We start from the raw sequence: 144179 nt of genomic DNA, 5'->3' as shown, positions 1-144179 counted from the left end.
GAGTCTCTATTTATTTGGCTAGTAGGTCCAGGTATGCATTTTGGTCAGCACATTCTCTTAGGAATTTATCGGCTCCAATATCCAGCCATTACCGCTGAAAATTCCCTAGAGTGCTGTCAAATTTTCAGGTAGCGTGAAGTACTTGCCTGAAAATATTTCTGCAAAGTCTTGGTGCCTAAAAAACTGAACCTCAAAGAGAATGTAAAACACCCCATTGTGTCTCCAGCTCTGGCATTTGCCATGAAGGTTCAGTGAGAAATGTTTGCTTGCATGTGATGTGTTTCTGCATGAACTCCCAATGGTTCCCTCAAATTAAAATACTTTCTGCTCACCCCCCCCCACTCATACACTCCATGTTGGAAGCACGCCCAGACCCAGAGCTTACCGAGAAGTACATTTGCATGAATAAAGTGAGAGATAATACAATGCAATGGGAACACACTGTCACAGAAACAGTGTCACAGCAAAACTTAATCACACTGAGGTGAAAAGACGAATCTGTTAAAATTCACAAAGATGTGGCAGAAAATGCAGTTCTTTTTCAAATCATTGAACAGTTCTTGTGAACTAAAAGTGTATAGTTTAACAAAAAAAATCTAAAAAGAGAATAATTAAAATATGCATGGAACGAACTATCATATTGAATCCTTAATCCACTTCAATAATACAAAAATTGTGAGAATGAATCAGTTGGACTAAATATAGTATGCAACTAACTCTGTTACTCAGATGCAGTAAAAAACATTAATTAACTGAGAATAAAACTGATCTCCCCCCATGTTTAAAGCTGTTATTTTGAACTTTTTTGAACCAGTTGAACCATTTGATCATAATCGGATTGTAAACTGTTGTGACTGTTTGATCAAAAATTTGGGAAAAAAAACACCCACCTTTATGATAACGCTAAATTTTGGCTAACTATGAGATTCTATTTATGTTAGCGCTAAGCTAATGGCAATTCACATGAACAATTTCGGGCTGTTTCAGATTAAACATGGACATTTGAAGCCTGTAAAAGACGTTCCTTGTTTTATTTGAAGCTCCTAACAGACATTTAACCTTGTAGTAGTTTTACCATGACTCAGTTCAGAACCTTGACACTTTTTTCTATTACTAACATCTAATTGAAGCAAAGCTTACCACTTGTATTCACACTCATTGACATCTAGGACTTCCAGAAGGCCTAGAGTGAATTTTTTCTCATGAACTTGGCCGCACACAAACATGATTGGTTGACTCCATTGTCAGTTCCTAATTATGTAGGTTGGCATGTATACATATATATGGAGAAAAATCATTGGCTGTTTTAAGTACTTAACTCCTTTGTTTCCAAAGAAACTTAACAATGAAAAAACTGTAGTATACAATACTTGCAAATACATGCAACAAGCATTGTGATACAATGAAATAAAAATGACAGCTTTGCATTTATTAGCTGTCTCTAAAGGCCAAGAAGCCCCTGAAGCCCCACTGCTAATAATACATGATATAATTTACTGATAATCCTAGACCCATCATATTATATTTTGTATTCACACTGATTAACAGTGGTAACTATAATGCATGGCCTCAACACACTTGCAAAATATCAGCTGTAATAGGCCAATTGTTTCTTAAGGCAACATTAAACTTTACACTTGTGATGTATTATGCGACAACCTTCACCAGTTACTATGAAGCTGAGTGAAAGCTTTATGTAAATCAATGTTATTAACTACATGACTACAAGTCTGGAAAGACACATGAAAGAAACATGGCAGTGTTACTTAAGTAGCTTTGCCATAAGTGAATCCATTATCTACTGTGTTTACTGTCTAGCCTGATTCATTAGATGTGATGTGAGGTTTCTGAAGGGTCTTCACACGTTCAAACAAAGCCAATTCTCCCCTTGTACACTTGAAGGAATTCCTGGCAGGAGATATAACAAGCCCCACACTGACTACCTCAGCATGGCCTTAAGTGTCAGGTGAGAATCCAAGACCATATTGGGGCATCGCAGTTCAGGCCCATTACCTCAAAAGGTGATCATGTTTTTTTAGAAGACACATACAAAAAAGCAAAGCCAAGAACGGTGTAAGAATGAGGACTCAAAGGAAAAAAAAACACCTGTATTTGCATTAAAGTCGAGCAAGGCAGATACGCTTCTCACTAAAGCTAAACGTTTAAGAGTATAACAGCTTACTAAATGTGGCTTTTGAATGTTTATTTTCTGTTTCATGCTAGTAAAAAGTTATACTTATGCCCACAATGACATGCAGCCATGGAAACACTGCCATGGTGACAGCATCACCAGCAGAGAAAGAATGCTTAACAGTGTTGGTTGTATATTTAGGGTGTAAAAAAGGAAGGATGATGCTCTGTACTCTCTGATTTTTTATTTATTTTGGGGGGGATTTTTACCCAATTTTTCTCCCCAATTTAATCGTCTCCAATTCCTCCCGCTAGTTAGGACTCCCCCATTCACATGATGCCATTAACGGAGGGTGAAGGTAGCACAGGCTTCCTCCGAGGCCTGTAAAACCAGCCACCGCTTCTTTTCGAACTGCCGCTCACACAACATCTTGGGAAAGCCAAACGCACTCTGAGAAAAGCATCAACTGCCAGATCTGGTACGTCAGCTAACAGACGCCTGCACTAGTATCGCATTGAGTGATGGGAGGAGAAGGGGGGCTATCCTTCCCACCTAAAGAGAGTGAGGCCAATTGTGCTCTCTTGGACTCCCGGCTACGGATGGCTGGGTGAACTCGCAATCTCCTGATGATAGGGCCAACGCTTAGACGGTTGCGCCACTCAGGAGCCTCATACTCCCTGATTTTTTGTTGTATAATACTGGGTGCATTTGGACTTCCACACTGAGATGTTTGATGTCTCTACAAAAATATTATTTATTCCACTCTTGATGGTATGTTCCACTAACTGGTGGTATGCTGCTATTGCTGATTGTGATAGCAGAATTTTTAATCAAGTGCTTCAATTGAAAACAATGGAATATTCAGTTTGCCATCTTCCATCTACCAGCATAAAGTAAACGCAGCATTAGAGGTTGTAGTTATAAAACTTGAAGTTACATATTAGTTATGCAGATTTAAAAAGTGTGATAAATTTGTCATTATGTCTCGCAGCTCACTAAAAGAAGTATAGAAAGTAGATTATACGATGTGGATTGTTTGTGATCTTTTGTATGCAGCAAGGGCCAAACTCGGTTTGCCCTAAGCTGAACCAACAATTTTAACATTTGTGTTTGCCTTTGACGTTGTCAAAATCGCCTTCAACGTTGACATAATATTTCTGCACCAGTTAGAAGGAAATGAAATAACGGCTAATTCTGTTCATTTCACACAGGCTATATGTAGGCCTAATAAAATTGAAGAATAGCTCTGGAAAGCTATTAGACCTGCCAGTCACACACACAAGGTATAACATGTTACTGTTTGTGAATCTTTAAATTGCTCCAAAATATAGCTTGAAATAACCTATACTAATTTACTGGAGATTCTGTCTCCAGTAAATTCTCTTTCAAAAAAGAGACAGAGGGGGAAAAAAATAATGCAATGTTGTCAATCCATCTTATTTTTATGCTCCAAGATGCTTTGAGTGACTTAAAAAACAGAACTTCTGCTGAAGCGTAAAAAAAAAACGTTATAGTTGTTAATGACAACGTAACATGATAGAAATGTGAGAATACATAAAAATGTTTATAATCTTAATTATTCTATTATTATTTGGTATAAATCTGTCAACAGAAACCTAAACATGCATGGGAGAAACGCTTCAGCCAGAGGATTCTGTTTCTAATCTACACAAATTACTTATGGTAATAAAGTCATTTCATTTGAACTTTTTAATTTGTCTACATATAGATTGGGATTACCAATGAATTTTTAGCCTAAGCACAAAAAACACCAGATACATGTCATATAAATCTTGTGAAATGATGCACCGAATGAAATTACAGAAGAAAAAAAAATATAACGGTAAACTCAGAGTTGCCAATACAGAATGTTAACTGAATGTAAATGAAATGCATGATGTACCAACTACTTAATGAATTATTTAATTATGTTTAAACTGTATAGAAAAATCTAAGGGTTAATAATGCAGTTTATGCGGTCACTATGATCAGTATATTTTAGCATTTTAACATGAACACTTATCTGAAGATTATGACTGAGTGGTGCATGTCCTGTACATACCTGTAACGGTGTGCTTTCAGCTGACATTGAGGTAAAGCCCACTATGTCGCTGAAGTAGATGGTGACACTGTCGAAAGCTTCTGCCTGCACTGTCTCTCCTCTTTTCAGCTGCTCTGCCACAGAACTGAGGGACAAAAAATGAAAGGAACTGTGGGAGCTGAACCAGAAAATCGCTGCAAAGCTACACAGTCCCAGGCATAACTGTGGATTCTGTGGCTTTCAGTCTGAACTAACAACTGTATAATACAACAGCCAGTGCACACCTAAAGCTTTAGTTCTTTTAAACCCACTCTTCTCTTTTAATAACTTGCTTTCTGCTAGTGCCACATTCATGTATTTATGAGAATGTTATCTAACAAAGCCAATTCACAGATTTGTGTCACAAATTACTGTTTTACTTTGAAAAGAAAACACATGAATATATGAACATAGTCAAGTACTCACTAACAAAGCAAAGCACTGTAAAACTGTGTCTGTGGTGGACATGGGCGATGTGGCAACAATGCATATCATGATACCTCAAGTTTTCTGACATATACTTTTTAGCCATCGAATAAACTAGAAAACACAAACTAAATACAACGATTTATATTCAATATTTCACATACTGTGCTGCACGAAATTCAACAACACATGACTAATCATGCTCTCTTTGTAGTCAAAAAAGCAGTTGGGCAGTGTGTTTAAGCGCTGCTGATATACACTTTGTGCTCTAAAAGCATATTGTGATATATTGTGATGTCATTTTTCATAATAACGATAAATACTATCATAATGCACAGCCCTAATCTGCAGTATGTATCTTTGTTGGTGCATGCAGATGGGTCTGAGTCGGCCTGGTGTTTCAGATTTTGTAGTGCAAGTGGAGCCTGGTTAGATCGGGGCAGGTCTCAAAGTCACGGGTATGGGTCAGATTTGGCCTTCAATTTCTTGCCCATTAAGTCCTCTATATACACAAGATGTATCAGCTGGTTCTTAACACTGTTAATTCCTAACATGGCAGTACATGAGAAAAAAGTTAAATGATGTTCTCACGCTTTTACTGATATTACAAGGGAAATCCTTCTCACATGGAAAAGAGATCAATTAATGATAGAGTGGGAGAGCTAGAGAGGTGTGGATTTCCTGCTTCTCTCAAAGAGTTTAAATGCTCTCGCTCCCACAATGCTCAGCAATTGCTTTGCTCTTCTTTGCATTCTAAGTTGAAAGTTTGTCCTGCATAATTAAATCTAAATCAGGAGACAATCACAGAGCAATCAATTTTAAGACAAATCACCGAAGACACATCACGTGTGTGTGTGTGTTTGTGCGTGTGTGGTGGGGTGCTTTACGGAGCTATCATTCATCAAGTTGCAGTTAAACACTTCACAACTGTTCCAATTAAGTTTGATTATTCTGTTTGAAACTGATCAACATTTGATCAACATCAATCAGAGCCTGATTGATACACCTATTTAGATGTAATATTTGCCACTTATTAGTAATGAAGACTTTTTAAAGACTTCCTAGTTTCTTCGTTTCTAATTTATTTTGGAATCTTTAAAAGGCGAATGCATGAATGGTGTAAAAGTAGAGGAGGCAGTGGATATGGCAAGATGGAGGAAGATGATCCGCTGTGGCAACCCCTAAAGGGAGCAGCCCAAAAGAAGAAGAAGAAGAAAAGGCAAATGCATAGTTTGTCATTCTTCATTAAAGTCAATTTATTTTTTGGCTTTTTTTTAAACTTGTGATTTGTATGTTGTATGTCAAAATAATAGGTAGATTACTCAATTACTATATTTAACTTATATAAAAAATATCAGTAAAGGGCGTTGAAGTTAATACATCAGTAACACGTTAACCTACTAAATTATCAACACCCCATGAACCATCCACAATAGTCCAGGCTAAAGCCTAGCCACTCAGTTTACTCAGCCTTGGCAACTTTAGCAGACTACAGGGGAGGCCTATGGATTAATCAACAAAAAAGAAACTAACAAAAGCAATAGCAAAATGCAAAGCTACAGCTCCCTACAACAGCCTCTGCTATACCGATCCGGCATAACATTTTGACCTTTTCCTTGTTTCTATGCTCATTTTGCATTTTATCAGCTCCATTTGCTACATAGATGCACTTTATAGTTCTACAATTACAGGCTGTAGTCCATCTGTTTCTCTGCATACATAGTTAGCCCCCTTTTATTTTACCCTGTTCTTCAGTGGTCAACATCCGAAGGATCCGACCCTTCTTCACCCGAGAGGCCACCCAGGTGCTAGTGCAGTCTCTTGTTATCTCAAGGCTTGACTATTGCAACTCACTCTTGGCTGGTCCATGCAGACCATCAAGCCTCTGCAACTCATCCAGAATGCGGCAGCACGACTTCAATCTGCCCAAGTTCAGCCACGTCACCCCACTGCTGTGCTCCCTTCACTGGCTTCCTGTAGCTGCACGCATCAGATTTAAAACCCTAATGCTTGTTTACAAAGCCAAAAATGGACCAGCCCCTACCTACTTGATGGCAATGGTGAAATCTCGAACTGTACCACGAGCCCTTCGAGCTTCAAGTACAGCTTGGCTTGACCCGCCATCCTTGAAGGTGCACGGAAGACAAGCGTCGAGAATGTTCTCTGTACTGGCACCCAGGTGGTGGAATGAACTCCCACTGGCTGTCTGAACAGCAGAGTCTCTTGCTGTCTTCAAACGTAGACTGAAGACTCATCTCTTTACACCGCACTTAAATGAGCACTGAACTATAAGCTGCACTTATTTTATTGTACTTCACTCTGTATTGTAGTTTATTGTATTGTATTGTTTGTTATTGTATTGCATTGAATGGCTCAGAGTTCTGCGTTCAACTCTGTTTCTTTTTCTCTTGGTGTCTGCAGTGACATTTTGTTTCTAGCAGTATCTGATCTCAGGACTGTCTTTTTCTCTAAGCTATTGGTAACTAGCAAAGATACTTTCTCTAGATTGACAAAGCACTTCTTATAAGTCGCTCTGGATAAGAGCATCTGCTAAATGTTGTAAATGTAAATGTAAATGTGGTCAGGACCCCCATGGACCCTCACAGAGCAGGTACTATTTGGGTGGTGTACCAGCACAACACACACTAACACACCACCACCACATCAGTGTTACTGCAGTGCTGAGATTGATCCACCACCCACATAGTACTTGCTCTATGTGGGTCCATAGGAAGCCTGACCACTACAGAACAGGGTAAAAGGGGGCTAACAAAGTATCAGAGAAACATATGGACTACAGTCTGTAACTGTAGCACTACAAAGTGCACCTATACAGTAAGTGGAGCTGATAAAATGGATAATGAGCGTAGAAAGAAGGAGGAGGTCAAAATGTTATGCCAGATCAGGGTATATATGATATATAATTGAATATATACACGGTCATTGTTTGGAACATACAGCTACTTTTGTTCTCACTGGATGTTGGTGATGGAAATCACCTGATTTTCATGTCCAGGTTCATGTGAACCCTGCATTCACACAATGAAAATAATAATCCAAAAATATAATAATAATAATAATAATAATAATAATAATAATAAGCGCTTTGTCCTCCCATATACCTATAAGACATTTGAACACACAAAAGAAGTTTTTCACAGTAAGTTTTTCACTTACTACAAAAAAAATAATTCTTTTGATTAATTACTGTTATTAATGATTGTTTTAAACATTTGTCAGCACTAATACAAACAAAATCTACATATCTATATTTTAACATACACATAACTATATAAATACATACTCTATACATGTTATAAAACAGGGTGTTTCAAAAAGATTAATCCTATTCCAAAGCACCATTTCTTTTACAACCATGAGGCACCTAACAAAGCCTTTCATCTACTCTCTATATATATATATATATATCCATCCATCCATTTTCTAAGCCGGAGAAGCGGCTTATATATATATATATATATATATATATATATATATATATATATATATATATATATATATATATAATCATATAATATTAATCTTGTAGGAGTACTGACCCTTAATGTACATTAATGTAACAACATTCAATTACAAATCATTTTGAGCTGTTTGTGTTGGTCCATTTGGCAATAATGGTTCTTATGTTATAAAAAATTGCTGCTGTTTCCAAAGAAAATTAACTAAAATGTGATAGGTTTTAATAAAACAACGACTATAAGAATATGCCAATGTTTGTGGTTTGGCGATTTTAAAAGAAAAAAAATCAGTTTTAACTGAATTGACTCACTGTGGCAGGATTTGATAGAGCAGATTTTCTGCTCTCCTCTTCTCTTCCAGGTATGCCTGGGTGCGCTCCTCCACCAGGTTTTCCAAGTTGTTGGCATACTGCTCCATTCTTGACAGCAGATTATTGAGGATGCTGGTGCTCCCTTCTCTGCCACAGACACAAACATCGGTCAGAAAGAGAATACTTAGAAATTTCACTAAACATGTGAACAAATGCATAGATGGAAAAAAAAAATCAAAAGAAACGAACAATGATTATTTAAAGAAATTGTGATTAGTGTGCTAGATTTATTTTCCCTTTAGTTCCTTTTAATTGCACAATTGAGTGCAATTGTATTAATTTTAAGTTATTGAGTGATAACTGCTGATGGCTGATTAGTGGCCAGCAACAGCAGGACATAGTACCTCTCCAATGTCAAGCAATCAGCATCTCAGTTTTGGAGTCCATTGTGGTTCCTCGCAACATGGGAGATTTGCAGATTCGATGTGTTACGATGTTCAGAAACTATGTGAGAGATGCTGGCTGAATCATCCTCAGCTGCTGCCCTAACTCGAAGCATTGAATCATTCAGATCTATTCTGGGCTGGAGCTCACACCTACATGCCCCTTTACAAAACTATAAGGTTAAAAAAGGCAGATCTCTGGAGTGAATCTCGCATAAAAATTCAAGCTTTCATTTTGTAATAGTGATGGATGATGGCTAAAAGAACAAAGGCCTTTAAATTGCATTTCTACACTCCCTGGCACTGATGAATAGTGAATTCTATTAGTGTATATGGAAATTATTTACCTCACACAGAACACAATTCAAGACAAATGGTAGACTAACTGGGAGATCATCCAACAAAAAAAAATGTAAACAAAGTATTTCAGAGTGGTTTGTTGTGAAATTTTAGAGAAACATATAGAGTCCAAATTAAAAATAAGACATATACCAATTTTTTTTCAAAGTGATGGTGGCAGGACATCCAAAGAGAAGAATGCAATAGATTTAAGATAATCTAAAATTTATTTTTAAAAAGCCATAAATAGTGGAGGGGTAGATGCATGGCAAAACTGTTGCAGACATTGTGACCCCTGGTTCCCATCACCACTATGGTAAGGAGATCTGACTGTGAAATTTCTTTACAATGCATCATTGCACAACAAACCATTCTGAATGACTTTGTTCACATCTCAGCGATTGAAGAAAAAAATCAGGAGATTCTTCTTTAAAGGTCTCACATTGTTGAAAACCTTTTTTTCATTGTGCTATATAAATAAAAGACTTAGATAGGAAACATAGTTTTAAATTGTGCCATTCACTCCTCTGTCCATACAGTCCATATAAGAAAACTAATCTGTAAAACCAGCCAGTTAAATAAATTGTTTTCACAATGTTACAAAAGAATGGGTAGGCAAATAGAACACAGTTCTTTTACATATATCAGATGTAGATTCAGAGAACATGAACAGCCTGTTTAATTCTATGGAACAAAAGATATTGAAAAATGATCACATAAGAATGAATTACAAGTGTTTTTGGTACATAAAAACACACAAATGTTGTAAATGGACCTGAGGGGGGTAAAGAAGAAATAAGGGAAGAAATAAAGAAAAGATCAGGATATGGGCCTCTTGTTTAGGTTAGAAGACACTGCATATCAATTTGTTGGAACTTAAAACTGTTCTTAGACGCTAAATCCTACAGCTGTAGAGTTTTGTTGACCTGGACAGCTTTGTATCCCTAAAATAGCACACAGTCCATTACCACAAGTCAACAAGATGCATTTCTATAATGAAGAGTGTGCATTAGGGTTCCTTTTTTAGATGAACGATCCTTGGCACTTCAGCCAAACTTTGTCAAAATCTGTCAACAAGGACCTGTGTAGATGTATGAGATATCAATCACATAGCTTTTATCCAGGCTAAAGAAGGGCAATATCTGACAGACTTGTGTATATATATCTATCTCTGCAACATTCATTACTGGCCTCACTAAAGCTTTTGTGGCTCTCAAATTCTCACAGCAATGTTCCAAAGCCTTCCCAGAAAAGTAGTGACTTTTAGTCCAGCAAAGGGGGACAAACTCCCTATTAATACTGGATAGGTGGGTGTCTACAAACTTTTGGACATATAATATATAACCCAGAAATGTGTAATTGACCATGTCCTTGTGTGTTCAAACAACCATGAACTCATGGGACTACATAACAGTACATTACATATAAACTCTAAAAGTTATTTTTATTGATGTATTACAAACAACAATTCATATTAATTCAGACAAAATATATATTCTAGTGGTATACTGTCATGGCAACAATTATTAAATGTTATATTAAATAAAATATGAATAACTGATGAAAATTACCTTTAAATAGCAAGAACCTTGGATGAAATGGTTACATTACAACGATTGAGTAGAAATTATGCTGTATTGACAGTTTAAAAGTAACCACCGGAAACAAAACTCATACATTTACAGAATATGTTTCACATGCATGCTGCAATTACAAATAACACATGCACACAGGTTTTCCACATTTGCAGTGCACTTTTAAAAAGAAGTCCTGGTGCAGTCAGTTTTACTTATAGAGTTTTCTGTATTTGCAGCAGGTTTGTAAAATGAAGCTTCATTTTGATTGAACTGTCTGAGTTTGCAGAATATCAATGAATTTGCAGCACATTTTATTATTACAGCCTTAGTAAAATGTAGCACATATGTTTAATGTTGCTGAATGTGTTTTCCGCATTTTTAGCTTGTTTTTTTTAAATTCTGCGGTGTGTTGGCTGTCATTGGCCACCATAGAAACATTTTTAATTAACACAGCAATAACTAGCATACCAGCCTTAATTTTTAAGCTTACGGAAAGAAAAAAATAGGGGGAAAAATGAAAGCATAAAACGAAACATTGCATGACATTGCATTATATGGCTGTATATAATTTTGAAGTGAGAAACAAATAAAATGGTCTTTTAACAGGAGAAAAATTCTGCAAAGTGGTAATGCAGTGATACATTTTTGAAATACTATATACTGTGCCCTATACCTTATTTCTACCATATAGAAAATACATTTGAAATTAGTGATACACAATTATATCAGAATTTATATCAGCAAATAATTGCTTAAAAAATATTTTAGATGACATGTTTAGATTTGGCTGAAATTTCAAACCTGTATTTCTCGTATTCTGGAAGAGCAGACTGTTGACACTAGGCTACTGCACTAATATATAAACATTTTATTAATTTTACTGAATTCATAACACTATACAAATAATTGGTATTTTACTCTGTACTACTAGTCCAAGTAGATCTAGTTCCAGCTTCTATATTTTTTTTAATGTTTATGTATTGGCACATAAGTACATGAAAAATCGGCATTAGCCCACAATTCCAGTATTTGGGCATCTATAACTAAATTAATGCTGAAAGAAAACACTTTTGTTTATGTAAGGACTGATTTTCAAAAGTAAATGTATGAATCAGGTCTCCACTCATCCTTTCCACAGATACATGGCAAAGCAAGCTCCAGGTTTTCAGGTTTACTTGGCATGTGCCTTATGAACAGCACTCACTTGTTGAGTTTGGTGATAAAAATCTTGATGTGACTGAAGTCAGGGCGCTCGGCAGGGTCCTCAGCCCAGCAGCCCTCCATCAGGATGGTCAGCTCCTCACAGTGTCGGCTGTTATCTGTTGTGGGCCGGAAATAGGGCTTCTGACCGTTCCGCACCTTCTGAATTATCTCTGCAGCAAAAAGCACACGCATGCTGAACCAGTCGCTTAGGAACAGGTGCACACATGACAATACTTATAAACAGGTTTTGCGTGTCTAGACCTGAATAAGTCATAAATGTTGTGTAAGTTTTATAAATATTAAATAATGCAACAAAATAATACAACATACATTCTGATATTGGGCTGCAAATCATAACAGGATACGTATTCCTGTGACTGCAACAGCTTATTTGTCATTATTCTCCAACTGCTGCATGTGTATCATATGATCGATTAACACAGATTAATAGTACAGGTGAGCCAGCTACCAGACGGTCGTAGGTTCAAGTCCCAGGACTGAGTAGGTATACTTGGTTGTGCCCTTGGGCAAGGCACTTGACCCTCCACTACTAATTGTTGGTGTAATCCACTGTAAGCAGCACATAAAAATTAGGCAGAAAAACTTCTGACTGACACAATATAAGAATTTTGAGTAACAAAAACTGAATGCCAAATGTTTTTTTGATGATAATTAAAATGATTAGTCATTGAAAAAAAATTTAAATATAACAGTTCGGATCCAGGAACAAATTCAAGTAGAATGTGTTACTGGTCATCTTGTTTTCCTACTACACTGTCATCTGCTAATTTTCCATGGCTGACATATTTCTTGAGATTCACTATGAGGACTATTTTTGTACAGTGAAAATAATTTAAATAATTTAAAATAATGTTTTTCAATGACTGAGTTTTTGTATATGTGACATAATTCACATCAATATTATTTTAATTACCCCTTGGTGGCTTCCCAGGCCTAAAATATAGTCTCCACACGTCAGGGTTAGTTTTAACACAACTGAGCCACCCAAAGTAAACAATGAATACAGCATATTCCTTAGGGTCTATTCTAACAAATTAATGTTCCTTCGGAGGCCTGATATAGTTACACAGAAAATTTTCTATATCTAAATAAAAGTCTTAAAAATAGAACAAATTTATTAATTGGTATTGGTCGCTAACTACTGGTTATCATTACTGGCCCAGAAATTTCACATTGGTAAATCCCTATTATTCAAGGAAGCAGAAACATAAATGACTTCAAGTGCACACCTTTTGGGCTCAGATCCATGCCTTCTACAAAAAACGGCCCGTTCCTCAAGGCTATCTCCTGCAAAATGATCCCAAAGCTGTACACATCTCCCTTCTGTGTTCCCTGGGGTGGAGGTCTGTCATATATCAATAACTCTGGAGCTGTCCATAACTTTCCTGAAACATGGAAGGGAAATATTAATAGACAGTGCTCCTTTCAATGTTTTATACCCTCTAGCTTCCTCTGCTTGCAAAAAATATTAAAATTCCCTCAAGTAACAATAAACAAAAAAAAGTGATTTAATTGAAAGCATTTTTAAACTGCTTAGTCATGAAGCACTTAATTTTAATAACTAAAACTGTAACTTAGTTTGAATGTTTACTTACTTGCATATAGTTCATGTGAGTCTTCATTATCATATGATGACCGAAAGCTTGCCAGACCATAATCTGTAATTTTCAGTACAAAACGGCTGTCCACCACACAGTTTGATGACTTTAGATTTCCATGGGAACCAATGTAGCTGGTGTGCAGATAGTTCATTCCCTGGCAGCACAGGCACAAACCGCCATGTTACGAGTTTACCCATATTTTATGGGCCAAATGTAGTAGAACACACAATAATTCAGAAATGTTCTTGAGATTCATAAAACATCATCAAAAAACTTGTACATGCAACAAGCCATTTAATGTTTTCACAAGGAGGCTTGTGGAAAATTGCATGATACTGAATGGCAAAACTATTTGTGGCTACCATAGGGCTGAATCACCACAGTGGGGATGAAATCAAACATCTGAACGCAGACATGCTAAAGGCAGTAAGAATATTATTGGTCTCAAAACTGAATGGTAGGCCTTGGAAATGTTAATTGAGACATGTGGTGAGAAAATAAATGAAAATGCATGGTTTTTTTAGGATGAAAGGGCATTCATGTTCAGGTTGGTCCATTTTCTTAAGGTGATTCTGTCACTGCCACTTAAATGTTCCTTTTTGTGGATAACAGCACTGTGTATTTTTTTTCCTTACTATTTGTCCCTACTGAAAAGGAATGGCTTTTTCCATTGGTTAAGTGATGTGTTTCACTTTGATGTAATCGCAAACCAATGTTTTCACTGAAAGCCCCTTTTGTGTGCCTTGGCTCTGCAGTGAAAAAGAACACAACATTCGTTTTGATTAAGAAGTAGTAGAATTATTTTTCTACTTCTCTTCCAAAAGCACTGTCATGCTGGCTTTGATTGCTCTCTCTTTTCTTTCACTAATGGCGGCCCTTTAAGACAAGAAAATTACGAGAGCAACACTGCCTTGTCACTGTCTGCTCACTGTTTAAGGTGTGCCTGGCTATTACAAGGGATTTTTGGGGTGACAGATCGTTTACTGTATTTAGTGAGCCTCTCCCATGATGTATGTGCTGTTGAGAAAGTTGTTAAGCTCTGTAAAAGGCTGAATGCTTTGGCAAACTGCAAACTTTCACACACCCTGACAATGTCATTGATCAGAGAGAAGCGGAACATCCAGTCCAAGTTGATACTCTCGTTTTCCAGGATGTCCTGCGAGAACAAACCAGAAATCAACACTGTGAAAACCTCCTAACCAAAGTGCTTTTAGGCATTTTGTCAAATAAATGGTTAAAATCCCATTTTCATAAAGGGGCTCAATTTTGCACCATTCTTCTGCTTCAGCAAAAACTGCAACTACAAGGGATGAAATATGAGGGCAATGAAATTTATGTAAGGAATGAACGGTATTAGTTAAAAAGATCTAATGCAAACCATTGTGAGCCAACAACAGCAGCAAGATAGCCAGTGCCTAGAGTCTCCAACCAGTTCCCAGAAATGCTCAGAACTGCATATGTTACATAATTACCTATAAAAGTGTCAGCCTCTCAGAAACCATTTAACATGGCTGTAATCATAGGATCTGGTAAATGGTAAAAACAATGTATGGTCCTTTTTTTCATATGGTTAGGCAATCAAATGTATTCTACTGCCTCATTATATGAATACATCAAGTGAACTGAAACATTGAAATACATCCAAACATCCAAAACTTAAAAAGAAAAAAAAGACTTACAAGAAATATATCCAGCAAATTGGCTCTCTGTACCAGAGAAAAACAAATGTATGTGTTTACCTGAAGACTTCCTCTGGGACAATACTCAGTCACAATGCAGATGTTTGGTGGATCTATACAGGCACCAACAAACCTTGTCAGATGGTTGAACTGGACATCTCTCATCTATGAAAAAAACAATAACAAAAAAAAAACTTCCAGTAATGGCATTCATGCTCCTCACTAACAGAACACTGCTGCGTGGAGCTCAGAGCTAAACCCTGAGCATGAAAAAAGAGTAATTTAAATCATGTCGAACAGACCCTTTTACAATGAATAAATGCTTTTAAGAGTTTCTTGCAATATTTCAATATTCTTCTAATGCCTCCTCCACATCATGATATTTCAACAAAAAGTGAAACATTAATAAACATAATAATAATCAAAACACCATTGAATCTGACAGTGGAATGTTCTTTTAAAAACCCAATTTGAAAAGTTTTTCTGAAATCAAAAGTGGTTCTCTTGTACACTGTTCTAAAGAAACCTTTTAATTGCACCTTTATTTTGACAAAAGTGTGCTAATTCTCAAAGATGTTGCAAGGCCCCGAGGACAAAGCCCAGTCCCAAAGGGCACCCTAAGTCCTGAGCTCCACACTTTGGTTCTGTCAACAACATGCTCACCTATAGGGCAAAAGACCTTGAGGGTTCTTGGTTTAAACGTGTGACTTTGGGACAGACTCAAGTGATATGCAGGCTCACCCTAAAGCCTTTTGTGCAACAACTGGAAGACCATGAGTGTACCACTTGGAACGACACATGACTTTGGAAGTCATAAGGAGTGTATCAGTCTGGACTCCTTTTTGAACAAGGCACAATACAGTTCTTCATGAGCGGATATTCAATTGTCTGGCAGAAAACCGCAGCTGAGATAAAAGAAAAAAATTAACAAATAAAAGGAAAACAGAACAAAATGGCCAGGTTACCTTTTATTTAACATCAGGCAATCAAAGGAATATTTATTTTATTATTTTTATATATTTTATTATTCAAAAAGAGCTGAGGGGAAGCTGTAGTTTTTCTTGTTGGATGAATAATGGAGGCTCCCTCTTCAGGTAAACTAATGAGCTAACAACTAAGAAATGTTACGTTGAATCCTGATAAGGACTTGTCATCTTCTAAGGTGTTTTGTCCTCAGTGGATGATATGCCAACATGTTAGTTTGTCAGAGAAAGATATTTTCATTGTTTCATTGATGAAATATAATAAGTATCTGGACAGTGATTTCAGTAGCTGAATACTGGAACCTCAAGTGGTTAACCAAGTACTAGAGTATCCATGCACATCCTTCACTGAAACATGGACAAGTAAAGACGAATTACAGTTTTGGTACACAAATGTCATAAATGGATAAGGCCCCTTTAAGCTGAGCCTGGATCACGAAAGGGTCAGATGATATGCAGACGGCAGATGGCGGAGAAGACAAGGTGACTTCATTCCGTTTGCCCATTTGAGGATTTTTGGGAGTAGGGGTGTTGAGCTAGTGTGTCCTGTCTCTGGAGCAGATCACAAGGGAATTAGTTTGTGCTTGTGTTATTTCTTATTTAAGGCTATTTTTCCTATCCTTTCATGGTGTCTGCTGGCCAGAGTTTGGCTCTGAAGGTAGAGGGTCCTCTTTGAAACACCTTGTAAAACGTTTTAGCAGCACTTTCCCCCCCCCCCTTTTCTGTGGCCTCATGCTGCTACCCCACCCCCACATTTAGAATGTGTGGAAGGGGAATGTGCTTGTACCACCAGAGCAGTGAGGTCACTGAGTGAAGTCATCAACATTGGCCTAACACACACACACAAACACACACACACACACACACACACACACACACACACACACACACACACACACACACACACACACACACACACACACAAACAACCTACATTCTCCTTTACAAACAAATACATACACATACATGTGCATACTTGCACAGCCTCACACAAACACACACACCTTATAAGCAAACCTCTTGCCTTACATGCTTCAGTTCAAACAGCACTTGTCTGGTCAACTCAATCCTCTTCTTGTTCACATGCTTGATTGCTACCAGGTTGCCCTGTGTGAGAAGAAATGCATGTGATAATGTTTCAGTAGACTGAAAGACAAGGATGAGTCCTGGCTGAGAGATAAAGTCAAGCTCTAGTAATACAGTAAACACCAGGAAACGTATCTAGAGCTGGTCTGGTCAATCAGCTAAGATCCTTTTATATCATTTCTATACTAACACAACTGTATTTACGGCCTAATGAACAAGCTGAGAGACACAATGTCATCAAAACATCATCAATATCTTTAACAATCAATAAGAACAAGATGTGAGTAAACTGCATAAACTTTTTTATTGTCCTAATATTAGTAGTTATGGTATGTACCTTTTTTGTATACACCCTGTCAAATGACATGCTTTTCTGATAAATATCTAAGTAAATATCCTCTACTGGAAACAAACTTAAATACTGTAACTGCATATATGGACATTTTACCAGGTACATCATATAGATGTACTTTTTAGGTTGGCACATAAAAAGGGCTTTGGCACCTTAGACAGCCATGTTTAGCCATGTTTCCATTTTTTAGTATTATTTTTCAGTTAGAATTGTTACCCAAGAGGTCATGTTTCTCTGTCATGTAGAACTGTTTGAGGACTTTCCATTTAGAATGACTGTAGCCTTTTTTGGAAATTTGTCTCTGTAAGAGCTCAACAGTGGCAGAATTCCTTTTGAAAACACCTTCGTCTCCTCAGCACAACTATATTACTCCGTCATGCTGTTGTGTTTGTGGGAAGAGGTCACATGATACTAAATTCGTGCATTACTTTGTTCAAAAAACGTTTCCACTGTAGGTTTTTGCAACACTTTAAATATCAATAAACAATTTTCATTCCATTTCCACAGACTATATCAGCATATATTTTGAAGCGAAAAAAAAAAAAACCTGAAAAAATCCCTTTGCTACGGTCACTTCTGGGTTAAGAGAAGGATTCGATTTCATGGGGGAAAACCAGGGGGTGCCTGCCAAAATGTGATATCAGTAAGATGTCTGATTCATTTTTTAATTCCATACATATTTCATTTTTCAACATCAAGCTGCCTTAGATTTATCGAGAGTTCTTCATGTAAAAGCATGTTACAATTTGGGCAAAGGATGTGTGCACCAATATGTGTGCACGATATGGTTATGTAGAAAAGTGTTTTTCATAGGTGCACACATCATAATAAAAGTGATCCAGCAAGATTTATGTAAATAAACTAAAAGTTAATAAACAACTTAGAACCTTGCGAAATTCTCTTTGTTATTATTATTATTATTATTATTATTATTATTATTATTATTATTATTATATTGCACTCCTGAGGCTATATTACAACTTTTTGGCCATTACATCTTTCTGATTTTTGCATATTCACATTTATTAAAAGATACTGAAGATTTTTTTAAAAATAATAAATAATAGCAAACAGCTAAAACTGAATTTGATTTAGTCTGGAAAGAGGCACAAAGTTCCCATCTTCTAATATAGGTGTGTTGCTGTCAGTCCCTAGGTCTGTATAGTCACTTTGTGAGTTTATACCATGACTGAATGGATTTTCCTATGGCCTTTTCCCTGATAGGCAGAGGAGCAGAACTTTTAAGCTGGCCTCCACCAGATCTGCAAGATTTTTAGTGCATAACAATGCCACTGGGATGAAGGAGCCTCTTTGCTTATTATGTGCATGCCTTTTAACATACCAGTCCTTTTTAAAGAAAAGTGTAACAGTATGCTACATTTGCTGTTAACAGCAAACACATTGTTTTGTGGTTTAATCAGCATAAACTGAATTGCTACTGATTGTAATTCTCTAAAACAGTCCCGATAGTCTGTGCGGTAGTAAATAAGCATACACATGGCAGGGCTCCTTGCCACTGGCAAGTATTGCTGCTATTTTGACATCTGTGATACAATTAATCTAGCACAACAAACGCGGAAAAGCATGCAGCCATGCCGAGACGCAGGAGTGCAATGCATTCTGATCTTAGTGTAACACAGTGAGAGAAGTCAGCGCACCCACTCTTTCTTTCTTTTGCTCTCTCTCCCTACATGCATGTGGGTGTGTAGGAGAGCGGAGGTAGGGAAAATGTCAGAAGAACTCAGCCTTACCTTAAAATAGCCTGTTTTTGCAAACAGCTGATGTTTGCCATGCGCCGATATCAAGGAGCCGTAGCTGGAGCCCCTCTGGAAAGATCACACAGGGGACGTAACATAAGCCGCCATGGCAGGCAATACAGACTCAAACGCATTAAGAAAAAAAGAGAGATTTAAACTCAGAGAACTTTTAGTTGAATTAGTCATGTGCGTGATATGCCAATTAAGATATTCCTAAGACCTTCCAAGCATCTGGCACCGGTATTAGAAGAATTTTCTAGTGTTTTCCAACCTAATCTGTATCTGCCACATCTGTAGGTTGATTACTGTAGACAGGAATTTCCCTGTACTAGGAAAAGAACAGAAAAAAATCTTGTTATAAACTTGTTCTAGAAGCCAATGGTTGCTGTGGTGCTTGAATGGGTTTGCTGTTCTACTAAGTAAAAGCATCTAAATGACTGTCCCTGGTGATCAACCATGTGTTACAGATATGGCATGTAGAGAGATCAGGTCAAAAAACATAGGCATATTTTTTTAATAAGACAAGTAGAACAAATGGCAAGGGAATGTCTGAGTTGGCCTGTGTGGTCAATCTTTGTGGGTTGGTCAGGGCATGAGATGCTTCTTGCAAAGCAAAACCTGCAAGAGAATCCGTTATATTTTGATGAACGTTACAAGAGTGGCAATGGCATGTTTGAGGAGACGCTAAGTAAGGCTTCAGAAATAAAAAAAAAACAAACAAATCACTCTCAATCACAATAAATATTTTAACTTTTCCATTCCTGCGTTCCATCTCTAATACTACTTTTTGTGTTTTTCACTAACCAGATTTTTTTGCTTTTACTATTAATTATACTCCAGATATTAAAAGAGTATGGATTAGAGGGATGTGGTACAGGTTTTAGTAGCAGATTTTGCTATAAACCAACACCAAAAGTTGAACAAGTCCTCCCCAGAAGTTAATTCTCATTACGAGATTACTACTGGCCCTACCAGACTAATCAGTAATATGCTCAAAAATACAGATATCAGACAGAACTATAGTGACAGTAGTCAAAAAGGGTTGAAGATAATGCTGTAATGTTGCTATAACTTTCTCCCTCACTTTCTCAGTCACTGACAGTCAGCTCTAGAGATGCTGCACAATGTGTAAACTGATTAAAATATTTAAAAAGTGGATGTTGCCTCAGGAAAATCAAAAAGATCCGGTAAGACAGAAGCCACCCAGCACACGGCCTGATTTCCATCAGGCAGGAGATTCCACAGCATCCAGGCTAGAACAACTCGGTTAATGAACCGTTTCTACCCACAGGCTGTCAGGCTTCTTAATAAGCTGTGAAGCCGTGGGTCCGTCCTCAACTACCATTTTCAGTCAGTCACATTGTCAGCATTATTATTGTATCATATCATCTCTGCTATGGACAATAACACCTTAACCTTGGGGGCAGTCATAGGCTGGAGGTTAAGGAACTGGCCCAGTGACTATAAGGTTGCCGGTTCAATCCCCAGCGCTGACAGTCCATGACTGAGGTTTCCTCAAGCAAGACACCTAACCCCCAATTGCTCCCCACGTGCTGTGGATAGGGCTGCCCAATGCTCCAGGCAAGTGTGCTCAATGCCCCCTAGTGTGTGTGTGTGTGTGTGTGTGTGTGCTCACTAGCGTGTGTATGTGGTGTTTCACTTCACGGATGGGTTAAATGCGGAGGTGAAATTTCCCCATTTATGGGATTAAAAAGCGTCTCTCTTAACACTAAGCCACTTTAAAGAACAATAGCACAGAGTTACTCAAGTCACTTTAAAGGTATATTGTCCCTATGTCTTGTGTATATTGTGTCTATATTTTGTGTATAACTTTATAATTTCTCTGGATTGTGTGTATATTTTATATATACTTATTATATATATATATATATATATATATATATATAATATATTTTTAGATATATTTTACTTTGCTTATTTACTTTCTGTAGAGTGATTACCTGAGCCTCACCACAAGCATTTCAATACATAAACGTCCTGATGTGTTGTGCAAATGACAAACTTGAAACTTGAATCTTGACATCAGGATTAAAATGTTATGTTAGATAGAGTAAGTACTTGTAGTTACTTAAAGATGAGGTATCAGTTTTGTAAAAAGCAGTATAGGCACATCTCTGATAATAAGTTAATTTAAATTCTTGTCAAGGTGTGGGTAACATGAAACAAAAAATAATGCTATTAATTAGTAACAGAGGTTTCAAATCTTTGTTCTGGAACAGTTAAGAAACAATTACATTTCTGGGTTCATATTTATTTCTGACAAAATACCATTAATTTCCATTTCTTACAGAGTCTGAAAATCAGGTCATGCAAAATAAAACATTTCTGATGTCTAAATAGCAGAATGGAATGGGATAAAATATAAGTCACTTCAGTCAAATATTGCATCCTAGAAAAATCATTAATCCTGAAAACATATGCGTCTAGTATAGCATTGTGCACTCAGGAATAAAGCAGGAAACATACTTAACATATATTTATATTTACAAATGTAAATAGAAGCCTCAGCATCTAAATATAATATCATACTTAACTTTATCTAGTGTGTACAGGCTTTGCCTTAATTAAAGCTCAAAATATCTTTCAGGAGACTTGCTTTCAGGTTTTATAAAGAAATCTGCACAGATGTTTTTCCACACCTCCAAAGTTCAGTCTTACAACCCCAATTGCCAAAAAGTTGGACCGCTGTGTAAAATGTCATCTCATAGACCCATTTTATATTCACAGTATAACATAGAACACGCCAACATAGAATATGTTGGAAGTGAGACATTTTGCCATTTCATGAAAAACTCATTCAGAACAAGATGGCAGCAACACATCTAAAAAAGTTTGGACAGGGGCAACAAACTCACATGACTAGTATAAACAGAGTATTTTAGAGAGGTAGAGTCTCTCAGAAGCAAAGATTGGCAGAGATTCGCCAATCTGTTAAAAACTATGTCTAAAAATTGTGGAACAATTTCAGAAAAAAGTTTTTCAATGTAAAATTGCAAAGACTTTAGATATCCCAACATCTGCAGTACATAATATGATAAAAGGGTTCAGAGAATCTGGAGAAATCCCTGTACATAAGAGACAAGGCAGATGGTCCATATTGGATGCCCATGATCTTCGGGCCGTCAAGCAGCACTGCATTTAAAACCATCATGATTCTGTACTGGAAATCATTGCATGGGCTCAGGAACACTTCCAGAAATCAATGTCTGTGAACACAGTTCACCGTGCAATCCACAAATGCAAGTTAAAGCTGTATCAATCAAAGAAGAAATCATATATAAACATGATTCAGAAATGCCACCAACTTCTCTGGGCCCCAGCTCATTTACGATGGACTAAGGCCAAGTGGAAAAGTGTCCTGTGGTCCAATAAATCAAAAGTTTAAATTCTTTTTGGAAATAATGGGCACTGTATCCTCCAGGCTAAAGATCTCTCAGCTTGTTAATGGCTCACAGTTCAAATGCCAGCATTCATGATGCTTTGGGGGGACCATTAGTGCACATGGCATGTGTGTTGCATATCTGTGAAGGTTTTGGTAACATATGATGCCATCCAGACAACGTGTCTTTCAGGGAAGGCCTTGCATATTTCATCAAGACAATGATAAAACACATACTGCATCCATCACAGCAGCATGGCTTCACAGAAGATGAGTCCAGATGCTGAACTGACCTGCCTGCAGTCCAGACTTTTCACCAATAGAAAACATTTGCCTCATCATGAAATGAAAAATCCAGCAAAGAAGACATGACTGTTGAGCAGCTAGAATCCTACATCAGACAAGAATGGGAAACATTCCTCTCCAAAAACTCCAGCAATTGGTCTCCTCACTTCCCAGACTGTTTTTAAAAGAAGAGGGGATGCTACACAATGGTAGACATAGCCCTGTCCCAACTTTTTTGAGATGTGTTGCTGCCATCAAATTAGTTAGTTTTTCATGAAATGTTAAAATGTCTCACTTTCAACATCTGATATGTGTACTATGTTCTACTATGAATAAAATATGATTTTATGAGCTTTGCAAAACATTGCATTCTGTTTTTATTTACTTTTTTATCTATTTTATTTATTTACATTTCACACAGCATCTCAACATTTTTGGAATTGGGGTTGTAGAAGCATTTTCTGTTTCTTACATTACAAGCAATCCCAAACACATTCAGTTACACTGAGGTCAGGACTCTGGGGGGGCAGTCCATTGTTCTAAGAACACCAGCCATTTCTTTGTTTGATCTGCAAATTTTATATCTTGAGTGTCTCCTCACAGTCCAAGGATGGACCTGTGAATTGTTTCAGATCTGCATTAAGAGCAAGTGTTTGATTTTCTCTTTTTCTCTTTTATTAAATTAAAAGTACTGTTTATCTGATGATGTTAGGATTCCTAATTCCTCTATATCTTTCAGTATGATCATATGCTATCATTTTCCTAGACTCTACTTAATTTTGGAAAGTCCTATTTTTTAACTTACAAAACAAACACTAGCTGCTTCCGACTCCTACAGAGAGTTTTGAGTGTATTTGGACCATTAAGTAATCGTACTAATGTCAGAACTGGTGAACCATTTTAACACACAACAAAACTATTCATACCAAGCTTGCCAGCCATCACTCAGGAGCCTCAGGAGTTTTAAAACTGGATGTGTGTACAGTCTGTCAAGGGTGGGTGTTAGCTGCTATTTTGGGCAGCACTTTCTCTAAAATAAGCTACTTTTGTGATTTTAACTGCTGGCTCAGTGATGTAAGTAATTCCAAAAAAGAGGTCTTTTAAGCAGTTATGGCAGGAGTAGCCACAGCCAGCTATAAAAAGCCAAGCTGAATGAACTGTATGAATAAACTCTGAATAAGGAAGAAATCCCCATTGTTGTACATTTGTGCAATAAAACAAGAATTAACTCTGAAAAAAAGTGTAGTGTAAATTCATATGAGTTATTTCTCATTGAAACAAGCGGAGAAATTTTGAAACCACATATGTGTGGAAGAGGATATATTTTATTATGATTTGTATTTGAACAGTCTTGTTTTGTAGAAACAAGAAAACATCCTTCAGATTTTTGCATCAGTCTTCATTTCTTGTCATCAAAACAATGCAGAATTGAACCTGCCAATGCAGAACGTAAATTGAATGTTAATGCAATTCATTATGTGATTACATGCTTAATAATGTAAATGTGTGAGTGCTTTGAAACAGTACAGCAAAATACTAATAGTAATTCCAGATGTTTAGGGTTAACAAAAGTGTTCACATAAATGGACACTTTTGACTTTTAAAGCTGTTTAAATGGTGTGGCCATGGAGCTGGCCCGTCTGGGAAAGGCATCGAGCACGCCCACGGGATGAGTACAGTGAAGTGGAATGAACAGAGTGGTACCTGGGACAGAGTAAGACGGCTGCCAGCACGCTTGTGGTATTTGTTAGGGCTCTCAAATTTCAGGTCCTCCCATTTAATCCTCCATAGCATCCCAGCCAACTCCTTCTCCAGCTTCAGCTTCCTGTGAGGTGTGGCAGAGCAAAATTAACTTCTTCAAATCACCTTAAAAACAGACCCCTATATAGATCCATATTTCAGCTTCTCTGATATACTGTCACTCTCATTGGGTAGATTACTTAAGCAATGTAACCCGATATGGGCTTCAAATTATATCACTAAAAATAACTTGTAAGATTTTCAGATTAATTCAGGTGTAATCTTATTTGATTTACTGTGGATTACGTTTGGACTTTTTCCAATGTGTCTCCTTAAAACTAAAGCCCTTACGTCCACCACCCCTTCCTTCCTTCTGTAGAACTGGCAGTCAAAGTGAAGCACTATTATTATAATTAACAGGCTAACTTATTGATGTTGCCTAATTAAATACAATCAAGCTCAATTCTTAAAAAAATGTGCAAACATTTCTCTTGTTGCTGGTAGATTGTGAATTTGATTTCCATTGATGCCACATCCAACCACAGCTGGGAGTCCAAGAGAGTATAACTGCCTTCGCTCTCTGTGGTTGGACAGGATGGTCAGCTAGAAGTGGGCAATATAAAGATAATTTATTGTTATCAAAATAAATTTTAATAACATACAAGGTTTTGAGCATATCATCAGTACTTAACTGTATCTAGTGCAGTGCAGTGTGTAAAATAGAGTAAAATCACTGTGCTCATAGTTTTTGATGGTAGTGCATTGTGTCTGTCAAAATGTTGTAAAACCTATCATGTACTATGAAATCCGCCATATCACTCACCCCTATGGTTAGCTGTCAGAAGAATTTGCAGTTAGCACTCTTCTCCAAGTGCTTTGAGCTTTCTAATAATGTTGCATTAGCAGCAGTTTGAAAAGATGTGGTGTTGCTTCACACCTTGGAGGAAACGTGCTAGCCTTCACCCTCTCACCCTCTAGTAGATATGGGTGATGGTAGATGCATAGGAATTGGCCATGACTAAACTGGATGAAGACAAACTTTTTATAATGTATAAATTTAAAATGACTAATGCATTTACACTCATTTAAACTCACAAGTTCTTTTTTTTATAGTGAGCGAATAAATTATAGTGAGAAAAAGCCTTATAAGTCTGCAGTCTATGGGGTTAAAAGGTAAATGTTTTTTTCAAGCAAAGCCATGATAAAAAAGTCCATCAAATAACACAAAAATAGAAATTGACAGCTAGTGCAGACCAAACAGACTGAGTCACAGTCTATAATTTTCTCAAACTCTGTTTAAGTTAACATGTACAGATCAAACAACAGATCGAACAAATAGATCGAACAAAACAAACAGTAGATCAAACAAATGAGAAAACAATTTGGCAACTAACCAATACGCCAGTCTAAAAACACCTGGTCTAAAAACTACATTAAGCTGTGACAGGGGTAATAAAGCCAGGGCCTTTTTTTCCCTTGTGGGTCACCGGTGTCCTGGTCTTTCCGTCCTGTTATTTTTAACTCTAAGTAAACTGTGCTGTCCAGTCCGCCGTATGGATAAACAAGCGGACGCCTTCCAAGCAAATCAACACATCTGGAGCAACTCTCTCAGGACCTGCTGGTTCCCCCAAAAGCCCCCATTTGCAGCAGCGCCTCTGCACAGTTTATACAAACTGAAATCACTCGTTCTAACGTTTCACAGACATTGTTAAGGTAGAGGTTCAATGAGGAGGATTGTTATTAGGTTGAGGTACATTTAGAAAAGAGAGAGGAGGGGAGAGTGAGAGACACAGGGGTAAAGTGAGTAAAGACCAAGGCTCACACATTCCACTGCAATCTAAAAGGTGTAAAACACTTCCAGATGGTGGGGTTGGAAAACTGCAGCGTTTGCGTTTCAAACTGGATTTTACTCCACCTCTCAGCCACCCTGGTCGGCCCTAGAAGACGCACCATTATTTGTTTTTCTAGAGCAGGTCTTGGAGGCTGAATGAAAGGGGGAAAAAAAATACTTAACAGCGCCATAATATTAAAAGGGCTATGGTTCCAAATGGAATTCTTTAAATGTATAAAAGATGTCTGTCAAAATGAAAATGCTCTCCTGTCATTTTTTCTTACACTGTGAACCTTTTTGCTCAAGTAATGTGAATCTGTTTACTCTAGACCCTAGTCAAATTACTTTTGTTAATTTTCACGGCTGTGATTTGGTCACATAGACCATCACAGCCGTGATGCTATAGCGATAACACACGACCTCGAGTGCCGTATTGCTTTTATGCAACAATTAAATAAAGTAAGAAATTAATAAATTGGGCCATGAACGTGGCATTTAATATGTTTTAATGTTTGCAATTCCTACCACCCGTTGCTACATCAGAGTAATAAACTCCACTGACTCACTGCACAGCCAGCAGTGATGACAGTTTGGGAATTTAGTGTAGTCTCATCTTCAGAGTCTGAACAAATTGGCTGTCGGTCAAATTTTCTCTTTGTGTGCAAAGTAAGAACAAAAATGTTCAAATGACTTGAGCGTCTCCTACGGCTATCAAACTCATTGCTTAGCAATGGCATCTTAGCAGAGTGATACAGTTTTTGTGAAAAAAAAAACATGATGTTATGGCGAATAACAGAATGCTTAGAAAGTTTCTCAACCAATCAGTTTGCGTGGCCGGAACTAACTGCTGTATAAGTAAAAATAAATTATAATTGATTTTGTTACATAAACCCATAGATGTCATAAGCAAACTTGAGGGGGAAAAATTAAACCCAAGGAAAGCACAGAATATTGGCACTTTAAAAATAAAAGTGCCATAAAGAAGAACCACATTTGGCTCCATAAAAAAACCTTTCAACTGATAGTTCTTTAAGCAACATTTTGATGTGTTACTGTGAAGAACCTTTTAAAAAGTTTAATGGTTCTATACAATGCATTTTTTCTGGAACTGTACATCCAAGTACATCAACATTTAGGAACCTTTTGAGAGCATTTTTAAGAATGTACATTACATGCATAGACAGATGGACATATGCTTTTATTTTCTATTTAAAGGTACTCTTGTGAAAGCCTCTGGCAAATATGGTATTCATGAAACAGTAGATCAAGTGTGGAATGCCATATGTGACTATCTTCTCTACACTCACCAGGCCTACCTCGCACCATTAAACTGTATGCCTGCCTTCCTGCAAAACATCACCTTGCACCACAAACTTATCTACAAGATCTTAGACATGACCGCTAGCTCCTAATTAGCCATCTTTAGCGTAATGGAGGTTCAGCCTACACAAAACAACAAAGTCATGCTGTAAAAGCATGGCTATTTAAAAGGGGAGACCAGAAATGGTCAATCTACCTGGCAATGCTCAGGAGAAAGCAAGTTGTTATAGCAACTTCTTGAAGGCATTTTCCCAGTACACACTATGCAAAAATGTATGTTCCTGCAGACTGAGAACAACTGAGAAGGGACAAAATACACCAGAAGAACAATTTACAAAACATTTGCCAAAAGTCAAGTAATTAGTAAAATTATTCAAAAAAGATGATGTCATAACAAGGCTTGTTTTCAATCAATTTCTTCTTACTACCTGCTGGTTGTTGTTTTTATTTCCATTATCTCTATAATTGAACATTTAAACATTTGAAAGTTTACAAGCCTTCTCAGCTGATGATAACCATCACTAAACATTCCTTATAGAGTCAAGGAAAAACTATGACAAAACATGTTTTTCGTTTTACGTTAAATTGACCAAAATTGTCAGTTTTCAAATATTTTGTCTGTGCTGATCATTTGTAAAGGCAGTTTCGTTTTAAAGGAAAATGTTTCAAATGTCCTCCTCTTTGCACCTCATTTACACTGCTCCAGAGCATCAGACATGAACGCATCCTCCCCAACCAATGTATCATACCTTGAGCTGCAGACTCGAATCATGCAAATAGCAGCTACCTCCTGACTGGGTACACATTGCATTGGCTGAATTCACCTGAATGAAATTCAGCTTCACTCAACCTTCTGATGTACTGCATGCCCCAAAATCATAACACCAGACCATTCATGCAGCCACTTCTGACAGAACCGATGCTTACGTAAATGCAAGGTAAGTCTTTTAGCACAAGTGGATGCTATGGATGCTACCCCATAACGAGAACTGTTTTTTTGTAGTTTGACAGACATAGTACATCAACTAAATGTTTTGCAAATAATCAACTTGTCTGAAATTCAATTGTATAGAAGTTGATCTATATTGGATCTAAAGCTCAAAAGTACTGACAATACTCTTTTCTAAGATATCATGTATATTCTGATGTAATTTATCATGGTAACTATAAAATACAGTCATATCAGCCATCTCTATATCATAGTATATCACTCACATATAAAGTGGAATGAAGTAAAAAGAAATTAAGGGCAAAGAAGTGAAAAATAAAATGAACTTAACGAAACAGAAGTGTAAATCCGTCTGTACGAGAGGTCCTAAATATGTTATGTATTTTACAGGGAAAATCTGTCATTTTGCTGCTTGACTATGCTCAGTCTGGGAGCACTATCGTGGCGCTACTGGGGAGGTGGGGAGTGAAGTGCCTTGACCAAGATATCAATCAGTTCTGGGATTTTAACCCCCAACCTTCCAGTTACCGGCTGACCTGTCCTACTTAGTCTACTTAGACTACCAGCCACCCCAAAGTAGCTTCTTTTATCATCCAGTGAGCTGCTTACATGTAAGTGATGAGTCATTCACTTCATTGTTACTGACATCATCTTTCAATTACTGTACAAACAGTGCAGTTTTAGGGATATACATTTTTAAACAAAGCTGTGATGAGAGATGGAAGTCCAGGAAGAATTCCTCTGAAACTGCAATTGCAATATTTAGTCTTTTAGCCATGAAGACTAACATAAATATTTACCTCACTGTGTCAACAAGACCGAACTTGTCATAAATCCATTTATATAATCCATGAGTCAACTTCAACACTTTTTCATTTTCCACAAGGTGTCATTCCAAGTTGTTCTGTGTGCTCTTTGATTTTAGAAGAAGCCCACTTCAAATTTATGGATTGTGATTTGTTTTTATGTTTTAAAAAATATTCCTACGCCAAGAATAAGACTGTAGGGGTTGGACAGATGTGAAGGCAAATACGGCCCAGTGCCAACTCTATGCTATGCCACTGTGTCCACACACACCAAGGTATGCCCAGAATAAACATGTGAGACATTTGTAAAAATCCTGAAAATCCCATTGTGGGACCCTTTCCTACTAAAAACAAATCTAAAGTTCTGGCTTTTGAAGAGAGAAAAAAGGCAAAACTGACAAATAGTCACCTGTAAATGAGAAAACTTGACATTCCAAAAATGATGAGGGCAAGGCCAGACCCCACAGCAACAACTCCAAGGACAGAGATTTTATCTGAAAAATGAAAGTGATATTTACATTTCATTCCAAATTTATGTCAAACAACAGAACAATACATTAAAATTAAGGCTGTCATAATTAATCACATTAGTCATGTAAAGTATTTTGACCATTAAGCAATGGTCAAAAATGGCTGTAATATTGACAAATCTCAACAGTTTCAAAGATTCTAAAATACTTTATTGGCCTAAAAGTCTACAATGAAAATACATTTGAATGCAAGAGTTTGGGCACAATTGTTCAAATAAAAAATGTGGCCTGTGCAAAAGTCATGGTACATTTTTTTATATATTTTTTAAACTATATGAGAAAACAATTAGAAACTGTGAATTTTAGCTTGAGCCCCACATGCCTCATACCTGCAATGCTCAAAGCTTAGGGTGCTAATTATCTCACACTACAACAATAAATCATCACAGGACACTTTTCTACTTTGACTCAGTTCATTTTAAAGGCGTTTGGGCCCAGAGAAAGTTTGCAGCCATGTCTTGGTAACCAGTCAGACTGTGTACAGAGCCAGATAATCTGCTCAGAGGTTGCCTTACTCAACAAGTTACTGTGTTCTGTCATATAGCTTTTGTGTTCTTAGCTCCTCAATTTGTACTGGTAGAACTATGAATATCTCTTTTTTGTTTTTCTCTTGTATATATGTAATAAAAATATGATAATTATATAACAATAACACTATAATAATGATAATATAACGATTATATATAATACACCTCCTCAATTGCTTGTTAACACAAATAGCTAATCAGCCAATCACATAGCTGAAATGCAAACCAAGCATCAGAATGGGGAAGAAAGGTGATTTAAGTGACTTTGAACGTGGCATGGTTGTTGGTGCCAGACAGGCTGGTCTGAGTACTTCAGAAACTGCTGATCTACTGGGATTTTTCACGTACACCCATGTAGGGTTTACAGAGAATGGTCCAAAAAAGAGAAAATATTCAGTGAGCGGCAGTTGTGTGGATGAAAATGCTTTGTTGATGAGAGAGGTCAGAGGAGAATGGGCAGACTGGTTTGAGATGATAGAAAGGCAACAGAAATGAAAATAACCACTTGTTACAACCAAGGAAGGCAGAATACCGTCTCTGAATGCACAACACGTCAAACCTTGAAGAAGATGGGCTACAACAGCAGAAGATCACACAGGGTGCCACTCCTGTCAACTAAGAACAGGAAACTGAGACTACAATTCACATGGGCTCACCAAAATTGGATAAAAGAAGATTGGAGAAATGTTGCATGTCTGACCAGTCTCGATTTCAGCTGCGACATTCAGATGGAAGGGTCAGAATTTGGCGTAAACAACATGAAAGCATGGATCCATCCTGCGTTTTATCAATGGTTCAAGCTGGTGATGGTGGTGTAATGGGGTATAAGTGTGGGGGATATTTTTTTGGCACAAAAAAATATATTTTTTGGGCCCCTTAGTACCAATTGAACATCGTTTAAATGCTGCAGTCTACCTGAGTATAGTTGCTGACCATGTCCATCCCTTTATAACCACAGTGTACCCATCTTCTGATGGCTACTTCCAGCAGGATAATGCACCATGTCACAAAGCTCACATCATCTCAAACTGGTTTCTCGAACATGACAATTCATTCTCATACAGTTCACTGTACTCCAATGGCCTCCACAGTCACTAGATCTCAATCCAATAGAGCACCTTTGGGTTGTGGTAGAACGGGAGATTTGCATCATAGATGTAAAGCCGACAAATTTGCAGCAACAGCGTGATGCTGTCATGGCAATATGGACCAAAATCTCTGAGGAATGTTTCCAACACCTTGTTGAAATTTTGCCACGAAGAATTAAGGCAATTCCGAAGGCAAAAGGGGGTCCAACCTTTAACTAACAACCTAATGTACCTAATAAAGTGGCCGGTGAGTGTAGACATAAAAATACCTGGTGCCCTTTACATTATGTGTAAATTTAATGATGAATGGACTAAACGAAATGACCCAAAAAGTCAGATTCCATTGAAATTGGCATTACAAGTAAAGTAGGCTTTTTTATCTCCTGTAAAGTTACATATATATATATATATATATATATATATATATATATATATATATATATATATATATATATATGTGTGTGTGTGTGTGTGTGTGTGTGTGTGTGTGTGTGTATCTTTGCATTCCAGCTAGAAGGGAGAGATAATAGGACTCTTTTCTTGTTCCTGTCACTAGGCAACATAGCCGCTAATCAGGTGACTGCATGGTTGCATGACAGTAATATGTTTTGCATTCAATAACACATCTATTAATATTTCCAGTGCAAGTGGAGTAGACTGTCATGGTCTAACTTTTTCAAAGGGGAGCAGTTGGGTTTTGATTAGACCTACATGTGATATTGATTCAAACAAAACAAACAAACAAACAACAAAACTTCAGCCCATACCTTCACAAGAGGTCAGACACCGGGGGTCATCAAGCGGAACCCCCTTAGGCCACTGGATACCCTTTTTAGACCACACAATTTCCTTATTGGTGCCATTGTAGTAGCCAGCAACCTATGCAGAAAAGAAAAGGTTAGTTTTGTATAATTTGTAGGCAGTCAAAGGTACCATATTGATTCATATTAATTATTGTTTTAAGCTTATATGTTACACATGGTTTACACATTTACTTTCAAACATGACAAAAATATATAAAAATGAACAACACAAATAATTATTAAGAATAATTATGAAGACCCTTTAATGAAACATATGCTTGATATATGGTATTACTCTGTTATAGGCAGACCTTAATGCTCCAGTAATTTTTTCATTGATCCAGACAGAGCTGGAGAAACACAGGTCATCCGTGACCAATGGTCTTATTACTGATAAATTACTGCTCTTAATTAGCTTCCACAATTTGGCACAATTGTTTTTAAATTGGAAATTAAAAAAATGAACAAACAAAAATGTCTGTAAAAAACAGGATTCAATTTGATAACACCTATAACAGGTACAATTAGAATCCTCATTAGGACCAGGCCTGTCACATTACAAACAAGCAGATACAGGACAAAGGCACTTCTTAATAACAGGGCATTGTAACAATTATTTTAGTGTGTGCTTTGAGTGAGCTCATACAACTTAAGATTTCTGCAAGTGTTATGACAAAACACTACTGTATGTCGTGCTGTGACTGCATTTAAAAGAATGTGAATGCTTTTAATCACAACTAATAATCATGCTTTGCATAATCATGGATCTCCACTTGAAAAGAAACTTGATTTTTTTTTTTTTATTCATGCTATGTTGATGGTGAACGTGCTTCAGTAGTGATTTCCTTTTTAAAAAGAAACAGAGTTTTAAGGGCTAATGTAAATCAAATGTACTCTAAATATGGCAAAGCTATATGGTGTAGCTATGACAACAGTGCACCTGTGTTTCAGGTTGGCTATTTGGCATGCAACAGATCTGTTGAAGGCATTCAGTCAAGAAAGCTGAGGCTCTTCTCAAAGCAATGCGAAGGAAGCATTCTTGACCCATCAAGCCTTTTCTTTCTCCATGAAGGCTGTTCTGTTTTTCTCTTCTTTACACATAAATACCTATGAACAGCTTTCAGTAAAATAATTGCCAATGCTTGCAATCATCATTAATAACTGGTTGCAGATGCTTTTTGAGCTCTTCTACCTCAAGCAGAGGTTATCTTCAGGAAGCTCCCCACATTATACAGACAGTTCTATATAGCATAATTAATCCCAGAACCAAAAAAAACCCTCCAAATTTTGAACCTACATACATTGAACAACAGTTTAATCCACATGGTTCTGAACGAACACACTTAAAAACCAATAAGATCCTTAAAAGCTGCTCAACAGCCGTTTTTGGTTAAGACCAATGGAGAGAGACAAGCAAAGCATTCCGTTAAAAATCGGCACATGACTCCGAATGTCGCTCAAGCCGCCCAAGGCCTAATTTAACTTCTGCAATCGCAGAGCAAGTGACATGTGGCCTGTGTTACTATGCTCTAAACACACTTTATACCCTCACCATTGTTATTTATCGTCACTCTGTACACTAAAAACTCAACTGTAATAGAAATAATCAGCCAGAAAATCTATAAAAGCAAGAAACACTAATGGATACAAGATGAATTTAATACAATACAAAGACCTTCTGAAATTGAAACCAAACTAGCTAATTTTTCAGGATTATTCACAATGGTGGAGCTGCTATTCTATGATAGCAATTAGCTCAGAACTGATCAAAATCAAATCTGTGTATGGGAACGGCATGCTGAGATGTCTTATGTCATTAAACCACAACATATTAACTCTCCGTGGCCCCATGACATATATGCTTAGAAATTTCTCTCTATGCATTTTGTTGAATTACTTCTCAATTTTATGTTGTTGTGCATACAGTCTTGTTTTGTAGAGAGACAAACATTCTTTACATTTGTGCCACGTTTTTTGTCATTTTTTGACATGTAAATATATAAATAATTATTCAACTAAAACGATAATTACATAATACTCATGTAAATTAAAAAACTATAGCAATAAAAGTAACTAGTAGATGTCTAAGCAGTCAAATCTGAGTTTATCTCCTTCAGAGCCAACAAAGGAAGTGAAATAGTCCAAAAAGTCTGCCATCTCTAAAAACCATGAATTGTGCTTTTCCAAACAATACACAGAGGATTCCCGAGGTGAAAGATGCTGACATACTTTCCACTAAGCGTACCAGTGGAGTAATACTCTCATCAGTCAATCATTTGAGCCAAAAAAGCACACATTTTCATCAATATTCACAAATTGGAGCCAGGGAGAAACCGTTGAGACAGACTTACCGCATACTGTCCAGTTGTCAGGTTGCTCATGGCCCAGAGGCTGAAGTCTGTGTACCTGGCATTGTTTCGGTCTGTACTAACAAGGCCTGTCACCCCTGAAACACAAATAATATTACATATAGTATACATAAAAAACATTGCTGACTTCTCAAACTCTTGTTTCAACTAGCAAAGCATGCCCTCACTATAAACTTAGTATATTTCTACTCATAAGGGGAATCATTTGAGCTTATTAAATATTATTACTGTTTCACAGTAGTCAACAGGACATGTCTGTTCTCTAAGGTATTCAGAACACCACTCTCCCGTATCAAGTCATCATATTGTAAGCAGGTAAGCAGATGTGAGCCAGCAGGCTAAATGTATCAAGAAAGCAATGCTTATATTCAGTTCATTGCCAATGTACTGGTGTTTTGGATTTTCAATGACTAAAACAACCAAATTCAAAACATAAAATTAAGGCAAAAAGAGAAAACAAGAACTATTCACACATAATGGGCAAGTTTAACTACAAAATGAAAGCATATGCTTATATTAGCTTTACTGTTTATCTAAATAATGTAAAATTCAACTAAACATCTTTAACCATTTCTGCTATACTCTCTATATTTGGTGTCACTGTAACTGGCATGTTAAACTAGAAAATGTACAAGTCCAAGTTAAAATGAAAGACAGCTTCATTATTTATTTAGTGGACTTTTGACCTTGCAATAATTAACAAACCAAATTACAAATGTAACATTCCAGCAAAAATCTTTATTTTTCATTCTATACTTTCTATATTCTCCATTTGGTCAGCTGACAAGGTGGAGAAGCCTGCAAAACATCATTGTAACTGGTTAAACCTGAACAAAAAAAGCAGTGCTTATATTTGCTTCATTGTTTATGTAGTGGTGCCTTGGACTTGCAATATTTAAAACAGTCAAGATGAGAACATAAAATTTAAGCAAACATCTTTACTTATTAAACTCTATATTTGGTGAGCCAGCAAGGAGATAAAGCCAGTGAAGTATGTCATTGTAACTTGTTAAGTTAAATTTGAAAAGGTTATACAGTACAAATCAACATTAAAGCAGTGCTTATATTTGATTCACTGCTTATTTTGTGGTATGTTGAAATTGAACTGATTACAACAATCCAGTCACAAATGCAAAATTCAACTTATTGTTCTTTTAACATGCAGTTTCCCCTCCAAGGTGGTGATTCTTGACAGGAAAAACAACAAACAGCCCATATCTCCGCCATGACCCTGCACACACTATTATGCCTGGCTCCAGAATGCATTTGGCAAAGAGAGAGTAGGAGAGTTCATGTCTTAACTCTTTTCCAGGGAGAAGTTTAGGCAGATGGGCTGTGTATTAGAAACAGATTTTCCATGGACATGCAAGCTGGGACAGGCTCTAAATCACAGCGCCCTGACCCCTATGCTTGCTGCGAGGGAGTCTGACAGTTTACCAACAGCATCCAAAAAGCTCTAAAATTGGCAGCTGACACTCCAGCATTCTTCAAACACAGTGTGCAAGGCCAAAAATTTCTTATCCAGCTTGATGCTGCAGGTCAGAGTGTTGCATTTACATTGCTGTGTTGGTGTTGTGACACAGATGCGTACAATGTAAGCATTTACAGTACAAGCACTCAGTAAAAACAAGCAGCCAGTCAATCACTTCAGTCAGCACAAGAAAAAAAAAATCTAAATTTCAGCCACAAGAATCTGAATATTTAACTGCACTATATAACACAGTAATCATGTCTGAACTCACCCCAAATGCTGCGATTTTGCATCCTCATAATGATGTCAAGGCCATTGTTCTGAGACACTCCATCTGCTAAAGCCTCACTCAGGGCCTTTGCATACAGCACAAAGCCGTCATGGAAACAGCCGGCAATGAAGTCCATCTGAAACAACCAGAAAGTGTTTAAACTTAGCCCTCATTATTACCTTTGAAAACCTCATGCATAAAAAAATAAATAATTTGAAAATAAGTTTTGTGTTTTTTAGTTTACTATTTTTTAGATATAGATATAATACAGCAAAGGAGAAGATATTTTTGTGTAAATTTTACACTGACAAGTTGTAAGATTTAATCACGGCGAGTTCACAATATCTCTAAATAAACATTCTATTTTGTCTTAATAAAACTGACGCAGACTGCAGAGTAGTCAATCTAAAGTCCACTGAATGGTGCAAATACATTTACATTTACAGCTTTTAGCAGACGCTCTTATCCAGAGCAACTTACAAGAAGTGATCAATCTAGAGAAAGTTTCTTTGCTAGTTACCAATATTCATCCATGTGTCACATGGATAGAACAGGTATATTTGCATGATAAGTGTAAAGGATGTGCACAAAGTTATACACAATTACAGCCCATCTACTATCAAGCCAATTACTTTTTTATTTGTAAGTGCGCCTGTAATGACACAACAAGTTTAGAATTTAAGCAGGTACACACAGTTCTAGGGTTTCAGGGAGTTTGTCTGCTAATTTTGTTCATGAACACAGCTGATTCTGGAAAATGAGCCTGACACAAGGAAGCCAAACTTATGTTTCCATGGTTTTCCGGGTGTCATAGCTGATCAGTGACTGTGTCCTGCAGCTAGACACAGAGTAGCACAGTTGACTGAGCACTACAGAAAACACGACAGGCATTCAGTGGACTTACATTTCTGCTAGCAATGTCAAGGTCGGCAAGACAAAGTCCAAGAAACTTGCATTACTTAATTGTTTATTTAGAGCCTTTTTTTTGAACCTACAATGATTCAAACAGGTAATTCTGAAATGTACAATGGTCTTTACTTCTTTGCTCTAAAAAATGCCTACATAAAATTGTTTCTGCCAAAGCAGGCAGCACCCTTTACTGAAGTCTGGGGTGTGCTTGCTTTGTCAACAGACAAAAATGACATCTTTTTTAAAATAAAATGACAGTCATTTTTAAAATAAATTATTGCCAACAAACAAATTTCCATTGTTCTACTACATAACATTTAGGTACTAATATGTCAACATATGTCCAAAAAAGAGAAACATTTCATGGGGAAGACTTACTTCTTCACAAGACTGTATATACATATGTGACATTATAATAACCAAGTTGACACTTAGATTTTAAAAGACTTACCAAGGAAGGTTCCAACTGGACATTAAAGTCCTGTGTTGCTCGCTTGTGAAGTTCAGTTTGGAAAGCTGCATACTCTGGATTATCGGGCTCCCGATATGTTATAACGAATACATTCTAGGCAGACAAGGAAAGACAGCTGAAGTTCATAAAATGAACAGCAAATGATCTGACACAAGCTCCAAGAATTTTCCAGCATAGTCAAAATACTTCTGCATAATGTTTCTGGACACCAAAAAGCACAGTTGTTGTAAAATTCACAGCACTAAATGTGCAGCATTTAGTCCACAAATCAGTTACAGACTTTGATTGCCAGTTTCATGTTGATATGGGAAAAATGTTTGTGTTAGAATGATGGCAAACCAATAGAAGCCGCATTAATCAACGTGGTACGTTAATAGTGTGTAACTACTTAAATAAATCTGTCAGAACACTGGTATGCCAAAGGCCTGAGGGTTTTAAGATGTGTCAAAAGGGTTATTCTGGAATTAACTATGTTATAACTTGTGCTGCACTAATACTAACAATATAAAGACACTGATGTGTCAGATTTACAAGAGAAGTCTCCAAACAAAACCCTCAAGATTTGGTGATGCTAAACATCATGTATTATCACAAATCTCTCTATCAAAGCCATCCAATTTCATCCACAAACAATGAGGCCACATACCATGACAATTAGGCTTCAATCAAAAACTAATAAATTTTAAAACAATGAAAGTCTTTTTGATCAGCAAGTTGCCTCAAAACCTGTTGTAACTTGTGAACACATTAAAATGTTGTGCAACTTGCTAATACTGCCAAAAAGAACAGCTCCAAAACAAAGTTTCAAAGTCCTCCTCTCAGTGGCCTCTGAGCTGTGCAACTGAATTATCCCTAAGAAACATTTTATTTTATGTGCTTCACTTTTGCAACAGAGCTCATTGTATAGGCCTACATCTTGTAAAAGTCAGTATCGATATCTGTGCTTGACTTCTTTGGCGATGAACATAACAAAGTTCTTACACTTAAAATCTTAAATATTAAAGCACTTAATCTACATCAAACATTTTTTCCCAGCGCCAATCAAAAAACCTCAGGCTGAAGACTTTCTGTTCTAATTACACATATGTCTAATTTGAATAAACGAAAGCATAATGGATTTTTAACAGTTGAAGCAGCAGGACAAGCTTTTAAAACACACTCCAAGTAAGTGAAAATTACAGCCATATTCAGTCAAGAACAATTGTAAAACCATCTGGAATTAATGCCCATGACAAAGAAATTAACATATCAGTCTTGTGTCTTATGGCGTGCCGAAAAGCTTCATGATGTAGCTGTTCAAAGCAAAGCTCATGCTATACTGACTCTTAAGGAGCATCTGTTCCATGTTTTGATGCATGAAAGCTGCTTTTAGAGGAGCAGATGCTGTGAAATGGAGTTAAAAAGTGGACAAACACTGTTTGCTGACTAAAACCTTTTGGAAATGGATCAACCTTTTTTCCAAACAAAGTATTGATGATATTTATATTGTGTATTGTTGGAATTTTCCATTAGGTTACCCGGAACATCCTGATGGGATCCTTCCACTGCAATTCTGAGCTGTGCCAGGGCTGGAGAGCCTCATTACTGAGGCTTTCGCCAAGTGCATCCAGGTAGAAGATGGCATAGTCTTCAAAGTTTTTCACTTCTTCCTCAAAAGCTCTCATGATGCTGAAGAACGTCTGCAGGGGCCCACAGATATAAACGACTAAAAGAAGATAGATACAGCAGAGGTTTCAGTTGAGAAGTTGGCACATATACAGTACAGGCTACAATGATGCTATTACAGTGTCTGGCTTTGATATCACTATAGTACATCTGCTTATTAACACCTTGTCCTAATGGTAAGCGACGTTAACACCAAAACAAACCACTGCTTATATTCAACAATGCTGTCTACAGCACTTGCAAAAGAACATACCATTTCTATTTTTATTTACATGCTGCATTGCATTGCAAGGATGTTCCACTTGAACACATTCTGAGGTTAGTATGAGAACAGACTAAACTCTGAGCCTCAATCGAAATCACTTTAACAGTCAGTTGTACTATAGACACATGAATTCTGTATTAGTCAATCAATCAATCAACCTTCATCTCGGAGAACACTGAGGGTGACTCTCATTTACAATGTTTACAATTAATGCTCCAGCACCCCCCCTTCCCTTTGCAAACTGACTAACACAAAGTAATTACGTGATGTTGTAGGCTTCCCACCAAATTTAAACAAACAACAAAAACTTGTTTTGTCACATTTTTGGAGACATTACAGAAGCAAATTCCCAGCTGTAAGTAACGCCTTCATTGTTGCTTGGCATTGCTTTGTGAGACAACAGTGTGCATCAGCACCAGATTCAAAAATCGACAGATTCTTATTATGTGTACTCAGTCTGAGACCACACTGAAAATCTGGATAAAACAGATTTCTAATAAAAAAGAAAGAAAACGAAGAAGAAATATTGATGTTTCTGCACTATTTCTCAGTGCTATTCAAATTTATGCAAATTTGTGACACTGACCATGTTAAGGACTTTGTACAAAATGCCAGTTTTTTTTTCTTCTTCCTCTGAAACTTGTGTTTAGACTAATTTTACACAAGTTTTCAGAGTTTATGACAGCTGTTGTTCACATCGTCATTCAGGCAAAATGCTTATAATATCATTTGGAATGAAAAACATTGTATTAAATGACAAAAGACTGTTTCAAATTTCATTTTCTTTTTCTCACAGCCCACCTCCCACTTTTAATGGATTCCACCCTGCAGTTCCATCTGCTTTACTGTTTCTCCTTATTGTATTCTTCCTCTCTACTTTCATTACCTTAATAGGTTTAACCTGGCATGCTGCATTCACCCACTTGTAATTTTGGCACAGAGATCCATGAATCTATGAATGCATGTTTCTGATAATACAGATGTGTGGAAAATATAGCAGTATATTATGGAAAGTTTGTTCAGATTGAAAAACTTTTTCCAAACTTGACTTTTTCCAAAGTTCTTGATGATAAACTTAACAGCTGATTTTTTTATGATTATATTGTAATAAGATCTAAGGCTAGGACAGAACGTCATCTTTATTAAAGTGTGGACCAAATACTTCAGGCCTGATTAAAGCTCATACACACTGTTGTGATGCACATAAATAGGATTGCATGATGAATAAAATACTAGCATTATAATATTGACATAAAATGCATTTGTGATGCCTAATAAGCGCATTTGTCTACAAACAATATGACAAGGTTAAACACGGGCCTTTGTCATTTTATTTGTTAATTAAATTTTGTTCGATTACATGAATACTTTGAGGTATCAAAACACCCATAAGATCAACATATTCACAGTATACAGTGATATTAGGATTGCAAAGGTTAGGTTTAGAGTTGGGTGTTTCCTTTAGAAAACATATTTGTGGGCAGTATTTGTTGTTTGGGAAGCACTTGTAATATGCTCTAATAATCGGTACTCTGTGAAGCCTTTACACCAGAAGATGCAGCAGCACATGTTAATACTGTACTAGTCTGATGATCAATAAAAACACATTATATTTGCCCATTTTATTTGCTTTTTAATTGCATGAAAACACAAAATGTAGACTGGCAAATGCTTCCAGCCTGTGAGTGATGTTCAGTCTGATAAAAGAAGCATTTGTGCCACACGTGTTCTGGTTTAATGGTAAGTTCAATGTTACCAGAGTTTACAAGTTGTGACATATCATCAGACATCATGTTCTTTGATATCACAGGTACACCAAGTAAAGCAAGCTGCCATTGGTCTATACTGTTCACATGATGAACCAGTAGGTGATGACCACCTGAATGCAAACCAATGGTAGTTACAATTTCAGTGATGTGACACTTTTCGGCCTTTATGACTTGACCAAGGCCATCTGAATGCACCATAAAACTGGTGAATGCTGAACCTATTACTCAATGTAAAGAACTGAGGAAAAAGAACTGGAGCACTATGACAAATTAAACATTCAGACGCCATGGACAACAATCATATTGACATGATTTAAAAACTGCCTTGAGGTTGGAGTGTACTTTTCTGTTTGCTGCTTGTAAAATAAGACAAATTGTTGCAGGGATTTATGGATTGGTGATTGAGAAGCCCACCCACTAATTTCTAAAGGTTGAGAAACACTCTAAAGCATATGTTCATATAGCTGTTGGTGTCCACAATCCTGTGCTGTTTTCCCTCTCGTCTGCCCACGTAGGCATGATTTCCATTAGCTGTGTCTCTCACCATGGCCAATGCCAGCTAGGAGGCTAGACTTCCAGTTAGCAGCCATTTCCTCACATATGAGACTGAAGCCGGGCTCCAGCCCGCCACTCACACCCCAAAACCCTCCTCTCTCCCGTCCCACCATAGGCTGACTCATGCCAAGCAGCCCTGCTGTCTCCTGGATGCACTCCAAAACAAATGTACAAAAAGGCAAGGAAAATGTTCGCCACTGTTATAGAATTTATACGCATCTGCTGGGGCCCTGCTGATACAAAGACTGCCAAAAAAATGGCACAAGAACGACGCATTTTGTTTCACTTAAAGGTGAAGCCTGACAGTACATGGGTAACGGGTCTTTATTGGTAGTGAAATGGGGTTGTTTTGTAACGTTAATTAATGTTAAGAGTTGGAAGAAGTTTACTATTAAGAATTATTAAGTGAATAAAAACACTGTGGAAGTGCACAACTTACTCTGTAAATAAGCAATGCATAAGGTAGCAGGGTGGAGTTGCTTGCTTCTTCTTATTTTGCCCATGTAGTAACACTATGTGTATGACAGTGTGCAGTCTATGAAAAGTAACAGTAAACAATGCTCACATGAACTTCTTGCTTCAATAACATTTGTAAAAATATCAATTAAGATCGAAAGTAGGCTTTATTATTGTCAATTACACTCAAACAGACACGCCATGGTGTGAGTCTTATTGTGAGCGTCGAGCAAGCTAAGGTACATTGTGTTTATGCCTGTGAAGTGTCTGTTCCCCCTAAAGAACTCCTGTAGTGGTCCACATCTGCTATGGATTTTTCAGTTGAACACATGCGTATGCACATGCGGACACATGCACATACAAGCACTTCTATTGAAATGGCAAAACACAGTGTGATTGACGCTGTCTCCAATTCAGCTACTTAACATTTGCTTTCAATCCGCTTCCAAAACATTCAAAGGCAACAAGGTGTGAGGTCGAACAATGGAACCTTTAGAAAAACCTCTCGCCTTTTGTGTATCTGTGCTAGCATTGAAAGCTTTTCAGCGTGTATTCTCTTCAGTGTATTTGTTCCATTCAATGCATTACAGTGGTGTAATACCAAACTTCTACTAACATCCATTCTTGAGGCAGAGGTTTAGGCAATAATTTCTTCCAGACTAATACAAATTTGCCATTAATATCTGGATCCTTTTCAGGACCCTTGGCTTATTGCTTCCCGTAAGTAAACCACCAAGAAAGAGAAAACAGCTGTGATGACAAGGACAGCTTCAGGGTTAGGCCCATCTTCAAGCAATCTCATCATCAGGTTGAAATGAATGGAATGCCGAGGCCAAAAAAGCAGAACAAGCCCTGACAGCCGCATTACACATTCTGACCCTGAGGTCGTTATGGCGGCACTGGAACTCACCTAAAAGAGGAAGCAAGACTCTGACAAGCACTGACAGTACATTACTGTATTTAGATGCATCATTATATTAGGATCTCAGCGCAGTTCTACTGGCGAACAATGTGAAAATGAGAAGTGACTGCTTCGTGACTATGAGAAGACAACAAGCATCTCCTAAATAATTATGGTTAGCATAGTCCCTGGGCAAGCCACACAATGAGGAGCTCACAATGTCAGTGTGCATCCATTTTGAGCTGCGTATTTGTTCAGAAATCTCACAGAAGAGCTGAATTCCAAAGTAAAATCGAGTGTCTGGCAAACAACACAGGGTTGTACAGCAAAATGATGCAACTAAACATCTTGTTTTTGGTTATGAAAAAACACATTAGATGTCATTTTGTTGACCCCACAGTTGTTTTACATGATGTAATTAAGCTCCACGTTTAAGATGATAAATGTTTAAGCCTGGCTGTAAAACTACTGGTCTAAAAGTTCACAGCTAAAAGGTGGACCACGCCAAGTCTGTCTATTGCTCATTTGGCTTACGTCAGGCAAAATCTGATTAATTACTCACATTGATAGAATCCACACAACAAAACCATGCTGAAATGGATCAGATTAACACTAACAACTAACAGCAGTGCTCTTTCCTTTTGCTGTTAGACATTTGAAAATTCAAGGAATTACAGCATTACAACAGGGTCTATGATGCTAATCATGAGTAGCGAACATACAGTGAACTAACATTGGAACAACTGCAAGCAATTAGCCGTAAAAGCCCTTTAAACGCTCATCTACCTTAACGAGCCCAGTTAAATGTCAGAACTATCAAGGCACAATGGGCTATTATAAAACACAACTAAGAGCTTGACTAAATATTATCGGATAACTGCTACGTGGAGATGCTATCACTGCTCTCCTTCTTGCACTAACTTGTATATTTTGGCTGTCAATGGACTGTAAGAAATAGAGAAACTTATAATAAGCAGTATTTTATGTCTGGCTTTGTCCTCCTTATGTCTGGCTTTGTCCTACTTGATGGTCACTGCCCACTTGATATGTTCCTATGAAGAAACTGAAGCTAACCTTCATTATTTTCTAAAATGTGCGGGTTATTGATACGTCACTCTATTTCTCAACTTCTAATAGCAATGGTGTTGCCTTTGGGTTGAGTTCAGCTCCCATATGTGCCTTATATGACTGGTGATCATGAGGAAGCATTTGGCTGCATTCTCGAAGGGGCAGGAAGATGACTTTGTTTATCTCAGCCCCTGTCCATACACAATGTATCTTTAAATCGGACTTAAAACACTTTGTCTGCACTCCAAATCCAATCAGAGTCCTTTATTTCTGAGTATCAGCCAATACTAGGTTTGATCCGGTATGTTTATTTTCATAGATAATCTGGCCATATATTGCAAACCTCAAAACAAAAAAAAAAGAAATTTGGTTTAGGTGGGTTATACTATTCTGTCCAATTAATGTTTACACTGATAGCTTTTGTTTTTTGGGCCTAGTTGCATTATATATTGTGTTAATTAACTTCTTGATTCAATTTGCTTGATCTGATCATTTGTTATATATACAAGTATTTCCAAAATATTAACTTTACTGGAGAAGGCAAAAACCCGCTTACATTTGTGTAAGTCTATGTAAAAAGATTCTGTTCCAAGTGATTTTAAAGCATTTCTATTGGTCTGTTCATCATGAAGTTTTCACACAATGTAAAGTGACAGCTGGTGTCCTACAATGATGTAGAAAACTAAAAGTCAACAAAAATGGAGATACATGGTTTTCACTGGACAGCAACAATATGCTCTCTTCTTCTTTCTGTTTTATTTAAAATCACCTTTTACAGTGTTAATCATACACTACTATTTAATATTCTGACAAGGTTTCATTTTCATTTTCCACTTTAAAATAGTTTCACACTTCTGAAAACATGCCTGCTGAAAAAAATGCTGCTGTACAACAGCTGTGTAAACAGAGCACAAACAAACAAAGCAATGTACCTAGATGAAGTTTAATAATAATAAATAATAATAATAATATAATAATAATAATAATAATAATAATAATAATAAAAAGATTACACATTAGTAGACAGGGCACTATACATCACCATATTGCTAATAATGGGCACCATTATGCTAAAAAAAATACAACTCTGGAAGACTATCAGAAAACGTCTTGCTGTAAAAATAGACTCAACTGTGTAGGCTTTAAAAGTATGCCCCTTTTCCTGGCATCCAAGAACCCCTGAAAGGTACTTTGTTCCAACAAGACTTCTAACCAGGACTGCTGTGTTTCTTTTAGCTAATAGCAGAAAAGGAGAACAAGAACAAGACAGAGAAAGTGAGAAAGAGAGAGAGAGAGACAGACAGACTTGCTCTGATCTGATGTTAAAAGGGGATACTGGCAGGCTAACATGAATGCATGTTGCCATGGCAGTGCAAACACTGCAGAAAGAGCTGCATTTTTCAGCATTCACCATATAATGCCTACACACAAACTTGACCATAAGTGTTATCTAATGCAGTCAAAACAAACATCTTATCAAATGTTAACAACTAAAAACAGCAGTGTACTACTTGGTTCCTCAGTCAGTCAATGAGGCAAAAGCTGCTGCTGATTGCAAAAAAAAAGGTATAAGATATAAAAAGGTGCTATAATGACACTTCATTATCATTTTGTTATGTATAATTAGAAGAACCATGAATTGGCATTTTGAAATTTGTTTTGCATTCTTTAGTCTTTGATTTCCTGTGGTTCATGCTGAGCTCTTCCAACTAGGTTTGGCGCAAAAAGGTTTGCCTCCTGAGTCCAGCCCTTCAAGTGCCTACTTGATTGAATCAAATTTAAAATAATTAAGACTTTCTTGTTTACAAAATATTGGAATTCAATAATCTTTACTGGAGAAAATCTAGAGAAGACCTATTACCACAAAACAGGTTCCTCCAGCATCCCATAGATATTAATACCAGGAATGGTTCACAGGAAGATGTAATTTAATGGGGTTACACGGCTAATGTAATAATATAACTGATGAAAAACATTTTGAATAACATAGATTTCCATTACTTCTTAGCTGCATTAGCCTTACAGCTCCATTGCAAAACTAAAGGAGCGCACTTGAGATCATTCCAGAGGTTTACGTGTTTGGATGGTCCCAGCCTTACCACATAACTCCACTCTTTATCTCAGCTGACCTCGCTCCACATCATTTTATTCTACTTTTAATCAAATACCACAAAGATTTTTGAGAAGAGAAATCAACAAATTACAGTTATCAACAGTGTGCCAATATATGCTGCTATGTCTGCAACAGAGAGGTTTCTTTTACAGGAACTGAACAGCCTGACGACACTACTCCATTTCATAGCTTACAATAATCAGTTCTCCCCCATAATCATCATCATCATCGTCACCGTCATCAAACATTATACTTTGGACGCATCAGCTATGATGTGAAAGCACAGCATATTTTATGTGCCTTTCAGTTCGTGTTTCCACTGTTGCACACAGTGAGCTCTTACCATTCCGAGTATCACTTCATTTACAGATGGCTCTGCTAAAAACCTCCGCTCCACTGAGCACCTGAGCCTCTTCAGAGCATGTGAGAAATGGTTTGGGATGGAGAAATGGAGTCCGAAAAGTTTCAATTAAAACCTCTCTGGAATTAAAGTCGAATAAGTCAAACTGTAAAAACCTGATCTAGGGCGATTTCCTCTTTCACACAAGAGATAAAGCTCACAATGAGATAACAGCAGGTTTGTTGTCACAAATTTTCAGGTCATTAAAAAAAGATAATAATAATAATAATAATAATAATAATAACAATAATAATAATAAGAGTACATCATGTTTATGGACGTTTTCACAACCTCTCAAGATCACTTTGTCACACTGTGGCGAGCTGTTCCTTACCCTGCTGTGAGCTTAAGGTTTGACTCTCAACCAAAAACGATAACGACCGTTAGCTGTGTTATTACAGAGCTGTGTGTTTACATTTACGGAAAGCGAGGTCAGGAGGTGACGAGACCGCAATTTCCGCGAACAGATTTTGAGTTCAGGAAAATATTAACTAAGACAGGCCCAATACAGTCTATATTAGACCTATGTGTCGCACAAAAGTGAAACACAGCCTGCGCCTTTTTTGTCGTTCTAGGAGAAATGCATCACTGACGCACAATTCATCCTGTGGGCAACGCGTTAAAGCAAGCCTGACTGGCTCTGCCTCACATTTTATTAGCTGAAAAAGGCTAAACTGCATTAAAAGAATAACATATCGAGTGAGTTGTGCACTGGGGTGAACGTACCTGGCAGATTAACGAGTTTTTCTTAAGCTGTAAATAACCACGTTACCAAAAATACAACTCTGGGGAGGGCAGGTGACCGAGCATATGGCCAAATCTGAGTGGCTCGCATAGTTTCATCGTGAAAGCACAAAGCCTCATTGTGGTCCAGAGAATTTAATTGTACTGTAACTGGGTTAAGATGGGCACTAGTGGGCACTGGGTCAGGTTATACAAAAACAAATGTGGGCTGGAACGCGCCTAAAACTACGTGAGAGGGGTTTCCATTAATAAAGTGTTAATCTTACTCAGGATCTCTTTCGGGATTCTTTCCGACCTCTAGAGCAACAGCGTGCAGGCCAGACTTACTTCTGCCGGTCTCCTTAATGAACGTTGCGATCTCTTTGTAGGGGGTGATGTCTTCATACGGGAAAGCCTCCACGGTCATGTTTTCCTCGCGGAGGTTCAGGTAAATACCCTCGGAGAGGAAGAAGTGGGGTCTGTCGTCTTGTTTCAGATCGTGGAATATCATGAGCGCGCGCCTTGTCCAGTTGAACTCCGCGTGCAGGGAGTTGACGAAGTCTCCCAGCTTTGTGGTGGTCGGCCCGGTCCGGACCACCGTCCTGAACTCCTCGCTGTTGTCGAAACCGAACGCCAGTCCTCCGGCGGTGATCAGCGGCAGCTTCCAGTGGGACGCGAATCTGCCCACGGAGGCGACTGAGTACACGCAGCCGGGACCGATGAAGGCGTCCGGTTTGTGGTAGAGCTTCGTGTCCACGGCGATGATCTGCGCCTTGTTTTCGGAGCACGAGCCCGTTGAGTCCTCCACGCTGAAGTTGAGGAGGTTCACGGCGTGTCCCCCCAGGAGATCGCTCTGCAGGATGCGCTCTCTGGCCATGCGGATGGCGGGCAGCACCCGTGGCGATGCCCAGGGGTACTTCAGATTGTCCGGCAGCATCACGGCCACCGTGATGTTCCCCGCGTGCGCTCCGCACCAGTTCAGCGCGAGGCAACTCACCGTTAACAACCGATGGAGGAGCTCCGTTTTATATCCCATCATGAACTCAACCAGGGAACCAAAACTCCGAGCGAGCCTGAGAAGGGAAAGCCCTCAGGTGAGAGACTGGGAGAGAGGGAGAGAGGGAGGCTAAGCTTCTTCAAAGGCAATCATACGCGTTTCTCCCTCAGCTCAGCCGAAATGAGAGAGTAATCCATTAGCGTGGGTTTCCTCCTCAGAGGAAAAGTCCTGTTTACAGGGTTAACTGGATTCCTGAGCTCGCCGTGCGATTCCCCTGTGAGTGTGTGTTGCGTGTGATAACACTCATCCAAATGGCTAAAGTTAAACTCAGTGTAGCCCCCTCGGCACGGCCCCCCCCCCTACACGTCATGTCATCTGGCTGCGATGGGCAAGGAAATAGCGCCCCCAGCCTGTCACACAATAACAACAATAAAAAATAAATAAGGGGTAGCATACATTAAGTTATATTTCTATAATATACTATTGATACGAAACGTATACAAATATTTAAAATAAATAAAAATAAGTAAGTAAGTAAGTAAATACAACAATAATTGCTATAATATAATCAACTTTTAAATATAACAATAACAATATTGATATTGTAATTGTTCTGCCATTTTTATAAAATAAAAGCAACAGATTTCTATAAAAATGTTTAGTGCATATATGATAATTGCACTACTATTAGTAGTATTTACGAATAGCACCCTTAATTCATATAAACTGAACCCAAGGTGCTTCACAAAAAGTGTGCAAGTACACTCAAAAGAAAGCTACTGTAAGGCATCCAGGCATTCAGTACCTCACTGAGCCTGTACAACTGCCATAGAAAAGGCCTGAGAAGAGAATGAGATACTCTGGAGCAGCCGCATGAGTCAAAGTTCACTATGCCCAATGCCAAATGTTGTCTAGAGTGATGTAAAGCCCCTCAGCAGAGGAACAGCTTTCTCTGGAGAGATGACACATTTTCAGATGAGTTGGAACGGCGTTTGTGATCCTGAATTCAGCATTAGTATCTGACCTAACTAATGCTCTTGTGGCTGAATGTAATACAATCAGCACAGCAATGTCCCAGCATCTAGAGTAAAGCAGTTTTTTTCAAACAATTTCAAACAATTTCAAAGTTTAGCTTTGAAATTCTCATTAGATGTTTCTAGTTTTTCAGTTTAGTTTCAGTTTGTTTTTAAAGTTCATTAATAGTTAGTTTTGGTTTCATCTTTTTGAAAAGTAAGAGTTTTTACTTAATTTCAGTTTTAATTTTTTTGTATTATGATAAACGCTGTGAGAGTAGGTATGTGATAGAATTAAATTGACACGACAGTAGACTGAGCATGACTCGGCTCCAGCTATCCTTCAAGACGGGCTACACTCATTCATACAAAGAAAAGCCTTTATTTTCCCCTCAGTATTTCTGTATCATTTTAGTTTTGTGGTGGATTATAGTTATTATAAGTGAATTATTCTAATTCTAGTTCTGGTGCTTTTATTTTTATTACAGCTAAAAAGCACATTTTTTTCAATGCTAGTTTTTGCACCAAAATTTCTGTACATTTGGTGTAATGCCTCCATAAAAACAGAGGCTGTTCCTGCAGCACAAAGAGAACAAACTCCCTCTTAATACTCTTGGCCAAGCAATGTTAGTCCATTTTTACCGATGACAACACGTCAGTGTGTAACATGGAACACATAGAAAATGGCTGCAATTAGCGTCAGTAATTGTGATCAGCTCAAATAACTGAAATCAGGTGATAATGTAATTGTGAATAAATGTAGCCTACAACACAGCACAGACATTTTTTACAAGTTGCTAGTAATCACCCTATTATAAGGCATCTGTAATCTGATTACTGCCTGTTTTCTGTAACTGTTTCTGACAGCAAGGTCTGACAGTCAATTTAACAGCTAGATCTGTTCTTTTAGCTAGCACATTTAGACCTGCTCAGGCCTGCTTAAACTATTGAACCTGAGCTACAGTAATAAAGAGAATGTTCTTAAAAATCACAGAACTGCTGAATGTCCCCCACCCAACTGGAAAATTCATCCAGGAATAGATTTGCCAGATCTCTTTTGCCTGAAAGCAAATAGCGAAGATTCCACACTAGTGATACTTCACTGTCCTCCAACAGAAGACAGGAAAGAACACATGGGTTTTAATGGATTTAAGGAGTCAACTGCAATCACTGCAATTTTTTGTTTCAGTTCTGAGGTGACTGAACCCATTATAAAAAAAAGACATTAGATGTTCGTAAACAAATAAGCACTTTATTATTTTGGAAAAGAAAAACAATTAACATTTGTAAACTTCCTGTCTGTCTGGATCTCTCTCTACTGACTGCTCTTAGGCAGTCTGTAAACTCCAGCAGAAACAATGAGCTGGTGGTCTCTGACTTTTTTCTGCAGGAAAGCCTGAAGCTCATTGACATCCATCTCAGTGACACCAGGTCCTGTAGCCACGAACATGCGCAGCATGGAGTGAATCCTCTCTAGAGTCATGCTCTCCAGGTTAGTCAGCATGGCCTGAATGTAAGCCCAGAATAACTAAGCCAGAACAGAAGCAAACACAACAATAATCAGCCACTGACAGCAACAATCACTCACTCACAACTCATGATATTTACAATATTGTGGTGAATAATATAGAAAGAGTTTCTGTAATACAGGCAGAATGTCATGGTGTCTGTGTGCTTGGAAAAGAACTCACTTGCAGTTTCTCCTCCCTCTGCTCAGACTGTGTGGTGGTGTTCGAGTCTCCCTCCTCGTCACTGTCTATAAGCATAACGGCTCTCTCAGGCCGCTCTCTAGAGGATGCCGTCTCCAGTATGCTGTAGCGCCCGCCAGCCTCCTCCTGCACCACTCCGTGCTGCTGCCACAATGCCAGCTTTCTACGCACCAACTCCTGAGATACGCCCAGAGCTCCACTCAGCTCTTCCAGCGTCCACGTACCTTAGAGAAGTGAGACACAACAAATACTTGAGAAGCATACCTTCAGAGGCAAATCATCACTACATTTAAAACTCTTACAATAAAATCTTTTATGTCCAAACCCAGTTTATAGGCCTACAAAATTGCCTTAACTGTGTTTGTTTATATAAGGCATTCCTAATTACACCTGAATCAGTTTAAAAGATAATTCATCTAGGTTTGTTTATCTTTTATTTTTATTACTGTTTTTTATACTGTTTTTATTACTACTCAGAGAAACACATAAAATGAGCTAAATGGCAAAGAATGCATCAGGAAATTAAAACATACTTACAGTGTACTAATTAACCAGAATAACGTTGCGAAATAGGTCTTACGCCGAAGGCCAGCACTTACTTTTGTCCTGGAAGTGCAGGATGATGGCAGCATGGATGGGGGACACTGAGAGGTTGCTGAGAGTTCGGTCTTCTAGCTCCACATCCAGAGTTACTGAACCCAGATGAGGCTTCCAGCTCAGAGTCCTCATAGCCTTCACAATAATAGACACATAAACTGAGCTTCAGCAATGCATAAGGAAATACATTATATAGTTCTTAAAACTTCAAAAAAGGTTCTTCACACTTACACATGTATTGCAATACTCTTTTTAGCACCTTTATGACACAAATGCATGAGAATGTATAGCATCTACCAGTCTACATGATATCTACTGGATATAAACCTTTGCACTAGCCAGTCCAGCAACCAACCTCATGAATCTTGCATATAAATGAGGAATTTGTGGGAAGAATAACAGAAACATTGTATTTACAATTAACAAGCAGCCTTCAGCACCAAAACTAGTTTCTTTGAAAAAGAAAATAATCATTAGTTATGTATGATGATGATGATGATGGTGGTGGTATTGGCAGATATTTGCCTTTTAAAATACTGCTGTTTATATTTGACCAATATTTCAAATCATTATTTGATGATGCATTTATTGTACTCCAGGAGAGCAGAATGTTTAGGTCACACTTTTTGTAACTTTTTATATAAAGTTAAAATTCGCTGGAATGCCAATGTTGTGGAAGTGGATTTGTTTATTTTATGAATGTTTAAGTATCTGTCTCAACATCAGCAGATACGCACATAAAAAATATCAGATACAGGCATCAGTTAACAATTCCTATAGTAGATCTTTCTTCTTATTTTTTTTTTTTAATTGCAAACTTTATATAAATCATAACATTGCCATTGTGGCAGCTGTTTTTTGTAGAATAATGATATTAAACTTAAGCCAATGGAACAGCTCAGCAGCAACAGCCACCATAGGTGTTACATTACCACATTAGATATCGCTGTGGTATATTGCAGTGGTAGATATTGCACTTAACGAACTGTGAAATAATCTGATTTGTTAGATTAGTTCCGTGCCACCCCAAACAGGTTTGATAAAAAGGAAAAAGAACACCCAATAAACATTCTAGGCAAATGGCCACTGGACCACAGGCTCCACGTTTTTAGAGGGCAAAAAATGTAATGTGACCACGGTGCTGAGCAGTAAGCAATGTCAAGCCCTGATTCTCCATCGTTTAGCTGGGAGTGTATTTTATGGCCATTAAAACCAAACAACAAGGTATCAAAGACAGGTCATTCATATGGATTGAATTAATTGCACTTCACTGGACAGATATAAAAAGTTGACAGTAAAAACAAGTGAACCCTTAGTTGAGAGTTATTCCTACCATTTTGCAAGAGAGAAAAAAGTCAGGGCTTAAAAAAAGAGGATGTGAGGAAAAAAAAAAATGAGACCTTGAGCTTTTCAAAGCGGTGTGTGTAGGCCTCCATAGCTTTGGAGATGACAGCAGGCAGCTCCATCTTCTCCTCTTTGAGCTGAGGCCAGAACTCTGAGGACAGGATCATGGCCGACAGAGGAATAGGAGGCTGCTCCTCCGCAGGCAGACGAGCCTCCTCCTCGCGGATATTACTGTTGATCCGCCGAGAGTCTGCCACGTCCTTGAGAGAGGGAGGGAAGGAAGAGAGAAGAAAATTTTTAAATTATATTCCATGCTCAAAAATGCCATCTAGAAAAGAGGGAGCTTATTGTAAGTAGGTTTGATAAACTCTGTCTGTAGAGATGGTATATCATTATTGATGGATATCTGAATCAGGCTGACATCAAAAAAATGGTGGATACCACAGCAAAAAGAAGAAGGAATCCAACACATTTTTATAACAAATCAGAAATAGGACACACACTCATGTGTTGATGTGACGATGTTAGCTGTATATTTCTTCCTGTTTGAGTAGTTTGTGCATGATAGTCTACTTTAACACAGTGGAAAACTTCAATTAAAAAAAAATAAAAAATTAATGCTTAGTAGTTATTCAAGAAAATAAGAAAAGGAAATTTGATCGGTATCAACATCAGCTGATACTTAAAGTTTTAATCTGTATCCATACTGGAAAAAAGTGGCCTCTCTATGTATCTTCAAAGTAAATGATGCTTCAAAGAGCCTACTGTTATCACTTCATTAACTAAGGATCAGATGTTTGCAAAACCAAGTTGCCAACTAATAGTGTACACATTATTGCATAACTTCACTATATCCCAAATAAATCCATATAAATAAATAATCTTTATAAACCACACAAAATAAAGAGGACTCCTTTATTTGCACAGTCTACTAGACTACATGTGTAGTTCTTGAGTGCCCTGTGGGTGATTCACAGAGAATAATTGTGCGAATGACAAAACATGCTAAGAAAATGGAGTAAATTAGGATTTTGCATGTGCTAATTAGTCCTAAATTTGGATCTCAAACTCAATTTGAAATAGCAGAATTATGTTTGTCAAAAAGATAAGTGCACTGAATCAAGGCTTTACAGAATTTTAAAAATTTTTTTACACATACAAAATTATCATTTTTAAATTAGACACGCTGTAAATACTAGACTAATTCAATGTATCCCTATGATCTTTGAAAAGTACAACTTTTATTTTAGCAGGTCACAGAACAAACATTCGATTTTTGAGTCGGTCCCTAAAATGCAGGACAGGTAAAATGTGTCTAAAGAGCATTGAGCAATCAATTCTAGTAACATCATTACTTCCAGCTATAGCTATACATACACATTTTTTAAAATCAATAAACCAAAACCTATGCAACAGTTTCCAACAGTCTGATGGAAAAAATATGAAAATATGAATTTTATGCCTTGTAATTTATGCAGAAACTCAATGGAAACATAACTAATGGCAGCAGCTACAATGCAAAATGCACCTCTGATTAGTGCCTGCCTTTCTGTGGTATTAATTTATACAAGAAATCCTCATTCTTGAAATGACTCTCAGACCTTACAAATCGCACTACAGATGCTACATTAATCACTCACATTCACACCTCCCTGTATTTTACACCCTCTTACACCATGTTCACAAGGACATTCTTGTATCCACCAAAAAACAAAACAAAAAAAAAAACAAAACAAAAAAAAAAAACCACACACATTCCTTGCCAATGATTTCAATGAGAATGATGCATTGATGGACATCAGTTTTTTCAAGGAGACTACTCTGACGTACCCATGCGTCAGCCAACAGGATACATCATGGAGAGAGCTTCAGTCATTAATGTTCTTTTGTAACAACACATGGAAGAGAAGCTAATCACTTCTGCCCACTAATATCTAGTGCTATACAAACCACGGGCCGTATTAAGAACTTCTTACCTCTGAACTATCTGTTTAATCACCATGATGACTTTGTTTAGGGCTAAATTTAGTAAAGAAGCTATAACAGAACAACAGTTCTTAAGTTCAGAATCTTATCCTAAATACAGATACAAAAAACTGTATTGCAGAAACATCTTAACTGGACAGAATTTCCTAAATACTGTCCTAACTTTAGAACAACAATGGTGTCTTCTCTTTTAACCATCAGTGTCTATTGTTTTTTTTAGGCACGTTATAGGCAGTTCTAGTGCTAGTATAATAATAATTACATACTATAATTATAACAATAATTTATACTGCTAAATGGCAGAGATGGTACTGTAAACAGGTAGAGAGTATTGAGGTGTTTTTCTTTTCTAACTCACATTTTATATATCCCAGACACTTCAGACATGATCTCCACCATCCCCTCTCATTACATTCATATATTAATGTTGATAAAACATCAAATACAATATATCAACAATGGGGATAAATAATGAGGAAACTCAAATGAGAGGCTGTTCTTTTAGAAGAACATATGCCAGCTAAAGCTTCAGGACATAAAAACTGTAATTGGGGAGCGACAATGCTCTGATAAATAGCAGGGAGTGCTGTGACCATATTCATGGTATTCACTTGACATCACACATTCGTAATGTCCCCATTTTGGTTGTGGTAGAAGTGCGTGGTTTGGGACGGAGTGTTGGATCAGCCAGTGAGAAGAGTTCAAAAGTCCAGCAGTTCCAGTGGCTGATAACAGCTCTGCTGTGCTGCTTGTTAGTAGTTTGTCAATAGCTAGTTAGCTGTGTTTAATAGTTTTTGTAAAAACTCACACATTGGATTGTTCTTCTGAACTCTGTCACACTGGCCTATTTTGCTTGGTCTTCATCCTCATGCAGAGTTGTAGCTTAAGTAACAGTGACGAGACAAGCTCTATCAGAGCACAGTCAGTTACAGCTTGTCTACCAAAATGGGGTGTTTTTACTGACATAATTGAATACTGTGAAAACTCAACTTCCAGTTTATTGCACTTTAGTTTTGATTTGACCGTTTTACTTAAGTAACAGTGCAATAAGATTTCCTACCCTGAGTTAAGTATGAGGCTGTAAGATGAGATGAAAAATTTGCTTTTATGATATGAATTTGTTTCGGGGGGATGCTGGAGCCTATCCGAAGATCCCCCCGCGACCCTGACGGAGAAGCGGCTTAGAAAATGGATGGATGGATGGATATGAATTTGTGAAAACTTGCAACAAAATACCACCGCAGTTCTTAAGACATAGTACAAGAGCAACTGATTTGATAACTCTCACACTTTTATTTCCTTTTATGAAAAGGAGCAAGAACTGCCTGCAGTTTTCACTTAGGAGCTTTCATTTTTAATCGGGTGTCCTGCCAGCATTGTTTTCTGCCCACGACAAGCCTGAAACATTTATTTAACCTTTTTTTTTTAATGTCTGTCAAAATGTCTTGTAATGTGTAGTTAGGAAGAACTCCTCCACACTGAATACTCATTAAGACAAATCCTCATCAAATATGCTTGTGTTTTAACTCAAGTTATTCTTAAGTGAATGTCGCGTATTTTAACCACCTGCAATCCACACACAAAAAACTTTGATAGGCTGAGTGCTTACTACTTTGATCATTTCCATATACGATTAGTTGGACTAATTCTTTAAGAGACAGACCTACCTTCAACATGACCTCACAGTAGTGCATGTGGGACTCTCCAAACCTCAGCTTCAGCAGCTCTACATTTCGAATCTCCCTATACCAACACACAAGCACATGCATAAATGCTCAGAATATTAAAAAAAAACAAAAAAAAACAAAACTGTACTTTCAGAGATGTGTTATTCTGTGATTGACTCAAATGAGCAATTATATGGCTTCTGCTGTTTCTTTCATGGGGAAAACATGTCAGTAGGCATCAAAAACAGAGATCACATCGAAAGAAACATTTAAAACACATCTAAAAAAAAGCCTGTACAGTTCTGGAACACCTTTTGAGATAAATATCAACTTCTAGCAAAATGTTGAGAAAATTAAGGAGAAGGGTACTGCTTATATTTCAAAGCATACCACCTCATCTGCCAATCAAGGTGAGGTAGAAATACAGGGGTGACAGTGGGAAAAATTCCTGAGCCTGAACTTTTTTTCTCTGCTCGGGAGGTGAGCAGGGTGGGGGTGCCATGTATGCGACACACTTAACACATAACTTGTTGGCCCCTGGGCGCAGATATACGTCCATGTATAACCCTGATCTTCATTACTGTCAAAGAATTTTTGCTTTTGAATTAGTCCCTTCAATGATAGATTGTGTTGAATTTTGTTGAAAAACATAAACAACATTCAGACATGAGATAAACAAACCCAATATAAGCCTATATTTCAGAAGCTTGTGCAGATTACCAGAACTCTTGGGACTAGCAGGCCTGTTCAGGAATCCATACCTGTTTTTAACTAGTCACATACCTTATTGCTTCTATAGCATAGGAGACTACAGATACTACAGCCATACCAAGAACGGTCAGCAGGTGGCAATAACAATCCTCCAAAGTAAACTAGGAATTGATTAGTAGCCTAACCATTGACTAAATGACCTGAATAAGGACACACTCATTTCTTTTAAAAATATAATAGCAAACTATGCACCTTTATTTTAAATATTTTGAAACAGTTACAGTGCAACAAACTCATAAATAATACTACAGCCCTAAAATTACTATTCAGTTCCATTTTCCCCTTAATATAGGCTTAATACAGGCTTAATATAGGCTTAATATAGTTGTGTTCCATGGCTGAGTTTATACGTTTCGCGTTGACAGTGGAAAAAAATTCGCACGTGTATTTCCCGGGATTTCCTACTGAATCTATCAATTTGTTTGGACAAAGCAAGTCCCGCCCCGCCCTGTCGGCTTAATGGCTAGTAGGCTAGGCCTTGGTGTTGGTTACAGTGAAACCTGCGCATGTCAGATCAAGAGAAGTGTCAGATCCTATGGTCAGATCACGAGGCCAGGGGTCGGCAACCCGCGGCTCTTTGATCCCTCTGATGCGGCTCAGCTTTTGAAAATAATTAATTTAATTAACGTATATTATTTTTGAGACTTAAAAAAATGTTCGGGCGGAATATCACAAACGTCCGTTATTTAGTTTCGGTTCGCTTGACTGACAGGTCGGCGTCGTCACCCCGCCCCCCCCTCTCACTGAAATACATTTCCAATTATTTTGCTTTTATGGCTCTCTGAGTCAAAAAGGTTGCCGACCCCTGCACTAGGCGAACCTTTTTTTTTTCGCAGACACGTCGGTACGCCGGAATTCCGGCGTGGCGCCTGAAAACTATCAGGCCTGGAATTATGGCATCAGCTTCTATGGCCACGGTTCCCTTATATTTATTGACATGACTGGAGGAATTCTGAAGTGTAAAGGGCTACGTCATCTGCATATCGTCAGCCAAATGCTTTACATTTTAATTAATACATTATTAATGAACTCATTGTACTTGTATTAAGGTATTTTAAAACATACCTTAACATTTTTAGATAAGCATTAATACAAAACACTAATTTAGTAGTCGATTAGTTGGTTACGTCATTACTCGTCTTTCTTGCACTCACTAGGAACGCTCACTGGAGAATTAACAACAGTGCGATGGCAGCCTCAAACAAAATCCTCAAAAGTGTGGGAGCTAAACTCAGACAAAAAAAATTGTAGTTGTGCCATTTGTAATGCCAACCTTAGCTGGCACGAGAGCACATCCTCCATGTCGGAGCAGCTGAACCTCGTCGCTTCCCTGGACGAAGATTAATCGCGGTAAGATACGCAGCGTCCCAAATCGGATACTAGCACACTAAATAGCGCATATACTTTTAGACGTGCACTCATTAGTGTAATGTGTGAAGTGCAGATGTGTGTGGTTTGGGACGTGGCCGTAGTTGCGCTAGCGAGGTACTTCGCTAATGTTAATGTTAAATTCCGTCCTGCTTCATGTTCTGAGCTGTAACATCTGTAAATGCTGTTCTCTGGTATCGTTAATGGAGCTGGAAGAGAGAAGCAAGTAACTGTTATTCACAGCGACCCTCTTCACGTTACAGATAACGTTTAACCTACAGGTTTAAACACGGCATCGTCGTCTTAGCGTTCAAATTCGGCGGACACGGGAGAGCGGTTACAAACAGGTTTCTGTTCTCCGAGAACGCAAAGGGCAGCTGGGCGAAGGTTTACCGTGGAAACGAAACTTTTTTGTCTTTTGTATTAGCAGGAAAGTTCAGTAATACAGTGAATTCCTGAATGTTATTCATCTTTATTGTCTTCATTGTTAGTCAGCAAATGCATAAAACAACCTCAAGTTAAATGTAAAAGCTAATAGCTACATTAAAAAGTTATGTAATGTAGTGAGTCATAATCTGAACAATCGATTATTCGTTTCAGTAACTGATAGACAAATCAGATTAGTCGTTTGTTGCAGCCCTATAAACATTGACCAAAATTGTCTGTTGTTCATCTGTTGTGCTTTGACATCATATTGTATAATATTATAACGCTTGTATTGTAAAGCTGCTGACAACACCCAGTCCTAGTTATAGTGTGATTAATACATTAACGCATTTTGTGCATGCATGTGTTGTAAGTAAACGCACCTAGCTGTGTTGTAGTTCAACTGGTGGAGTAGTCTATCTGCCAGCACAGTCTTGTACTCGTCAATGAAGATCTCCTTACTGCCGTAGATGCTGACCAGAAGACTGATGATATCCGAGGAACGTCGCTTAGAGCCCATCTTATCTACAAAGAGAGAGATTAAAAATAACAAGCAGAGTTGTATGTCTATGGTGTTTTGGTTTATTTATCTGCCTACAGCATTTAAACACTAGTTTCAAACCTGTGAGAGCATCAGTAGGGTCAGGTGTCCACTCATCTGGGTCACTTCCCTCGTCTTCACTGTCCTGTGTTTCCAGGGTAACAGGGTCAGCTCGAGAGAGCTCATTAGCCAGATCACTGCAGCCCTCGGCATCGCCCGTCAGACTCCCCACAATCTGCCGCACCGTGTCTTCACGAGTCCTGTCCATATTAGAGCAAACACAACAACCAATGTTTTCACTACTCTTGATAGAAATAGACATCATCCTCCTAAGATAGTCATCCAAACTGATCTTTGTGTTCATTTAGTCAGGGCTGTTTCAAAAGCTTCAGCTTGTGTTAATAGTTCATGTTAAAAATTAAAAAAAAAAAAAGTAAACATTCCATTTTTTATAAATATTTAAATTTATGATGGAGGTATATATTTGTATAATTGTTCTGTTGTACAAGCCAGTCTCTTTGCAGCTTAATTTTCTTGACTAGTCACATTAGCTTCCAAAACTTGATATTTAGTGGAGCTCGTTCATCCATCTAACTTGTGCTGTCATAAGGGGGTTTAGTGCTTCTGGACAGAATATATACAGTTTGAGATGATAATTTTCTTGGTTTTGGTTTTCCAGACCTTGCCTCGACTTCCACAGTTCCACTTAACTAAATTTTCTTCAAGGCCTTGAGGACAGTGGAAATTGTGAGCGAGAAGCATTCTTTTTATAGTCTTCCTCTGCTTTGTAGGCATTGATTGACTTCATTTTCAGATCTGCAGCCAGCTGCTTAGAGGAGCTCATGCAGTTGGTCAATATTCTTCAAGTACAGGCAATATCCATAACGCACTCAAAAAAAAAAAAAAAAAAAAAAAAAAAAAAAGCATACTGTGACAACACTATATAACACATTTCATTATACTGCCCATGGTTATAGGTACATTCTTTTCTAACAAATGATTTAGTCATGAGCTGGTAAAATGATCAGATACCAGCATCTCCATATGCTCAGGACAGCAGAAATCAATGCTATTAGCTTGAAGAGAAATGATTTGGAGTTATCCCTGAGGTCTAACCTGAGATACTTGCGAATTGGTTGGCAGGCCACCTGCAGAATGACCATGGAGGGGTCCAGTTCTCTCAGAGCTTTAATAGCCGAAATGTATACAGTGATGATGTCTGATGTATGGACACCTGCAGAGGTGAGAGGAAGCAAGAAATTTATTTTTTAATGATCTTTTTCAGAGGAAAAACAGCAGGGTCTTTCCACACTATGGCCTCACTGATCATGTCCTAGATTTCCATGGAATCATGAAATAAATACATTTTTAAAAATTGTGTTTTAGTTATGATTTGTTGACTCATCAGGTTCTAAATTGCTTAAATATTGTTGTATAGTTTATTTGCTTACAGAATTACTAAACTGAAATATTAACTGGATATACGGTAGCATGCAAAATGATCAATTGACATTTGTTGATTTTCTAAGTGAAAATAAGGACTCATCCTCTACTGAGAACAATTTCATTGTTTATTTGCTGATTATATCATATAAGGGAAAAAACTAAATGTGGCCTGTGCCAAAGTTATGTCACATTTTTCAGGCAATACCAAATACTTCTTCAGTCATCTGAATTACAATTGACACAGATATTTTATTTTAAAAGACTGATAGTCAAAAATAATTATTTTAAATGATGCAGCCCATTCCTCAACAAACGCCATCCCAACAGTGAAGTATTGGGATGGCACCATCAGGTTGTGGGGATGCATTTCCTAAGTCGGGACAGGGCACATTGTTAAAACAGAAGAACAAATGGATGGTGCAAAGTTGCAGGGACATACTGGAAGACAACCTGCTTCAGTATACTGAAAAAAACTAAAGCCTGGGAAAAACTTAACCTTTCATCAGGACAATGATCCCACACAAGGCCAGGAGTACTTGAACAACAGTTTTAAAAAACTGATTTTAAAAAAGTGAGAATTTGAATTTTGTATTTGAAAAAATTGCAGTCTACAAGCCTTATCCAACCAATCTCAACAAGTTGGAGCAATTCTGCCATGAAGATTGGACAAAATTACTTCCAAGGCATACAAAGCAGGTAGAAACCTACCCCAACCAAACTTAAACTGTTACTAAAGCAAAAAGTAGTTCTACCAAGTACTAGTCTGTACAGGTTTTACACTTACACAAGCAGTTTTTTAAGATCTAATTTAAAGTTTGCAACAAAAATACTGGCTCTGATAATCCATGCAAGTGACATTTCTAACCCAGGCAAATCTGATGACTTTCAAGGGGCTGAATACTTTTGTAAGGCATTGTATGTCTCATTCACACACAATAAAAATTACAGATGCATTGCAACTCCCGCATGGTTATATGAATATGTATATAAGTAAGAAACTATGGACACACTATGGACATAAAAACAGGTTTTCAAAACAAAGTTTAGAATATTTCTAAATCTATATCATGTTTTTGAAATATCTATTATGCAGAAAATCTTTTACACAAGCACCCAAAATGCGGTCTTGCTAAGGATAAAAGTATTTTTTTTATATACAGACCAGCTGGAGGAAAGAGATTGAGAGTTCTAAGGATATCAGGAGAGAGCATTTGTCAGGTTTTGAAAATATCAGTTATACCAGCAGCAGGAAATGGGAGTTCAGATGAAATCAGATTGTGGCAGTGTATCACGGTAAAGAACATTTCCTCTCTATTTAATGGGAAATGGTACCTATGATCACAACAGCAAGACAAGACGCATGCTGGATGCTTGTAAAAGGGATTTTGTGTATCGCATTTCCCTAGCATTGACAAATATAAGACCGCTATTTGCAATTATTTTCTATTAACAGTTTGAGTATTTGGTATTTTGGTGTGCTTGTAGATAACATGCCAGATAAAAACACACAAATGTTTGGGGTTCCCAGGAGAAAATGAGATGACTTAAGGTTACAGCTCATAATGCAGCTGTGTTTTTGATTTGCTGAAAAACAGGGCAAGAAGAAACACAGGCTCAAAACACAGCCCTCTGCTCCACTACAGAAAATGCAACACCCCATCCATATTGAGGCTCCTTAACATAAAAGTCCTTGTACAAATAAACTTAAAACATCCCCCAAAAAAAGCGCTTCACATGCTTTTCTATGCTCCTGAAATACTAAACAAACAAGTGTTCATTTGTTGAGAGAAGGAATAAATCATTTATATTCAGTGGTGACCTGGGTGCAGCAGGCGTGTCTCAAAAGCAGACTTGAGGGAGGTGAGCAGTTGCTGCCTCTGATTGGTCCGCTCCAGGCAGAACTTCAGGTCTTCAATGGCAGGGATAGACTCTGGGAAATCTAAGTAGACAGAGCAGGATACAATCATTTAAGATTTAAATTTAAAAATAGATAAAAGCAGGTTATGTAACTTCTCCAACTCAATGACAACCCAATTAGCTTGAGAAGGTTTCAACTTCACTTTACTATCTAATAATATAATAAAATGGTAGAACCTTTTCTTTACCAGACTTGCCCTTTCTAAAATGTTTATGTACACCAGGTTTCATATTCATGGTCTTACAAAGCAAGACATCTTGCTTATCCAGCTGAATAGACTTGCAACTTAGAACCCTGGATTTTCAGTGCCTTTTCTGGCAGATCATGGTTTACCAGAACATGGCAACTAACACTAAACTCCCAGGCTGCTCCAGGACATATTAAATACTGGAGTATGAATATTATACAGCTCTTGGACCAATCAGTGTAATACTTCTGGAAGGGGTGGATGCTTTTTTTTATCCTTTTCTGGCAACAATGTACACACAGAGTGGTGTACAGGGTGGTAAAAATGTAAGGCAAATTGTCCAGAGAAAAAAATATTTCTTTCAGATGTACCACTCTTTTACCATTTCCAGCATTATATTTAAAAACTGTAAGCCAGCATTTTATCTTTTCACCTCGAATGATGCTGAAAAGCTCCTCGATTCTCATGTTGACATATATGCGACAAAAGAACTGGTGCATGTGGCAACGCCAGCGCTGGAGGATGGCACCACCTGGCTGATCAGGTTTGCTATCGGCAGGCACAGACCTGGTGCCAGTCTCTCCCACCTCACTGGCAAAGACCCTGCTGAGCCAGCCAAGCACCTGCTCCAACCACTGCAGCACAAACAAGACACTGTCAGAAACAAGGATTTTATTTTAACATATTTTTTAGTACAAGACAAGATTAAGACATTAAATATAAAAAACAAATACAGGGATAATCCCAGGAGACAAAGGACAGTATTAAATATATATATATATATATATATATATATATATATATATATATATATATATATATATATATATATATATATCTGTCGTTAATAAAAAAAAATGACTGAGAAGATGTATATTTTTTGATAATGGATACAAAGAGCTAAAATATGAGCAAATGTTCCCATACATCATTGAAGTCTGCCAGAAAAGAGCTCTCATATTCGCCTCTACAACGCTGCTCCATTCTCTGCTCAATCAGCCGGTGCAAAATGCTTGTCACTGCCTCAGAGCTCACTCTTTCCAACAGCTGCAGTCTGGAGCTGCAACACATACAGACAATTACATACATACAGCAGCATACTCTCTAATATGGTGGTACTCATGCTGCATGAGGTGTTTACAAACTCCAGCAGAACTGCTGTGTCTGACCCACTCGTACCAACACAACACACACTAACACACCACCACCATGTCAGCGTTAATGCAGTGCTGAGAATGATCCACCACCCAAAGTACCTGCTCTACAATGGTAGAACTACAAAGGGCACCTATATAGCAAGTGGAGCTGAGAAAATGGATAATGAGCACAGAAAAACAGAGGTGGTCACAATGTTATGCCTGATTGGTGTATATATTACTACTGGGTACCACACAGTATCAATTTCCATTGCTATGCTGATGACACATAATTACACATATCAACCAAACCAGATGAGAAACTTCAACTTAATAAGATTGAGGACTGAGTAAAAAACATTTATGATCGGATGTCAAATAACTGCTAGAAACAAAATGTCTAATTTAATGCTTAAACCTAATGGTTTCATGGTTTCTCATTGCACCTGGTACATTTAGTGAAATTCAGATAGCACCAGTCATTAAAGCACTGTGACTGAGTTTAGTGCACGTTTGGGTATAAAGAAGTTATGGTTGGCTTAAAAACCACAATCACTTCACCAAAAAAGTTCAATTTTTTAAGATGATGGTTGAAAAGATGCTATCCTGCACCGCTCATAACTGATTCGTTCAGATATCACCAGCAACCAGTCTGCTGACAGAATGTTTAAGATCTGAGCATGTTTAAGATCTCAACGGCTTTCAGTTAAAAGTCAGGGAACTGTTACGGTTATTCCAAAAGCATGCCCTGAAATAGGTTATGGTGGATTTTGAGGGATATTTTGGACCACTGTCCTGTTGTAGATGACAACCTATTTTCAGTTTTAGTTTCTTTAGAATTTAATATTTAGTGGAACCCTATTTTTAATCTAGACACCTAATGTTTACTATGCTACTGGCTGACACACAACTTCAAAACTAGACCCAGCCAGTACTTAACAGGAATTTAACACTGTTTGGTCACTGAAGTCACAGAATTCCATTTTACTTCATTAGTCCATAGCACGTGTGTCCAAAATGGCTTTCTGGCTTATCTAGATTGTTTTATTTTGCTTCACTTCAAATGTCGACAGGCCACAGGTAGGGCTTCCTTCTGATGCCACTTTCAGGCAGATTATGTTTGTATAATCAACCACTCCAGTGTCAGCTAAATCTGAGGGTTTTCTTAGTCTTCCAAATCTTGACTTAACTTCAACAGAACCTCTTAACTGCCATTCTTAATATTATTTCATGCAGCAGAAATTGCATGGCTCTTTGATATCTTTTTTACAGCCTTTCTGTGCTTTATAGGCATCCTTTAGCTTTATTTTGAGATCCTTGGCCAGCTGCTTTTAGAGGAGCCCATGGCAATTGAGTATTAGCAAAGTTTAAAAAGTCAGACAATTTGTTACGCAAAGAAACTGTCATAAGCTGGTAATCCTAATGACAATTCTTGACCTGCCTAATTAGCCTTATGAGTCAATTAAGGCCTAACAAAGTGATTAATTTAGACTTCATAAAAGTAAAGTTGTCCAAAGTTTTGCATATGGATTGTATTAACATTTGCTGTTTTTACAGTTTACTGCAGAGGGTGCATTTACTTTTTTTCACTTCAAAAATCAATATGCATAACAGCCCATTTTCTCAGATGTTCTCAGATTTTCCACAGTGTCAGGGCAAAACCATTGCCCACCATTGTCATTGTTAGTTATGATCCACTGTTATAAACATTGCTGTGTCACAAAACAATGTGTTGTCAGTACCCCAGTACTCACAGAATGTGGCTAAGCTCCTGCAGCTGCTCCAGGGCTTCCTTACACCAGCACAGCTGAGGCAGGGCAGCACAGCCTGGACATACACATTCCCCATCAGCCTCTTCTGGCCCCTCCTCCCCCTCTAGGCCCTCTCTCACCTGGCGCATGTGTACAGAGAAGGTGCGACTATAGAACTCCAGCACCCGCTGCTGGAGCACCGGTGAGGGAGAGAAGAGGAGGATCGCACGGATGACCGAAAAGGCCCTTTCTCGCAAACCATGGGCACCAGGGCCCACCAGACCCCCCCGGCCCTCATTCTGCCATGAGCCCAGCTGCTCAAGCCCACCTGAAAGCAGAGAATCAAACGACAGAAAGAAGTATAATGCAAAAACACTAATATGCATCAAAATTTCAGCCACAGAAAGCAGGGTTACGTAATGTAGTATAATAGTTATTTGTTAGCTAAGTAGCTAATTCTACTGTTTACCAGAATTATGTTTTGGGCTATTTTTCCTCTCTTGAAGAACAGGTGGCTTTGTTTAACTCTACACATAATTCTGTGTAACTGTGTGTACATCTGAGTGCACATGCTGTATGGACCATTCTTTGACAGTACAACCCATGTTAGCTACTAAGCAAACATAGCTAGCAGGTAAGGGGCTAATCCGCCACTCTGGCCACTTTCAGCTTGTATTTTAATAGTTTCAAGCAACGAACAAGAAAAGGCAACTCAATTTATGACAATTAATTGACAACAAATGTCATGATCATGACAGCCCTAATTAGAGTCTAACTGATTCTATAATTCCAAATCCAATGTGGCTGGATCACCACCTTCAGATTAATTTTGCCACCCTTAAAACCACAGCACATAATTACTGACAAAAGATATAAAACAGTGACTGAATCATAACCAGAGAGTTTCTATAGCCACAGCAAGCAGTGATCCTTTGGAAGGTCAATCTTTCCCAAGCTCCTAGAGACTAGCTATAAGTTTTCCATTCAAATCAAATGTCAAACAAAATAACACCTACAAAAACAACAGAACACAGCCTACCAAGGAAAGGCTCGAGACGTAGAAAGAGGGTCCTGAAGGCGTCTAGCAGAGCTCTAGCCCTGTCTCTCTCCTGCGAATCCCCATCTAGGTGCTCTAGCCCAGCCCAAAACTCTGGAGCCACATCAGTGGTTAAACGAACCTGAAGGGTCTCCAGCAGCCAGCCCTCCACATACTGACCCAACCCCTGCTCACAAAGCAGGGCCAGAGCATCAGAAATAGTCTCATCAGGAGCAGCAGGGGGTGCTACAGGAGATACCTACAGGGAAGATGATGCATGTGTGTATGTAAAGTGTTGAATAAAAAGGCATTCTTGAAAAATGCTTTTAAAGGGTTGGATACTAGTGTATATATACAGACACACTTGTGTGTCTGTATATATATATATATATATATATATATATATATATATATATATAGCACAACAGTAGTCATCTATGCATTTTCATTTTCACATAAAAATTCCAGACTCTGATTCCTGTGACAGGTTTTATATGGAAAGAGGTACCTTGGATTTTTACAAAATTTCTGCAAATTTAAGTCATTGAGATTTTAAGACATTCCGAGTGGTCTGATGTGACATGAGAAAACTTTACAGTGGTGGGGTTGATAACCAGTGAACCTGCACGTCTTCTTAATTTTTATATGTAATTTGGTAAGAGTAAATCTGACAAAATATGCTTTTGTTCTGTACTACTGCCATATATCAGGCTGCTTTTAGGCAAAACTTTATACCAAAATTACTGTAAAACAATGTCTTAGACATCAGACCTCATACACGCAACCGCTAAAAACCTCGCGTAAACAAATAAACCGCAGTTCGAGCCCGTCTGGTGCAGCCTACTGACTTTTGACACTCGACGTAAAGTGTTTTTCCTGCTGGTGAACTGGTCAGATTCGCTGTTAGCTAACTACATTTACCATCAGTAAAATCGCAATGCCTAGTAATTTAAGGTGAGGACGGCTGTGTTTCTCTCAGGCTCACCAGGGCAGCAGTCACAGCGGCCCAGGCTGCAGGCAGTCCGGGCGGCATTGAAACCGACCGGCCGTCCTTCATTTCGGTAGGTCCGTGTGCTCGGCCAACCTACGAACGTAACCCCTGATCTGAATACAACATTTTAATGGAATTCTTTTTCATGAACAACAGAGAGCTGTACTTTATGTTTGAAAGGGCTCCGCGGTCTCAGGCAGCTGTTTATTTCCCTCTAGTAGATCGCGCCCTTCTTCAAGCCTCTGTCCCCCTGTGATGACGTCGACGGTATCGACAACGTTGACGTTTTTAAGTTGTTTAATTCGTTTCAGACTCAAATATATGTGAAAGATATTTCAGTCTTAAAATCTGAATAGAATGTACATTCACATAAGAAATACTTGTTGTTTAACATCAGCTTATCGTTGCTGAGACACACGTGACTAATAAAAACGTCAGGTTGCAGACTTAGTCATAGTGTCAACAGAGGACTACAGTAAACATACAAATGTAATATAAAACAACAACAACAATAATAATAATAATAACAAAAAACAAATGAGGAACGACCCTTAAAGATCTCCTTTTTATTATCCCAAAGTCCTAATGCAGCAATTCTTCTTAAACTTACCAGATTTTCTGGCATTCCTGTGTGAAACTGACGTAAGCACACCTTCATCCAGTAAGAAGGCCTTTTCATTATATTTTTCATTGTTATTAGTACTGTTAAACAAAACTGAAAATGCTTTCACATTACCTGACACATGTTTATTTGTAAACATCTGGATTTCTTCACAGTTGTTATGATAAGGTCTACAACACAAACATAACCATTTTATTTACTATCCAGAACCATAAATGTACATACTTGTAAATCTATGTCCAAAGCCACCAGTTGACAATGACAAAATAGTAGTAAACCAATAAACTGTAACCTGTAGTCTTGGACATTAGGCAGCGTATTTAACCAGTTCATGTAACCTTTTAAAGGTAGATGTCTGGTTCCTATCACCACAAATGAAGAACTGCTATTCTAGAACAGAGCGTTTCACCTCACATCCCTCTGAATGACTTTGCTTACTTTGTATGATTTACAAATAGTCAAAAATAGGTGGAGTTCGCAGTTGATCATAAAAATGAACTTCGCTAGTCATATTCTGGTCCTGCGATGGACTGGCGACGGCGACCTGTCCAGGGTGTATCCTGCCTTCCGCCCGATGACTGCTGGGATAGGCTCCAGCATTTATAAAATTTCTTATTTTGCATCTGTCGAGAATTTATCAAGGTATGTAAAAAAAGTATACAGATCTGGGTGAATAAATGTTTGGTATGATGGTATATTTTTAGCAAATTTCATTTTGTGTATATAACATTTACCTAAAATTATAATTAAATGTATTATAAATGTTTCTTTAGGGTTAAATAAGGGGTCATTACGAGGGAGAAGCGGCTTGGAAGATGGATGGTTGGATAGTCATATTCAGGCTTCCGCACTACAGCCCGTTTGGTGGCAGTCATGCACTAAATCGCTAGGTTTCCAACCGCCATTAATCAACAGAAGAAGAAAAGCGACGCGCCGCTCGCCGAAGTTGCTCTAGAAACAGGAGGGAGACTTGACTTGGATGTTGTGAATGGCGCTAGTAGAAACTCTCTCCTGAGTTCCATACGTTTGAGAAGGAAGTCTTTCAAGCAAGACGTTGACTTTGAATAAAGCAGCTTTCAAGCACATTTAAACCGTAGAAGACACTGCTGAGTAGAAAGTCAGCATGACCCAACAAGGAGCCGCACTGCAAACGTATAACAACGAACTCGTGAAGTGTAAGTATGATTATAACGCTGTAACGTTTATTATCCATAATATAATATAATCCATTTAATAACGTTAAATTCGTTTTCGTTTCGTTTAACTAGCTTCAGTGAAATATGCCGGCTGTCGCTGCTAATGTCGTTATCCCAAGTGGCTTGCAGATTTGGATTAAGTATATTAGGTTAGCTAACGTTAGACAGCTGACAGAAAGCGGTGGCAGCCATACATAAACGTTTTCAGTTAAATATATTTATGTAAACCTTTACAAGAGAGTAACTTTACAGAAATGTTGTGATTTTATGTGCTTAAAACAGTTATAAATCGTTTTTGAATGATCAGTTTCCAACCTGCCTTTAACCTGAATTAAACAGGCCGTTTCTCTGTGTCTTCACTGCTTGCGGATATGTAGATGAGCTATGTTCTGATTGGATGCCCAGTGTTTGGCTCGTTTGAAAGAAAAAAAAAAACAACAGTCCGGGATGAAATTTGTTGTAACAACATGTTTTGATTGATTTATTTTTTTCTATATAAGCACAGCTTACTGCAATCTTTGCACACTGCCTTACCCTTTTAAATGATTTGAAGCAAAAAGAAAAAAGTGGTTTTCTATGATATGGGCCATTTAGCAAAACTGGCCACTCTTTTGTTAGGAGTGCAGGGGGATACAAAGTGTCAGCTAGTCATGCTGCTCAGGAGGTATGCACCTGTGACATGTATCGCAGATGTAATTAACGCCACAGTAAACATACACATCCCCCCATTCATTATCACTTTTACACGATTCAGCAAGAAGTCTGCTGAGAGAGGGTTTATTTGTATGTAAACACACTCCCTCTTATGCTTCATTACATGGACCTCACAGTAATATGTTGCACCTTTTTGTAGCTTTTTGTAATTCTGAGTTGTCCGAAGACAGGATACAATATTCTTATATTCCTGTATATACTTCAACCAATCACTGTTCCTCAACCTCATTTACAGATAAATATCGGAGTCAGAAGTGGTTTCAAGAGATATTGTAGATTAGATGAAAGCTTCTTCTGTAGCCAGCCAGCCTATTTTATTTATTTTTGCATCAAAACATGTGGTTAAAAACAAAGTCACTCATCCAGTTGTTTTGTCTCTTCAGGTATAGAGGAGCTGTGCTTTAAGAGGGATGAGCTGAATAAGCTGATCCAACAGGAGGAAGCAGAGAAAGCTCGTCTACAGCATGACATCCGTGTGCTGACAGAGAAGCTGAGTCGTGTGAACGAAAGCCTAGCCCACCGCCTCAACGCCCGTGCTGAATTCGACCGCACCATCGCTGAAACTGAGGCTGCATACATGAAGGTCAGCAATCATGCCTTATTTAGATTTAGAGCATGTTGAGTGATGTGAAATATTCCATTAGTACCACATTTATTGTATTGAACATAGATGACATTGAAATAGTCATAGAAACAAGACTCTTTAGTTGCTGTGGTCGAATTTGCTCAGGGAGGGGCACTGTGCTGCTGCTGGAAAATATCACATATAAAGTTGGCGGTATTATATGCTTTGGGCAGTTTGTGTGATATGTTTTTTTTTACTAGATAAATCATAGTTTTATGGACAAATGATTAAGGGGTCAGATCACCTAGGGGCCACTAGTCAGATGGTCTTTTTTTTTCAAGTATAAATCTTAACTACATAACTAACACACTCATTTAAGTACATCTGAGTTAGGTTTTATTAGAAGTTGTTGTTTCCCCACAAACCACAGCTAATAATAATAATAAATGATTATTATTATTATTATTATTAGTAGTAGTAGTAGTATGTTAACAAATATCATAGTGTTCAATTAATTCAAGTAAACTTACATTCAACAGTAAAATTACATGGGACTGCGAGTAAAATGTTGGCAAAGAAGTTTGATTAGTTCTTGTGGATTCGTCTGATAATTCTATTCATTTCTTAGCTCTGTTGCTGTATTTAGCGTTATGTAGTGAATTGAACTAATTCTCAGCCTAAATCACAATAATAGTTAAGTTTGTTATAGCTAAATTACAGCCATGCCTATGTCTGTGCTGTCAGGAATGGTTTGAATGGTTCTTATTGCATAAAGTGCTCTTTTTTTGCTTTTAACATCGTAAGCCTTCTGAATGGATGTACTCAGTGTCTGATGGGTAAACAAATCAAGATATATATATATATATATATATATATATATATATATATATATATTGCCACAGAAAAAAGATTTGTGGGCCGGTTTAAAGGAAAAAATGTAAATACTATGTGCAATTACTGTGCTACCACCCTAGTCCCCTAGTGTTAAATAACTGGAAGAAACACGTGGAATGCTTTGTGTAAATAAAAGATGAGGAAAAAAGCAAAGAAAAAGGACAAGTTTTAATGTATTGTGGTTATTTTTGGACCCCATGCTGAATAATTGGAATTAATTTTTGGCATGTGTTTAAATTTTTACTTTATTATTATTATTATTATTATTATTATTATTAGTAGTAGTAGTAGTAGTAGTAGTAGTAGTAGTAGTAGTAGTAGTAGTAGAATTTTGTTGTGTGTAATTTTTTTTTTTTTTTTTTTTTTTTTTTTTTTTTTTTTTTTTTTTAATACTGTTAGTTCAGTAAAACTTTAGGAACAGGGCTTATGTGATTTGTAGCTTGATCATATGTTGTAAGTAAATATTTGAACAGAGTTTTCCTCATATCATATGTCCCCTATCCATAAACTTTATTTAAGTTCAGATCAGCCACCAAGAATTGTCTAATTACAGCTTATGCTCTCGAATCAGGGTACCAACCAGTGGTCCTGACTCTCAAAACCTTGCAGAATGTCTTGTAAACAAACATTTCTTTGGATCAAAACAAACATGGCAGACAATCTGGCAACCTGGTAGTTGTGTGCGCACAGTTTTTGGATTTTACAGTGTTGATGAGGACAAAATACGTTTAAATTACACTGTTCAATTTGACCCTCGTTAGTTATCAAGATTTTCACAGGTGACCTCAACATCTGTGCCCTTATGGATCTGCCACACTACAGGATGTTGAGTCAAGCTTTGAAAACGTTCAGAATTTATGTTTCAAAATTCTGCCCGATGACTGCCAGGATAGGCTCCAGCACCCCTCGCAATCCTGAGGGGGAAGCGGCTTAGAAAATGTGTGTGTGTTTGGGTGTGTGTGTGTTTCGAAATTGGTATAGCCACAACTGAACTGTGAGCACACCACACCTCAGAATAACCTGGGAAAGTAATTATTTAATATTAGTCTGAAATCAGGAATGCTGGAAGGACCGAGCATGTAATGTGGGACAGGTATAACTGTCTAGATGGAGGTTGATAGATTCTTAAGATCCACTTCATCCCCATATATGTACAACCTGAGGAAGCAGTAAGTTTTGTTTTGTTTCTGGCTAAATATTGTGTTCTTTTGCTACTTCTTTATTTTGTTAATTAAGCACATCAGAACTTTATTAAACTTAAGGCTGTGGCATTAACATTATATTGCGTGCTTGCTAGCTTGCTAATTTAGCTAATGCTAAAGTTTATTAGTCAGCCTGTACCTCTAATGAGACTGAGCAAGACTTTCTTTCTGCAAAGCAGATATATTGAAGATATTAATTTGTATTTATTAAAGTGTTTGTATTATAATAAATTGAGTGTTATATCCAGCAAAGTTGGAATGAAAACACAGAAACAAACATGGTTTAAAATTGCTTATCTGACTAATCTGAGAATGTCTGGTTGTGGTCCTAATATTCTGATGAACATCAGGAATGACATCCTTCAGTCCACGGCCCCAGCCTGCTGCCAAACAAAACTTAACACAACAGCATGAGCACGGAGAAGTGAGTGAAATGGGTCCTACGTATCATTTCCATCTAAAAAGAACCATGTGGACAAATGGACGTTTTTGCTAGTTTTTTTTTATTACGTTCCTGGAATAGAAAGGATGAGACTGTTGAGGAACATAGTTTTGTTAAAGCTGTGTGAGTGGTTAAACACATGAGTCTTGTGATTGGTGAGCATACTGCTTACATATGCAATACCCAAGATTAACACAACCCTGTTTACATTGAGAGAATAGAGTATTGGCAAAGTTCATCAGCCATTTAATTGGCATTGGAAATATATTCGCAAGACATACATTGTACTTGTACATTGTGTGCCTACAGGAGCTAGATTAACCTACTTAGAAAGAAAACGGATTTAGGTTCCTTGGGCTTTAACCAGAAGTAACAGTCTTGAGACGCATTTCCAATAAACAGCTTATTCTTAGTTGGAACCCTTTTTTTATTAGTACATTTACTTGTGTTTGAGTGAATTCTGCAATACCACAGCACTGCATAGTTCTGACTATTGCCTACCCCAACACTCTTGATCCAACTCATGAACTGTTTATGAAGCATTGCATGGGCATTATCAGCTAGATCACTGTGTTGGGGGGAGGGAATAGTAAAAACTGTTCAAAGATCTGGGTCCCCATGAACAGGATTTAAGGTCAACTGTACTTTTTTTTCCCCCATAGTCGGCGTATTTACTTGTTTATTAAATTGTACATGCGTTCAAGTGAAATCATACTCCAGTATCCTTTGCTAATTCCCCTTTTCTCTGTCAGATTCTAGAAAGTTCTCAGACCCTGTTGAGTGTTCTGAAGAAGGAGACAGGGAACCTCGCCAAAGCCACTGAACCCAGGAGCAGCAAAGATCATTGACCTCTATTGAATTTTTTTTTTTCATTTTTTTCCCATCAAATTTCCCATTCCTGTGTTCTTGTCTTGTTTACTCTATTCTTTTTTTTGCTATTTAAATGCCTCTTCCTCACGAGCATTTATTCCTTCTGTGTCTTCCCAATCACTGTATCTAAACTGTGTAGATAGCTGTTATTGACATATTTTGATATTGAATTAAATGTCTACTGTAATAATTCATTATATTTAAACAATATCTTTTAATAAAGATTATTTCCAGTAACTTCTTGTTTCAGGGTGTAGTCTGACCTAGTCTTATGTATCTCTTAAGCTATAGTGTTCTATACAATCTCTTCAGAAGAACAAGTCTCATAACTGCCTTCAGTTTATTGAACATTTTCATTTGCATGTTTAGGACAGTTTTTTTTCCTTCTCTGAAATCAACAACATACAAATTGTACACAAGATTTCTCTTGACGCCAGCGACAGAAATAACAAGAAAAGAAAGGCTTTAACATACAGTACAAATATAGCTAGCTGTGTCCTCTGTGGAAATAAGCAGTATGGGGCTGAGCAGACAACGGATGGACATTTTTCAAGAAGCACTTTTGAACCAGAAGTGCATTAAAATGCCTTTTACTTCAAAGGCACAAGTTCCTGTCCTTTGTCTTTGAAGAGCTTCAAGCTATCTAATGTTATAGAACATCTCAAACACCATTTAGTTGCCTAATCACCAGTTTGTTCTTCATGGGATGAAATATCTAGCAAATATCATAGAGCTATGGAAAACTTGTTAACAAACCTACAGTACTGTCCAAAATTCAGAGACCACTCTTCTTTCAATTTTCAAAAACTCCAGTAAGAACACATTCATTTTTCAGATGTTTCATAAGGAAGGGGAAAGTTAAAGAAAAAAAAATGAGTGAAAAACTGGAGTTTCCCCAAATGGTTGTTGCAAAAAAGTCATTAAAAGATCTAGAGAAAATTGGACTCCCAACAACAATGCAAACCTTGGTAGAGCACCAAAACTGTTGCCATCAGGCAAACAGTATTGAGGAGAAACACAAAGCCCTTTCTTTCTTCAGATATGAAAAAAGCTATTACTGAGAAAAGGAAAAAGGAAAGCAAATCAAACAAGGAGTGACTGTTTTCAGAATGATGGACTTCAGGGCTCAGACCTCAACATCATTTGAATGTTTTTTTTTGGAATGCTTGGAGTGTGAAGCAGAAAATGCAACTAACTTCTAAGACTGATGTGGGAAAAGTATCCCTGCCAATTTCTTAAAAAAAAAAAAAACAACGCATTTCTCCAAAAAAGAATTAAGAGCGATAATGAAGGCAAACGGTGGGCACATTAAACACTGAAATAAAATCTTAGATTTAGTTGTTTACACTTCTCTGTAATTTGTCAAATATACATTTCTTCTGACATGGAACTTATATCTGGTTTGGCTGGAAATTAAATGATGGGTGGTCTCTGACTTTTGCACAGTATTGAATGTATGACGTAAACTGGAGCAAGTTAGAGGACTTGGTTTGTTGTGTTCACACTGGCTGTACCCAGGATAGTGTGGTCAAATGATGAACTATGAGACAGTGAAATATTCAACTCGGGTTGTAACTCCTCAAAGTGTCAGTTCATCCATGAGAGTGCTACAGGATGTCTTCCCTAACAATCTCAGCTGAAAATTCCAGCTTTCAAGCAAGTCTATATGAGGTGCAAAATAAAGCAAAAACAAACAAAACAGTGCAATTGAAAAGTAAAACAATTGAGGGAAAAAGCACCTTAGTGCTCCAGTTGACTTGCAGGATTTCTCACTAAATTCCCATGAAGATATGAAAAAAGAAGTAATAAAAAAGTATCTGTGTAATAAATTATGAAAAACATCCTCCCAGAGTGTAGAAACTATACATCAATACTGGCCAAAGAAGCGCATATAGAGATCAATCATCAGACATGCAGTGCCTGTCACTGCAATTAACAGACATAAAACAAACACACACATAGTTACTGGGGTCAGTTGGCATTGTGTGTGTCCTTACATACATACATACACACGTGCACACATACATTCTAATTAATGAATGTTTCCTTCATAGCAAAAAATGGACCACTCATTTCTGTGCTTACTGGAATGTGAAAGAAGTCCAGAAGAAGCAGTCACAAGCAAAGCAAAAACAAGTGGTCTATTGATAGTTTGGTCCAATTCAAAAACAAAACAGAAACTACTTAAACTGACCTGCTATTATGCCTCTATAACACCATCACTATTCTAGGTTCATGTGATATCAACTTCAAGACAGCCTTTACCTAAATACACTATGAGCCAGTTCCATACCCAGCTTAAGCCTAAACCTAGGCTTTTTCATTAAAGCATTTTTCATCACTGAAATCACCATTGGCATTAGTCTTTAGTCCAAGACTAGACTTAATGCATGCACAGGAAACTGGCTGTATATGATCAATAATTTGTAGACACCTGCTTATCCAATATTTCTTCTAAAATGAACGGTATTAATAAGGAGATTGCCTTCCAGTAACAGTAACTGCAGTAACAGCCTCTACTCTTCTGGGAAGGCTTTACACTAGATGCTGGAACATTGCTGTGAGGATCTGAACACTAACAAGAACATTAGTAAAATCAGGCTTTGATTTTTGATTAGTTATGGATCACAAATGCCACTCCAAAAGGTATTGGATGGTGCTCCATCACTGCAGTGAATGCATTTCTTCTGCTCCAATGCTGGGGGGCTTTATGACCCTCTTGCTGATGCTTAGTATTATGCATAATGACCAGTGACCTTAAGCTCACATACGGCTCCAGAGTGTTCCGTTCTGTTTGCAATGCCTTTCTATAGAGATTACTGATCTATCTATTACTGCCTATGACAGCTTAATGTAGCTATATTCACTATTTAGAAGGTATGTCTGAATATGTTTGGACATACAGCATATGTATGACTCCACTGACAAATGTGATGTGTGATGTTCAAAAAGTGTTATGAATGTATAGCAGGCCTGCTTATGCAGTGTTAAACGCCCCACTGAGAACATCAGTTTTGCCGCTCTTTGTTTTCTTGATCTGTGACATATCCTATGAGAGTTACTCGAACGCTGGTGTAGTTGTTCTCCACAAATGTGCCTCATAACTGCGGACAGGTTTTACTGTTCCAAATGAGCAAACCAGATCAGGGAGGCCATTTGATATGAGCTTCAAATTTATGTCCACCACATTGGACTCAACATAGACTGAGAAAACATGAAACATACACATGTAAAAGTGGTGCAAGTATACTGTTTGGGAGCCTTGTTGATGCACATGCACATACAAAAAGGAAAAAAAAAAATCACGAAGAACAAGAATTGTGGCACCCTTTCACTAGTTATGTCTTCTAAGTCTACCGTCTCTTGTCAGATTTTTTTTTTTTTTAAATACTGTCCTTTCCTCTGTCCATTCCTTTATTTACATTCAACGAGTCCAAGCATCCTCCTCTATGTTTGAGGAATTTGGTCACTTTCATGAGGTGAGCAGTTTTACACAGAGATGGAGACAGTATGAGAGATGGAGATATAAAGAAACCCAGCATGGCAACATTCAAGCCTGTAAACCGTGTCAGTCAGACAGTTAGTTTAAAGCACATGAAGACAGACAGTCATAAGAGCAACAGATGGGCTTTACAGGATGGGTGAGGAGACTACCTCAGCTGCTTCGGGTTTTTCCACTGACAGCAGAGATGAAATGGAAAGACTTGAGTTAAGAATTCCACCAATTCTTGGGTGGATGCTACTGGTTCCTTTCTTATGTGTGTGCATGTGTCTGTGTGTCTAGGCCAGTTAGGCTGCTGGTCGGTCCCTTGTGGCTCCGGTTTTGCTGCAAAGTTCAGAAGTAGAGAGCTGGTTCACTGCTGAAGTCCGAGAGGGAGGAGCTGTCCGCTGGTGTCAACTAGAAAAGAAAAGAGACAGCATGAGGCCATTTTGAAAAAGAGCCACTGTAGTCTTTCAAATGGGGGATGCACCAAAATGAATTTCTGGGCCAATAACAATAAACATTGACTAGAAAGGGAAGGTTAGTGAACAAATTTTAAGAACAAAGCCATGTACTAATGTAAAATTAATGCAGTTACTGTCCATTTATAACTTAAATCGGTTTATGTTGCACTGAATGGTTAAAAGTAGTGGGTTGTTTATGATGTATTTATGTAGTTGTTAATGATTTAGTTAAAGGGGTTGTTTTTGTTGTTCGGTTGTTTGAACAGTGGTTGCTTTGGTATTCTGTGATACTCTGGGTGGTTGTGAGGTTTGTGCAAAGTAGTGCTATGGTATTGCAGATTTTTTAGGTCAGCAGATGCTATAGTATCTTAGGTGCTTGCTAGGGTGTTCCTAGGCAGCTGTTAGTTTGATAGGTTGTTGTTAGGATATTGTCATAGGGTTGTCAAGGTGGTTGTTAAGGTGTTGCTAAAGTTGCTATGGTATCTTAGGTAGTTCCTACGGTACTGCAAAGTGGTTGCTATGGCATAAGACGTGTTTGTTGCTATGCGGTTACAGTTTTCAAGCTTGTTGCTTTGCAGGTCTTAGGTGGTCGTTTAATCATTGCTGTAGTAATGATAGGAGGTTGCTCTGGCATTTCAGGAGGTTGCTATAGTGTGGCAAATCAGCTACTTAGCTAGTAACGCAAACCATTTTGAGAAGTATGAATGTAACATCCAAAAGCTTCATGAATGTCTTAGTCATGAGTGTTTTAGTTGACTTAAGTATTAGTTTTCGAATAGAAACCATGCACAGGTATCCACATTTGTGACCAGTATTAATTACATTTCTTCAATTTTTTTTGGACATATATAGTCATATAAGGCTTAGATACAGAATATATTTACATTTACAGTTAATTCTATCTATCCATCCATCCATGCTGACACAATCCCTCACAGCCAATAGAAAATCCCCTTGATTGGTGAAATGGCAAACTCAATGGCACACTAAAGACAATGAGGGCTTGTTTAAAACCGTACTGAAACAGAAGACAGGAGTCTTATAAAAGTTGGCCCTCCTTGGTTGTAACTGTTGTTTGTAATTTCAATATAAAGCAGATAATAACAAGTTTCAAGCAAAGTAAATAATATACAATAAAGCAATCGCTTACAGCAAGCAGGAAGTTCTACCAGTAAATGTGCATTGCTAAGACAACTTACCATGACTTCCTCTGACATGTTGGTCTGCTGGGAACTGCCGTCTCCAAGGTGCACAGGGTCATCAAGTTTGTGTTCCTGCCAGGCAGTAAACTCTACGGAATGCTTTGGAGTGTAGTTGGATAGATCTGAAGACACAAGAATGTCAATAGAGTCAATGTAATTAAATGACAGTAATTCTGACTTATATGCAGAGTTTGTGATGTAAAGACCAACAATATGGAAAAATCACGCATAACTAGTAATTAATAGAACAAGCATTTTTTTGTAAACAGTCCCTTTAAGACTGATATATGAAAATGACCTCTGTTCTGATTGCTCGTCATTATCGTTCCTCATTCAAAAAGCAGTCTGAGCTGAAACACTTTATGACTTCCATATGAATGGGTGGTGCAGAATTTATGAAGACTTTGGCATCTGCATTGAAACAACTGACATTTAATGCTTATTTGGAACAAGTAAACAAAACCATCATCAATCAGGACAGGACTGTTCTATAGGAAGAATAAAAAGGTTTTGGTATTTCACTGTGAGGACATAATCTCCACAAATGCCACAGCCTCTGTGATGACATCACTTGAGGCTTGTTTACTATAGTGCTCTCCGTTTCATTACAGGTGACCTTTTCCACAAGCATCCCTTGATTCTTCAGAGTTGGGTGATCATCTTGTGCTACACAGAGATTACATCACTGCTTGCTTTTCATTTACAGTGCAGTGCTGTATAAATCGCAGTGTCAGACCTACATTACAAGCCTCCTGACATTTACAAACGCATTTAATTCAACCCTCTCCACAGTACCACAAGGCTAATGCTTGTAACCCCATTACTGAATGTTGTTAAAGACCACATATAAGAGAACAGATATTAACATATATCAGTCTCAAAGACACAAACAAAACAAGCCTGAATATTTTTAATAATGGATTAAGAGAAGTTGGAAAATTGCCAAGGTTAAAAAGAAATTATTAATTATTTTTGGTAGATAAACCCAAACAAACTTCATAACTGGATGGGGGAAAAAATGAAACTCAATCTCAGCCTTATTACATACTAAGGCTTATTCAGTAAACACAGGGACTTCAATGCAAACTGGCTGAGCCCTTCTTAGATTACAGAAGTGTGTAATAAAGGAGGACATCAGCCTTTTTAAAAAAAAAGCATTTAGTTTTCTTAACTTTTTTATTTTGAATGAATTTTCGAATGAAGAAATAAAATGACTCTACATTTAAAATATCAAATAAAGATGAGCTCCCTAATGAGTATTTCCACCTCAACACATTTAACCAGCAGGTGTCAGCACTCAGCAACATCACCTCAGTGTTTCATTATACTCTTGACTGCTGGGTGATGGCTTCTGTTTGGCTACATTCACATAAAGGGGTTGAGGTGGTCCAAATTTGCACAGAGTGCTGTTTTCCATGGTCATTAGCTCAAGTGAAGTCAAATGATTAAATAACAGAGTATCTGCATCACAGTTTTGAAATTAAACTGCTGTAAAACGTCAGCACAGAATGCTTTCTTAATGTAATTACTGTAGGCTTCTAGAAAATAGTTTTAAACACGTTAAAAATAAGAAATGAATAAGCTACATGCAATTTACTTTAAAAACAAAGAAAATGCTTATGACGTTATTTTAATTACTTTTTTTTCATCATTTTATTTGTTTTCTAAAAACACATTCATGATTTAGATGATGGTGTCATCATGTAGCCATCATGTTTTTGAATTCCAAATACATACATTAAAAACGGAAAGCAACAGTAGCTAGGTTTCCACCCCGCCAATGAAATAAATTCAAATAAATTACTTGAAATGTTGCAAAATAACATGCAAATGAGTTAACTCTTCATGTTGCATCTGTAAAAACCCTTCTGATAAATAATGAGCGAGTTTACAGAACATGTTTAATGTTGAGCATTGTTTTTCATTATAACTTATCCCATTTCTTTTAAACAGACAAAAAATGAGTGTATAAACATTTATGCAAGGTTTGTAAATCTTTGCCATTTCTATCAAGTCTTTTTTATTCAATAAATCAAAATACACATAAAAGTATATGGATGGAAACTCTTCATGTGACCAAGTGTAGACAAACTGATTTGTGAGGTATCTGAAGAAATTAGCTTTGATTTGATTTGACTCACAGAGGTAGGAAATATGATACTATTTTATCGTTATCGTTTTTACCATGATAAACAAAATGAGCATATTAAGCATATAGTGGATATTGTCTGTATTTATAAAAATATTCATGGCACTAGAATATTGTGTTTGTGTATCAAAATATTATGATATACGTTGTGCATCGTAAAAAATGCCTAAGTATAATGATACCCATCCATCTCGCCATCTTGCCCACCCCTAGTCTTACGACATTATGACATTTTTGGTTTGTTAATGACATTTTAATGCAAGTGACATTAAAATTGGTGCATCCTGGTCGTGGGCAGTGGTCTGTTCACACTAATTAGGTTTATGGGTCACTTACAAATACAAATTTATAACACTTTAAATGTAGGTATTTTGACAAAGAGTTGCACAGAGTACAACTTTCATTAGGTTTGATGGGATATTTGTCTTATAATTTAATGAAAATGTTCTATAAAGCTTGTTAACAACAGCTGCAAGGAAAGCAAGTCTTTGTGGGCAGAGCAAGGACAGATCAATTGTGCATTAGATGATCTAATAATTAATTTTAATTGATAAAGTTATCAAAATGACACTCAGTATTCCTAAGGGTTTAGCACTATGGTGAGGTTGTCCTGACACTGAGTCCTGAGTTCTCTCAAAAAAATGAATAAAAAATTCCTTTTAAGCCACGAGAGCAGAAAGCATATCATTAACCCACACTGAATTAATTTCCTTCCCTGCTCATCTATCATCCTTCCTGCACTCCTTCTTGCCATCTTGCTGCTTTGTCTCTCTCTCTCTTTCTTTCATTTTATACATTTCCTTGGTATCTCTTTCTCTGCTGATCTCACCAGTGCTGTTGGGGGTATGGTTGGTGGGACTGGAGGTGTAGGTGGGCCGGGGAATGCGGATCCTGTCCATGCTTATTCCTCCGTCTTCCTCTCCTCCTCTGTCTCCTGCTCTTCCTCCCTCTTCCTCCTCCTCTCCGCTGTCCCAGGCGCTGCTCTCAGACGGGTACTCAAAAGTGCTTTGCAGGCTAGACTCGTTGAAGGAGATCGTCAACTATAAAGGAGAAGATTGAAGAGAGTCAATTTGTGCAGGGTCTGCAGTCTTTTCATAAAGCAAAATTCATAAAAAATAAATAAATACATTTAAAAAACAAATCCATCCTGAAAAATCATGTAATAGCAGAAGTACAACATATGATAACAGTGGCCACATGCAGCCTAAAGTTAAGATAAGAACAATGAGAAGTTAGGTAAGCACTTTACTAGAAGAACAATTCTTTTTTTTTTTGGTGAAGGATTTGCCTAAAAAGAAACTACAGTTTTGCAAGCTGATCACAATTTATTCTTATAGACCAGTATGGTGACTGAGTGTGGTATGAAATAAACATTGTGTATATATATATATATATATATATATATATATATATATATATATATATATATATATATATATATATATATATATATAAACACTCCATTTATTACCCAGTCCATAAAGTCTATGTATGACAAAAACAGGTCATACTGAATTCAGTGTCTCAAAACCCACAGCTGATTACTCAGCATACAGCACTTTATAACATCACACTGAAGTTATAAGGAATATTTCAGCCTGCTTGTACAATACACAATACAAAACAGCCAATCAGGACAAAGCTCTTTTCATTTTTGATATGTAAAACCACACACACCTCAGGGAAATGAATAAAATACAAGATATGGTTTCAATTAAAAAAGCTTATTTTTAAAGCTTACTAGTTTTTAAGGGGGAGGACATCACCATCATTATCAGCCAATATTTAAAGAGGGATTTCTCCAGTTTTTAATCTTGGAGTCAGTCACTGACTTTCATATATCTATTTGTCATGTATTACTCTGATAGGCCTCTAACAGTAGACAATGACAGTAACACTGACTATTGAATCATAGACTTGCTCCTAATAGTAGTCACTGGTTTTCACTAGTGACAGTAACAGTATATTTCTCAGTGTTACTCTGATAGGCCTCTAACAGTAGTCATTGGTCATCACTGGTTAATCTAAATACTTCATCCCATGATATACTTGTTTCTTTTTCTCTAAATTAATTGTGATATCTGTAATATTGTAATATCTTATCCTCTATTCTTATTGCTCTTGTTATTTTACTGTTTTGCTATCCAGTGTCGACCAGAGGAGAACAGGTTCCCTTGGTTTGGTTGGTCAAGGTTTCTTCTTGGTTTTTCGTAGAGCTATTTCTCATTTGTAGATTTCTCAATTGAATATTGTATATTAATGTAAAATTCTTATGCTTTATTCATGTTGCTTTTTCGTATTGTATTTTTGCTCTCTGGTGCCAACTCAAGTCAAGACTGCCCTTTTTCCAAGTCTTTGTTCCTCTCAAGGTGGGTATCTTGAGTAACACTTCAATAAGCAATCCCTTACCAATCACAATGCTGATGTCTCTTGCCCCTCCCCACACAAAACAGTTTAGAGTCAGAAAAACTTGGCAAGCTAAAGCTAACCCAGCATAACCAAAAGCTGGCAAACTAGACCACCTGTCTATTGCCTGTTTCTTTGTTTATCTATACACATTGTCTGTCTGCTTGTCTGTCTGTCTGTCCATGTACACATCTGTTCATCTGTGACCTTTTAGTGCAGTTACTGACACATAAAACCTGGATAAGTTTGATATGAGCATCGGCGCAGGCTAGGAGTGTTAAGCTGTCAATTAAGCTGCTCATTAGCCACACCCACACAGTTCTCAGATAGGTCTGATTTTAGGTCATGTTTAGTCATATTTATATCTTAAATATTTCATTCAAGCTTTACTGAATGTTTAACACTTAAGTTTAGTATCATACAATTGGAAAATGGGCCTCATCAAATGTTTTTTCTAGTCCATGTGCTTCTTGCTGAGGAATATGGAGGTGACCCAAAACAGCCTCCAGGCCAAACTTGTCTGGGTAAAACCAGTGCAGCCATGGAGACTAAACAGGCCTCGGTCTGGCCTACCACATGTCTCAAAATATGGCACATTATGTAATTGGCCACTGTAATGACGTCTCAGGGAAGAAAGCCCTGCAGTAAATTTCAAACTAGGTTTGGATTGCATATTACAGCAATAGCCCATCGCCTGCTTCAAAATGATCCCCATCTTCCCCTAAGATTTACATACATTTTTACCACTGCTTCTTTTATTTAGGATTTCAGCCACAAAGTAATTGTTAGTCAACAATCTGCACATTTTAATGCACAATTTCTGTTTATTTGCTGAATTTAACATGTTTGGAGAAATTTGGAGAAACCTCCCTGAGCCATACATAGACCTAGTCTATATTCATGGTAGCATGTCAGCCACTAAAAACAAGGTAGAGCAACACGACAGAAAGGGATTTAACAAAATTTAAACATTAACACCTGACCACATTTCCTTATTGCTGTAATTAGTATGAGGGCTTATCCATGACATGTTGAGCACATCAGTTTCGATTAAGCCTAATACTTACACATTGGCATTACCACATCATGCAACCATAAACAGGACTTGGGATTTCCCATAAACTCAGACTCTTTGAACTATGCTTTCTTTATCTATATTTCTAATTCCAATTCTATACTCCCTAAACAGAAAGTGATATGAGTATCGTAGTTACACCTCCTTACCTTCTTATTCACAATCAAGTAATAAAGTTATGTGATCCAGCCTAACAGCTAAACAACTGGGCACAGGCCACAGTTTGGGACTAAGATATTTTACCAGTACTCTTGTTTTCTTTAACCCAACATCGACAAGGATGTAAAAGGCATACTAAAATTACTTCATTTAAAAGATGCAAGTTTTTTCCTCGTTTTCTTCAGCAACAACAACAAATTTTTTTTTTTTACTATACACCACAATGGCAAATTTACTCTTGTCCCTGCTTCCCAAATCCATCAATATCAATAAGAAGATCTCCTCTTATGCACTTTCCCAGGCTATACTTTCAATGCGATTTTTGTGTGTGTCATGATAATGAAGAGGTGAAGGGATAACATTTCTCACATCTTGTCATTATGTATAACCTCAGTTCATAAGAATTGTTTCTGTGATGGTGAAAAACCTGTTTCTGTTCTAGCAACGCAACATTGCTGTACTGTATCAACTTGTAGCACACGTACTGGGTGTGTTTTCGTTTCATTACAGTCCAGATGGTTTAAATGTTTCGTTTCATTACATGGTCCAGGCAATTATTTAGGCAGAATAAAGAACAGAACTGTACAGTCAGTCATGCCTAACCCATGAGCATGGAAAAGTCAAGAGAATCCAAAGAAACTAAAAAGGTATGGTACAATACCAACGGTGCACAAATACCAAACCTTGTGTTACATCAATGCGAAATTAAAATTGGATCTGTAAATAACACAAACAAATTAGCACACTATCTGCTTTCATGACATAAAAAGTAGAGTTACTCTATAGCTTCATCATATTGTAACTTGTTATTTAATTGGTGACTACTCAGGCAGATGAGTTTTGGCTGAGCTTTGATTAACTAGCAGTTAGGTGGTTTGCCATGTCCTTTATGTTTTTCAGCATTACAGGATTTCTTAAATGAACTGCACTTGACCTGAAGATACTGTCTGATGTTACACTCCAGCAGCTGCTGTTGACAGAACTAAGACAACTGGTGATGAAAAGAGCCATCCAACATCTTATTTATCAAGCAGGGAAGTGGAATACCTTGTCTAATGCTGAGGCCAATTATCTTGTGGTCTGGGTCTGGGTCCCCTACTTTTTCTTATTTTAATGGCTCAAAAACCAATAGTGCCAACTCATAGGGATGTTCCTTACTGTCAGGGCCTTTGGAAAGTGTTGGAAAGTGTGATAACATTGTCCTCTATGTGCTATCATACCATAAAATCGTGGGAACGGTTCTAGCATTGCAGTACAGAGACTTAAGATTTCAACCATTTTGGCCATTGACTCAATATACTGTTTGAAATGAAAAACACTATAAAGCATATATTCAGTACTCAGTACTCGTTTCATTTCTAATTTGTAAACAATCTATTTTGCCTCTTTGAAAATTCCATATATTTGGAAAACCATAAACAAAATACCTATAAGACACTATATACACAGAGACAGATATATACACAGGAACAGCTTTGGGAGGTGCTACTGCATTGTAACTTTGTGGGTAGTGGTCAACTTAAGTGATTTCCTGCCAAATGCTTGATACAGTTGTAAGACATAATGAGTTCACATAAAAATGATTCTCAACCTATCCTGATAGTTTGTCCTTTCATATGCATACAAAATAAATATCTGAAATCATTAAAGCACTTTTTTTGTTAATCTGAAAACTTGACAAACCTCAAATGATTAACAAATTTACTGTGAACTGACAAATAAACAATTGTTCGGCCAATGTTATTGGTGAAAAAAATAATTGCTGAAATTTCCAAAATACAACTATTTTTTATGAATAGGTGGGTTTATCATTCAAACTGAGGAACATTTGTGGATTTGTTCAGCACTTTTGAGAGGACAACAGCACTACAACAATGTCTCACACTGAAAGCAAACATTCGCAAGTGAAATGTGTGCAAAATTAGAGGAAAGGATGTGGTAGATGGTGGAGGCTTTCGAGAGCTACTGAAGTACACTGACACAAAAGTAACCCATGTCTGTTCACTTCAGCCAGTAACGAGTGATAAATATAAATTTGGAACTTTGAAATGTAGAACTTACTATATATATATATTCCAGTCAATTGTTTAAATAGGATATATTTAATATGGTTTTGGGCAGTGTGCTTCATATATATACTTATGCCTGGCCCGTACAAGGAAAAAATTTTAATACGCATGTGCATTAACACAGAATTTATATGTGCTCTCTTAAACCTGTATATCAAGTGTTTTACAGTGGTTTTAAATGTAATTCAACAATTGAATCATATTTCAAAACAGCAACTATCCTGTTTTATCATTGATATGTTTGATGGGTTGCCCCTTTAATCTTGCCATTTAATGGTTAATCACTGAATAATGATGGTTGGTTATCGGTCAAAGGAACTTGTCAAAAATTTTATCCCCTACTTGCAATTCCTATGAAAGCATTTGGATGGATAGAGTGTTAAAGGCAGCAGAGACCCCACAACTATTTTCTAGGAAAGGGATCAAGTCATGCCCTAGAGGTACTGTCACCACTCTACACAATATGATATTAAAGTGCATGTGCACACACACGCACACATACACACACACACACACACACACACACACACACACACGCGCGCGCGCGCACGCACACACACACACACACTTCCTTTCCATCAGGAAGGGCTTGTTTCAATGTTTCCATCCTTTATACCCACATGTGACCTTGAAAGCGATTTCTCTCAGACAGGAGACAGATTGTGATTCAAGCCCAAGATTCTCCCTACGCATATACACACACCCCTACACATTCTGCATGCCTCATCTAAACACACAAACATACACAGACACAATTGTAAAGCCATGAGTCACATCACAATGGAGATTCCTCATAGTTACGTACACACAGGAATAGCATGTTTCACCAATAACACCTTTTGTTATTACCCTGCCCAACGCAGGTGTGGATGTTTAGCTAAGCTTTACTTTAATCCTTTAGACAAGTGCATATGCATGAGAAAGAAAATGCCTAAGGATGTAGCAACTTGAAAATACAGCAGTCAAGCTAGAATGCTCAGAGTTTCAGCCTGAATGCACAATGTGCTGGTTATATTTAAAACTATGAAATATTGCATGATTCACATTCATTATTCCTTACAAAGAGCATATACATCTGCCATGCAAAATATGTCACCTTAAAATGTAATCTCAATTTAAATGCAGTGACAAACATATTTAGCCTGTCCAACTTTTCCTTTTTCAGAGTATAAATGGGGAAAAGGGAGAAAAACTATACAATGTATGACACCAAACAATATGGGACACTGACACAGTATGTAATTCAATAACTATATACCTCCATATTGGTGGCAAAGATTTTGCAATCCATCAGTGTGTTACTAGCAATGCCTATTATTTACCTATTATTACTATTGCATGTGCAACAGTAACTACAAGCAAGAACACAGGAGCAAGAGTGAGACAAAGCGAGTGAGCAACAGAGATCGAACGAGAGAGTGAGCGAGAGATGGTTATGCCAGGCTTATTCCATTTTCTGGCCCATTTAGAGGCACTGTCCTCATTTGCACTAGGCCAAGACTGTGCCTTCATGCAACCCCTCCCCAGTCACTCACACACTCACACACACACAAAACAAAAAAAAAAAAAAAAAAAAAAAACGGGGGCCTCTCTGAATTATGGCCTTCTCTTGGCAGTAAACTGTGATGCGGAAGCTGGCAAATGAACAGTGAAGATTTGAGGTCAGTCTGGAGTGTGTGTATGTGAAGTAGGCTGAGGGGGTGGTCTCGGGGTGTGTTTGTCAAGGCTTCTCATTGTGGTGTGAGGTAGACTGGCTAGATGCCTGATTAGACACCTAATCTGCTGTCATGGTTGGGTTAATATTAGAAATACAGTTACATACAGTTAAATAATAACTAATGGCACACAGTGACAGCATTATAAAGCATGCAGTGCAAAGACTCCATGTAAATTAGTGGTTAGTTTGGTGTTTGTTCATCTTTATTTATCTTGTATATACAGTACTGTGCAAATGTGAGAGACCACCCTTGTTTGTTTAATCTCCAGTCAAGTACAAGTTATTAGTTTTACACTCTCAGAAAAAAGTGTAAATTACAAAACAAACCTACAGATAGGTATGTTGTGTTGTTAGTAGGTGTGCTGACAGAAAAATCTCTTAATGAGTAAATCCAAACTGCATCCATATGCCTTCATATCTATCCACCATCCATCAGTCACCGTGGAGGTTAAGTGCACAATTAATAAAAATAAATACATTTTTTAAAAAAATACACAAATGTTTTTTTTATCCTAATCTCTATCTGCTGCAGCTGTAGCACATGGCCAATTACCACAAGCAATTATTTCAATGCACTTTCCTATGCTTAGTAAAAGATCACTAAACCTGGTGGCTCGTAGCACCCGCCTATTGGCTTTTATTGTAAGTATATTTAGAGTTAGGTTTTTAGGTTTTTGTTCTCTTCAAAGTTAGAAATTCTTAAGCATAATTAAGAAACTATAGTCTGTGGTAGCTGACCATATGCTACAGCTGCAGCAGACAGAGACTTAAGAACACACAAATGTAATGAAGTAGTGGGTACACTTAACTCATGTACTGATGAATGCATGCAGATATTTTCTAAAATATACAGTACCACTCTTGAGCGCACCCTTCAATTTTTTAATTTCCTGCAAAAACACATTTGTTAAACACAATTATTTATTTTTCAGTAAAAAACAAACATATATTTAACACCCTTTGTTTTTATTACAACTCCAGTTCAGTCTTAGAGGTTGCGTTTTCTGCTTCTTACAATCCCAAACACATTCAATGAGGCTGAGGTCTTGGATCTGGGATGGTCAGTCCAATGTTATTAGAACAATGCAGCTTCTTTGTTTGATTTCCAAATGCTGAGTTGCCTTTCCCAGTAAAAGGAAGGACAGAAGCAACTGTAGATTTCTTCAGATCCGAAGCAAGACTGGAACATGATTTTCTCTTATCTCTCAGAGATGAAAGCTTTAAGTACTGTTTATTTAATGATGGTAGTTTTAATGGTCAACCAGGTCTTACAGAGTCCCATTTTCTATAAATCTTTTAATTATCTTTTTGAAGTCCAGTTTTGGAATCTCACTTATTTTCACTTATTCTCCTTCTTTATGCATGTGGATTATCTTAGATCTAATTGCCACTTTGACTTTTACACAGTACAGTATGCAATCTATCTCAATGCATCATGCATTTCAGTGCACTTCCACAGAAACCCAGTAGGCCAGTTATTTGATACACATTTCTGTAACTATGATTACCAAGGAAATTAAACCAAACAATCAATGTCTCCAGCGATGCACACGTTTGATACAATAATAACAAGCAGCATTAAGGTGTGTCAGACAGATACTTACCAGAAGTGCCATAAACACTTCCTCCCACCCTCTCTGGCTGTCAGAGGTTAATATATGCGAGTATATGTGTTACACAGTGTGAAGGTGTCTCCACGTTATCAGTTAGCGAAAGCAGACTGTAGGGCAACTGAATGGACCTGACTGTAGACATTCAGGGAGAATGAACTGTAAATGCATGAAAGAGAGATGACCAATAGCTTTGTTTTTTATTTAGAGGAAGAAGAGGGAGTGTTTCTCAGTTATAACCACAAAACAAATGAGTGTAATATTCTCACCTTTAGAATTTGTTTAAATGCTTGTTAGTCTTACCCCAGTCAAAGCGATAACAGCTAAAACTGTGTTTATAATGAAGAGTAGCACTTGAATTTGGGTCAGTGTAAGGAAAAAGGATGAAAGAGGGAGAGCAATACAGTGAGCAAGAGAGGGTGAGTGAGAGTGGGAGAGAGATAACCAACCAACCAAGCTCTTCCTTATTCAGGATTTCTAATGACGGGATAGAATAGCTGTGGCCTCTGTTGCTCGGCGACAGGCGCCATGGATATATGAAGGAGAGAGCAAAGAGAGAGTGGGGGAGGAATTAGGCATGCAAGAGAGAGAGAGCTAGAGAGCAAGCGAGACGGGGAGGGAGAGCGACAGAGAGTGAGAGGTGGGGGGGGGGGGGGGGGGGTGCATGGGGCTCAGTCTAAAAACATTGCATTCTGACCAACATAACAGGTTTATCACAGATAAACACAGGAAAAGAAGCACAAACAAAGATATATCCTATCACTAACAACACAACACATGGTCAGTACTGAGTGTTTGTCAGCAGCTTTTCATGCACAGAGTATGTGAGGCAGAGTTTATTTGAATATTATTTGCATTTTGTTTTACAATTGTGTAGCAACAGCAAATTACCATATACACTGAAGATGCCTGAGTGCTTAACACTGACAACAGTATTAAAAATCAACATGGCTCTCAGTCATAGATGCTTTCCATTTGTATCACAACGGTCTTGTTTGATTGTCTGTCTGCTTTTGAGCAGGATTGCATCACAGTTTGAACATTTTTATCTTGTTTTTTTTTAAAGGTTACACATACTTTGAAATCACTTAACATTTTTGTTAATATACAGTAACAACACTGTAGATTTTAATAATTCACAAAAGGGTTGTAATGAACTGTAGATGAAATGTTGATGAGTCATCATTAACTTAAGGGATGTACAAATAACAACTGTGATGTAGATGTACTGATGGTAACTTTACAAGAGAAAAGTTATTGTAATGAAAAAATAACTTTTAACAAAACTTGTACTTTAAAAAAATTAAAGTGGTCACTGTACAGCTTGTATAGCATAACAGATTTAGTGCCCTCTGAAAATAACAACACACAGCCACTCATGTCTAAATAGCTGGCAATATAAGTGAGTACATTTCACAGTGAACATGTCCAAATTGCGCTCAAAGTGTCAATATTTTGTGTGACCACCATTATTATCTAGCACTGCCTGAACCCTCTTGGGCATGAAATTCACCAGAGCTGCACAGGTTGCTACTGGATTCCTCTTCCACTCCTCCATGATAACATCACAGAGCTGGTTGTCTTGGTACTCCTCACCAGGGCACCATCACACATGCTGGACATCATCTGAGCCAAGCAAATTTATCTTGGTCTCGTCAGACCACAGGACATGGTTCCAGTAATCATATTCTTGGAATGCTTGTCTTCAACAAACTGTTTCTGGGCTTTCTTGTGCGTCAGCTTCAGAAGAGGCTTCCTTCTGGGACGACGGCCATGCAGACTGAGTTTTGCATCGTCTGATCTGAGCACTGACAGGCTGACCTCCCACTTCTTCAACCTCTGCAGCAATGCTGGCAGGACTATCTTTTTTTTTAACCAACCTCTGGATATGACGTTTGACACGTGGACTCAGCTCCTTTGGTCGACCCTGGCAAGGTCTATTCCGAGTGGTACCCATCCTATAAACCGCTGTATGACCTTAGCCACCATGCTAATCTTATTAGGCAATCTTCTTATAGCCTAGGCCATCTTTGTGGAGAGCAACAATTCTATATCTTTTTAATTCTAGTTCTTTGCCATGAGGTGTCATGTTGAATATCCAGTGGTCAGCATGAGCGAATTGTACCCAAAACACCAAATTTAACAGCCTTGCTCCCCATACACACCTGGGACCTTGTAACTCTCTTGAATCACATGAAAGGTATGGATTCACTTGTGTTGCCAGCTATTTAGACATTAACGGCTGTGTGTTGAGTTATTTTCAGAGTACACTAAATCTATACTGCTATACAAGCTGTACACTGACTACTTTAAGTTATATCCAAGTTTCATATTCTATATATAAAATATGTGCAGAAATGTGAGGGGTGTACTCAGTTTTATGAGATACTACACACACACATACGTGCGTGTATGTGGTGAAGTCCCATCATCATGGTCTGTTACATTCAAATACTCTCTTTTAATGTTATAAATGCTTACAGAGTTATATTGAGTTCTGTTGATGTCTCATCACATCACTTTCCTCCGTACTTTCTCCCCCTCCTTCACTCTGGTGCTCTCAGACAGACAGACAGACACACACACACACACACACACACACACACACACACACACACACACACACCGTGAATTAAACATGACAATGACAGTGGCACTTTGCAGTCTGAATTCTAATTACACTGACTCCATTGTGGGAGCCATTGTGGTGGCAAACACTCACACACACACACACACACACACACACACACACACACACACACACACACACACACACACGCACACAAACACACACACACACACACACTAAACCTAATGCCATTACACAATACTAGGCACTGAAGAGCTCATAAGATCGCTTAATTACCTGCAGATCAAAAGCCATGTCACAATGCCATACCATGCACCAACACAACAAAGCAAAAACACACAGACATATGCACCAGTGAGCTGAAGCTAGTGGCAGTGTCTTTAAGTATGCCATGCTTGTAAGAACATTTGGCCCTGTGCCACACTGGAGGACAGACTGAAGGTCAAGAGAGGGGCAGGGAGAAAGAGAAAGAAAGAAAAAGTGACGGAGAGGGGTGAAAGAAAAGAAGGAAGTAAGGTTAAATAGAAGAAAGAGAGCCGAGGGGGAGGGAAGCTTCTCAGTGGTGAATTATTAAACATGGTGGACTTTCACACCTGTGTCAGAACAGGACTGCAGGTGCATCCAGGACACTATGTAAGTGTGCATTAAAGGGTGTCATCCTCTTGGGTGCTGAAACAATGCCCTGTAAGCATCCTGATTGGCTGCTGTGTGTGTGTGTGTGTGTGTGTGTGTGTGTGTGTGTGTGTGTGTGTTTTTATATATATATATATATATATATATATATATATATATATATATATATATATATATATATATATATATATATATATATATATATATATATATACACACACACACACACACACACACACACACACACACATATACACACACACACAGTGGGTCAAAAAGGTATTTAGTCAGCCACTGATTGTGCAAGTTCTTCTACTTAGAAACATGAGAGACGTCTAATTTTCATCATAGGTACACTTCAACTATGAGAGACAAAATGAGAAAAAAAAACCAGGAAATCACATTGTAGGATTTTTTAAGAATTTATTTGTAAATTATGGTGGAAAATAAGTATTTGGTCACCCACAAACAAGCAGGATTTCTGGCTCTCACAGACCTGTAACTTCTTTAAGAAGCTCTTCTGTCCTCCACTCGTTACCTGTATTAATGGCACCTGTTTGACCTCGTTATCTGTATAAAAGACACCTGTCCACAGCCTCAAACAGTCAGACTCCAAACTTAACCATGGCCAAGACCAAAGAGCTGTCGAAGGAGACCAGGAAGAAGATTGTAGACTTGCACCAGGCTGGGAAGAGTGAATCTACAGACATACAAGACCATTGATAATCTCCCTCAATCTGGGTCCCCACGCAAGATCTCATCCCGTGGGGTCAAAATGATCATGAGAATGGTGAGTAAAAATCCCAGAACTACACGGAAGGACCTGATGAATGACCTGCAGAGAGCTGGGACCAAAGTAACAAAGGCTACCATCAGTAACACACTACGCCGAAAGGGACTCAAATCCTGCAGTGCCAGGCGTGTCCCCCTGCTTAAGCCAGTTCATGTCCAGGACCGTCTGAAGTTTGCCAGAGAGCATATGGATGATCCAGAAGAGGATTGGGAGAATATCATGTGGTCAGATGAAACCAAAATAGAACTTTTTGGTAAAAACTCAACTCATTGTGTTTGGAAGAAGAAGAATGCTAAGTTGCATCCCAAGAACACCATACATGCTGTGAAGCATGGGGGTGCAAACATCATGCTTTGGGACTGTTTTTCTGCAAAGGGGACAGGACGACTGATCTCTGTTAAGGGAACAATGAACGGGGCCATGTATCGTGAGATTTTAAGCCAAAACCTCCTTCCATCAGTGAGAGCATTGAAGATGGAACATGGCTGGGTCTTCCAGCATGACAATGATCCCAAACACACTGCTCGGGCAATGAAGGAGTGGCTCCGTAAAAAGCATTTCAAGGTCCTGGAGTGGCCTAGCCAGTCTCCATACCTCAACCCCATAGAAAATTTGTGGAGGGAGTTGAAAGTCCGTGTTGTCCAGCGATGGCCCCAAAACATCACTGCTCTAGAGGAGATCTGCAGGAGGAATGGGTCAAAATACCAGCTACAGTGTGTGCAAACCTGGTGAAGACTTGCAGGAAACGTTTGTCCTCTGTCATTGCCAACAAAGGTTATGTTACAAAGTATTGAGTTGAACTTTTGTTATTGACCAAATACTTATTTTCCACCATCATTTACAAATAAATTCTTAAAATTTATTACAGGAAATTACAATGTGATTTCCTGGATTTTTTTTTTCCTCATTTTGTCTCTCATGATGAAAATTACAGATGTCTCTCATCTTTCTAAGTAGGAGAACTTGCACAATCAGTGGCTGATTAAATACTTTTTGCCCCACTGTGTGTGTGTGTGTATATTATTTATATATATATATATATATATATATATATATATATATATATATATATATATATATATATATATATATATATATATATAGGATTGAAATATTGGTTATATTTAGATTTGATGCCCATCATATTTTCAAGCAAATATCTGCCAATACTGTAATTCTGATATCATAATGCAGCCCGATTTGTAATACTAGCCCGCACTGGGAATTCGTATACGTCCAAACAGAGATTTATCGCAGCCACCAAAATGGTGATTAAAATTATATATTGTAATTATAAACTCAGACTCATACACAAAATTAAATACTTATAGACCAATTTTAATAGCACAAATTTAATAGTCTAAATTTAAGCCCAGTATCAGTACAGCAGAAGTTTATGATGTACGGTCCATTAATAAATTCTGCTACAAATTACTCTGCTAAATCATAGACTTAATGCCCTGAAGACTGTTTATGGTTCACAGTCATAAGCTTAACACCCAAAAGACTAATGACAGAGTGCTCAATTGTATCAATTACAAATAACATAAGCTGGGGAGAGGAAGCACAACAGAACACACACATGCACAAATCTCTCAGATTAGAAGCCATTTCTCTATGCGCTAATAACAGCTCACACAATCAAGTCTTAACTTCAAAGGCAACCAACAGCACCACTCTTAGCATTATTCCCATGAAGACCTCCAGAGTGTTCATACACTGATTGTATTCTTCCTCATAGACAGCAGTACATTACTTACCTTTACTAAATCATGAAATATGAGGAAGTAAATGGTTTTATCTGTAATGAAAGCTTTTATTTTGGTACGGGTAAAAGAAGAGAAAAAAATATATTCAATATACACTATATTGCCAAAAGTATTCAATCACTTAACCAAATAACTGAATTCAAGTGTTCCAATCACTTCCATGGCCACAGATGTATAAAACCAAGCACCTAGGCATGCAGACAAACATTAGTGAAAGAATAGGTCACTCTCAGGAGCTCAGTGACTTCCAGCATGGTACCATGATAAGACGCCACCTGTGCAACAATTCCAGTCGTGAAATTTCCTCGCTACTAAACATTCCAGTAAACTGTCAGTGGTATTATAACAAAGTGGAAGCGATTAGGAACGACAGCAACTCAGCCACGTAAAATGACAGAGCGTGGTCAGCAGATGCTGAGGCACATAGTGCGCAGACGTTGCCAACTTTCTGCAGTCAATTGCTACAGACCTCCAAACTTCATGCGCCCTTCAGATTAGCTCAAGAACAGTGCGCAGAGAGCTTAACGGAATAGGTTTCTATGGCCGAGCAGCTGCATCCAAGCCTTAAATCACCAAGCGCAATGCAAAACGTCGAATGCAGTGGTGTATAGCGCAGCCACGGGACTCTAGAGCAGTGGAGACATGTTCTCTGGAGTGACTAATCACGTTTCGCTGTCTGGCAATCCGAGGGATGAGTCTGGGTTTGGCCATTCCCAGGAGAACGGTACTTGTCTGATTGCATTGTGCCAAGTGTAAAGTTTGGTGGAGAGGGGATTATGGCGTGGGGTCTTTTTTCAGGAGTTGGGCTCAGCCCCTTAGTTCCAGTGAAAGGAAATCTTAATGCTTTAGCACCAACAGATTTTGGACAATTTCATGCTCCCAACTTTGTGGGAACAATTTGGGGATGGCCCCTTTCTGTTCCAACATGACTGTACACCATAAAGACATGGATGAGTGAGTTTGATGTGGAAGAACTTGACTGGCTGCACAGAGTCCTGACCTCAACCCAAGAGAACACCTTTAGGATGAATTAGAGTGGAGACTATGAGCCAGGCCTCTTGTTCAACATCAGTGTCTGACCTCACAAATGTGCTTTTGGAAGAATGGTCAAAAAGTCCTATACACACACTTCTAAACTCTTCCCAGAAGAGTTGAAGCTGTTATAGCTGAAAAGAGTGGGCCGACATTATATTAAACCCTATGGATTAAGAATGGGATGTCACTCAAGTTCATATGCGTGTGAAGGCAGACAAGCAAATACTTCTGGCAATATAGTGTATTTTAAATACATTACATTTCATCATTGTGGTTATGACTTTTCCCTGCCGATAACTCAAAAGTGTACAATAGCAATAGGACTGATTCTATAACTGGTATCAATATCAGCCAGATATCAGCAAAAAATCAAGTAAATTCATTCCAGTATTGTATGATAAGATGAACATTAAGAAGTAGCCTAAGTGAAGTGCTTCTATTAAATATGTTTCATTATGAAATAGCAGAGATCAGTGTCAATATTGGTCCTTCCTGAAGGTTTCAATAATGGTTTCTGAAAAGAAACAGTGGTGTTCCGTCATTCAGTAGTACAACCCCAATTCCAATGAAGGTGGGAAAAAAAACATACATAAAAACAGAATACGATGATTTGCAAATCCTTTTCAACCTATATTCAATTGAATACACTACAAAGACAAGATATTTAATGTTCAAAGGAATAAACTTTATTGTTTTTTGCAAATATTCACTCATTTTGAATTTGATGCCTGCAACACATTTCAAAGAAGTTGGGACAGGGGCATGTTTACCACTGTGTTACATCACCTTTCCTTTTAACAACACTCAATAAGCGTTTGGGAACTGAGGACACTAATTGTTGAAGCTTTGTAGGTGGAATTCTTTCCCATTCTTGCTTGATGTACAACTTCAGTTGCTCAACAGTCCGGGGTCTCCGTTATCGTATTTTGCGCTTCATAATGCTCCACACATTTTCAATGTCAGACAGGTCTGGACTGCAGGCAGGCCAGTCTAGTACCCGCACTCTTTTACTACGAAGCCACGCTGTTGTAACACATGCAGAATGTGGCTTGGCATTGTCTTGCTGAAATAAGCAGAGACGTGAAAAAGACGTTGCTCGGATGGCAGCATATGTTGTTCCAAAACCTGCATGCACCTTTCAGCATTAATGGTGCCTTCACAGATGTGCAAGTTAAATGTGCATGGGCACCAACACACCCCCATACCATCAGAGATGCTGGCTTTTGAACTTTGCGCTGATAACAATCCGGACAGTCCTTTTCCTCTTTGGCCCAGAGGACATGACGTCCATGATTTCCAAAAACAATTTGAAATGTAGACTCGTCAGACCACAGGACTCTTTTCCACTTTTGCGTCAGTCCATATCAAATGAGCTCGGGCCCAGAGATGCCGGCGGCGTTTCTGAGTGTTGTTGATATATGCCTTTCGCTTTGCATGGCAGAGTTTTAACTTGCACTTGTAGATGGAGCGACAAACTGTGTTCACTGACAATGGTTATCTGAAGTGTTCCTGAGCCCATGTGGTAATATCCATTGCAGAATGATGTTGGCTTTTAATGCAGTGCCACCTGAGGGATCGAAGGTCAGGGGCATTCAATGCTGGTTTTCACGTTGAGAAATATTGTTCTCAAACTGTTGGACTATTTGCTCACGCAGTTGTTCACAAAGTGGTGAACCTCGCCCCATCCTTGCTTGTGAACGACTGAGCCTTTCAGGGATGCTCCCTTTATACCCAATCATGACACTCACCTGTTTCCAATTAACCTGTTCACCTGTGGAATGTTCCAAACAGATGTTTTTTGAGCATTCCTCAACTTTCCCAGTCTTTTGTTGCCCCTGTCCCAACTTCTTTGGAATGTGTTGCAGGCATCAAATTCAAAATGAGAGAATATTTTCAAAAAACAATAAAGTTTATCCGTTTGAACATGAACTATCTTGTCTCTGTAGTGTATTCAATTGAATATAGGTTGAAAAGGATTTGCAAATCATCGTATTCTGTTTTTATTTATTTTTTACACAACGTCTCAACTTCATTGGAATTGGGGTTGTACAATATATAGTTTATTCTAAAAATGGTACAGGTTTTTTGAGAATAAGGGCTGTGTAATAAATTATTTTTCTATTTTTTATGATTATGAATAATACTAACTTTAAACATAATAATCATTGATATTTGTTGTGCATGTGAAGCCCACTCTCAACCATGTATAGCATGAAAACAAATTCTTAAAAGTGGTTTATATGTCTGAAATTTGGACTATATGAGTGACATACTACAACATAAAATATTTCCATTTGGGTATATGTGCTTTATTTTACTTCATCATTAAGGCTTCCAAAGTAAAATGCACTTTGTATTTCAAGTGAAAATCAAAGGGCAGAGCAAACCCATTATTAACCAACAGGGTGCAGAAAAACTACGCTGCATTTCCATGTAGCCACTTCCACAACCTCATTCTCTGGCCATCTGAGGCCAGGCCACAGGGGCCTTCAAGTAAAAGAGGACAGGCCTTAAATAGTTCAAAGCCTGCTGTCTTTTCTTTAAATCGGAAGTTTCTCTAACACAGCCACTCTATACTTTATGCCTAGTTGATATTTTCTTCCTCTTTGCATTTTATTTTTAGGCCTTGTGTGCCAAACTGTGTCATAACATCTTTCCTTTCCACCAAGATTTCTATAGATGACTAATATGTTTCACAGAATAGCTCAGCCTTTTCACATATCATAAAATGTACAAGCAGGAACTGCAAAGTCCAAACGAGATCATTTCAACTAGCCTGGGTGGCCCAGAAAGCAAATACCATATGAAGTAATCAGGCCATAAAACTGCTCTCTCTTGTGTGGAAAAATCAACCCTGTGTACCACTCAAGTTTAAAGGAACAACCGGCAGAGAAAGGCCAGCCTAAAGGCCACGTCCAGCCTACACAGGACCTGGTGCCCAAATTCCGCACAAATTGTATGCTCTTTGATTGCCTGTTTCCAGCCCAAGCTTCTAACCAGAAAGTAATCTTGGCAGGGGTAGCAGCGGCAAAAGAAGAGAACAAAATCAAAAAAGACACAGCGTACAATGCACCGATCCCAGCTGAACGCAAGCACAAAAACAGTGCACAAAGAGGCAGTGTAACAGGTGCTTGAGTTGTCATGCTTTGGAAAGAGCTGCATTGTACCTGCCTAGGCGTGGTGGCTTGGAAGCCAGAAAGAGGTGAATAGAGGAGAGGCATGGGAATTTATAGCTAAGAGATTTTAAAGAGATGGAGCTGTCACTGATTATTATAAAAGGACTGGGCTGATTCCATTCTGGCATGCATAGTGTCGATTAAAGCTAACACACCGGTAAGTCTGAGATTCCCTTGCCATGAATCATCAAGCAAAGATGAGGTATATGAACACAGTCTTTTTTTTTTTTTTGATAACACCCTGCAACAAACATCGAGAACTAGATAACTACAGTTTAGTATAAACTAAACTAGCCCTCAAATATTTTTCTGCCAAATTTACCACTATTTCCACTACTACCACTAAATGTTATCCATTATCAGCATCACCTGCAAACACGCAGACACATCTGGAGGTTTGGTAATTTTGGATAGTACATGCAGTAATAATATTTGCTTTGTAGACATCACATGCCCTGGTTCCCATCACCAGCACTGTAAAGAAATGTTTATTTCTCTACAAGTAGCCAATTCATATAAAACCACTCTGAATGTGTTTACTCTACGGTTTAATTACACAGAATGTCATCTGAAAGAAGAAGAAAAAAAAGTATTATTATTATTATTATTATTATTATTATTATTATTATAATATATAAGCACCAAGTGCACGCTCTTGCTGCCCATAAACCACAAAGCAACAGTTTATTCAGCGAAACAAAGTGTCACTAGAACTCCGCATGTCAAGGCTGACTGAAAGCACTGCTCATAGCATAGATGCAAGTGCAACACTTCACACCACATGACTCATCACCTGACCCCAAAGAGCAAGAGTTTCTGTTCAATTACAACAGCAATAAACTGTTATTATTGAACAGAAACTATAACCCTCTTCCAATGCTTGATAAGACAACAACTGTAACTAAATACAGTCTCTCATTTTCCTGCCTTAGACTATAAGTAAATCTTCAACTTAAGTAAATCTGCTTAAAATGCACAGTCTGACCACTACAAGTCAGATTCTGACTGGAGGGTGTGTAGAAGAAACAGATCAAGACAGGCTGTCCAAGCCAAATCTCATGGCCTGAGTAACAGTTTGATGAGATTGCAAGGTCAATAAGCCAAGAAGAATCAAGAATGAGCGAACCCAATAAAACACGGTACAGCAGCCCGCGAGAGTGTGGCAGTGGTCCACAGAATTATCTTTTTGTCTAATAGGTAAGGGGGTAGTCAGAAAATTACTGGTAGGTTGTGTCAGTGTTCAGGAAATGTCTGTTCAGATTTAGTCATTTTGTGTGTGCATTTATGATGTGCTTTGATCTGATGGGAAGTGAAACAAAAACCCACATACACTGACTGCATGATCTCATTTTCTCCTGAAATGGAAAAATGAATCAACTTGTGCTTTGTGGACAAGCAGTGACATTCAGATAGAAAATATCTACAAACTAACTACAAACTATTAACATTTTCTGTGATGTGTGAACTGATAAGTGGTGAGCATATTTCTGTAGCTGCATATATCATTTGGAAAATAAAAATCACCAAACATTACTCTATGAAAAACATTGCTTTAATAAATCAGATAAAACAGTTAAATTAGTATTTTACCTTCTTTCCTGTGGAGCCAGTTTTGGACAGGCAGGACCTGCCCAGAGAGAGGTAGCCCCCAATGACCTCAATTTCCTCTACTGCTGGGTAGCGCTTTTTAAGCAGGGTGCCCAGCTGAGCATAGGGCGCCTGCGGGGTGGATGGAGAACCCTGGGGCGTTGAGGCAGGTTCCTGGGCTTCGGTTGAGGCAAGCTGGGGCTCAGATCTGCGCTTTGGGACGACCGTAAATGTGTTGCCCTTCCTCCTCTGCACCATGGGGCTGGGGAATGGCGGTAAGGGATCCACCACTACGTCATCAATGTTGGTGATGGGCAGCCTATCAGGAGCTTGGGCCTCCTGTGGCGCAGGAAGTGACACAGATTTTGTGGGAGAATCAGGTGAGGGTGTTGTGGAATTGTGAGACAGGTTGGTTAAGCTCAGCCGGGGTGAAGCAGGCTGAGGAAGTTCCACTTTGGCTGGCGATAACGGTCTTGGGGTCTTTGCTAGCTTTTCTGTGGACAGAGCAGCCGGCAAGGGTGTTGGTGAAGCAGAGGTTGGCACTGTTGGCACCGGAGACAAGATAGGACTGGATGGTGCCACAGATAGGACAGGGCTGGAGGGCGCCAGAGACACAACGGGACTGGACGGTGCCAGAGATGCAACGGGACTGGACGGTGCCAGAGGCGCGACGGGACTGGAGGGCGCCAGAGGAGCGACGGGACTGGAGGGCGCCAGAGGAGCGACGGGACTGGAGGGCGCCAGAGGAGCGACGGGACTGGAGGGCGCCAGAGGAGCGAAGGGACTGGAGGGCGCCAGAGGAGCGACGGGACTGGAGGGCACTGGGGCAGACCCAGGACGCTTAGGGATGACCGTGAAGGAATTGCGAGACTGGAGGCGGAGGTTGGCGAGAGCACGAGCCTGCAGATCACTAGCAGGCAGGGAGGACAAATCTGGCCGAGGGGATGGGCGGATCTCAAAGCTGGGTGATGTGATCAGCTCAGTGATGGCAACAGGGCTCGGGGACGACTCGGCATGGGCATGGTGGCTCTCTGGAGAGCATGGCACCTTGGCTTTGGAGGCCCCATCCATGCCATCCCACTCCCACACTGGCTTGGCTTGGGACCTCTCTGCCTCCTCTCTGGGGTTGACTGTAACGCTACGGCCCCCGCTTGCCTCAAAACGGCGCCGGAAGGAAGACACTAGCTGTGGAGATCCCGAGACTGGAGTGCTACTGGCTGACTCACCAGGTGAGTCGTGCAGCTTTGTTTTGGAAGACTGGCTGTTCTGGAAGACTTTTTCCGCCACTACCTGGCTCTGTGATACACGAACAGGTGAGCTTGGCTGCGGACTCGCTGCATACTTTGGCACAAAGTCCGGCTGAGCCTTAGGCCGGGGACTAAACCGGGACGGTCCGGTGTCCAGGTCGAGAAGGTTCTCCGAGCTCCGGGATTTCCCTTGTAGCTTGCCATAATTCCTATCGAACTTCTGAAGCATGCGACTCACCCTTCCCTGTCCTTCAGTCAGCTCGGCCAAGTCACCCGCTGGACGTCCCAGCGTGCTCAGGTTCTCCTCGCTCCTGCTGAGTGCCGTGTCGTAAACGACCACCTCTCTCGCGCGGATCTCCGTTACTGGACTACTCCTCCGGTCCAGCAAGTCATTCAGAGAGCTGTAGCCGCTCACTGTGCCGTTCTGTTGCGGCTTCGCCCTGTGCTTTAACCCTGCGCCCTCCGGAAAGTAGTCCGGGTCAGACTCGATGATAATGATGTTTTCAGCGCGGATGGTCCGGATGCCCGGGACGCTGCCATATAGCTCCAGGACGTGGTGCAGCGGACGGGCGGCGTTCTCTCTCTCCCGTCGCTTCTTGCGCTCTTTCTCCAGCTTGATGAACGGGTTCTCCTGCAGCGGTCCCAGACTCTCTCGCAGCACGAGGCTCTCTGGCAGACCACCGCCGCCGCCGTCATCGTCATCCGTCTCCGTCGCCCGGCCATTGGTATGGGAGGGGGACGGCGGCGACGACCACGGCTCTTTTGTTTTCACCGGAGACGTGGCCGGGGACGCGCCGTGATGCCTTGTCTCAGTGCCCGTGGCCTCGTCCTCACTCTTCGAGCCGCTTCTCGCCGTCGCCTCGCCGCCCTTCGCCTTCCTCCGCTCCAGCAGCTCCCGCTTCCAGGCCGGCATCCTCGCACTCTCCTCCTGGCGAAGCACGCCGACGTCCCCGCCGCTCGACATTGTGAAGATGGAGATGCTGGAGGAGGAAGAGGAAGGGGGTTAAAAGGAGCGGAACAGCAGACTGTGAGTGGTGCTGTGAGGGTCGCCGCTGGCGTCTGCCTCTTCGCTCCTACGAAGGTTTCCTTCTTCTTAACAGCCCGTCTGCGTCCCGTAAAGGCTTCAAGAGCACTCCCACTTTCAAAACACGCCTACTGGAGAAACGTCATTGCAACATACTCGTCTTGTAAAAACCCTTTAGGCTTCTGCACTTCTCACATGTTGCAGAGCTGGAGCTCAAACCTTCCATGTTTATTTAGTCTAACGCTCGGAAACGCAAAACCGCTACATTTACTTCCATTTTTAGTCGCGACACTGTGCTAATGAACAGACTCCACCTCTCCCCAGTGCACTGATGCTACAGCTGATTCTGAAGCTCTGAATAGCAAAACCCTAACACAATGCTAACCGGCGCTAGCAAAGCAAAGAAGCCTTTAAACCACCTTCCGGCCATGGAATAGGAGCGCTACAGGCTGCCCTACAAAGCCGTGCAGTTTTCAGTTGTATAAACCATTAAATATGCACCACAGCACGCATTTCCTTCCAAAATTAAAACGTCCAGGACCTTGCAGTCTTACACTTTGTTCATAGAAACGCGACCTGCTCCCGGCTGTTGTGACGTTTCTCGAGCAGGCGTGTGGTAGAACAAGAATAGGCGTGTTTACAACGATAGTGGGCGTTTCCCGTAGGGCAGCCGGGAGTGTTCTAGCTAGAGTGGGCGTGTCCCACAGTCTTGCGGCACCAGATGGACACTGTTTGGGTTTCGCGAGGCGCCGCAGCCTCTACACCTTCGTCAGTCCGTCGTGCTGAGCGCCTCAGGACACGCCTCTTTTTTTACTAATCGCCACGCCTGCTCCGGTAAGTCCTCCTGTGTTCTATTGTGAACAACCGCGTAAGCCCTGTCAGTCAAACACAGCAAGTCCAGCCCTCTCAGAGAGCTTTAACCCTTTCAGCGAAAACATTCAGCTGGAAACAGCATCAATAATGGAAACAGCATTAACATGTATAAAGCGTACACGTATAAAATCGACAAGCAATGAAAGTCGTTCTGGTTATTGGCTCTATGCTATTTTTTCTTTTACGTTTTAAAAAGCGTAAAGTAAAAAAAAAAAACATCCTAAGTAATAGTCAAGAGAGTAAGTAAACACATTGTTTATAACATCCGTTTTGGGAATTAGGTTCAAATAAATCTATTGTTAATGTGGTAAACGAGAACATGTAGCCCGCATGTCCCTATTGTTGTCGTTATGGGATAACTAGCTTCCTGAGCCGGTAGGAAACGATGCCTCACATGATCCAGTAGTAATAAGATTAATTAAGGCTACATAAATATAGATTGTTCTAGGCTATTAAGAAACTGCTTACAGATTAATAAGTGATTATAACTAGCATCCTGTCAGACGGTTGTAGTTGCACTGGCCACTGCTTATTTTAGTGAACTAAAATAAGCACAAGGTTCTTTTTAAATGCGCGCGCGTGTGTGTGTGTGTGTGTGTGTGTGTGTGTGAGAGAGAGAGAGAGAGAGAGAGAGAGAGAGAGAGAGAGAAATACAACAGTCTTTTTAAGATGTGGGTAGTGACCTGGCTTCAGCTCATAAATATAGATAAATATACATAAATATAGATTGTTCTAGGCTATTAAGAAACTGCTTACAGATTAATAGGTGATTATAGCTAGCATCCTGTCAGACGGTTGTAGTTGCATTGACCACTGCTTATTTTAGTGAACTAAAATAAGCGCAAGGTTCTCTTTTTAAAATCGTGTGTGTATGTGAGAGAGAGAGAGAGAAAAATACAACAAAGTCTTTTTTTAAAATGTGGGTAGTGACCTGGCTTCAGCTCTTGACCTTTACAAACACAATGGGTTGTATTAGATGCCTAGCTACAAAACGTTTAAAGCGTTTTTTTTTCACTTTTCATTCTTTTGCATTATCACAAAGTACAGGCACAGTTCAGCAACATTAAAAGTGAAACACCTCCGTGTTCCTATGTGTAATAATTGCATAACTAACAGAAACAACAGAAACGCAAACACTCGTAATGAGTGTTGAAATCTTGGGATTGTTTCAACTTAAAAATAAAAAAATCCATTGTTAAAAGAAAACTTGTCTCATGCAGACATTTATACAGACATTTATTGTATATATATTTATTTATTGTTGATAACGCCCCAAATGACAATAATAAAACACATGGCTCATAACTACAATACCTTCTCCCCGGTTTTGGCTGGTCCGTAAAGCAACGAATGTGAAGCGGAGTAGTAATATTAAAAGTAGTTATTAACTCGACACCGCCACCTGCTGGACACAAAAGCATTGTCACCATACTTTATCCTCATATCCTGCTGCCTGGTGCAACTTCATTCCAAATACATATCACCCTATAACTACATGTCAAACCCCTACATTTTTCGAGTTATTCATTAAGTTACGAGAGTAAGGGATGGAAGGGATCCTTGTCATTTAATTTGTACAATTAGTTTTTTTTCTGGGAAATACAAACATTAATGCCAATGCTAAGGCCAAAGAAAGAACAAGAAGCACCAAATGCACAGGACAAACAAAAGTTTATATGTAGATTTATTTACAGTATTTACAAACAATAAACGTTATCATTACACAGATAAAGTAACAGCATTCAGAGAGAGAACAAACCTCACTCAGCACTTGGGACATCACAAATGAAAAACTGCACATGACCTTTAGCATCAGCTGTGAGTAGATGCAATGACACCATGTTTATATGCTTGAACCACAGAATCTCATTGAGATGCACAAACGAATGGATGCAATCTTTCCCCTGCATTAACCTCTGGAACTCCCAAAAATTCACAAACTTGTTTTGATAGTGTTGGTGAGCAAATAACAGTCCAAGAATGTTCTTTCAAATTAGTCTGCTGGCACATGGGTGGGCTGAGCAGTGGACCAGTGCATGGTTTTTACCATGTTAATTAACACGGCAGGCACGGATCATCAGCAGCTGCAACAGGATGAAGAGTGGGGAGATGATGAGGCCAAATAGCGGGTCCAGAGTCGGATCATTTTCAGCCAGTTTCTGGCAGAGAAGCACCTCACAGACTAGCTTGAGACTGAGCACAGTGAGGACCCAGAGCAGTCGCAGCACTGCCAGACGCTTCTCTCCTTCTTGGTACAGGCGGATGGACACAATGGCTGTGAAATAGGTGCTGAGGCCATCGGCGGCAAACAGTGGTACAAACACCAGCCACCAGCTCATGCTGGTGATCAGCTTGTCCACTTGGACGGCCACCAGCACGCTGAAGACCAGCAGTGCACCCAGGTGGAGGAACAGCTCGAAGGTGGCAAAGCCAAGCCATTGCACCAGCTCACGCAGGGAGAAAAGCATGTTCAATGGCACTCGTAGGCTTTTAGTCACAGAAGAGTCAAGCCAGCAGGTTTTAGGACACACGGTTTTCTGATTATGAAAACACTGGCAAAGAGATACAGCCAAACCACAGAAATTACCCAGGAGTCATGTGAGTTTTAAGATGGACTCTCCCTCTGAAGACCGGATCACTATTTCGGTAGCATTGTGAGCTTTTTGAGAAAGCCCAGGTCTTTATAGTTCTATAGTCCCATTTTGCTTTTCACCACCCTGGGGATGCCCAATAGCCTATGAAGAAAAGTCACAAAACAGAATCAAAAAGATGATTAACACTACTTATCAGAACTTCAAACATCTTGGCTCTCCACAATTAAAGGGACCCATGTCACATGCCTAAAACTAAAAAAAAAAACGTTTTGAATTCATTGCTTTTGTGATGTCACAAAAAAACTATGCATTTACATATCATCCATTCAGATATAAGAAGTGATGCAGCCCAACCAGCTTAAATGATAAACAATGCAGAGTAGTTCGCATTTACAGTTTATATCAGCTTCAAAGGTATAATAACTAAATCAATATTTTACGTGTTTGAAGGGGAGTCTGGAAATACTCACGTAGCTAAAAGGTATGTTATTTGTATGGGTGCATAAACCCACATACAAAGGATATAAACGAATTTTCGGGCGGGGGACAAGAAAAATGTTGGCTATTGTAGGATACGGGCTCTTTGAAGGTGGTCAGGCTGTCATTCAACTGGTTCTGTTAAAGACAATGGCCTTTATCATGCAGTTCATATATTTTTCCTCATAGTTAATTTCACTGTTTCAGGAACTCATTTTCGAAAACCTTTGAGCCAGATAAGACTTCACGCTATCATTTGAAGATGAGCAATTATGTACAATGTGAATGTTAATTTATTAAATTAACGTTGTATTTTATTTAAGTTTGCTGATTTTGTTGATAATGCTGCGTTCATAACTTAGCTTAGCTTAGCTGATGTAAACGCATTTGAATCAATGACAAACCAGGCTAACATACGACGGCGTGAAGCTAAGCTAACGCTAACTAGGTTAGCCAATACTGACAACCTTAGAAACATAAGGTAGGCTTACCTTACAGGTGCCAAAGCGACGGTTAGAGCTGAAAGCACAATAAAAACGCTACATTTTCCACAGAGTCTCGACTTTTACCAGAGGATTTAAACGAAATATTCAGAATAGCGAACGGACTAGTTGTTACGTGCCGTCGCCGATGTCACTACCGTAACGTGTGACGTCGTACGGTGGCCAATTCAAGGCAAAGTCCAGTCCATGCTGCGCTACTAGACTCGCAATCGCAGTCGCTCGCGTATCTGCAGCCGAGGATCTTCACCCCAAAAAACCTTTAAGGACAAGATATTTCAGTAAGTTAACTTGCATCCCAGATCCCATTTCTCACTATCAGTTATGTTCTCTTCATTAGTAGTTTTTATTTATTTAGTAAACGCGCGTTCTCTGTATCATTGCAGGAAAATACCGTCAACTTAAAGGTTAACGTTATCTTCGCTAGCTAACATTAGCTCATTGGCAAGTTACAGGAGGTGACTCCTCCAAGTACACATTTCGGAAAACCCGTTTCTGTTATTTATTATTCACTCCTGAACAGCTGTTTGGATAGTTAGTGAATAGTCGACATTGCTGTACTGTTTTGAACCACATAAGCAGCGCCTGTCATTTTTGACAACATTCAGTAATGTGTTCAGTCAGTGTTCTCAAACATTCGAGTACCCTAATGCTCTTTTCGCCTTATTGGTGAAGGTGAAAGTATAGATGATGAATTCTACCAGGCATGCAGTCAGTATAGTGTGCTAAACTATGTCTGAGCATGAGTGAGCAATTATTGTTTTGCTATGGATTGTTTTCTTAATGGAAATTAATCATGCATTCTTGCCCATGGACAGTGTCTGGCAGAAACTAAGCAAACTGTTCATTTTGATCTTGCAATCGGTTTTGTCCATGAAACGATTATAAATAACAATTTAAATCGAATTCCACCAAATTAGCAAGAGGTATTTAACATTTTACATATTTAAGACTATTTAGTGATCTCAAAACATGGTTCATGGTTGTGGGCATAGGTGTCATTTATGGTGGGAAAGCTAGGGACCTGTCCGCACCGTTTTTTTGAAATGGCTGAGCTGGTCTCCACAGCTTTCTAAAGTGTATTCTGTTGACAATGCAGAGGATTTGTTCAGACGTTTCCTAAAAATGTCTCTGAGACCATGTAGAAAAGTCTTCAGTCATTCCTTACCACTAAATTGATACATCCATCATGGTTGTTGTTCTCTCATCATGCAGGTTTCAACCCATTTTTTTCCCACCCAGCCTTCATTCTTGTCCCCAACGCTTTTCAAAACAAAGTTTTGTCTTTGGTGTCATTGGACTGTTGATGTAGACTCCCTGCCATGAACAAGTCTGGTGACAAAGTTCTTGTTAACAAAGAGCAGAGTGTCAGTGAGCGACTGTGCTCCATTGTTATCTTCAGGAAAATGACGCAGCCTGCTGACTCGATCCTGCACAGCGGATACTTCCACCCAGTTCTACGAAACTGGCAAACGTGCGCCTCTGACTTGCGGCCAGACAACCTCATCTACCCCATTTTCATCACGTAATACATTCCGTCCTTAATGTATTTGCAACAGTGGAGTTTTCGAAAAACATGTTTAGCTGGAGATTTACACCCATTGTTGTTGTTGTTTTTATGTGTTTCAGTTCTATTATTAAGTATCAGACAGGTTAAATAACTAATGTAAGCAAATATGTGATATATGCTTCCTTCTTGTATGTTACAGATTAATATGTCATGTGACTTGCTTTGTGTTGAATCAGTGTTGTCTTTTTACCCAGTGACAGTCCTGATGCAGTGGAACCTATTGCAAGTTTACCTGGTCAAGCAAGGTAGTCATTCATCACCTGTGCCTTCATGCACCTTTGTGACACATTTGGCAGTTTCATGTTTATGTGCAAAAGCTGCACGATGGTGCCGTGTTGGAACATTACAGAGTCCTTGCCTGTTTCTTACTTTTCTTGCATTTAAGCATTGAAGTAGTTACTGGCAGCATAGGAGGGGAAGTCGGTGATGACAGGACCACCCAAATACCTTTAATTAGACCTTTGTTTCACTATTTGCTCAATTACACACCCTTGAGTCAAATATATTCAGTGCAATAAACCATTAGGCTATGTTAGCATGCCAACTTATTTGAGACATAGCAATAGTCAAGGTCAAGAGACTTTTATTTTCATTCCATCGGTGTACAAGTACACAGTGGAATAAAATTACGTTCCTCCAGGAACATCACGGTGCAACAAGGAACAAAAAGTACAAAGCGCTAACGATGCAGACGTAGTATGCAAACAAAAAATTAAACTAGAAACAATAAATATGATAAAGTAAACAGACATTAGACACAGTAAACAGACAGGACAGTGCAGCACTGACACAGCACTCATTCTGGACATGAGGTAGTGGAATAAGGTGCAGAGATATTAACATGTTGTGATCTGTGAATCACGCAGTCAGATGACATACATAAACACAGCAGTTACTGAGGTAGAAAAACCTGAGTAAAACAGTGAAAACACACTGTAGCAGCAATGTTCCAGATAGTAATAGCAAGCAAACATGCAAATTTCATTCCTTTTTTATTTATCTAAGATCATTTTCATAAGAGTGGGGTGGGGGCTTCATTCATTTATTCATTCATTTTTTCATTTTGTGCTTGGGCACATAAGATTCTAGTTATGCCTCTGCATTAAGGAAGTGCTGGCCAAGAAATTTTGCAGCATATAAAAATTAATGTGTAGTTCGTAAACAGAGCAACTAAAATAACTAAAAAGTGTCAGTAGAATTTCCAGTGATGGTCAAGGGTCACACATGGAACATGTATGTTGAATGCACAAAAGATATAAAGATTGAATGTTCGTTTGGCTAGACTGGAGAGCTTAGATAAGCTCTGGACTGGGTGGATCCAGTGCCAACCCTTCTGAAACAAAGATAAAATGAGATTCAGTTTGTTCTTCATCTTAACCCTCCCTGTGTAGTATCATCCCGATTTGACCGGTATAGTGTGTTCTATAGATAAAAAATTCAGGTCAGTTCTGGACTTGAATCCTACCTATGCCTATAGTGCTGTATTCATGAATGGTCTTTGATTAGCGTGATGTATCAAAATTTGATTCATATAAAAGTGTGGACAGAGTGTCACTGGTGAACTGTTCAGTTTTAATTCTGTTCAATGTAAAAGCACGTTTTAGAACAGACCTTGGACCTTGTTCATCAAATTGGAATACATCAAAATCTCATTGTAAAATGAGTGCAAACTTCACTAAGAGTTTATCAGAGTTATTCATCAGTTACATTTTAAGTGTTCAATCAAACTCACATGTGAGTGCATAGACACTACTGTTAAAAAGTTTTTTTAGATGTTTTATTAAAATGTCTCAAAAATTCTCTCATTGGCAAAGTTATTCAATTCTAAGTAGTAAACTGTAATTATATATTGTTTTTGCCAAGTTGTCTGCCGTGAGATCCAATCTTAACTTTTGAAATATGAAGAATTCAGTATATTAATTTTATTATAACTTAATTTTCAATGCTTTACAGCTTTCTCACTTAGAATCTTCTCTATCACATTGTGTATCATTCTGTGCACTTTTAAAAATTCTTAATGTTTATTTACAGCTTCCTAGTGTCTTACTAATTATTTGAAATCCATGAAGATGCACCAGACTAGCATATTAGAATCATTTTATAACAAGTAATGTGGTTTTATGTTATTGAAAATGTTTTGCAGTAGTGTACATTTGAGAGTTGTATTTTAAAAAAATGAACAATGTTTGATTTATGGTTTAAATGAACAATATAGTTAGTGAAAGTAGGTAATAGCATTTAAAATAGACAATACAAAAGATGATAATGATACTTGTATAAAATAATTTGAGGGTTTCTGTTATTCATTTGTAATAAACTACGCTCCACTCACCGGGCTCTTGGATTTGCATCGTCACACTTAACAGTAATGAAAAATCTTACATGATATCTGCTTTCTTTGTCATCGCTGATGTTCGGTCAAATATATGCTTTGCGATTCTTGAGTTGAATCAAATGTGTCTCTTCACTATTATTATTATTATTATTATTATTATAGTCTTTTGATTTTAACAGCAGCTCATGCTAAGAGTCTGTAAAGAGTCAGTCATTAAAAGAGTCATTATGCTGGCTTTATGGTGCCAGTGTGCCTCTAGAAGAGAAAACAAGCCAGCTCTTTTGATGAATGCCCTCATTTGATCACAGAGCGCTTTTCCATCAGCAGTGAACTGAACAGGGTTTGTTTGAAGCAGACCAAGACCCGTGGTTTCTGCCAGACCAGTTCAGCTGTTTGCTGCAGATCCAAATACGGGTGGAGGGTTCACACATGTCAAAATGGAGCAAACTAAACAAAAACGCGTGGTCCACATCAAACAAAGTGCCCTGAGAAACTTCTCTATCTTTGGCTCGCTGTCTGCATCATGGGCCTGTAGCTGTGTTGTCTCAAACAGATGACTTTTAAATAGGCCCCTGCTGCAAAGTTTGTATATGTCTGTATTAACATTTATGTTGGTAATAATGTTAAAACATTTAGTTTATAGATTTTTAATTATTAATTATATTAATTTTCCCCCACTTATGTTTTTATGATCTACAGCGACGTTGACGGCACACTACAAATTACGGCCTCCACTGGTGTTCTGCAGCCCATAGATTAAGAAATCCTGTCCTAAAAGACTTCACTGACACTGACCTGACTAGTATTGTTGCATTTTAAAGGGCTTATATCATTAAAAAACAAAAACTTCATCATCATCGTTGACCGCTTAATCCAGATAGGGTCACAGTAAAACAAAAATATGCTTTTATAATATAATTTTGATGTAGTATATAAACGCTGTTAAATGTACTGTTAACTTATAGTGTACTATTCGCTTCCCAGTCTGTATATGGAAACTAAGTTGCAAAAATCATCCACCTATTCAGCATACAGCAGTTTAGCTCTACTCATTCACAATTCTGTTCTAAAACCCAAACTGCGTTTTGTGAATGACGCACAAGGCAGCCAATCGGATACAGTGGTCATTTACAACAACCAGTCTTAAAAACGTAATAAAACAAACAAATGGTTTGAATCTAAAGGATATTGACAAGTTGGCAAATAGTAATGTAAAAATAAATTTCAACTGTTTTTGGTAAATACAGCCACATTCAAGAGAAAATTAAAAGAAGAATTAAGACATGAGCCATTTAAGACATACTGCGCTATGATTTTGCTTCCTACTGTCTAAGGCCATAAGGAGAATCACTGAGAGGAACCAAAACTCTAAAGCAGAACCCATCCACTTCTACTGAACACTGGATGGTGGAATTGTGAAACATGTAGTACAACTCCCAGTGGCACTGGTCATACAGTGAGATGAGCTGATGAATAATCAGTCAGAGGTCTGGAACACTGCTGTGTTGTGTTAGATATATTTTATATGTTAGATGTGAGACTAAGTTCATTATGAGTGTAAGGAAGGATTACAATTTGCACAATTCATTCATTACACAGACTATTCATCTAAAGAGCTCTAGTAATATCAGACTTGTGGAATTATGTTTTTTTTTCTTGTACTTTTACTGCTGCCTAAAATGAGTTTTTCAGTGCTGCAAGTCACTACATCATAGCTGAACTTCAAAGGCTGTGTCATCACTGGATGAGCACATCTTAGATCTTAACTTTGCAATGAGTTCTATCTCATAGCAGTACTGTTATACATTTTCTCAACTAATTGCTGAAGGAATACTCATGCCAAAGCTTTAACCATTAAATGAAGTAAATATGTAATATCAATTAGTTTTGCACTGGAGCTACAAGGCAAATTTAGCAAACAAACAATGGAAACTTACACCTCACTAGCTAGCACTGTGCACACTACATGCATAATTAAGTGAAAATTTACATTTTTTGCTAAATTGTTCATTAAAGCCTCTTGTGTCAGAGGGAGGGTAGACACCAAACCATGGAGTAATATGATTGTGCAGTATGATTGTGGTGTTTTATATGGTCCTCACTGATTGCAGATATGGTGTGAATAAGCTTGAGGGGATGCTGCGCCCCCTTGTGGAGAAAGGCCTGAAGTGTGTGCTGATTTTTGGAGTTCCTGCAAAAATTGCAAAGGTGAGTAGAGTAATACTAATAGTCCTCAGGTGCAAATCAGCCTTCAGTTTTCTCTGAGCACAAACTCATTCACGCAACTTGGTTGCTTTTATGTGGTTCGTTATGGAAGTAAACAGAAAGGGTTGTGAGATTTTGTAGTAGATAGCTGGCTAGCAGTCAGCTGGCATCTATCAGTTTTAGTAGAGCACTCAGGGGTTTTTGGAGTGTTTTGAATGTAAATATAGAAGAAATAAAGTGTTGGTTAATTGTATGTGTTTAAAAATTACTCAACTATTACCTGCCATAGTCTTACCTGATTACTTTCCATTCATGGTCTGTATACTTCTTTGCTTGGATATGATGAAAATGGCATTGATGTCACACCTACATCACTTCACTGTGGTTCACTGGAGTCCTAAAACATTAACAATAGCTTTGTGACCCTTTCCAGACTGGTAGATGTCAGCGACTTTGTTTTGCATCTTTTTAACGTGTGGCATCATGTGCTGCTTTATGAGACCTTCTAGCCTGATTCACATTGCCAGACAGGTTCTATTTCAGTGATGTTTAGGTTTAACAGGTCTGGCAGTGATCATGCCTGGGTGTGGCTAGTGAAATTGAACCCAATAGTCAATTGAATTTGGTGATCTAGTTAATTTAGTAGTAAGGGGACAGTTCACATAGTGCCAGGTAGGGCTAAACAGCATTTTACTTTCTATAAATTAAATAATTGAAAAACAACATTTACTTGGGTTATCTTCGTCTAATATCAAAAGTAGCTTTATGATCTGAAACATTCAAGTGTGACAAATGTGCAAAAACAGAAGAAATTAAGAAGGGGCAAGTACTTTTTCGCAGCACTGTATAGCACCAAAATATGTTTTCCTTAAAACTGAGGATAATAAAATATACCTGATAGATTATGTATAATTATATCAAATAATACAGACAAATTTTGCCTTAAGATTTTTGGCCCAGCGCCATGATGAAAGTATGACATTTGCACTTTTACTACTTTGTAATTTTTGTTCCTTGTTGCACCGTGATGTTCCTGGATCAACGTAATTTCACTCCACTGCGTACTTGTACATAGATGGAATGACAATAAATGCGTCTTGACTTGACTTGAGTAGTAAACCTAATTGCTAAAAAATTGTGCCTGTCTTGCTAAACTGTCTTTGTATTTGAACATACTGTTCCAATTACTTTGTTTCTAAAAAAAAACCAAGACTACTTGAGAGAAGATTAAGGCTTTTATGCAGTGCTGTCTACAGGGTATTGTTACAGTGTTGTGAAAAGGGATATTACATCTGGATGCATTCTTATAACTATTTATTTTAAGGATGAGCGAGGCTCTGGAGCTGACACTGATGACACACCTGCTGTCCAGGCTGTGAAAAAGCTTCGAACAACCTTCCCTAATCTAGTGCTGGCTTGTGATGTCTGCCTCTGCCCTTACACATCACATGGCCACTGTGGTCAGTCTGAACATACATTGATCTAGCTACTTACCATAGCTTTGTGTCACCACAATGATCACATAAACAGTAATGAAGTAACTAAGAATTATTGATGTAAATGTTGTGTTTTTTGTTTCCTTTTATAATTAAACTGCTGAAAGTGATTTAATCTGTGTAGTTGCTTAATTAGTGTGCGCTCTCTCTCTCTCTCTCTCTCTCTCTCTCTCTCTCTCTCTCTCTCTCTCTCTCTCTCTCTCTCTCTCTCTCTCTGCCTCTCTACTGTAGGAATTTTGCGTGAAGATGGCACCCTGGATAATGCAGCAAGTTGCGTGAGACTGGCGGAGGTGGCGTTAGCCTATGCTCGTGCTGGTTAGTTACGTTTTTAAGTCAACCAAAAGACACTCAAGTAAAGTAAAATAGATCTTGTGTTATGTAACATTTGGAAAATTTTCCAAATTTACCATACGCACCCCGATCCATACATGCCGTAGGTGGAAAGGTGGAATTTTGTGATGTTAGTAAAACAACTAATTTTTGTATATACACATATTCTGGCTACTACAGTTTAGCCTGTGCAGTAATGCTGAAGTACAATATGAGTCTCTCATCCCAGACTGCTTTTTGAATGAGGCACGCATGATTCAGGGCAGCTAATCATAACACTTATGCTTATATTTGTCTTGAAGGCACAGAAACAAAAACAGCCTGTTTAGATAGAGATAGATAGATACTTTATTGATCCCAAAGGAAATTTAGCAAGTGATATACGCAAACAGAAAAAAGTGCAAAAACAGTACACAAAACACAGAGCTACTGGAAAGGCTGCCACTCACAGCGGCACCAAAAGTATTTAATTAGTTTAATTTTAAGAGATAATAGCAATGTACAAATAAAAAAAATACTGCTGTTAATTAAAGGTTTATAAATAATGTCCAAGCCAAGACCCATTAAAAAAATTTAACAGTGAATGGCAGCTAGTTTCCTTCACATCTGCATCTTGTTTGTCCACCAAGGATGCCACATCATCGCTCCTTCTGATATGATGGATGGACGGATCGCTTCCATCAAGCAAGCACTGATATCGAATGACCTCGGAAACAAGGTAGTCAGAAAAAAAGGCACTAAACTGCTTTTTTTGGTATCACCTAGTACCTTTTAAAGCTGATCAGTAGAAAAATTCTGATACACTTTTCTCCCCAGGTTTCAGTACTGAGCTACAGTGCTAAGTTTGCATCCTGCTATTATGGACCTTTCAGGTAACTCAGTGTTTGACAGTGACTCTAGACTGTACTGTATCAAAAATCCAATCCACCCCCAACCTGTTGTGCTTTTTTAATTCATGTTAATGTTTAAATATACAATGTGATTTTGTGTGAACTATCTGCATTAAATGGAGTATAATGTTTACAGGGATGCTGCCCAGTCCAAACCAGCATTTGGAGACAGGCGATGCTATCAGCTGCCCCCTGGTGCCCGAGGTCTAGCACTGCGAGCCTGTGTATGTAAATAACACCCGCTATGCCTTTTAAATTAGATTGTCAAAGAAAAAACAGTTTTACACAATATTCCCTCTACCCCAACTGTAGAATATCATCCAAGACTTCTCTAGTATTGCATTGCATACTGTTACATACTGCCTTACAACTGGACATAAGTACGCCACATAGCTAAAAAGCACACTGATCCAGTTTTGAAAACATAATTTTTTGAAACAATGTTCACAATGTTCCTAGTCCTAAATTGTCCCTGTCCCAACTTGTATGGAACATATTGTAGACATCAATGTCAGAATGAGTGAATATATACAAAAACAATCAAGTTGATAAGATTAAACATCGGATATGTTGTTTTTGTACTGTTGTTCAAATGCAAGACAAAGTAGATTTATAAAACACTGCTTTCTGTTTTTATTTGCATTTTACCTGCTGTCCCAACTTTGAGTTTGCAGTTGGCTACATTAGCCTTGCAGCTCAAGTGCAAAACTAAAGAACCAAATTTGAGACACCAAACATGTATTGACTGATTCAGTACATTTGGGGTAAGAGGTAAAACTGCAAATTAGATTTTTTTTGTCAAACTTTCTTTAAGCCAACTGTCCTCTTAGAACAGATATGAAACAAGTGAAGCCCAAGTCTGTTGTTTTAATACATAATTTGCTTTGACTGTTTCATGGATTTTTAGGATCGAGATGTGAAAGAGGGAGCTGATATGCTGATGGTTAAGCCAGGATTGCCTTATCTTGATATCCTGAGGGAGGTTAAGAATAAGGTGCGTATTACTTGAAACTGTAGAATTCTGAGGTTGCGCATTGTTTTTAAATTGGTTACCAAATTAGAAACTCTGGGTCTAAGCTGATTTTTTTTCTGTAGAAAAATTATTGCTGTTGTTGGCATATGTAACTACTACTATATATACACTGAAACACTAGTATATAACAACATGTAATGATACTGTATTGAAAACGTTTGGTGTTGACCTTTTTAAAAGTTCTGATCTTTCTGCTTTATTTTACAGCACCCTACACACCCACTGGCAGTGTATAATGTGTCTGGAGAGTTTGCCATGCTGTGGCACGGAGCGCAGGCAGGAGCATTTGACCTGCGCACAGCTGTCTTGGAGGCCATGACCGCCTTCCGCCGAGCAGGTAAGACAGAGATAATAAATCCTTAAACTGTTCAGCTAGTAGTGCACAATAACCTGGTTTGTCCAGCATACCATATATATATATATATATATATATATATATATATATATATATATATATATATATATATATATATATAAAATTCTTCTTAAGATATTAGTTAATTAGCTTCTCAGCTAAAGCTGGTAGCATGAAAGGCACAATGTAATATCAGCATCTGATGGTTGTAGATTAAAGCTCAACTGTAAGCGTCACACACATATGAGACAAATGACTTTCGGACATAAAACAACATTCAACACTGTTTTTCGAGGCTGAAGTTGCCATTTTATTCACCAGGCTGCAAGCATCCAAAATGGTTTTATTTGAAATAAAATATATATAAATACACTGTACTGTGATCAATACTGAAACCATCAGTAATCTTAATTATACCTGGATACAAATTTTTGCCCATACCGCCTGCTACTATGTCCAGCACACTCGTGTTGTATCATAATCATGAATTGGAAAGTGAGTTGATCATACCCAGGCATCTATTTAGGCCAATTAAATGCCTGAATGAACTACTTTATTTGGGTTTTCTCAAGTGTTTGTTATTTGCTACATTTCAAGAAGTCTCACCTTCCTGTGTTCACCAAAGCAAAGTTAATGTGCATTTAGTAGAGATGGACATTTTGACTAATTTTGACATTTGATTATTCGTAGGAGTTAATGAACGGATACTCTGTTAATCCAAGAAATGGAAAGAAAAAACTTCAGACCACTTTAATGTTGGTCTCTATGGCTGTCTTACTTACTGGTTTTTTTTAGGTGACAGCACTGGTGTTGTAAAAATGTTTAGCAGAACATAAAGGAATATACATGAAAACATGTTTGATTATTCAAAAATAAGCCACAGGAAATCTGTAGGTTTTCTTGTATTAGTAGTAATTTCTTGATTAGTAACGGAGGCTGTTAATGAGCTAACAAAGATAACCAGTACAGTGTTGGATGCGGATGGAGATGCGTTGTTGTCTTCTTCTTAAAAGGGGGCTTTTCTCCTTAGTGTGTGCCAGCAGTAAGTTTGTCAGATAAATATATTTTCTCCATTTCTGGACCTTGCTAACAAAAGCTAGAATAGTTAGCCTCAACATGCCACAGCAGGGCTGGCTGTGCTTTCTCTCTGCTCTATGCACTTATATCTTCTCTGTGTTTTCAACAATGAGTGCTTGGGGACGCATTCACAATCAATTCCTCATGTTTCATATAATACACACTGTAAGTACAACCAACTGTCAAATTTTACCACCCTACTAAAACATAAAATCGGCCTTTCACTCAGTTGTTGGTCTGTATTTTTCTCTCCCTGTCCTGTAATGAAATGTGAGAAATTCCTGAATAGTGATTTCAGTATGTAAATATTGGCACCTCAGTTAACCAAGTACTCGAGTACCCATGCACATCCTTAGTAGCATCCATTGAACTCATGCTAACAAAATACAGAGGATACTTTGTGGCCAATATGAAGCAACAAAAATGATTCTGGAGACCATGTTTATGTTTACCAGAGCAATTGACTAGTTTTCATGTAGTTGAGCAGCAAAACCTACCCATTCAGATGAACTACACTAAAGCTGACTCTGTAGGTGACACTTGAGCCAAGTGAAAAGAAGTTAACATACCTTCTGCAGGGAACACACTTAAATATTTGCACAATTTCTGTTTATTTCTATTATACATGGAGTATGACTTTTTGGAAATAAAAAATTAAATTTAAATGTGTCATAACTTTTTGACACGCAATGTTTTTTTTTTATGTTAAAATCTACCCCCCCCCACGACCCTGACGGAGAAGCGGGTTGGAAAATGGATGGATGGATGGATGTTAAAATCTAGAAATAAACTTCGCATACAGTTGTGCAGAGCCATGTACAAGAGGAGTCTTGTATGCAAGGTCTTTTGGTAAACTGTTTCGTGAAATGATGGTGGCATGTGTACTCCACTTTTGTTATTTACTGGGTAAGACGCATCCTCTGCTTTTTTATAAATGATTATGTGTCACATTAAAATTCCACTTCCTTTATTTCTTTCAGGAGCAGACATCATCATCACCTACTATACTCCTCAGCTGCTGACATGGCTAACAGAGTGACAGCCTGCTCTTAGGGATCATTATGTTGATCATCCCAAAAGCATCGTAGTGCGAAGAACATCTGGAGATGGTAGAACAAGTATCACTTTGAGCTCCAATACGCAAGATGATTTTAACACTATGATGGTTTTGGGGAAACACAGCCTATGCAATGTTATCCCAGTCTTTTATGACTGAGCTACTCTGACCAAGGGGTTTGTTTATAGTAAACACATATTCTCTGGATAAGCAGATTTGATCACGTTAAATAAGCTTTATAGATTTTTTTTTTATTCAGTCTGTATAATTCTTCTGATTGTGAAAAAGCTTCCTGCCTTTCTCAGTGATGTATGCAGTTCATCTGTTTTCATTTGGATGTGAATCTTAAAGGATGGAACAGGACTGAACATACAGCCCTTCCAAGAATGCTGGAAATCTTTATTGGATCTATGTATTACAATATACAGTATAGTTATGAGACCTCTGATTAAAAGAATCAAACCAGTCATGTTTAAAAACATGTTTATTTCTGTTTTTTTTTTTTAATCATGTTAATATTTTTTTATCTTTTTGAAATAAGAGTTTGATGTAAACACTCTTGAAGTTTCAAAATGCACCATCTATTTCACAGTCTATAAAGTTCATATATGAAAACAAAGCAGAAAAACCTTTTTGGATTTTTTTTTTTTTTGTCATGAAATTCAACTGACGACAGCAAAGTACAAAGAAAGTACAAAATCTTCTCAGGAAATAAATATTTTTTCACATCTGTGTGCCACAATTATTGGCACCTCATTTAATACTCTATACAACCTCCCTTTGTAATGATAACCACTCTGAATGCCCTGAAACACTCAATGAGACTAGAAAACACACAGCAAAGGTTCCAAGATCATTCCTTCAGACAGAAGTCCACACTGTGGACTTTTCTATAGGGTTTAGGTTAGGGAAAAGGGGTGGTCATGGCAAAATCTTAATTCCGTTGTCAGTGAACCATCTTTTGATTTTCAGGTGTACTTTCAGGAGCCTTTTCAACTGTTTAGCTATTTTCTCGTGGCCCTTTCCTGATTTGTGCAGCTCAAGAACCTTTTGTCACAGATAATTGCTGTTTTCTCTGGTCTTTCTCATAGTAATGGATGACTGAGGGATGTCTGTGTTTCATCTTTTATGTTTTCCCCCTGAATCATTATTGACCATTTAACTGTTTCTAATCACTCATGTGAACTTAAAACATAAAATAATAACATGAATTTGAATATACTTCAGAATTTCTAAGGGTGCCAACAGCTGTGGCACACATATTTAAGAAAAATATTTCTTTATGATGAGATTGTCTTTTCTTTCCATCATTATGCTTTTCATAAAGGTTAGATTGCTGCTAATATTTTGAAAGAAAGATTAAAAAAAAGAATAAGTAATTAAGAATAATTATTTAATTCTGTTCATACATATTCACTTTGCTCATGAATACTAGGGGTGCCAGTCTTTGTGGAGGGCATTGTGTGACAGCACTTTAGCCTCACCCAGTGACATTAAAGTTATAATACAGGGCAGAACAGAGGTTATTCGCATGCATCAGTCTTAAAGGCACAGTAACAAACACAGCTTAATTCCGAGGGATAAAGGTTTATGAAAATGAAATACAATTGTTTTTGGTACATGTAACCACATAAACGTTGTAGGCTAAATGTAGGATATAGGCCCTTTAATGAATCCATTCACTTGGGTAGCACTCTGCTTGTGTACTCCTGTCTGTACTGAATGAACCATCAGAAATGCCCACCTCCTAATTTGAGAGTTTAAAGGCAAGTCATCATAATTTTCAGCACAGAGAGAAGCTCACATCACGTGGCCAACAAGCCACGTATTTGTGGATTAGTGGTTTTACATATGCCTATTTCACATGGCATATTATAAAGGCATCATATTGACTGATGGGAACTGGTTTGGTGGAGGACCTCTGGTTGCTGACCATACTTGCTGCCCTGAGGGGTCATAGAACATATTTTCAATTGTCATTTTCTCATAAACACGGCATTAATACATGAAAAAACGTATTTGTGCTATATGATTTAGCGGGGTACGTACGGTTGCTGGATCATCCTGTGTTTGTAACTCGTTGTCTTGATGTTTTAAAGCATCCAGACAGCTTATCCGCCAAAAAGGAAAGCCCTGAGATCAGACACAGTTGCCATTCCGATCAGGTTAATGCATTTTTTCATTATATAAATATATATATATATATATATATATATATATATATATATATATATATATATATACATATATATATATATATATATATATATATATATATATATATATATATATATAATGGTTTTATATGTAATTGAGTTATCACAGTTCATAGAGGAGTTCACAATGCAACGGAATCAAGATATCAACAGAAATCTTTTCAGTAGTGTTTTTTTTTTCTTATCTGAATGCATTTTTGCATTGTTGCCCCCCCCGTAAGTGCCAGCCTGCCACAGCAACTGATGCTAGGAGTAAAATGATACGACCAGTGTTGGGTTTCCATATTTTAAATGTTTAAAGGTTGAAAGTATTGAGGAAAACAGAAGAAACGCTTGTATTTTAACTGTTATCATTCACATAAGTATTTGGATACTACAGGTCCCCCGTGCTAAATCTTGAATAAACAAGCCAGTTCCACAAGTGAACAGACAGGACGGTTAAAAGAATATCTTAACTTACCGCTCAATATTAATCAGATCAGCATGGTTGCTGTCCAGTTCTTATTTATGCAGCTATTTCAGATATCCCTTTACTTCTGTCGTGTTTGGAAATGGAGTGCACCTGCACCGAGCTTCAAATGACAACTGTTCCCTAAAAATCTGGGCTTGATTACACTACCCTAAATACCAGGCTGTCGGTGTTTTTTTCTTCCGTTCGACTTGTTTGGTCTGGGTACAGGACTAGGTGTTTTACCCGGTGTTGTCACACATTACATTCTCGTTTTGTTCAATAACTTCGGCGTTTGGCAGGTAAGTTAGAGTGAGATAAATTGTAGAACATCTTTCAAAAGAATGTGTGAAACAGAAATCTGTATGTCTTGCATAATTAATTATGTGGGAATGCTACGTAGCATAATCAGTTTAGCTTCCTTGCTAGTTAGCTTAGCTCTGTTTTTAGCGAGTTAAAGTGAAGCGAGAAGCTTTGTGGTCGCGAGAAAGACATTAAGCTACATATTGGACAGGCAGAAAGAGTTGTCATGGCTTAACTAACTACCTTAAAGGGCTGTAACTTAGATTTTACACGAGCTTATATGTTTTTAGTCGTAGCTAGCTAAGTTAGTTATGGCATATATGTTCTCCATATGGACTAACGTGGGCTGTTATAGCTAGCTAGCGTTAGCACGAAATAAATCGTTTACAGCAAAGCAGCGCCTGCCTAATTAGAAATTACTGTTTGAATAATTACCTTATGATAAAGCTAAAAGAATCCTTTAGACAAACAACTAACCTACATTTGTTGACATGGATATCTGAGCAGGTCATGTTCCTCAGGAAGAATTTAAACTGGTAGCATGGTTACTTGTATGAACAACTGTTAAGAACTGTTTCTTACCAACGGGTAGCAAGAGTGTTTAAACTTGAGCTGCCACTGGTTAATTTGGAAAGAAAAAGATGTGGATGATGAATGTCATCACTAGTTAAAGTTGGTAAGGTTTAAACTGTTGCCTGCATTACACCACAATCTTTGCTGTAGTGCCCTGGGATATAGTGATTCTGACTGAATGAATATTTGTATATTGAAAAGATACTGAATATATTGAAATCTTTTGCCATCAATACATAACCTACATGTTTTGGTCTGCAGTGGAACAAAACAAAATAAAAAGTTGTAAAAAGAAATGAATTCCTGCTTATTCTACAAAGGTGTTCTACAATTCCATGTACAATATTATTGGTATTTTAGAATTTATAAGGAATAATTATAAGCTATTTAAGAGCTTTTTAAAAACCTCTTAAAGAACATTGTCCCTACTATGAAACATGGATGATTCTCACTAATGTATTGGGGTAGCTTTGCTGCCTGTGGTGCTTTAAATATGTGCAGGGCACGATGAAATCAGAAGGCCACAAATCCATCTTTGAGCAACATATACAGGCCAGTGTCAGAAAGCTGTGCCTCAGTTGCAAGTCATATGTCCTCCAGGAGGACCCCAGGATTACTAAAATGTACCTCAACAACCAATCATAGATGAGAACAAAACATTGCACCATTCTGTAACAGCCTGCTAAAGTCCTGATCTGAAATCCATTGAAACTATGTGGAAAGTGCAGAAAATCCTATATAGAGCAGGCCACTGAGAGAACCGGAGCAGTTTACTTGAGGAGAGTGGGCCAGAGTACCAGTTGAGAAGTGTAGAAATCTCATTCAGAGTTACAGAAAAAGCCTCATTGCAGTGTTTGAAGACTGTGCAACACAATCTTAAGTGATAGATATGTATATTTTCAATTTCTTCTTTCTGAACCATAATGGACAGAACCTTTCTGGTTTCTGTATGCTTAACGGTTACAATGCTGTATAAGCTTCTGTTTTGGAATCAGGTTGGTTAGACATCTGTTCAGCATAGCATACCAGTTCTCAGGATACCATGATCTATTTGGAATGTGTTGTGATATTTAATTCTGTCAATCTGCACTTATGGATAACAACATTCATGTTGCTCACTCAGGATGTTAGGATGGCGAGTGGCCCTGGCCTGCCAGACAGCCTGGTGCTGGAGATCTTCCTGCATCTCCCCCATGCTGCAGTGTTAAACGCTGGCCTAACTTGCTGGCAGTGGTTTGCTGTATCTCGGGATGAGTTCTTGTGGAAGGAGCTATTCTACAGCTACTATCGCATCCCACGCTCTGTGCCCCGCCACCCAGGTACTAACATGCTGCCAGAGATAACATGATGTGTTCATTTTGCCATGGTAGTTTAAGGATATGAGAATTATTTTATTTTATAATAGATTATCTGGGCTTTGTTAGCTGCAACAATGAGATTAATTCCACCTGTCTTCCATCTTCCACCTCTCTTCCATCTCTTCAAAGCTTCTGCCAGTTCAGTTGTTAAGATATAGAGTAGTATGTTGTTGAATTTGTTCACTGATCGTTGTGATACTCAATGTGTATTTTCTCTTGGCAGCGGCTGTGTCATGGTACAGGGAGTTTAAAAGGCTGTATGATTGCATCCCCTGTGTAGAGGTGCAGACACTGAAGGAACACCATGATCAGGTCCTGCACCTGGCCTTTTCGCACCGTGGACACCGTTTCTCCTCCTGCTCCAAAGACTGCACAGTCAAGGTGAAATTTTCCCTCTGCTTATTGTAGTACCCTGATGTCCCTAATACTAAGCACTAAGCTGCATGTGTCATGAGTACAGGATCGAAGCATTGGTAATAACATTTTATATATGATAAGTACTCATATAAGTTGTCATAATGACATGACTGGCTAAGCACTGTTGTAAAAATACTTATATGTGGCACATATACAGTACTTGTTTAATGACCGTTCTTTCTATGACCTCACTTGGCTAAGAATAATTGGCAGTTGTATGAAATAGTTAGCCATAATCCATTTTTAATCATTAATGATTTTCCTTATTATCAAGCATTTTTCAGCGAACTGTTATTATAATGTTGTTTAAAACAGAACTTAGTTCACTGAAAACAATTCTGAGTACTCCTGCATCCTGCTTTCAATAACAAGCCCATAACTTGAACTAGTTTCACCCCAGACAGGAATGATTTTGAATCACTTTGCAGGGCCATTCAAGAAGTGTAGGAGTTGCATTTAACAGATTACCTAGTACCTAATGACACAAATAGCTGAGGGGGACCTAATAAAATTTTATCTCTGTTGTGGCAGCTTTGGGACACAGAGCGGCCAGATGGAACTATCTCTTTGGTGCACAGCTCCAGCATGCGTCAGTTTAACTGGGGCTACACACAGTTCTCCCAATTCAACTGTGACGACACCCTGCTGCTGGTGTCAGGAGTCTACCTCGGGCCACACCACTCCTCCTCTGGAGAGATTGCTGTGATTAGCTTAGGTAAGAAACACTCACTCTAGACCAGGCTGGTCAAGCTGAGGCTGCAACTTTGCAGGGATTAGTGTTTTTTTTTCTTCTAACACTTGCTAATTAGCTAATGAGCTGAATCGTGAGGCAGAATGTCAAACTCAAACCAGTGCCTTACAGAGGTGGTCTAACTAACTAACGCTTTTTGAAGAGTTTTGAAGCTCTGATGCTACAAAATGGTGTCAAAAGGCTGCACGGTCTGTCTGATGGTGAAAGGACAACAGAGAAAGTGACTCATTTGGTATACATGCTAGAAAACCTGTAGAGAGGAGAATTTCCACTCTGCAGTGTGGTTTTCTCAAACACTAGAGGGAGCTCCAGGGTGAATCCAAAATGAATGGGTTGATATGGAGCATTTGAGCAAAATCATAGTTTATAAATGCTTCAGTATTTTTAATGTAAATGAATGTAGTCATTTCCTGACCACTGAAAATCATAAAACATTTTAACGCCACTGTTATATGTTTAAGAGCTTTTAAAGTCGAGCTATAGGAGTTTAAAATGGCACCCCATGTATGTCCATGATGTCAGTGAGCGCGAACAGCCAATGAGCTGCTCCGCTCACCAATCAATCATCACACTCTAGCAGCAATGCTCGCCTTCTGCTGCCCAAAACCTGTTTGCTGTTGAAAAAAGGAAATATATAGGCAAGTTTTCTTTGCTTTTTTTAGTGAAATACATCCTTCTACTTAAGAAACGTTCTGAGCGAGTGATTAGAAACTTTTCGTTTTTAGCCATTGAGCTCCATTTCCCCCCCATTTATTGAGGACTCACTCGCAGATGCCCTCTGCTGATTAGCAGTCCTGTTCTTGATATAATGAGGGGAATAGGAAGTGTCCAGGCTCCTGATAAATCCTCTCTGTACATACTCTGTGAAGCTGCGTATGCAGGGAAGTATCCACTCAGTAAGTCCTGCCCCTGGCTGCCATGAGGTACAAAACATACCTTAGCACTTCAGTGGCTAACAGCTCATGTCATAGAACACAGTGAGCTGTCAGTCCAACAGCAGCCACTCGTTTTTCACTTTCAGTTATGAGTCATTATCTCTTAAATGTGTCACTTGAACATCAGTTAGCTGTAATCAAGGCCCAGTCTTATTTCTTATTTTTACCCTTACCAAAATGTAACTGGTAAACCATTGAAGATGGAATGGGAAATTTAGCTAGCTAGCTACAGAGACATCAGCATACTATTTGTGTTTTTTTTTAATGAAGAAAAGGACCAGAATACATTGAAATGACATTAAACTAAGATAACATGATGGTCACCATAATTCTTTTAACAGAGAAAATACATTTATGGGTTTCTTTGGTGGCAGCACGGTGGCACGGTGGCACAGCAAGGAGGGCCTGGGTTCGATTCCCCGGCCGGGTGACCGAGGTCCTCTCTGTGTGGAGTTTGCATGTTCTCCCCGTGTCTGCGTGGGATTCCTCCGGGTTCTCCGGTTTCCTCCCACAGTCCAAAGACATGCAGTCAGGCCGATTGGACATAATTGGCTAAATTGCCCCTAGGTGTGAGTGACTGACTGACTGTGTCTGTCTGTCTGCCCTGCGATGGACTGGCGACCTGTCCAGGGTGTTTCCTGCCTTCTGTCCGATGACCGCTGGGATAGGATCCAGCAACCCCCTGCAACCCTGAGGGAGAAGCAGCTTAGAAAATGGATGGATGGATGGTTTCTTTGGTCACTTGTGCAGCTATCTATGAATGCTTAAAACAGAGGGGTGGGGTTAAGTGGTGGGATAAGGGGTGAAATGGGATTGGGCCCAAGTCTGTACTGTGGTGTGTAAGCTACTATTTGCTTAGCTAGCAGGTCACAGATTCAGGCTGAATTTCAGCTTTCTGTCCCTCCAACACCAGTCACTTGACTTTGCTCCCTCAGATTTCAATCACTGTCATCTAAAGTTCTGTCAGTGTAGCTTCGGCCCTACATTGTCGGTCCCTGTGCAAAGAATACTGTGCAAAAGATTTACCAAAAATGATAGGAAGTTCTTTTTGAAATGATAAGAAGTTCATATACAGACTCATTTTAAAAGATAAAACTGGAACTGATTGTTTGGCCCACAGAGAACTACACGCTGCTATCTAGAGTGAGGAATAAACCCTATGACGTGTTTGGCTGCTGGCTAAATGAGACTCATCTGATCTCTGGGAACCTGCACTGGATCGGCAACATGACCTCCTGTACCGTGCTTTGGCTCAACAAAGCTTTCCAGGTGTGGCTTGGTGGAAAAAGTTTTTTATTCCTAAACAATGAATCTGAAGTCTTACACATTAGCTTTTTCAGCTAATCCTCTCTTTCCCAACAGGACATTGAGTCAGAGAATGTCAACGTGGTGAAGCGGCTGTTCAAGATCCAGAACGTCAATGCCAGCACCATCCGTACAGTGATGGTGGCCCACTGTCACCGGCACGACTCACCCGACCTGCTGCTGGACTATGAGGCCCAGTCACAGGCCAGAGCCCTGGCCCAGGAGCATGGGGACTCTCACCAGCATCAGCCTCTGCTCTTCGACCTGGGAACCTCTGACAGTGAGGATGACGATGATGAGGAAAACGAAGAAGACAAGCGAGGGGAGATGAGGTGTTCTGCACACGTTCCCCATTTCAGCTCGTCTGGACTGGAGCACATCAGACATGTAAGGATTTTTGTTGGCATGAATTCTGTGACTGTCCACTGTCCAAAAAAAGTTTTGAAGCAAAAAGATGTGGTGTCTGAATAACAACTTTGTGGTTTGAGTTTGTACAGTGTAGTGTGTGCAGGCTCCCAAACAAAACTCCTAAACACAGTGTCTTTTGTTCTGAGAACTCATAGTGAAGCTCATAGCACATAGTTGCTTGTAGGGGTGTGAAAATAGCCAGAATTAAAATGAGACTTGATACGACATGGTGGAGTCTTAATACAATATAGCAGATGAGTGCCTGAATATGTGCCTTGTGTTAATATGTTAATGTTTGCACCTGATATGGACACAGATATGTGAGTATTGGTTTATCATTTAAAACATAAGCATACAGCCCTGCAGTAAAGTTGTCCAAAGTTTCTTTTTTGTGTGTGTGTGTTATGTTTTCTTATGAACATGAACATAGTTTGCACCACAACCAAAGCTTATATGCAGGCACACTTGGGGCATAATGAGGCATGCCTGTAAGCTGTGTGCATGGTGCAAATTATGGATATCTTGTTTGTTAAAAATGTTATTGATTCTACAGTGCTCTAATTACATACTTCAAAATACACCCCAAAAATGACAACCCCTACAATTTATAATAAATCCCTACAATTTATAAAGCCAAGTCATTGTGTGGGAGCATAACATAATTTTTTAAATATGTATTGAAATTGTTACACCCTTCGTTGCTTGTGTCACTGCAGGAAAGGGCAGTTGTTGATTTTAACTTACTTTGTTAATGTAAGCAGTTGTGGAACCAGCAGCATGAACAAGTTTAAGGGAAAATTTGGGGTACATGGTTATTCACGCCTGTGCTTTAGGCCCAGAAAAGAATTTTAAAATGTGCATCTGAAATGTGTGTGACAACTCGGCAGATGACTCCCTTAAAACTATTCACTTCACACTAGTGGTGTGAAATGTCCTACTAGAGAGTTTCGTTTTTGTTCTTTCATTCCTTGGAGTATACAGCAATCTTGAATAGTCCTCTGATCAGTGTTAGTGTTATTGGTTGACTACGGTGTAATGTGATTGCCATTCACATTTATTTATGTAATTATTTTATGTATTAACAAATGTCATTAAAACTTTTGATACTTCTATAAACAGAAGATTGGAACATTTAGCTAGGGCAACTCTGTATAAGTTTAAGTGTCATTGTGTTCATCCAGTGCAGTGCACTGGGTACTGGAGAGTGAGACAGATGACAACAGGTTGGAAGTTTAATACAGTCTGTTTTCTGTAAACTTTTTATTGTGGTGCTTTCTGGTACTCAGGGTCTTCAGAGTGCAGGTGCTCATGAGCTGGAATTGGAGGCGCAGGTAGCTCGGCTGATGGGAAGGAGGCGCACTAAAGCTCCAGACCCAAATCTAATGACGCCCTCTGCCCCAGGGGAAGGAGAGGATAAAACCTATCTGCTGTTCACTACAGGCAGCCTTACCTACTCACCTCACCAGATAGGTTGTGTTTTTGTTTATTGTATCACAAACAGCACTTAACATCTACTTTTTATCAGAGATGCAGTGATATGAAATTTCTGGGCCAGTGTGATGGGGGAAAAAAAAACTTATTGTGGCCGATACCGATATCATAGATTAATAATAGAAATAAATTAATGTCAATTATTTGTAATTTAGCAGAATATTTTAGTGTTTTGCCTTTTACCTCTTTTACCTTATATCTTTTTTTTTTATTTAGCAGGATCATCTAGACTAGAAGATTCAACACCCTAATATTGCCACACAGGAACATAATAACACTTTTAAACATGTTGGGTGATGTGATGTCTTACATTAAAAATACATTTATTCTACTGATCATAGATTGTTCGAGAAAAGCTTTTATGTTTTTTGGTGATTGGCGTGGCAGTCAGATAGTTGGGGGAGAAAGCCGTCTGTTAAGCCATACGTTTTCACATCCACAGTGTCAGGTTGCAGGCATTAGACAAATGGACTTTTGGTTTTCCAGGAAAAACATGAATAAAATCATGTCTCGTCTCTCATACATCAAGTGAAATCAATCATTTTAAACAGCGCTCGCGCAAAATAGCTTCAAAGACGAAGGCATCAGGCTTAGCTAAGCTGCCTCATATGGCAAAGTTTGTGTAACGTTTGCACACAGATTTTTTACTATTACTCGATTTTACTGCAATCATTACAGTTTGGTGGGCAAATTAAAGATTGCCTTTAGCTAGAACCACAACACTTGCTAAATTGCAATATTATGTGCTTCTGTTTAGTGTAGATTAAGCCTCAACTCAAATGATGGGACAAAAGGTTAAAGCAAATCGCCTAACCTAGTTTAAACATTTATGTGTTATTTACATGTTATACATGGTTATTTTTTAAAACCTTACCTATTTAAAAGGGCTGAGGAAGAGGCACATGCCTAGCTGTAGTGTGTTTCAGGAGAAAAGCGAAGAAGTTTGTTTTAGTGTGTTTGAGGGTGAGCCGAGAGGGACAGGGTTGCAAACGCCATTCTACACTTATTGAGGGGTTGCAGCTCAAATGGTTGAGAACCAGGTGAAGTTAGAACAAGCAAGAGCAGAGGACTGAAAATGAGAGTTAGATAGTTAGACATGGTCACTAACTTTTTAAAAAATTTTATGTGCCCCGGGGTGTGTCAGGTATCAAGCGAATCATGCCCGATCAGATGACCACGTGTGGGCCGGTGCTGGGGGAGGAGCGCAGCACTGAGGAGTTCTTTGATTCGCTGGATCATGTGATCGACATTCACGGCCACATTATCGGCATGGGCCTGTCGCCAGACCACAGGTGGGGGTGTCAGACATCCGCAGAGACAGCTAATCAAACAAAGGAGGCATTTTTCACACTACATGATGTCCCCATTCATTTCACTTCAGAAACTTTGAACAGTGGGGGTTGAATTTTTATTATTACATATGAAAATAACAGTGAGCATTGGAATACTTTTTTTAATTGGTAGCTGAACCCTCATTATTATAAGTGACTCTTAAAATAACTGTATCTTGAAGAAAGAAAAATGACAGTTTTTTTCCTTAATTTCTATTTTCTGGATTTCTGTATTTAAGAAATAGTTTGAATTTTGGGGGGAAAAATAGCTTCATGAAGGAGTCCTACCAGGCATGGTTGGCCTGTGGGACACCAGAGGCAGCTGGCAGGTATCGACAGGCCAAGCGATCTGCGGCTTCAGTTGTTGCCAAGGCAAAAACCCATGTATGGGAGGAGTTTGGTGAGGCCTTGGAAACTGACTTTAAGTCGGCTCCGAAAAGATTCTGGCAAACCGTCAGGCGACTCAGAAGGGGAAAGCAGTGTGCCACTAGCACTGTATATAGTGGAGATGGTGTGCTGCTGACTTCGACTGAAGACGTCATTGGGCGGTGGAAGGAATACTTTGAGGACCTTCTCAATCCCACCGACACGTTCTCCAGTGAGGAGGCTGAGTCTGGGGACATGGGAATAGGCTTGTCCATTACTGAGGCCGAAGTCGCTAAGGTAGTTAAGAAGCTCCTTGGTGGCAAGGCTCCAGGGGTGGATGAGATCCGCCCTGAGTTCCTCAAGGCTCTGGATGTTGTGGGGCTGTCTTGGCTGACACGTCTTTTCAACATTGCGTGGACATCGGGGGCGGTGCCACTGGATTGGCAGACTGGGGTGGTGGTGCCTCTTTTTAAAAAAGGGGACCGGAGGGTGTGTTCCAACTACAGGGGAATCACACTCCTCAGCCTCCCTGGCAAGGTCTATGCAGGGGTACTGGAGAAGAGAGTCCGGCTTATAGTCGAACCTCGGATCCAGGAGGAACAGTGCGGGTTCCGCCCTGGTCGTGGAACACTGGACCAACTCTTCACCCTCTTCAGGATTCTGGAGGGTTCATGGGAGTTTGCCCAACCAGTCCACATGTGCTTTGTGGATCTGGAGAAGGCATTCGACTGTGTTCCCCGGGGTATTCTGTGGGAGGTGCTTCGGGAGTACGGGGTACATGGCTCTTTGCTACGAGCCATTCAGGCCCTGTACAAACAAAGCTGGAGTTTGGTTCGCATAGCCGGCAGTAAGTCAGACTCGTTCCCAGTGAGAGTTGGACTCCGTCAGGGCTGCCCTTTGTCACCGATTCTATTCATAATTTTTATGGATAGAATTTCTAGGCGCAGTCAAGGGATGGAGGGTGTCCGGTTTGGTGACCTCAGGGTCACATCACTGCTGTTTGCAGATGATGTGGTCCTATTGGGGACATCAGGCCGCGAACTTCAGCTTTCGCTGGATCGGTTTGCAGCCGAGTGTGAAGCGGCTGGGATGAGAATCAGTACCTCTAAATCCGAGACCATGGTTCTCAGGCAGAAAGGGTGGAGAGCCCTCTCTGGGTCGGGGATAGGCTCTTGCCTCAAGTGGAGGAGTTCAAGTATCTCGGGGTCTTGTTCACGAGTGATGGTACAAGGGAGCGGGAGATTGACAGGCGGATTGGTGCTGGGTCAGCAGTGATGCGGGCTCTTTACCGTTCTGTTGTGGTAAAGAAAGAGCTGAGCCATAAGGCAAGGCTCTCGATTTACCGGTCGATCTACGTTCCCACCCTCACCTATGGTCATGAGCTTTGGGTAATGACCGAAAGAATAAGATCGCGAATACAAGCGGCCGAAATGAGTTTCCTCCGCAGGGTGTCTGGACTCTCCCTTAGAGTTAGGGTGAGAAGTTCAGTCATCCGGGAAGGACTCGGAGTAGAGCCGCTGCTTCTTCACGTCGAGAGGAGCCAGCTGAGGTGGTTCGGGCATCTGGTTAGGATGCCTCCTGGACGCCTCCCTCGGGAGATGTCACAGGCGAGTCCACCTGGGAGGAGACCCCGGGGAAGACCCAGGACACGCTGGCGCGACTATATCGCCCAGCTGGCCTGGGAGCGCCTCGGAATCCCCCTTGGAGAGCTGGTGGAAGTGGCTGGGGAAAGGGAGGTCTGGGCTTCATTGCTTAGGATGCTGCCCCCGCGACCCGAACCCCGGACAAGCGGAAGATAATGGATGGATGGATGGATGAAATAGCTTCATTAAAAATGAGCTTGCCTATCATCATAATCTGTTATAACTGAAAATAATAATACAGGATTGATGCAGTTGAATTGAGCCCTTCAGATGCATTTTACGCTGTATTTTCTAACGCGTAATTTCGTTTAAACAGGTACCTTTATGTGAACAGTCGTGCATGGCCAGCAGGCTACGTGATTTCAGACCCCATGTCCCCTCCACCAATAGCTGAGGAGATTGACCTGCATGTGATTGACCTGAAGAGTCTGCGAGAGGAGCGCCGCAGTCTCCGAGCTCACCGGGCTTTCACCCCTAATGATGAATGCTTCTTCATTTTCCTTGATGTCAGCCGTGACTTTGTGGCCAGGTAACCGATGCTCCACTTCTGTACATCTGGACTCAAGCAACCTGCAATTTGCTTGAGCTCATACGATTGGCAGCGATTTAATTAGTCTCTCCAGATATTTTGAGTGAAATTCCACTAAAACACTATTAAGGAACATATTAATAATTGAGGCTGAAACAAACAACGCTAATGCAAACACAAAGCCATGTAGAGGTCATATTCCCAAGATGTCCTTATTTAGGAACAAATTCTATGAGGCATAACCTTTTTCTCAAACAACATGAGTTATATTTTACCTGTCTTGAATCTCATAAAAGAAGCCTACAATGGATTTAAATCAGCAAGTTATTTCATATATCACCAGCAAAGTACATCAGAAGTCTTGGCCAGCTGCATAGCTTTACACTCAGTATTGTAAGTAAGTTCCACTGAAATTCCTAAAATAACTTGTATGTGTCTTGTTCCAGCACAACCACATGTGGCAGCCTTAATCAGTTTTGGGAAAGTCTAAGTTTTGCTCATATAAAAACACTAAAATAAGTATTCATCTCTTTGAAGAAAACAAGTTGAAGTAGAGGCCACACAGTCTTGTCCAATCAAAGAATTGGTTTTCTCTCCAAATGCTCCCAAACCAAACATTCAAGGAGAGAGAAAAGAGAATTTCTCAAGTGGCTTGAATTTCTGTGTGTTTCATTTTAAAATGTGGACTTAACATTTACATTAACTAAAAATCCACCATAAGCAGCGTTTTAACATGTTTAGTATTGTCAAGTACCAAAATCGGCATCTAGAGCCCTTTTCAGCAACAAGCAACATAACTGTAAAACTTAAGATTTTAAGGTTGATCCATAGTTCTGCAAAGGTGCTGTAAAAATGTTTGCATGGAGACACGGAGGATTTATGGGAAGTGATAGCATGCAGAGAAGTGGACATGTACACCTCCAAAATCTGAATTGCGTAGCATGTCAGTTGTTGGTGGTTGTGGTTCAAGCAAGTGCTGATTGTGAAGGGAAGTAATTTTGTAGGGATGAATGCAGTGTAAAATTGTCTCAAACTTCCCACAAGTACAGTGTAAACAACTGCATTCTTCTCTGTTGTTTTTAATAATTAACTTCTACTTGGGCATTGCTATCAAATGTAATATCTGTGCATGTACAGTTTAAATGAGCTTTCTTAATGTTGGTGAATTGCACTGTTTTCTTTGTGGTCGAGCTGCGCTTTGTGTCATCCGCTTGTCGTTTGGTGTGCAGTAGACTCTAGGCACCTGTAGCAGTTTCTTTCTTTGGACTGAGCAGATTAAACATGACAAAAACATAAGATGCAGGTTCAGCAGTGCCCTCTGGTGGGGTTTAGATATCTCATGGTTCTTAAAGTTTCAATATGTATGTTTTGGGGACTAAGGTGGAAAAGGTGAAATTGCACTCAAAGTGCAGAAGAACATTTTGTAACGTCAGTTGTGCTTTGCACCCCTTATGTGAGTGTATGAATCTGATGGTTGAATCTGAATCAGTTTTCAAGTTCTATTTAATTATATCCTACAAGTTTTTAAATGGTGAAATTTCTTACCCAATGACAGAACTTGTGAACTGCCAGTAGATGAGGTAACACCAATCAGAAGAACAACCAATTACCCACATGATGCCTACATGACTACGCAGTTACAACTAACTGGCTGTGTTACTCTTGCCAGCGTAAATCCAGAGAGAGTAGAAATGCTGGTCTTGTTGACAGAAAAACAGACCTGGACCTTAATTTATAGAAAATAGTTGCAGTTTAAATTGCAGTGACAGTGCTGGTTTGAAAAATCATAATTCAATAATTTGGTGTGTTAAAATAAAAAGGTGTGTTTGCAGATATCTATGCTAGTGATGCCTGCACATGTCTGCATACCTGCAGGCACAGAGGTGCAATCAGACTCTTACTCCCTCTGTTTCTCCTCCAGCGGTGCTGAAGACAAGCACGGCTACATCTGGGACCGCCACTACAACATCTGCCTAGCTCGCTTGCAGCACGATGACGTGGTCAACTCAGTGGCCTTTAGCCCTGCCGACCAGGAGCTCCTGCTGTCAGCCAGTGATGACTCTACCATCAAAGTGTGGCGTTCGCCACGCATGGTGCGTCTGGCACAGAGCCCCCCCCGGGCTGCGAGGCCCCGCAACCTCCTCTCCTCCCTGCTGGCCCGCAGGAGTGCAAGTGCTAACGTGAATGGCAAACCCTGAGTGGAGACCTAACGTGATGCAAGGAAACACACAGTGGGCATGACTGTAAAACACTCCGGAAACTGTAGCATGTGAGATCAAAGAACTAGATGGATGATGAGGAAGAAGAAACAGCAGGGAGGTGAGTGTAGGGGAGTGTGTATGTGTATGCATGTGTACACACTGGGATTCCTGTTACACTTGGGCCTATTGGAAAAGAGGGTCAAACAAAGCTTTTCATATGAATTCATGAGACAGAATGCTCTTGTGCTGCCATTTTGTTTGTGAGAATTTTTCAGATTTCTGTTCGATGAATAAACCACAGAAACATCTGGAGTTTTTTTTAGTCACAAAATGTCTTTATTTTGAAGGACAAGACACTTGAAACTTAACTTTAATATAGGCGTGTATCACAGTTTCGTAAATGCTCGAAAGAGTGTCTTGTCTTTTTTTTTAAAATGTTGACAGTTGATATATTAATACAGAGTGATAAAGAAAATTTTGAAACAAAAACCAAGAATTTGCATCAAAACTGTTTTTGTCCCATTAGCTACCAAGAGTACAATGATTGAGCTCTTAACTGATGCCGTTGTTTTAACCACAAATAATAGCAATCAAACAGTACTGTTTCTGCTGTATTTGAAGATCAAAAGCTTCAGACAAATAGCTATAACGTCAAAGCGACATACAGTGAATGCCTTCGTTGTAAATTTCTTTATTAAGTTGTGTCCTTTATTTCTTTATTAACTAATTTGTGTCCACTGCCTAGCGCAAATGACTTCATTTCAAGTCGTACACCTTAGTACTAGTCTGAAAAAAATCCATCCTAAAAGTGTACAATCACACCACTACTACTCTGGAATGCTTGCAAGAAAGCATTCACAATGTGTTTTATATGAATTCTTAAGCATATTAGGTAACATTTTTTTTTGTCTAAAAGGCAAATGCAGCATACTTCAAAGTAATTGTCAATATCACGACTAAATAAAAGTTGCTCACTGCACAGGCTCACTGTTTAACATGGTGGGATTGAAGCAGATGAAGCATCAAATGACCTGCTTTAGTATATTGCTAGTGTCAGTGGATACTTTCTTTTGAAACTGTGCTAACCCCTTCAGTACTGCATTGCTGTAACCCATTATGCCATAATACTTTTTCATATTTGACAGTTAATGGACTCCCTCACATCCCTTTGCCTTTATGCATCTGCCATAATGTTAGCATAGAATTTACCATGTGGTGTATTTTTATTTACCAAAAATTCTTAGGTAAAACCCCATAATATTACGTGAGAAACAGAATCGCACCCATCCCATCTTTCAAATGTTTCTGAAAGCTTACTGCTCATGGTTGGATCCTTTCATGCTTCTTTGTAAGCGCTGAATATTTATTTTAGTTTTGCCCCATTTTTTTTTTTTTTTTTTAAAACATACCAAGCGCTTTAATGCATCCAAGCCCATGTAAACCAGCCAGGATGGATTGTGGTCTGGTATGGTATGGTTTAGTTGTATTGTGTGTTCTCTGCTGGTGCTTGTTGTAATGGATTTGTGTTCTTCAGCATGTTTGACTTTCTCACCTGGTCCTCTTTAACATGCATCATCAGTCTAGTATGTATGAATGTTTACATGGTGATCCATTAAAACTTTTCACATCTTAGAGTTACACAGTTCAACTTTTCAGTCTTCTTATTTGGAGAGTTCATCTTGCCTATTAATATATTTAGTCTGAGTTTATATATGCGTTTGCATATTTGACACCTCCCTCGCATCCCCTTGCCTATATAACTTTTTTTTCTTTTTTTATTTGAAACCTTTATATTCTTATACTATACTATCATTTATATTATTTTCAATTGACCAGAAAATAACACAATATACAAAATAATAATGAAAAATAATAAGAGTTAATTGAGTTATGAGGTAATAAACGAAGCCTATTGCAAATCACAGTAAAACAAAGTCTTACCATAAACCATAAATGTGAACACTTGTGTAAAGCGTTGAATTTAAGAGTTAAACTGTTCAAGCTAATGTGCAATTTGAATTATATTTGTATGTTGTTGTAAGCAGGGCTCATGTCAAATAATGCCTTTAGGAAGAAAAATAAGCAATTACAAGTAGAAAATTACATTTAAAAAATAAATAAATAAATACACACACTAGATGTGAAATGCTTTATTGATTGTTCACCCTAAAAGAGTTGGAAGTTAGAAAATTGTAAAATTCATATAGATGCAATCATTAAAACACAGAAAGAAGATGGCACTAGACTAATAGATATGATCAAAACAAAAAGAAGATAAGGTTTGTTGCTCCTAATTATGTTTTTAGTTTGTAAATTGCTGGGTGTCCTCACTTAAAACAGAAATAAATGATTGTTTTCTCTCCTGGATAGTAATTTGTGGTTGAGCTTACTTGATAATTAACAGTGCTTTTATAGTTATCTTAATAATACAACAAAAACAGGGCCTAATATTTGAGACTGGGATTACATATTTCACATTTCAGAATTATTTTAAATAACCTAAGCTGGTAGCCATGTGTACAATCACCAGATAATTTAATAAACACTTTTACAGTCACCTTTTCCAACAAATACACTTTGTACTGCTAGCAAACCAAAATGCAGATACATTTTATAGGGGTTTGTGATCCATTACATTTTTGCATCGTTCACTATTTTGCATCCATATGATGGCCAAGCCCCTACAAAATTAGGACAACCCTAAAATAACAGAACTCATAATGTAAGGTGGAAAAAGGCATTTTGCTTGTTCATCAACAGCACTGAGCATTTGGTTAACATTCTTACTGTTTTGTTAATTCCGTCTACATTGCTACATTTCTGAAATCATTGCTTCCTCCAAAAACAGCACCTTAGTATATTTCAGGGTGTTCAAATAGCACTTTTTTTTTAAACATTTACTTTCATTAAAGACAAAGAAAAAGGCAATCATGCTTGAGCAAAACGATCCCAGTTTAACAACATTACTTAACAATATACACATTCCATATAAAAGTGAAAAGACATACAGGTTCACAAGGGGTTTGGAATGGTAAATAAAATGGCTACACTTGCATTGGAGAATTTCTGACCCCTGAGGCCATGTTACAGAAAGTTATTGCCTTAACTTACATTTTTCACAAATTCGTACAGCATCATATCTTTTCAAGTTAAGATTTCATAACTCTTGAGGTCGATAATCAACTGAGATGTCTGTTACGTAGTAACTGCCCATACATGCACAGCTGAAACAGTGAAAATAATCTAGCTAGCCAGACGAGTAGCTACTGTTACTGATGTAAACAAAGAAAGGTAAAACAAAACTAAAGCAAGATAAACCCGAAAGAATATTGTGACTGCTTATCAAATCACCACCGAGACTTGTAATACAGCTCCTGGTTTCTGTCACCAGACAGGAAGGAAAATAAGTGTGTCTACAATGCAGTATTTCACTTCAAATCACTCTTAATTGCTCTCATTGCTTACATCTGTTATTAAATTGTTGATTTTTTTTTAATGCAGAAAATCTGTGGAATTCCCCTTTAAATGTTTTACGAATGTTTAGTTATGATTTCATTATGAATCTCTCATTCAGACATTCAGATATCACTTAAATATTATTTATTATGAAATATTATTTGTTATGGCTGAAGTCACTGTAGAATAAGAGTAAGTCTCAAACCTGACAATGATTTAACTTGAGCATTCAGATAACGTTTCACGTTTCATCTTTTTGCGCAGTTCAGGGTTATTTCTGTGTGTGTGTGTGTGTGTGTATATACACATGCATATTATACACACACAGATATAAAATGTACACAGTGCACCACGTTACTTGAAGATAGTTCTGAAGTTTGAAAACACTGCAAGCATTTGAGGCCAAAGAAATGCATTGTGTATTACAATATAGAGATTTTTTTTTTTTTCCGCGTGGGGGGGGGGGGGGGGGGGGTGTTGAGTTTTTAAAGCGTACAAAATAATTAATGGTTCCTTTTTAAATTATATTATTGTGATAGCTCAATTAAATTTTCGCATAAAGAAAAATACTACTGATCGATGCACTGATGCATTTTATTTATTATACATCTTCAGTCTACAAGTATATAAGCATGACTCTCTGACCTTCAAAAAAGTATTAGTATAATATAGTTATATTGTATGGATCAAGACACAAACTTTATAATGAATGTCTATTTTAAAGATGTTGCTTTTAGGGCTAAGTAATGACTACATTAATAATGTGTTTGTTACTGTTTTCTAAAGAAAAAGTACAGTTTTATCTTCAGCAATGCAAATAATTTCTTAAAATATGAATATGCTAAAATGTACCAAAAAAGGTTATTGCCTGGTTAGCCTTCCTCCCAAAAATGGTTTTGCATGTTACAATAACAGCATAACACAACCTTAAAAAATGTGTATTTCTATTAAAACCTGCCTTTACTTTAAGTCAAAACTATGGTTCTCACTAGAACCTGTCAAATCGAGTAGTTCCTAGTCGTTCTTGACAACTACATCATTCATTGTATGAACTGCTGTATCTTCAGGTGGTCATGCACCGCTTTTTTTTTTTTTTTTTTTTTTTTTAAACTGTCTTCCTAGAAGACTACAGTGTAAAGTGCTCTTGCACTAGACAAGACTTTCGTCGTCCACCACTTTCCACAGGTGTAGCCGACATTTTTAAACAGACATTTGACATTTGCAGTCACACTGCTGGCTATGCAGCAGCCTAATGGGTAAGGAAGTTTTATCAATGTCACTGATTACTTGTTGAAGCCCTAGATTATTCAGCAAATAGTCCAAGAGAACCTTCGGTTTTCATCTGACCTGTTGATAATGTATCCTACTTCTACCTCCTATTTTTACATCTATTATACTTTATATGTAATATTTTAGTAATATAGAAATGTGACATCATTATCATTCTTCTCCCCTCCTCCTCCTCCTTCTTCTTATTTGTATTACTTTTACTATTGTTATTGATCATTGTTCATGCGAGTTCTCACCTGGACTTGTATATTGAAATTTCTATTAAACATTCTTATATTATTCTTTGTAATATAAATATAATTTTATATTATTTATATTTATTTTATTTATATAAATATATAAGTTTATACTTTCACCACAGCCTTTCACAGGCGGTTCTCAGACATTTCATATATTGCTATCTACATGTAGACATCATTTACATGCTGTGTTGTCGCTGAGAGATGTATTTAATTAGAGAGCTGTTTTTTTGTGTTATGTTCTTTATTTATTTATTTTTTAATCTTAAGGGCATTAGTCCAATCACGCTAATGAAAATTTTCAGGATCACCTATACAGTCTTTCATAGTTCAGGTAGATAGTAGGACAAACTGAACCGACAAAACTGGCCTTCTTGGCATCTCTTCTCAGATAGGTT

General features: G+C 38.5%; 7 protein-coding genes and 1 long non-coding RNA gene across 8 annotated transcripts in view; 3 read left to right on the top strand and 5 right to left on the bottom strand.

Moving 5' to 3' along the window:
* Positions 1 to 49448, bottom strand: part of LOC108437192 (atrial natriuretic peptide receptor 2) — a 59035-nt gene extending 9587 nt beyond the window's left edge. Inside the window, exons 1-17 of the mRNA XM_017714134.1 lie at positions 48503 to 49448; positions 39757 to 39944; positions 38219 to 38332; positions 36859 to 36994; positions 35099 to 35193; positions 32712 to 32823; positions 30209 to 30293; positions 24858 to 24978; positions 19463 to 19537; positions 17303 to 17380; positions 15351 to 15455; positions 14696 to 14767; positions 13606 to 13765; positions 13240 to 13395; positions 11991 to 12159; positions 8428 to 8574; positions 4194 to 4317 (exon numbers count right to left, since the gene is read on the bottom strand). Coding sequence (XP_017569623.1) covers positions 4194 to 4317; positions 8428 to 8574; positions 11991 to 12159; positions 13240 to 13395; positions 13606 to 13765; positions 14696 to 14767; positions 15351 to 15455; positions 17303 to 17380; positions 19463 to 19537; positions 24858 to 24978; positions 30209 to 30293; positions 32712 to 32823; positions 35099 to 35193; positions 36859 to 36994; positions 38219 to 38332; positions 39757 to 39944; positions 48503 to 49193 — 2628 coding nt within the window. The 5' untranslated portion in view covers positions 49194 to 49448. The remainder of the gene's footprint in view (positions 1 to 4193; positions 4318 to 8427; positions 8575 to 11990; positions 12160 to 13239; positions 13396 to 13605; positions 13766 to 14695; positions 14768 to 15350; positions 15456 to 17302; positions 17381 to 19462; positions 19538 to 24857; positions 24979 to 30208; positions 30294 to 32711; positions 32824 to 35098; positions 35194 to 36858; positions 36995 to 38218; positions 38333 to 39756; positions 39945 to 48502) is intronic.
* Positions 49449 to 51396: 1948 nt separating this feature from the next.
* On the bottom strand, positions 51397 to 69290 carry anapc2 (anaphase promoting complex subunit 2). The gene is made up of 14 exons (XM_017714135.2): positions 69033 to 69290; positions 68051 to 68306; positions 67015 to 67339; positions 65052 to 65184; positions 64558 to 64759; positions 63839 to 63958; positions 61690 to 61807; positions 60655 to 60833; positions 60416 to 60557; positions 57468 to 57543; positions 53871 to 54074; positions 52473 to 52605; positions 51856 to 52097; positions 51397 to 51692 (listed from the first exon to the last, which is right to left on the bottom strand). The coding sequence occupies exons 1-14, from the start codon at positions 69102 to 69104 to the stop codon at positions 51480 to 51482; spliced, it is 2415 nt and encodes an 804-aa protein (XP_017569624.1). The 5' UTR covers positions 69105 to 69290; the 3' UTR covers positions 51397 to 51479.
* Positions 69291 to 70508: 1218 nt separating this feature from the next.
* ssna1 (Sjogren syndrome nuclear autoantigen 1) lies at positions 70509 to 75728 on the top strand. Its single transcript, XM_017714137.2, has 3 exons — positions 70509 to 70835; positions 71954 to 72153; positions 75426 to 75728. Exons 1-3 carry the CDS (start codon positions 70784 to 70786, stop codon positions 75519 to 75521), a joined length of 348 nt encoding a protein of 115 aa, XP_017569626.1. The 5' UTR covers positions 70509 to 70783; the 3' UTR covers positions 75522 to 75728.
* A 136-nt stretch (positions 75729 to 75864) lies between these two features.
* On the bottom strand, positions 75865 to 106302 carry tprn (taperin). Its single transcript, XM_017714136.2, has 4 exons — positions 103462 to 106302; positions 83669 to 83879; positions 80688 to 80812; positions 75865 to 79441 (listed from the first exon to the last, which is right to left on the bottom strand). Exons 1-4 carry the CDS (start codon positions 105667 to 105669, stop codon positions 79379 to 79381), a joined length of 2607 nt encoding a protein of 868 aa, XP_017569625.1. The 5' UTR covers positions 105670 to 106302; the 3' UTR covers positions 75865 to 79378.
* A 1966-nt stretch (positions 106303 to 108268) lies between these two features.
* tmem203 (transmembrane protein 203) lies at positions 108269 to 110322 on the bottom strand. The gene is made up of 2 exons (XM_017714140.2): positions 110165 to 110322; positions 108269 to 109337 (listed from the first exon to the last, which is right to left on the bottom strand). Exon 2 carries the CDS (start codon positions 109068 to 109070, stop codon positions 108654 to 108656), a length of 417 nt encoding a protein of 138 aa, XP_017569629.1. The 5' UTR covers positions 109071 to 109337; positions 110165 to 110322; the 3' UTR covers positions 108269 to 108653.
* Positions 110323 to 110346: 24 nt separating this feature from the next.
* Positions 110347 to 123000, top strand: alad (aminolevulinate dehydratase). The gene is made up of 12 exons (XM_017714139.2): positions 110347 to 110454; positions 111576 to 111698; positions 111938 to 111988; positions 116190 to 116286; positions 117608 to 117743; positions 118011 to 118094; positions 118739 to 118827; positions 118926 to 118981; positions 119136 to 119223; positions 119907 to 119993; positions 120240 to 120369; positions 122445 to 123000. Exons 2-12 carry the CDS (start codon positions 111580 to 111582, stop codon positions 122501 to 122503), a joined length of 996 nt encoding a protein of 331 aa, XP_017569628.1. The 5' UTR covers positions 110347 to 110454; positions 111576 to 111579; the 3' UTR covers positions 122504 to 123000.
* A 255-nt stretch (positions 123001 to 123255) lies between these two features.
* LOC108437200 lies at positions 123256 to 125342 on the bottom strand. Its single transcript, XR_001858595.2, has 3 exons — positions 125198 to 125342; positions 124571 to 124654; positions 123256 to 124467 (listed from the first exon to the last, which is right to left on the bottom strand). It is a non-coding gene; the product is annotated as an uncharacterized LOC108437200 (long non-coding RNA).
* A 22-nt stretch (positions 125343 to 125364) lies between these two features.
* On the top strand, positions 125365 to 140444 carry fbxw5 (F-box and WD repeat domain containing 5). Its single transcript, XM_017714138.2, has 10 exons — positions 125365 to 125487; positions 127185 to 127380; positions 127643 to 127800; positions 128368 to 128551; positions 130643 to 130791; positions 130885 to 131214; positions 132522 to 132705; positions 133871 to 134018; positions 136383 to 136595; positions 138517 to 140444. The coding sequence occupies exons 2-10, from the start codon at positions 127194 to 127196 to the stop codon at positions 138791 to 138793; spliced, it is 1830 nt and encodes a 609-aa protein (XP_017569627.1). The 5' UTR covers positions 125365 to 125487; positions 127185 to 127193; the 3' UTR covers positions 138794 to 140444.
* Positions 140445 to 144179: the final 3735 nt, after the last annotated feature.

The sequence above is a fragment of the Pygocentrus nattereri genome, chromosome 23, assembly GCF_015220715.1.
Source record: "Pygocentrus nattereri isolate fPygNat1 chromosome 23, fPygNat1.pri, whole genome shotgun sequence".
In the NCBI taxonomy this organism is placed as follows: domain Eukaryota; kingdom Metazoa; phylum Chordata; class Actinopteri; order Characiformes; family Serrasalmidae; genus Pygocentrus; species Pygocentrus nattereri.
The sequence above is the reverse complement of the archived record's forward strand: the minus strand, read 5'-3'. Positions and strand labels throughout refer to the sequence as shown.

What these genes read in the sequence shown, in the direction of transcription:
- tprn (XM_017714136.2), bottom strand. Translation starts at nt 105,669, where the DNA reads ATGTCGAGCGGCGGGGACGTCGGCGTGCTTCGCCAGGAGGAGAGTGCG. An exon ending in CCATACCCCCAACAGCACTG is followed by an intron (nt 80,813 to 83,668) that starts GTGAGATCAGCA and finishes TTGTGTCTTCAG; the next exon opens with ATCTATCCAACTACACTCCA. An exon ending in ACATGTCAGAGGAAGTCATG is followed by an intron (nt 79,442 to 80,687) that starts GTAAGTTGTCTT and finishes TTTCTTTTCTAG; the next exon opens with TTGACACCAGCGGACAGCTC.
- tmem203 (XM_017714140.2), bottom strand. Translation starts at nt 109,070, where the DNA reads ATGCTTTTCTCCCTGCGTGAGCTGGTGCAATGGCTTGGCTTTGCCACC.
- fbxw5 (XM_017714138.2), top strand. Translation starts at nt 127,194, where the DNA reads ATGGCGAGTGGCCCTGGCCTGCCAGACAGCCTGGTGCTGGAGATCTTC. An exon ending in GATTGCTGTGATTAGCTTAG is followed by an intron (nt 128,552 to 130,642) that starts GTAAGAAACACT and finishes TTTGGCCCACAG; the next exon opens with AGAACTACACGCTGCTATCT. An exon ending in GGCCTGTCGCCAGACCACAG is followed by an intron (nt 134,019 to 136,382) that starts GTGGGGGTGTCA and finishes TCGTTTAAACAG; the next exon opens with GTACCTTTATGTGAACAGTC.
- anapc2 (XM_017714135.2), bottom strand. Translation starts at nt 69,104, where the DNA reads ATGAAGGACGGCCGGTCGGTTTCAATGCCGCCCGGACTGCCTGCAGCC. An exon ending in CAGGAGCTTAGCCACATTCT is followed by an intron (nt 65,185 to 67,014) that starts GTGAGTACTGGG and finishes TATGTGTTGCAG; the next exon opens with CTCCAGACTGCAGCTGTTGG. An exon ending in AGAGGGAGGAGAAACTGCAA is followed by an intron (nt 51,693 to 51,855) that starts GTGAGTTCTTTT and finishes GTTCTGGCTTAG; the next exon opens with TTATTCTGGGCTTACATTCA.
- alad (XM_017714139.2), top strand. Translation starts at nt 111,580, where the DNA reads ATGACGCAGCCTGCTGACTCGATCCTGCACAGCGGATACTTCCACCCA. An exon ending in TTCCTGCAAAAATTGCAAAG is followed by an intron (nt 116,287 to 117,607) that starts GTGAGTAGAGTA and finishes ATTTATTTTAAG; the next exon opens with GATGAGCGAGGCTCTGGAGC. An exon ending in GTTAGCCTATGCTCGTGCTG is followed by an intron (nt 118,095 to 118,738) that starts GTTAGTTACGTT and finishes TTGTCCACCAAG; the next exon opens with GATGCCACATCATCGCTCCT.
- ssna1 (XM_017714137.2), top strand. Translation starts at nt 70,784, where the DNA reads ATGACCCAACAAGGAGCCGCACTGCAAACGTATAACAACGAACTCGTG. An exon ending in TAACAACGAACTCGTGAAGT is followed by an intron (nt 70,836 to 71,953) that starts GTAAGTATGATT and finishes TTGTCTCTTCAG; the next exon opens with GTATAGAGGAGCTGTGCTTT. An exon ending in CTGAGGCTGCATACATGAAG is followed by an intron (nt 72,154 to 75,425) that starts GTCAGCAATCAT and finishes TTTCTCTGTCAG; the next exon opens with ATTCTAGAAAGTTCTCAGAC.